Raw genomic sequence first — 144,179 nt, 5'->3', positions numbered from 1 at the left:
TACAAAGACCGGCAGTAAGTTCAGCACATACTTGATTGGTGATTGTTTTGTGTTTGCAAGAAGTGGATGATGTTCTTATGCTGGCATTCAGTTCAGCGCCATCATCCCGTGAACTTCGGTTTTAGGCCTTGAAAGTAATAAACTCTCTTACACTCTTTAACCCTCTTGAATTTAAAATTTTTATGATTTCATGTAACGAGGGCGATACATGAACTCAAGTGTGGGGAGGAAGTTATAAATTCTTTCGGGTTTTTGATTTTGGTTAAAAAGGCTTAAAATGGTGAAAATTTTTAGACTTTTATCTTCATAAATTAATTTTTTTTTTAAAATTTGTAGATTTTAAAACTAGGTGTATACACCGAAATTATTATCACAAAACAAATTAAGAAACAACCAAATGATTGAGTTTATTTTGTTAAAAATCATAAAACTAGTAGTCATATAAAAGATATAATCATCATGCTATACCACATTCTGAATGAAAAAGAATCATTAAGTAATTTGTTGTTCTAACAATTTAATCCAATGCTCATCTATGTAATGATTGTGAAGGAAGTCAAGTCTTCCAAAATGACATACTTGCTAACTTATGTTAGAAGATATAGTCCAGAACAGCTGTAGGTTGACGAAAAATCTTGAAACGTCATCTCTATCATCGGCTGGAAATCTACCTCACCTCAGCATCAAACAGGGTTTTTGGTGGTCAGACTTATCCTAACCATGAGATGGATATGTCTCATATAATGGGGGGGGGGGGCACATTGCAAATTAGCTTTTAAGACTAATGAATCTAATCTCCAGATGGATGATCTCCATAAAGATCAACCGCATCTATGTTGACTGCGGCCAACATACATATGCCATAACAAATTGAGGTGTGCAAACTCATGGTCCACCGATGATATTTGGACATGATATAGTTTCTCCTAAAAACTTATGCTATTTTATGAACTATATTGTGTAAAACCATTTTTAGGACATCCGATTTCAAGTTCCATGATACTTCAATCATGGGGGCGAGTAGCTTGCTAAGCGCCGACCGAGGCTTCGGTTTTCAGTTACCCTCAACCGGACTTTGAGGTTAAAACCGGAAAACTTGTTAGTGTAAAAACTAACATGTCTAATTTTCAAAATATAAAAGGTTTTTCGCAAAGGTCCCAATTTCCCTAAGGATCCAAATTTTTAAGAAATGTGGACTTTAAAACCCACCTTTCGACTTTCGTGTGATTCCATTTCGTGTGTGTACTAAAAGTGTGTGTATTACATTGTGAAATAAATAAAAGCGTGTGTACTCCAAAGGTGTGTGTATACTCAAAACGCGTGAGTTTGATTCGTGTGTGAAATAAAAAGTGTGAATGTGTATATATTGTGACCCGAGTGTGTGTTCCATATAGCGAGAGTTATTGTGTTCCAAAATAACTTGTGTATCTTGTGTACTATATCGAGTGAGTGTGATTCCCATTTTTGTGTTCTCAATTAAATAAGTGTGTTTACTATAGTAAATTTCGATTTCTTGCAAGTCTTGCTTGAGGACAAGCAAGGTTTAAGTGTGGGGATTTTGATAACGCCAAAATCATACATGTTTATTGCCGTTATTTCGATCCAAAGTTGTTCCATTTGTATGTAATTATTGTACGTATGTATTGTAATTCGTGTATATTTGCAAAAGTCCATTGTGAATGAATAAATGAAGACCAACAGCGAAAACAGAGTTAAACCGAAGATTGAACGAGTAAAACAGCCCGAAACCACTGAAACAGGTCCAAATGCGGCGCATCTCTCTTAGATGCGGCGTATCTCTGCGCCAAATAACTCCTGACAGTTTCAGATGCAGAACATAAAGACTTCTGGACCAAAACAGCACCAGATGCGGCGCAGCTGTCCCAGATGCAGCGCATCTGTCCCAGATGCGATGCATCCAAGCTAGATGCAGTGCATCTGTGCCAGATGCGGCACATATGGTCCCCTGCCGATAGTTCTGAGTGCAGAATTGAGCTGGAATCTACTGAGTGTAAAGAGATACGGCGCATCCCAAATAGATGCGGCGCATCTGGTCAATTTCTGGCCATTTTACCTAACTTTTGAGCCCATTTAATGGAGCCTTTGGTTACATACTTCACACACCTTCACTACTACGCTTTCCTTCAGTTCAAATACGATTTTCAAGGTTCAAGGAAGGCTACAAGTCAATCTCCACTCTTTCAACATCAAGATTAAGCTAGGATCATTCATCACTATTGGTATTATTGTTCTATATCTTTTAAACATGAATTCAACTTGTATTTATTGTTCCATTAGTTCTACTATGATTATGTTAGGCTAAAAGCCTTGTGTGTTTGCTTCAATGTAAGATTTATGACTTGGGATTGTTCTATACTTTGATGTTATGCTAGTTATACATATGTTTGATTGATTAAATTATCTAGTTTAACCTTAAGAACCATTGTTATGCTTGCTTAGTTCATTACTTCAATTATATAGATTGCAAACCTATTAATGTGAGTTAACTAGGAAAATAATCTATACTTCAATACACCTAGTAATCTAGACGATTAGATACATATACTTAAGTGATTTTGTTATGTGTTTAATTTGGTAATTGAACAATTTCCAAAGCAACATAGTTATGAAATTACCTCAAGTGATTGTTGTAATTTAGGTTTCACGTGAGTTTAACCGGGTTGGATCTAGTTAGTTAATCAATCTAAATCACCATGTTCTTTCAAAAGATCTATTGTTGTAATCATCCTTGTATCCTAGTTCAATTATGTAAGTTATGACTTGGTTTATGTGAGTTTATCAAAGACCATAGCTTATACTTCAACACCTAGTGATCTAGCCACCTATATGTGAGTATAGGATATTAATTGAATGATATTTAGGATATACAATCATGTAGTTTACTTAGAATGATCTTAGTAAACTAGGTTCTATGTGAATTCAACCACGAAAGAATCTTGTTGATTAAACATAGCTCTTAAGTTTATAGAAATTGTGAAATTGATATAAACTGCTCTATTGTAACTATCACATAACGGTTTTAATTATAAAAGAATAATCCCTTCATTTATCAAGCATAGAAGTAAATACCACATTCTTATTCTTGTTACTCATTATATTTATTTACTGTTTCATTAAACGAAAATACAATTTCAAACACAAATCCCCCCTTTAGAATAATTAATCGTTGTTAAAGTCCTTAAAATAAACTTCTCCCTATGGATTGAACTGGTCAATTTACTTACTAGTTACTGTATGATCGGGTTTTAGTTGCCTGCATTATGTGTTAATTATTAAGCATATTGTCTACATTTTAAAGGTTACGTCTTGACACATCAACAACCAACGCAAGTAAATAATCCATATACACGTATAAGTATTCCACTAACCTTTACTCAAAGCATGAACCGAAAGTAAGCAAGCTTCTCGACCGTCAATGAATATCACCTATTACATTAACACCAATTTAACAATACATCTAAATGGGACTTTTGACCCGCCCAATTAGACACTTAGTGCAAAAGAACTCCATTTTCACTTTTAAATCCACCCGAAGGCTTACGTCACCAATAATCGCTAAGGCTAGTGATTTTGACTCTAAATCACTCAAATACACAACATTTAGCCACAAGTCACTTAACCTAGCAAGTTAAGTTCAAATTCCATTCTTGACTCATTTCAAGTTTAACATTCCATTTTCGTTCCTCATTGAACCCAAACCACGATCATCAACTGACACACAAGTGTGACTAGTGATTTTCATCCCAAACAACCATAACTTAGTTAAATTTCAAATTAACTCAACTAGCTAGTTCCATGGTTTATCAACCCCCGATTTCAACTATAAACCTTAATTCCCAAAGGAAATGGGGTTTACAAACAATTTAAGTCTTCAAACCCTAAGTAGCACAATTAGTTACTAGAAATTTGGTTTTGAAACTTACTACAACAACACAAGGTAGCTAGAAGGCAAAAACACCAAGATCCGGCCTTGCTTCGCGAGTAACTAGCTTCACTTTCACACAATTTTCACTTTCTCACTCTAAAGGACTTTCTCTCTCTATATTGAATGAGATGGAGAAGACAAGATAAGGTTTGGCCTTATCCAGAAATGAGATATTAATCTCAAAAATGTTCATGTGTGAAATGTCCAAATTGCCCCTCGTTCATTTTAAAAGATTAAGGCTTTTTGACCAGACCCGAGGCGCGGCGTGTGGCTTTTGGGCTGCGGCGCGCCTCCCCTACCAACAACACTTTTTGTTTTATTTATTTATGTACAAAACGAACAATCGAGATTCGGATTTTACAACTCTCCCCCACTTGAATCGGAGCGCGTCCTCGCAATCGAAGCCGCATGACATGAAGGGAGATAAAAGCAACACGAACTCTTCGGGCTCCCAAGTATATTCGGAACCCTTTCTATGTCACCATCGAATTTTGAAGGTTCTCACTTCCTTATTACGCAACATTTTCACTTTTTCATCAAGTATCGCGATCGGCTCTTCCACATAATCCAATTTATTATTTAGAACAATCTCATTCAATGGCACCCACGCCGAGTCATACGCAAGACACTTACGGAGATGAGAAACATGAAATGTATTATGGATCCCCGCAAGCTCTTCGAGTAACTCTAACCGATATGCAACTTCACCAACCCGATCCAAAATCCTAAACGGCCCGATAAATCGAGGAGCAAGCTTTCCTCGTTTTCGAAACCGGATAATGCCTTTCCAAGGCGAAACTTTAAGCATCACATTATCACCTACTTGAAACTTAATCGACCGTCTTCGTTTATCCGCGTACGAATTTTGTCTATCTTGAGCCGCTTTTAAACACGCCTGATTCATTTCAATCTTACCATTAGTTTCAAGAACCAAGTCAGTAATCCTGACTTCTTTTTGGCCAACTTCACCCCAACAAATCGGGGTTCGACATCTTCTACCATAAAGCATCTCATATGGTGGCATCCCGATACTACTATGAAAACTATTATTGTACGAGAATCCACCAATGGTAAATGTTCGTCCCAACTACAGCTAAAATCAATTACGCACGCCCGTAACATATCTTCTAATGTTGGATTCATATGCTCGGTTTGACCATCCATTTGAGGATGATAAGCCGTACTCATATTCAATCTTGTACTCATGTCCTCATGAAACATTTTCCAAAATGGAGATGTAAAACGTGTGTCTCGATCCAAAACAATAGACACGGGAAACCCATGTCTCGATACCACTTCTTTAACAAATAACTTTGAAAGTGCTTCCAACGTAATTGTTTCATGAATTGGAAGAAACAAAGCACTTTTTGTCAATCAATCGACAATCACCCAAATACTATCGAATTAGGTTCTCGTTGTTTTTGGTAATTTCATAATGAAGTCCATGGTAATATGTTCCCATTTCCACTTCGGGACTTCTAATGGTTGCAACTTACCGTACGGTTTTTGGTGCTCGACTTTAACTTGTAAGCACGTGACACATTGTTCAACATACTTAACTATATCGCACTTCATGCCCGGCCACCAATACTCCTTATTCAAATCAAGATACATCTTGGTCGCCCCCGAATGAATGGAATATATGAACTTATGTGCTTCGTCAAGTAGCACTTGCCAGTACCCACCCGATTTTGGCACCCAAATCCTTCCTTAAAAGGATAATAAGCCATGTGGACCTAACACGATCGAGGAAATCATTGGTAATAGTAAAATGTAACGATTCCACTCGCCACCTGGAATTTTGACTTTTTCAAATTAACGCATCCGTGACCACATTAGCCTTACCCGGATGGTAAAGTATTTCACAATCGTAGTCTTTCAAAAGGTCTAACCAACGTCATTGTCGGTTATTCAAATCACATTGGTCAAAGAAGTGCTTCAAACTCTTATGATCTGTAATGATATGCATAACCGATCAGCTCATGTAGCGCATCAAACATCAGCACCATATGAGCCATGCATGTCCGCAATGAAAGAATAAGCGCTTAAGTCATAGACCTGGTACTGATCCCATACAAGCGCAGAGGTGATGTATACATGTCTAGCGATGCTGTATCTAGCAGAAGGCACCTGGCCGACAAAAGTCAGGTCCGACAGAACACTTTTTACTTTTGTCAGATCAGCTCACTCAAAGATGTGCTTTTGGCAGGCCACGATCCTTTTAGCTTTATTATGTGGCAATAGAAGACAAAAAGGATTACTCTATAAATAACGGATTCAATCCATAGCAGAAGGGGGCTGAACATTCACTCTACTCTCACATACAAACTATATCCTCAACAGTAAGCGCCTATTACGTAACGCCTTTCTACCCGCGCTAGCGGACATATAGCATTCCACTAGAATTCTTGATATACATGTAACGTTCTATGAACATAAACCCTACAACCCAGCGCGAACCATCGTTAACCGGACAACCCGTCGATGGTGGGTCTATGTTTAACCACTGATATGTGAAATCGAACCTTAAAATAAATAGGTAAAAACTTAACAATTATCACACAATTACAGGCAACTATAACCTGATCATGCAGTAACCTATAAGTAATTTGACCAGTTCGTTCCACAGAGAGCAGTTTAATCAAGATCTTAAAACTATTAATTATCCAAGAGATTTGACTAAAAGATTTGGTTAGTATTTTAGTTCACGCAATCAACGTGAAGCAAATGCAATGAATTAACAATTAAGATAAAACAGTGTCCACTTGAATGATTCACTACTGATATGGATTGTTCTTGCAGTTAATACCGATTATTATGTCTTTAATATAGTTGTATGACTTCTCACAAAGTTCTAATCAATCAAAGTGAGTAAACACACATAAACACACTTCAAAAGATTAAACCATATTTTGATAGAAACCAATGAAACTTGATTTGGACTAAACTCACGTAAAATCCCAATTATAACAATCACATGCAATAATTACACTATTATGCAGTTCACAAGCCTTTCAATTACCAATTAAATCAATGACACAATCACTTGAAATCACTTCTCTAATTGTCTAGATCACCTAAGTGTTGAAGCATAAATTGCATCTCAAATTTAACAAACATTAAACGATTAACAACCTATGTAATTGAATTAAGAACATAGAACATGCATGCGAGTGGATCTTTAATCAAACACAATCAATTTCAATCACAAACATTAAATCCATATGATAGAACAATCCAATATTCATAGTTTCACATTCAAGCAAACATTAAATTTATTTAGCCTAGCATATTAAAGTAGCAAGAAACAAATAAACAATGAAAACAAAGTGTATTCATGATTACAATGATAAACTGATGATAAAAACAAGTACCGAATGTTATAAATGATGGAATAGAAGTAAAATATGAATTAGTCTTCAATGTTAGGATTGAGGTATTCAAAAAGCTTCTCTTTTAGTAACTGGAAAACTGCACACCCCTTTTAGGGTAAAAACTCGACTATTTATAGCTGCTCAAAAAGTCACCAGATCGGGCCCGGATCGCGACAGGATAGACCAATCGCGACCGCGATTCAGCTATTTTCGATTCCTCCAACTTCTGTCAATGTATTACTGCCGGGATTCAACCAGTTACGGTCGTGATCAGCTCCAGACTCAGTAAAACTTCAATTTCTCGCGTTCAAACATACTTTAAGCTCAAATACAACTAATACTCAACAGAAAACAACCAAAACATTAAACCAAAGACCTCTGGAGCTAGAATTATCATTTTATCTCAATTAATCACAAAAGTCTTCACATTTCCGCAAATAAATAACAATGAAGGACCGATATTGCGATGTAATATATGTATAATTTGAGCGATATCAAATCCCCCACACTTGAACCTTGCTTGTCCTCAAGCAAGTCTATCTTCAAATAATATCAACTTATGTAGAAATAAACAAACTTGGACAAGTCTTCAAAAATTAGAAATTCAAGACATACATATATTATTCTTCAAAAGCAATAATTTCATATCTTGTAGTCTTCAACATAGCAAGCACAAGGTTCAAGTCTGCAACCAAATACCATCAAAATCAACCACAATTCAAACCTAAATCTACCCATCACAACCATTCCCCGGTCAAAGTCAACTCCATCTTCTAAGAGGTCATCAAACATCAATCATCAAATATAAAATTTCATAAACTCAAACTTTGACCTCCTTGACTTTGACCAATTATGTAGGATTCGTGGGATAGCCATCAACTCACCAAAATAAACTCAAGGTGTCAACAATATATATACCATAAGCTCTAATCACCATGAAAATCATACAATATACCCCAAATGAATAAGGGCCATGAATATCATAAAAATTATCGTTCGCAAGGAGTCTATCGTGTATAAAGTGTACCCCTTCAAAAAGTATGTTCCTCTATTTAACCCGCGATGCTATCCCTCTTTCACCTCCATGCCCCCAAAACACCAATGATTCGTCAATTCCAAATATAATCGTCAATTCTAAAATTGGGTTAAGGTGGGTGCGCCAAAGATTAGGGGACTGGGTACCCCTATCTTTATTGGTCAACCCGGGTTCTGGATGACCGGCACTCATCAAGCTTTCTATCACAACTCTATGGTTTCTCTCATAGTAGGGCGAAAGCATTGACGGAGGTTCGTGGAATTAGGGCCCCACGTGGCTAAATAAGAGGTCCATCAATTCCATAATTTGGCGGATTTTGAATTCCATGACGAGCAGTTATGTGCCACTCTAGAGTGTTAAAGATAAAACCTTCAACACCCGGCTAGGAAGACTTTACTTTCTAAGAACAACACTTAACTTTTAAGACTTTGCTTACAAGCTTGAAACACAATAAGACTTGGAAGACCTTACTTCCAAGTTTGGTCTTTTTGAAACTCAACTTAACTTGCAAGACTTTACTTAAAAGTTTCGGAAGACTTTACTTCCTAAAAAGAATATGGGAGGACTCGATTCTCTCGGAAGTGTTTAAACACTTGTTAATTTTATTTAAGGTCCTTGGACCCCACTTCCCACGCATCTAGCTTTTATACATTTCCGTATTTTAAAAGGGTACCATGGCTTTTGACCATGGCGTGTGTTGTCTAAGAAATTCTAGCACGAAGCCATTGCTCTTCTTCAAGAAGACAGCACTTTGTGAAGCTCAAGGCTCCTTTTCCCACAGTAGAAACATCGGTGTAACTCATCGTGAAATGATGCATTAACCAATGACAGTATAAAATGATGAAGATTAGGAAGTCTCCTACACCAAGTAAGACGGGCATTCGGAAGACTTGACTTCCTTTATGGATGGACTTGACTTCCTTTATGGATGGACTTGAATCATCCTATAGTTTTGGGTTTTTATACCCTGGAAGACTTTGCTTCCTTATTACACACACTCACGCAAAAGAAATTACAAAATCTCAAAATCACTAAAATCATTGAGGTACCTGCACAATTTAACTTACAAAAGTGATAATATTTACTAAATAGAAACAACTACACATGGCTTTTTAACGAGTCAAAATTTTTAAATTTTCCACAATTTTTCAGCAATTTAGTCAAAAATAGGACTCAAGCCAAGTGTATTACATCCACGAGAATTTATATCTCCCCCCCACACTTAAGATCATGTATAATCCTCATTTACATGAAATCGGATAAATAAAGTATAAATTCAAGAGGACAATAGAGTGAATGAGGAAAAACATAACCGGATGTAGAGCAATATAAATGCGAAACGGAGTGACAGATGACTCTTCACTGAAGGCCATTCCTCGATTGCCATCATTATAGTACCTGCAATAATTATAAAAGAACAAAACAAAAAAAATATTTTTGGATTTTTGTTTTTCTCAAATTTTTAGTTTTTATTTTATTTTTTTCTTTTTTTTAAAAACACACGCATTATACAAGTTTTACATTGTGCAAGTTTATTAACGAGTCTTGCACTAGACTCCTTCACCTTATCAACTGATGCCCGGATGGTGGGTTCCCTCCTTCAACCCATGAGAACCACCACTAACACTACCATCACCAAATATACTTAACAACCAATCATCCGCGGCCTTTGACTCCCTAGTCAGTTCCCTCAAATTTTCCTTTTCTTTCTCAGATAAATTAGAAACTAACCGGAGTCTTAACTGCTCATCTTTCTTATTCATCACTTTCTTAACCCACCCGAATAACCTTCTCATAGACCTATCAACAATATTATCATCGGACGGTTTAACTACGGGCTTTTCTTTAACACCCACACCCTCACACTTAGGCTTTTTACTAGTCTCATTTTTATCATTATTAGTTTTTACACTAGTAAGCACATTCACAAAATCAACGGGTGTGGGTGGTGGTTTAACACTAAACTTTGTTTGAAAACTCAAAGTCTTACCTCTATACCTCAAAATCAACTTACAAGTTCTCCAATCAGTCAATGCACCTGCAGTTGCTAAAAATGGTCTACCTAAAACAATCGGCACAACCTTATCCTCTGGCATATCAACAACCACAAAGTTAATTGGGAACTCTAATTCACTTATTTTAACTACCAAATTTTTAGCAATCCCTATGGGTTTACTAATCGACTGGTTAACCAATCTAACTCCAATATTAGTCGACTCAAGCTCATTCAAACCTAAACGTGTATAAACAGACAATGGCATAAGATTAATACTTGTACCTGAATTAGTTAAACACTTAAAAATTTCAGAGTCATCAATTCTACAAGGCACTATGAATGGCCCATGATCACCTAACTTTGATGGCATATCACTCTTCTTTAAAATAGCAGCACATTCCGCTTCAAGAAACGCGGAGGATGCCTGCTCATGCTCACCCTACTTCACCATTAAATCCGTTAAAAATTTCCCATAATTGGGCATACCTGAAAGAACATCAACCAAAGGTACATGCACACAAATATTTTCATTAGAATTAATAGACTTACAAACAGTGTCCTTTGGTTGCTCAGATTGAATAGCACTCGGATATGGAATAGGCGGCTTGTATTCTTTCAACTTAGTTGACAGTTTTACCTCTTCTTTTACTTCAATCTCATCAACACTAAACTCAGGAGACTCGGTAGTCTCAACACTCTTCAAGTCCGACTCTTGATTACCAGAATTAGAAGAACGCCCCGTCATCAAACTCATTAAGTAATTACCATACGCGTGAGTTATATCACTAACTCGGATCCAACCATCTTCACCATTATCAGTATAAGTCGGAACAACATCATCGGAACCATGACCCTTAAAGCTAGAAATAACATTCACCTGCGAATAAGTAGAAACATGCGGTTCTTTATTCTTCACATCACTTCGGTTGTTATTTGTCAAAATTGTTCAAGGCAGCCCATTTGACATTCGGATTAGCTTGTGTATTCGAAGGGAGAGCACCCGGTGGTCTCTCCTTTAGCGATTGAGCTATAAGCCCCACATCCCATTCCAAATTCTGAATTGAGGCCTGCTGACTTCTCACTTGCTGTTTTGTCGAATCACTATATTGCCTTAAAGCCGTGATGCTTTCATCCATCTTTATTATAGAACCCCGCAATAACTCCTCTAATGAAGGAACCTTATCCACATATGACTGGTTTTGATTTCGATTAACGAACCCTAGTGGTCCGTTCCTATGATAACCCGAACTACCTCCTTGATACTAATTATTGTATTGATTACCCAAGTAGTTCACCTGTTCTTTCATAGATGCCTGATTACAATCCTTTGTGAGATGTGGGCCCTGACATAACTCACAACCAACTTTCATAGCATGCATCTCCTTAGTCATTGATTCCATTTATCTTTTAACATTTGCAAGTTGTGCTTTAACCGATGCGAGTTCATCACTAGTTTCGGTACTAGCGACATGAGATGATCTAGAAACATCCATCTCTTGATGCCAATCATATGAATGTATAGCGGTTTCAAAGATGATGTTGTAAGCTTCATCCAGAGTCTTTTTCATTAAAGAACCATGATAATGCTAAAAACGAACATATATTTCATAGCATTATTCCTCAAGAAAGACAAGCTTTTAGTTGCAACTGTTCTATTTACAAGTGATATTCGTTTAAATAATAAAAGGTGAAGACAAAAGACAGATTTGACGAATTGAAGACGCAAACGACCAAAAAGCTCAAAAGTACAAAATACATTCAATAAGGTTCCAATTATTGATAAGAAACGTCTCAAAATTACAAGAGTACAAGATTCAAAACGCAAAGTACAAGATATTAAATTATTCGCAAGGACGTTCGAAAATCCGGAACCGGGACCAGAGTCAACTCTCAACGCTCGACGCAACGGACTAAAAATTACAAGTCAACTATGCATATGAATATAATATAATATATAATTAATTCTTAAAATTAATATATATATATATATATATATATATATATATATATATATATATATATATATATATATATATATATATATATATATATATATATATATATATATATATATATATATATATATATATATATATATATATATATATATATATATATATATATATATATATATATTATATTATATTTAAATAAACGTCGGCAGAAGAAAACAACCAAATGTGGCTCTCCCCAGCTGGCCATGCGATCGCATGGCCTGGAAGGCATAAATCCATGCGATCGCATGGTGCACAGTTCCAGCCCACATGCCTATAAAAATCGAGCTTTGGTGCACCACAAAAACACATCTTTTTCTATCTCAATATATCTATACGTAATATTTATATTTATATTTTAATTTTAATTTTAATTTTAATTTTAATTTCTAATAATAAGGGTATGTTAGCGAATGTTGTAAGGGTGTAAGTCGAAATTCTGTCCGTGTAACGCTACGCTATTTTTAATCATTGTAAGTTATGTTCAACTTTTTTAATTTAATGTCTCGTAGCTAAGTTATTATTATGCTTATTTAAAACGAAGTAATCATGATGTTGGGCTAATTACTAAAATTGGGTAATTGGGCTTTGTACCATAATGGGGTTTGGACAAAAGAACGACACTTGTGGAAATTAGATTATGGGCTATTAATGGGCTTTATATTTGTTTACCTAAATGATAATTTGTTAATTTTAATATAAAGATTTACAATTGGACGTCCCTATAAATAACCATATACACTCGATCGGACACGATGGGTGGGGTATTTATATGTACGAATAATCGTTCATTTAACCGGACACGGGAATGGATTAATAACCACTAGAATTATTAAAACAGGGGTGAAATTATGTACAAGGACACTTGGCATAATTGATAACAAAGTATTAAAACCTTGGGTTACACGCAGTCGACATCCCGGTGTAATTATTAAACAAAGTATTAAAACCTTGTTACAGTTTAAGTCCCCAATTAGTTGGAATATTTAACTTCGGGTATAAGGATAATTTGACGAGGACACTCGCACTTTATATTTATGACTGATGGACTGTTATGGATAATAACCAGACGGACATATTAAATAATCCAGGACAAAGGACAATTAACCCATGGGCATAAAACTAAAATCAACACGTCAAACATCATGATTACGGAAGTTTAAATAAGCATAATTCTTTTATTTCATATTTAATTTCCTTTATTTTATATTTAATTGCACTTCTAATTATCGCACTTTTATTTATTGTTATTGTATTTAATTGCACTTTTAATTATCGTACTTTTTAATTATCGCACTTTTATTTTATCGCACTTTCATTTATCGCAATTTCATTATCATTATTTACTTTACGCTTTAAATTAAGTCTTTTATTTATTTAATATTTTACATTAGGTTTTAACTGCGACTAAAGTTTTAAAATCGACAAACCGGTCATTAAACGGTAAAAAAACCCCCCTTTTATAATAATAATATTACTTTTATATATATTTGTATTTTTATAAATTAAACTAATATAGCGTTAAGCTTTGTTTAAAGATTTTTTTTCCCGGTGGAACGAACCGGACTTACTAAAAACTACACTACTGTACGATTAGGTACACTGCCTATAATTGTTGTAGCAAGGTTTAAGTATATCCATTCTCTAAATAAATAAATATCTTGTGTAAAATTGTATCGTATTTAATAGTATTTCCTAGTAAAATTTAAGCTATTTTATATATACACCTCGCATAACACCAAGTATTTTTGGCGCCGCTACCGGGGACTCGAAATCTAGCTTAAAAGCCGGAAGCACAACGCTAAATAAAAAAAAAAATTAATTTTAGTTTACTTTTATAAAAAAAAATACGCTCTTGTAAAAAATACGTTTTAATATATTCGAAAATATAAAAAGAAAACAAAAATATAAATATTTTTAAGAGTTTGTTAAATATTTAAGTTCTATAAAAGTTTCTTTATATTTATTTTATAAAAATATAAGTTTTATTTAATTTATAAAAATATATTATATAAATATTTAAAACAGAAAAAATAAACACAGCAAAATAAAAAAAATAATAATAAAACATTCGGCCTGCTACTGTAGCAGCTCGTAACCTGGCCCAAAATCCTGGCTCATGCGATCGCATGAGCCCGAAGGCATAAACTCATGCGATCGCATGAGCCCGTCTGACACGCCACAGTTGACTGCAGCCTGCATTAATTACGGATTATAATTATTATTATTATATTTAAACCCTAATTAGGGTTATATATTATATAATTTAATTTAGTGTTATTTATTTAATTTATATTTTTAGTTTAATTAGTTTATTTAAATTGTAAAATTAATAGTTTTATTAAATAAATAATATAAAAATAATATTTTTATAAAAATTGTAATTTTTACAACTTTTAGTATATTTTTATATTTTGTCCCTTTTTAATTGTTTTAGCGTAATATTTGTATTTTTCGCTCGTATTTAGTTATTAATTCATAGTTTTTGCCATAGTTATTTTTTTTTTATTTAGATTTTTAGGCTTTGCCGTAAAATCCCTTAAGTGCTTTTTCTTTAGACTAAGATTAAAGTGCTTTAGAATTTTGCGACGTCTTTTTAAGTTTTAGTACCTTTTTAAGTTATTTCCATTTGGGATATAGTTTTACTTGTAAGCTTTAATATTTTTCGACGCCTTTTACCTATGTATCAATTATCATTCCAATTAGTAATCTCAATTTGCGATTATAATTTTAAGTTAGTGATAGTAATAAGGTTGGGTTAGTAGAGTGTTTTTAAGTTTTATAGTCATTCTCTGTTTCTTTCATTTTTTTTTTCTTTTTCAATTTTTTTTGTTTTTCGACCTTTTTCGACGCGCTCTTTTTCTTTCTTATTTCTCGCCATTCTAGTTTTTAGGACATAGATTTTTATTCTACTTCTTATCTAATATTTCTTAAAATTACGAAAAATTGTTTTAAGTGGTTAAATTGATAGACATCAAAATTTTCTGGTTCGTAGTAATAGTTGGATTTGTACGTGGACCGGGTTATTGGAGCCAAACAGTCCTCAATTATATTGAGACCAAACGAATCCTGCCCCTCTGCTGCATCTTTTGGCTATTCGAAACGTGGGCAAAATCAGAAAAGTCTATTAATTGGATAACTTATATAATTTTTCTTTCCTTTTAAAAACTAATAGGATATTCAGTGAATGCACCGAGCAAGACGTTCACCACCTTTTGTACGTTCACCACCTTTTGTACGTTTACCACCTGTAACTAGATCAAGACATTTAGCAAATATTACCGCCGTTAATTTTTCTTTAGAATCGTCATCCAGTCGACCAAGTACTCCAATTCAAATTTCCGATAATCCATTTTTTGAAACCGACCTCACAATTGAGAATCCGGAGAATATTCAGGGACAATTCATAGATCCTGAACCATTTATTTTTCCTCCGGAACCACCAATCATTCAAACAGAGATTGTTGAGGAACGAACCATTAAATCAGAATCCTCTAGTGATTCAGATTCAACAAATTCAATTATGGAAGTAACAGAACCTTTAAGTATGGAAGACCGAATGAGAGCTAAACGCACTGGCCAAGGTCACGCAATTACTCATCCAGACATTAATGCGCCAGATTATGAAATCAAAGGACAAACTCTACACATGGTGACTAATCAATGCCAATTTAGTGGTGCGCCGAAGGAAGATCCAAATGAACATCTTCGTACCTTTAATAGGATCTGCACACTATTTAAAATAAGAGAAGTTGAGGATGAACAGATATATCTCATGTTATTTCCCTGGACTTTAAAGGGAGAAGCCAAAGATTGGTTGGAATCGTTACCTGAAGGGGTGATTGATACATGGGACGTTTTAGTTGAAAAATTTCTTAAACAATTCTTTCCGGCATCTAAAGCCGTAAGACTTCAAGGAGAAATTGTTACGTTCACACAGAAACCGAATGAAACTCTATATGAGGCGTGGACTAGATTTGGAAAATTATTAAGAGGATGTCCGCAACATGGTTTAGACACCTGTCAAATAGTACAAATATTCTATCAAGGATGCGACATCACTACAAGGAAAGACATCGATATAGCAGCTGGTGGTTCTATTGTGAAGAAAACCGAAACTGATGCTTACAAAATTATTGATAACACTGCTTCCCACTCACATGAGTGGCACCAAGAAAAAGATATCGTTAGATCATCTAAAGCAGCTAGAGCCGATTCTAGCCATGACTTAGATTCCATTTCCGCAAAGATAGATGCTGTCGAGAGACGAATGGAAAAGATGACTAAGGATATTCACTAAATAAGAATTAGTTGTGAGCAGTGTGGAGGACCACATTTGACAAAAGATTGTCTCAGTATTGAACTAACAATGGAACAAAGAGAGAATGTTTCATATCTAAACCAAAGGCCTGGAAATAATTATCAGAATAATTATCAACCGCCAAGACCGATTTACAATCAAAACCAGAATTATAACCGAAATATTCCATACAACAACCAACAAGGTCCTAGCAATCAACAAGTATCCAATAATACTTACAACCAGCAAAGACCTAATTTTCAAAACAAACCACCACAACCCGATGATAAAAAGCCGAATTTAGAAGATATGATGACGAAGATAGTTGAAACTCAAACGCAGTTTTTCACATCTCAGAAACAAACGAATGAACAAAATGCTCAAGCATTTAGAAATCAACAAGCTTCTATTCAAAATTTGGAACAAGAAGTAAGTAACCTAGCAAGGTTAATAGGTGAAAGAAAACCGAAAAGTTTACCTAGTGATACAAATGCTAACCCTCGAAATGAAACAGCTAAAGCTATTACCACAAGAAGTGGTACAACACTTAAACCACCTGAAATACCTGTAACTTCTGATGAAGCTATTCCTACTACAAAAGAACCATAACCTGATCAAGATAAGGAAAAAGAACCGGTAGTTGAAAAGGTTAATGAAGATAACACAGTTAAGGATAAACCTTATGTTAAACCTTACCAACCACCACTTCCTTACCCGAGTAAAATGAAGAAAGAGAAACTTGAAGCCGAGCAATCCAAATTCTTGGATATGTTTAAACAGATAAATGTAAATCTTCCTTTCATTGATGTGATTTCAGGAATGCCTAGATATGCTAAATTCTTGAAAGATCTGATCACAAATAGAAAGAAAATGGAAGAACTCACGGCCGTTACTATAAATGCTAATTGTTCAGCAGTGCTGTTGAATAAGATACCAGAAAAATTATCTGATCCAGGAAGTTTCACAATTCCATATTTTCTGGGTAGTCTTAGTTCAATAGAAGTATTGGCAGACTTAGGTGCTAGTGTAAATTTAATGCCGTATTCACTATACACTAAACTAGACCTTGGAGAATTGAAACCAACAAGAATAAGCATACAACTAGCCGATCGATCAATAAAATATCCTAGAGGGATAATGGAGAACATGCTAGTTAAATTTGGTACTTTAGTATTTCCAGTAGATTTTGTTGTTCTGGACATGGAAGAAGATTCACAAGTTCCTCTCATATTAGGAAGACCATTCTTAAACACGGCTAAAGCAATGATAGACGTGTTTGGTAAGAAATTGACCCTAAGTATAGAGGATGAGAGTGTTACCTTTTCAGTTGATAGAGCAATGCAACAACTGCAATCTGCAGATGATACATGTTATTATATTCAAACTATAGATTCACATGCAGAATTGTTAGAAGAATTTCCACAATTACAAGGAACATGAGAATGTTCTTTAGGAGAAGGTACTGAACCAATTGATGAAGCTGAAATATTAGCTACACTAATGGCTAATGGATATGAACCAACAACAGAAGAAATTCAAATGCTAAAAGAAGAAGACAGATATCGATATAAATCATCGATAGAAGAACCTCCGAAATTAGAGCTAAAGCCACTTCCAAACCATTTGGAATACGCTTATTTATATGGTGAATCTGAATTACCTGTAATAATATCGTCTTCTCTTACCGAAATTAAAAAATCACAACTCATTTCTGTGTTGAAAGCTCATAAACCAGCTATTGAATGGAAGATTCATGATATTAAAGGAATAAGTCCTTCGTATTGCACACATAAAATCCTTATGGAAGAAGGTCATAAAACGTATGTGCAATGCCAACGAAGACTAAATCCTAATATGCAAGATGTAGTTAAGAAATAAATTATTAAACTGCTAGATGCAGGTTTAATTTATTCAATTTCTGATAGTCCATGGGTAAGCCCCGTTCAATGCGTGCCTAAGAAGGGTGGCATGACTGTCATTACAAATGAGAAAAATGAGCTTATTCCTACTAGGACTGTAACAGGATGGCGTGTATGTATTGATTATAGAAAATTAAATGACGCCACCAGAAAAGATCACTTTCCCTTACCTTTTATTGATCAAATGTTGGAAAGATTAGCCGGAAACAGTTACTATTGTTTTCTAGATGGTTTTTCCGAATATTTTCAAATTCCAATAGCACCCAAAGATCAAGAGAAAAACACGTTCACGTGCCCTTATGGTACTTTTGCTTACAAACGAATGCCATTTGGACTTTGCAACGCCCCTGCAACCTTTCAAAGGTGCATGATGGCGATTTTTCACGACATGATAGAAGAATGCATGGAAGTTTTCATGAATGACTTTTCAGTTTTCGGTGATACATTTGAATCATGTCTAGTTAATTTGGAACGAATGCTTATTAGATGCGGACAATCAAATCTAGTACTTAATTGGGAGAAATGCCATTTCATGGTTAAAGAAGGCATCGTTCTTGGTCATAAAATTTCAAAAGAAGGAATTGAAGTGGATAGAGCTAAAGTAGATGTAATTGCTAAACTTCCACATCCCACCAATGTTAGAGGAGTTAGGAGTTTTCTAGGGCATGCCGGTTTTTACCGACGTTTCATAAAAGATTTTTCTAAAATTGCCATTCCTATGAATAAACTCCTAGAAAAGGATGCTCCATTCATCTTTTCAGATGAATGCATCAAATCTCTTAATATTCTTAAAGAGAAACTCACTAATGCGCCGATCATGATAACACCAAATTGGAATCTACCATTTGAACTTATGTGCGATGCAAGTGATTTTGCAATGGGAGCCGTTTTGGGACAAAGGATTGAAAAACGATTTCAACCTATACATTATGCTAGTAAGACGTTACAAGGAGCATAAACAAATTATACAACTACTGAAAAAGAACTCCTTGCTATTGTCTTTGCTTTTGAAAAATTTCGTTCATATCTCGTTCTAGCTAAAACGGTGGTCTATACCGACCATTATGCTCTTAGATACCTATTTTCGAAACAAGATGCTAAACCAAGATTAATCCGTTGGATCTTACTCTTACTAGAGTTCGATATTGAAATCCGAGATAAAAGAGGAGCAGAAAATCTCGCCGCTGATCATCTTTCTCGTCTTGAAAATCCCGAATTAGAAGTTCTAAATGAATCGGCCATACAAGACAACTTTCCTGATGAATATCTATTAAAGATAGATTATAATGAAATTCCATGGTTTGCAGACTATGCAAACTACTTAGTATGTGGATTCCTTGAAAAAGGATTGTCGTACCAAAAACGAAAGAAATTCTTTAGTGATATAAAACACTATTTCTGGGAAGATCCACATCTATTTAAAAGTTGTCCAGATGGAATAATACGCCGATGTATATTCGGAGATGAAGCTAGTAAAATTTTAAACCATTGTCACACAGGACCAACAGGAGGGCACTATGGGCCTCAACTAACAGCAAGAAAAGTTTATGATGCTGGATTCTATTGGCCTACAATTTACAAAGACGCCCACCTTCTTTTCAAATCCTGTGATGCTTGTCAAAGGGCCGGAAAAATAAGTCAACGTGATGAAATGCCACAAAATGTCATTCAAGTATGTGAAGTATTTGACATTTGGGGTATTGACTTTATGGGCCCATTTCCAAAATCTCATAATAATCTATATATTCTCGTAGCCATTGATTATGTATCTAAATGGGCGGAAGCACAAGCTCTCCCAACTAACGATGCACGAGTTGTAGTCAACTTTTTAAAACGTCTTTTTGCAAGGTTTGGAACACCGAAAGCTTTAATAAGTGATCGGGGAACTCATTTCTGTAATAATCAACTTGAGAAAGTTCTTAAAAGATATGGAGTAACTCATAAAATCTCCACCGCATATCATCCACAAATAAGTGGACAAGTTGAAAATACCAACCGAGCTTTAAAACGTATTCTAGAGAAAACCGTAGGATCAAATCCGAAGGAATGGTCCATTAAATTGGAGGATGCACTCTGGGATTTTAGAACAGCCTACAAAACTCCAATTGGAACCACACCTTTTAGACTCGTTTATGGAAAAGCATGTCATCTTCCAGTAGAAATTGAACACAAAGCATTTTGGGCTTTGAAGACATGTAATCTTGATTTACATGAAGCTGGACGTCTACGGTTAAGTCAACTAACCGAATTAGAAGAATTAAGACATGAAGCATACGAAAATTCATTAATCTATAAAGAAAGAACGAAGAAATGGCATGATAAAAGAATCAGAAGTTCAAAAGAATTCAAAGAAGGAGACAGAGTTCTTCTTTTCAATTCACGATTCAAGCTATTTCCTGGAAAATTGAAATCAAGATGGTCTGGACCATTCATAGTCAAAAGAGTTTTCCCATACGGAACAGTAGAATTAATAAATTCAAATGGGATTGAATTTAAAGTTAATAGTCACAGAGTTAAACATTACATAGATAGTCTGACGGAAGTCGACAACGAAGTTAATCACAATTTCGATACCACAGCTAACTAAGTGTGGGGAGAATCAAGTCTTTAAAGGATAATATGTATTTCTGTTAGAGTTAGATTTTCTTTTTTCGTGTAGTTCTCGAAAATGGAACCCGAATGGTCTTTCCCTAGCAGACCCTAAAGAACTAGTCTTCTCCCCCCATTCTGAATTTTTATTTTTTTAGGTTTTTACGAAATGAAGACTTCCTGTGAACTAAACCATGGTCTAATGCTACACGCTTTGATCACTAAACGTAATAATGACACACTTCCGAGTGAAATAGTATCAGTAATCACAGAAAGATTGGACGAAGTAAGAAAAAAATCCAGATGCGAAGATAATAAGTTACAATTTGGTAAAGGAAAATCAAAATCCGCAGCAAAAAGAAGAGCACGACACCTTGAAAAATGTCACAAATGCGGAAAATGGTCACATGGAGGTAAATGTTCAAATAATCAAACCTATTCAAACACCGAATTTGTTACTTTATGCAGAGACGGACCGTTCATATGTTTAGAAGAAAAAACACTGAATGCTCGAGGTTACGCCTATGTAGCTATGGAAAACCAATTAAACCGACTATCTTATGAGTGGGATAGATCGTATCACTAAGAATACTATCTCACATGTAAGTCTGTACAGTTTTTATTTTTTTATTTTTATTTTTAACCTTTTGATAATAAACGCTAATTTGTTCGCTATAAAGTATTAAATTGGTATTGAATAAAATTAGGTTTGGCGACCAAAATTATTGATATCATACAAAAATTTATTACATCACTGCAAAATTTAACGTTTATTCTTAAGGTATAAATATCTTTAATCAATCAACCCAAAATATTTCAAAAATTCTTCATGAGTTAAATTAGGTCATGGAACCAAAATTACTTTACCGAAAAGAGGGGCGCATATTTTTGATAATATTTGATTGATTAAAGTGGGATAAAAGCCAAAAAAGATTTTTAATTTTATTTTTACTTTGTTTTTAAAATTAGTATTAAAAAAAAAATTATTGTAAACTTTTTAAATTAATATATTTAAAATTGTAAATATTTGAAAAAATTAATATTTTTAATATAAGTTTGTATGTATAAAAACAAAAATTAAATTTAAGTTTGGTGTGAATTTTTAATATTAATTTTGAATTTTATGCATTTTAATTTTAAGTTGTGTGAATTTAAAAACAAAAATTTACTTTATTTCGCTAAGTTAAAAATATGATTTTTAAAATTCGTCGTGAGTTGAAGACTTGGTCATTGAACCGAAATTGCTTTACCCAAGGGAGGGACGAGAACTTTTATTATCTTTATTTTTAATCTTATTGAATTAAAGTATGTCAAAAACATTAAAAAATCCAAAAATCTTTACTTTTAAAACCACGCTTTGATTTGACAAATTTTAAAATTTTGTCGAGGGACGGATTAGGACATCGATCCGAAACGCCCTCATCCTAAAAAGAAACAAAATTTTAATTTTTAAATTAATTTTATGTTTTATAAAGTATAAGGTTTTATAAAAAAAAAAGGTGAAAACACTGTACCCGGGACTCCATGCGATCGCATGGAGTTTGGCCTTTGGTGCCATGCGATCGCATGGGGAGAAAATCCAGGCCAGATACAAACGAGCCAGAGAGCTGTTCTTCACACAAAACACACACAAATACACGAAAATACCCCAAAATACTCTCTAAAATTCGCAATTTTCCACCGTAATTCGTCATTTTTCTTGCTCTAATCATGCCTAGATTCTCATTCTTCAGCAAAATGGTAAAAATTACACCCCTAAACTCTATAAATTCCTAGTTTTTGTGATAATTACCAAATTTTTACCTAATGCAATTTTGTTAATTTCTAGTGTAAGTAGTGTTAAATTGTTAGTATTTTATGCATGTATAACCTAGATTGATGTTATTTAACATGATTTGAAGCCAAAAACTTCAAAATTTTTAGAAATCTAGGGTTTATGTTCTTGAGCAATTTGGGGCTTTTTGATATAAACAGGTTATGGCCAATTTTTGTCATGAATTATTGCTAAATTGAGTAGTGTAACATGTTTAGATAGTTAAATGATCCAAACATTGATCCTAAACATGATTTTTGGAGATTAAAGTGGACTTTTTAAGTCCAAAATTCATGAACTTGATTAATTTGATATATTTGCCATTTGAGACTTGTTTAATTATTAGTAATGACTATTTTGACATGTTATTTGAGTTAAATGCTTATGAACTTTGTATACATTTTCATATGTGCTTATTTGAAAAGTGTAGAATTGTGAAAAATTGTGAAAATGTGTATAAGTTTAATTTTGATTTAACATGTTATAGTGATTGTTTTAAGTTGTTATTTTGCTAACACTAATGCATATTTGGATGCACAAATTTTGTGTTTAATGTGTTGTGCAGAAAGCTGATACGGGAGGTTCAGGAGCATCATCATCTAGACGACCAGCACCAGCACCAGAACCAGAACCAGAAATGCAACACGAACAAGAACCACAACAAGAACCATAACAACAGCCTGATCAGCACATACCTTATTATGATCCGGTACAGTTTGTTGATGAATTCATAGTATTCCCAATGAGGTCGCCAGTAGAATTCCCAACGATTCTTGAGCACACTCTGCATCCTAATCTGAGATTTGATAGGAGATGGAGAGATTACGAGACATATCAAAGGAACAAATTCAAATTGGTAACAAAAAATGTAGAGGTGCCAAGGGTAATCGATTGGGTTCCTTTGGAAACAGTCCATCTAGCTGACCGTGTTAGACAGCTTTTAGTTCAAAGGTATGGCAGTTCTTCTTTTACAGTTTGGGAACGTCTTTTCACCATTCGTAGACCTATATATAAGGAATGGTGTGTTGAGTTGATGAGTATTGTATCACTTGAGACAAATATAGTTAGAATAGATGATAGAAGATTTCTTAGGTTTATCCTTGGCGGTAGGATGTACAGAATGTCCATGCTGGACATGGCCAGGGCTTTACAGATATATACTCCTGGTGAGTTGCTACTAACCGATTGTACAAACTTGATTCATTATGGTGAAAGGGTAGATAGCAACTTTGATGCTGACGCCATTTGGAGGCATATGTCACATTTTGATGTTTTTACACGAGCAGGAGGACACTCCTATACACATATTGACAGAGCCGAGCTTCGTATTATTCATAGATTTTTGGCTAACTCGATTACACAGAGAGGTCATAATAAAGAAAAAATTACCTTACATGATTTATTCTACCTAAAGTGTATTCGGGATCCTAGAAGCTTTGTTAATATCCCTTACTGTGTTGCTTTTTATTTATCTAAAATGGTAGAGGGAATGCAGAACGAAAGTATAATAGGAGGAGGTATTTTTGTTACTCTCATTGGAGAGTATTTAGGTGTTGATAGGAACTAAGGGGGTCCATTACAGCTTTGTAGAGAACAGGTTGAGCCCTTAGGATTGAAAGTTTATGTGGGTGCTAAGGTATTGAAAAGTAGACGTAACCAGGCAGTACCCTATGAGGGATCTCATCCTTAGGTAGAGAGAGGCTCAGATGAGGAAATGGAGGAGGCGGAAGACATTAGGGATGTATTTCGAGATGCTATTCTTGACGTCCACGTTCGTATAGATGAGGAAGCAATGACGAACGCGAACAGACATAGTATGTATGAGCAGTGGAACTCCGAGCGAGTATACGAGGATTATAGGCGATGCCAACACGATAGCTGGTTAGTTCATCAGCACCAAATCATGAGCCAGCTATCATATCAGGTACCAAATAACTATGTACCTACTCGACCTGCTCATTTTCCGCCACACAGCCCCGATATCCGACCACCCTTTAACCGGTATGACTATAACCAAGCCTATCAGAACACCTATAACCAACAATGGAACCCACCTGACGAGATGAACTGGAACCCATATCCAGACTGATTTGGTTCCATTGGTTATTTTTATGATTTATATGTTTTTATCTTTTTAATTATTCATGTTTAAACTTATGATATTGTGATACTTTAATGTATTGTTTAATATTTTTATTATTGTGTACTAATATTTCACATTTAGGATTTGAAAGTGGGATATTAAGTCCCATTTCAAATTGCCATGCATGTTTATATTTGTATGTATGTATATTGTCGATTGTACAAAACAGGGTAAAATAGCGCATTTTCAAAGACTGGAATGAACAAAAGCAACTAATTTTGACGACAAGATGAAAAATATATGTGAAATAACAACGAGACGGAATGAACAAATGATGTGCACCCTTTATCATTCAGAAAATAAACGCCAATATGTTTGGAAACTTTGGTAAAATTTATTCATTTCTACGCTAATCACCCTCAATAATTTAAATTGTTACTGATTTCTTGCAAATGAGGGCATTGCAAGATCTTAAGTGTGGGAAGGGGTTAAATTCTTTCGGATTTTTAAAATTTTTAACTTAAAACACTTGGTTACCATTAAAAATACTAGTAAAGCAGTAGTTGTATTAGAATCTAGTGCTCTCTGATAATAAAGAACAGCCCTAGTCTTATATACTGACTACCCAATTCTAGTAAAATTTTCAAAATTTCCAATTGAATGAATTCAAAATCATGTTTATACATATTTATGAACGATAAAACTAGGTGTTAACACCGAAATTATTGTTACCTTGGAAAGGACATAAATTGAGAAACAAACCAAAATGTTAGAATTCATTTAAGAATGGAATAGAGGAGAACAAAAAGGAAAATAAAAGCCAAGAATGGGAAATTTTCACCGAGTTATTCAAAATATATATCACATATTTTTGTACAAATAATTGAAAATACTTTTGTTTTGGACGATAATTAACTGTTTTACCCGATGAAAGAAAAGAAAAGATGGATCTACACGATGAATCAATTCCATCATTAAAAGGAAGTAAAGTCTTCCGAAAAAGACACGCGCTTCTTGATTTAGGTCATGAAGTTGTCGTCCAGACCAGCTGTAGGTTGACGAAAAACCTAGAAAAGTCATCACTAAAATCAGCAGGAAATCCACGAACCTCAGCATCAAACAGGGTCGCCAAGTGGTCAGACTTATCCTAACCATGAGAGGACCTGTCTTGTAAAATAGGGGGGCACCGTGCAAATTAGCTTGATAAGACTAATGAATCAGACCCCCAGAAAGGATAATCTCCTTTAAAGATCAAAATAATCAGCTTTTAAGACTGATATTACTCAATCCTAGAGATTGACCTTAAAGATTGAGAATTACAAACTCATGGAATTCAATGATATCTAAACTCGAGCTTGAATGAGAAAATATTTTGATCAAATTATAAATCGATTTGTTTTCTGAAAACCCATTTTCAATGCGTTCATTACCATTGAACGTAAAATCCTAGGAATTCATCTGGAATTCATTAGGTCATCTGAACCAAATCGGGTGTCAATCGTAAGAACGGTGGTTGCATAGCATGGTCAAAGACAGGACCTTGGGTCAGACCGAAAAATCATAAGGGTGAGCTTTACTATTGCTCCTACAAAGGATAGTAATTGCGTCTGACACGTTATAGACCATAATCAAAAGCATGTCAGGGGACATTGCCTTAACAGTTGCTTGTTCAACGCTTTCCTTTACAACTGGGCGGTAGTTTACCGAAAGGTAATATACGGAGCAAGTATACTGGACGTGTTGCTTTCCTAATACAAGGTTAGCAAGTGGGTGACACAAAACCATAAGTTTTGAGCAAAATTTTTCAAATCTAAAACCCACCAAACCCACAAAAAAGAATTTGCAAACACCGGTGAAGGGTTATTCCGGAAAACTTATCTAGGCTAAAAGCTAGATTTAATTTTCAAAAGATCAAATGTTTTCATAAAGATCCAATTTTCTTAATGGATCTAAATTTTATAGTCATGTGGGACTGTAAACCACATCGTTACTACCATTGTTTATACCGCCGTAAAGAAATCACTGATGTACAAAGTGTGAAGAATAAAGAATTGATTCTAGTATTTCAAGACTATATTGCTTGAGGACAAGCAACGCTCAAGTGTGGGAATATTTGATAATGCTAAAAACGAACATATATTTCATAGCATTATTCCTCAAGAAAGACAAGCTTTTAGTTGCAACTGTTCTATTTACAAGTGATATTCGTTTAAATAATAAAAGGTGAAGACAAAAGACAGATTCGACGAATTAAAGACGCAAAGGACCAAAAAGCTCAAAAGTACAACATACAATCAATAAGGTTCCAATTATTGATAAGAAACGTCTCAAAATTACAAGAGTACAAGATTCAAAACGCAAAGTACAAGATATTAAATTATTCGCAAGGACGTTCGAAAATCCGGAACCGGGACCAGAGTCAACTCTCAACGCTCGACGCAACGGACTAAAAATTACAAGTCAACTATGCATATGAATATAATATAATATATAATTAATTCTTAAAATTAATATATATATTATATTATATTTAAATAAACGTCAGCAGAAGAAAACAACCAAATGTGGCTCTCCCCAGCTGGCCATGCGATCGCATGGCCTGGAAGGCATAAATCCATGCGATCGCATGGTGCACAGTTCCAGCCCACATGCCTATAAAAATCGAGCTTTGGTGCACCACAAAAACACATCTTTTTCTAACTCATTATATCTACACGTAATATTTATATTTATATTTTAATTTTAATTTCTAATAATAAGGGTATGTTAGCGAATGTTGTAAGGGTGTAAGTCGAAATTCTGTTCGTGTAACGCTACGCTATTTTTAATCATTGTAAGTTATGTTCAACTTTTTTAATTTAATGTCTCATAGCTAAGTTATTATTATGCTTATTTAAAACGAAGTAATCATGATGTTGGGCTAATTACTAAAATTGGGTAATTGGGCTTTGTACCATAATTGGGGTTTGGACAAAAGAACGACACTTGTGGAAATTAGACTATGGGCTATTAATGGGCTTTATATTTGTTTAACTAAATGATAATTTGTTAATTTTAATATAAAGATTTACAATTGGACGTCCCTATAAATAACCATATACACTCGATCGGACACGATGGGCGGGGTATTTATATGTACGAATAATCGTTCATTTAACCAGACACGGGAATGGATTAATAACCACTAGAATTATTAAAACAGGGGTGAAATTATGTACAAGGACACTTGGCATAATTGATAACAAAGTATTAAAACCTTGGGTTACACGCAGTCGACATCCTGGTGTAATTATTAAACAAAGTATTAAAACCTTGTTACAGTTTAAGTCCCCAATTAGTTGGAATATTTAACTTCGGGTATAAGGATAATTTGACGAGGACACTCGCACTTTATATTTATGACTGATGGACTGTTATGGATAAAAACCAGACGGACATATTAAATAATCCAGGACAAAGGACAATTAACCCATGGGCATAAAACTAAAATCAACACGTCAAACATCATGATTACGGAAGTTTAAATAAGCATAATTCTTTTATTTCATATTTAATTTCCTTTATTTTATATTTAATTGCACTTCTAATTATCGCACTTTTATTTATTGTTATTGTATTTAATTGCACTTTTAATTATCGTACTTTTTAATTATCGCACTTTTATTTTATCGCACTTTCATTTATCGCAATTTCATTATCATTATTTACTTTACGCTTTAAATTAAGTCTTTTATTTATTTAATATTTTACATTAGGTTTTAACTGCGACTAAAGTTTTAAAATCGATAAACCGGTCAATAAACGGTAAAAACCCCCCTTTTATAATAATAATATTACTTTTATATATATTTGTATTTTTATAAATTGAACTAATATAGCGTTAAGCTTTGTTTAAAGATTTTTTTTTTCCCTGTGGAATGAACCGGACTTACTAAAAACTACACTACTGTATGATTAGGTACACTGCCTATAATTGTTGTAGCAAGGTTTAAGTATATCCATTCTCTAAATAAATAAATATCTTGTGTAAAATTGTATCGTATTTAATAGTATTTCCTAGTAAAATTTAAGCTATTTTATATACACCTCGCATAACATCAAACCACCTGCAGCAATGTCGATTTCTTTCCTTGTTGGCACATTAACATCTTTATAGAAAATTTGGACTTTATTAAAATTGTTCAACCCGTGTTGAGGACAGTTTCGAAGCATTTTACCGAAACGGGTCCAAACATCATAGATTGTCTCATTTGACTTTTGAACAAAGTGTTTAATGTCACTTTGTAATTTAGCAGCCTTAGAAGCTGGAAAGAAACGCTGTAAGAATCTGTCTTCCTTAACCGTCCAACTCTCAATCTCACCTTCGGGCAATGATTCTAACCAATCCTTGGCATCATCTTTCAAGGACCAAGGGAAAACCCTCAAATAGATAATCGTGTCTGCAACTTGGGCAATATTGAACAAATCACATATGCTTTTAAAGGAACAAAGATGCTCAAATGCATCCTCTTTCGGTGTACCCCTGAACTGGCACTGATGAGTGATCATATTTAAAATCTGCCCTTTAAGCTCAAAATCTGTGGTGACTACCGGTTGTCTAATGGCATGTCCGTTATCAGCCCTCGTGGCTTTCATTATTGCTTCCATTGTTTGACCTTCTCCTTCAGCCATTATAACTTCTTCTTCCTTAATGTATTCAAAATACGGAATATAAACAGGTAATTTAGCGAAACCTTCGGCAATTTCCTGTTCTTCTTTAGCTTTGCTGCGTGTATGGTAAACTATAGACGGTTCCAGGGTTATTTGTACCTAACCTGCGACCACACTACAACTAAACCACGCGTAAATCCAAATAAAAATGACAGAAAAGTAACTTTTGCAAGAATTGCTTCTCACAAAAGGATCGAAAAAATAAAAGCAAACTTAAAATCCCAATGTAGAACCGCTCCCCGGGAGCGGCGCCAAAAAGTTGATATGTGAAATCGTACCTTAAAATAACTAGCTAAAAACTTAACAATTATCACACAATTATAGGCAACTATAACCTGATCATGCAGTAACCTATAAGTAATTTAACCAGTTCCTTCCACAGAGAGCAGTTTAATCAAGATCTTAAAACTATTAAGAGGGTGTTTGGGAATGCGATTTGGATGTGATTTTTTAATTATTGCGTTTTGAAGACGTGAATAATCTATTGAAAGTGTTTGGTAGTATAAATTTAAAATTGGATTATTTACATTACGAGAGCATCAAAACGCATTTTCCAAGCAGTATGCCCATAGCTACTGCAAACAAAACGCCATTTCGGATTTATCAAGATGTTCATTAAAACTACTGAAGTACCCCTATATCTACGTGATGTCTAATTTATCACTGAAAGCTAGAGTCATTTGATAGGTGAATGTATAATGTATTTTTTAATTATATTTTACATGTGTGATAGTATAACATGAATCGGATATGTAATTAGTGTAAATTTTGTGTCAGTGTAAACTACAAGTCATAAATAAATGTATCACTGTATATTAAATTTTTTTTATTAATTTTAAAGGATGTCCTATTTTGTAAATTTACATGTTAAGATACTAAATAATCTAATTTTCCCAAACACTCATAAACAAATTATTTACTTATTACGATTTCAAACTGCACAATCAAATCCAAACACCATCTATCAAAACCACATTTTGTTGCAGCTGATTATTTGATTATCATTATTCAAAACGCATAATCAATTTTGAAAACGCAAATCCAAACACCCCCTAATTATTCTAGAGATTTGATTAAAAGATTTGGTTTGTATATGCAACGAACGTGAAGCAAATGAAATGAACTAACAATTAAGATAAAACAGTGTCCACTTGAATGATTCACTACTGATATGGATTGTTCTTGCAGTTATTACCGATTATAATGTCTTTAATATAGTTGTATGACTTCTCACAAAGTTCTAATCAATCAAAGTGAGTAAACTCATATAAACACACTTCAAAATATTAAACTATATTTTGATAGAAACCAATGAGACTTGATTTGACTAAACTCACGTAAAATCCTAATTATAACAATCAATTGCAATAATTACACTATTATGCAGTTCACAAGCCTTTCAATTACCAATTAAATCAATGACACAATCACTTGAAATCACTTCTCTAATTGTCTAGATCACCTAAGTGTTGAAGCATAAATTGCATCTCAAATTTAACTCACATTAAACGATTAACAACCTATGTAATTGAATTAAGAAAATAGAACATGCATAAGAGTGGATCTTTAATCAAACACAATCAATTTCAATCACAAACATTAAATCCATATGATAGAACAATCCAATATTCATAGTTTCACATTCAAGCAAACACTAAACTTATTTAGCCTAGCATATTAAAGTAGCAAGAAACAAATAAACAATGAAAACAAAGTGTATTCATGATTACAATGATAAACTGATGATAAAAACAAGTACCGAACGTTATAAATGATGGAATAGAAGTAAAATATGAATTAGTCTTCAATGGTAGGGTTGAGGTCTTCAAAAAGATTCTCTTTTTGTAACTGAAAAACTGCACACCCCTTTTAGGGTAAAAACCTCGACTATTTATAGCTGCTCAAAAAGTCATCAGATCGGGCCCGGATCGCGATCGGGATAGACCAATCACGACCGGGATGGCATAAGGTCATTGCGACCGAGATGAGACGAATCGCGACCGCGATTCAGCTGTTTTTGATTCCTCAAACTTCTGTCAATGTATTACGACCGGGATTCAACCAGTTACGGCCGTGATCAGCTCCAGACTCAGTAAAACTTCATTTTCTCGCGTTCAAGCATACTTTAAGCTCAAATACAACCAATAATCAACAGAAAATAACCAAAGACATCTAGAACTAGAATTATCATTTTATCCCAATTAATCACAAAAGTCTTCACATTTCCTCAAATAAATAACAATAAAGGACCGATATCGCGATGTAATATATGTATAATTTAAGCAATATCAACCACCCCTGTTGAGATCCTTATCTCGTAAGGGGTTATTCACGGTACTCCGAACCAGAGAGTTAAACCCAATTGACCCTTAAATCCCCATTTCTTTGATGTCAAGCATGGATCGAACTCGACCCGATTATTCTATGCTTGATCATTTGGCGCCATCCGTGGGACATACAAGTTAAAAGGTTTTGATTTGATCTTTTTTCTATATGTTCGCTAGCAACTTGCTTGTTTCTTTTTAATATAGTAACAGGTATCGAAATGACTAGCAATCCAGAAGTACCTAAACATGTGCAAGCGCGAGCTACCTCACCCACAGGACTGAAGATCGCGGCTAAAGGACCTGCGGGAACATCTAAGAATGGGCCTCTAAGGGGCGCTATGATATATCCCCTTGGTGCACCCACATTTCCTTTCAAGACCCCGGAAGTAATCAGGCATATATCGAGGGCCTCAAACACCACATGTATGGGGTTCACCCCCGCCTACCCAGCACCTGAAGTCACGCGCAGTAGCCCAAGTCACGCAAGCAGTCCTGTCAGCCCACAAAGAGCGAGACCCTCACCCTCCCCACGATGTGACTCTTACCCAACAACCCCCAGATCCAGTGCTACTACCTTTATGCCAGGAACTTCATCTGTAGGAAGAGACACTTCCACCAAATCACCAGCTCGAACGCGCGAACAACGCGCTCTTAACCAAGCCAATCTGATCTACGCGTTAATGAACGCTGCGCCAGACGATATGGTGCATGAATTTGAACAGCCAGGGAATGCTGAACTCATGATCAAAAACCTATACACAGGAATGAAGGGGGTGCCCGTCAAACCCTCCTTTGAAACCGCTCCTACTGGGGAAAAACTTGCAGCACACATATTGAATCATGTCTCAACACCATTGCCCGTGATACCACTCACCTTAGGATACTACGATGGGTTCTCGAACCCAGATGATTTTTTGCAAAAATACGAAGGGATAGCGCGAAAACAACGCTGGGCGGATGAAATAAAATGTATGGAGTTTTATCCACTGCTCGAAGGCGTGGCTCGACAATGGTTTAACAACATTGCTGCGCCTGCTATCAGCTGTTATGATGATCTTCAAACGCGTTTTCTACTTAACTTCCACAACATGCGCGCAACTCAGAGGACGCATGTGGAATGCCATGACATCAAACATGAATGAGGGGAATCCTTGGGACAGTTCATTGATAGGTACTGCCAGGAAGTACCTAAAATCTCTAATTACGTTGAATCACTAAAGGTATCCAGTTTCATACACAGAATTTTCCGGGAACGTCACTTAACGTTGTGGTAAAGACTTCGGAAGCGCCATCCTGAAATGCTAGCGAAAGCAATTAGAGAAGCGCACGAGCACATGCGCACTTAAGAAGACACTACTAGGTATTCAGGTTACCGTGGTTTGGGAAACGGTCGGAGTGATGGCTACCATTCACCAAGGGGCAGTCACCAGTCAGGCAGTTTCGGAAGAAGTCAATAAGACTCCAGCCCATAACGCCACCATGGTAGCAACCATCAAAGTGATAGGAAACATCAACGAGATCATCAAGGGAATAACAACAACCAACAACATCATCGGAATAGGGACAATGACACACGGGAAAACAAGCATGCATTAATCAGGAGTCTTACCAAAAGCCTAAAGGAGATATACGTAACGGAGCCTATCTCCAAATGTTTGAGAAACCAGCACGCATGTCTAAATACGCGCGGTGAGATAAATCCAAGTTCTGCGACTTCCACAATGATTTCGGACATGAGACCAATCGTTGCAAAGCATTGGTTGACAAAGTGGTTGTTTACCTCAAACACTGAGAATCGAAGCATTTGAAACCAGTGAAGGAGGAATCCAATGCGTACAAGAAAGAGAATGAATGCTCTGAAAAGGACAAGGTTATCTATGTCTTTTCGTGGCAGAAATGGAAAGAGATCGAGAAGGAACCGCTGCTGCCGTATGAATCCCTCAAGGCGCATCTTCTGAGCGAGCCCATTTATTATAGAAAATGTGCCCCATTGATTGTGTAAGGTTACTTACCAGAGTGCATCCAATACATCAACAACATTCTCATCAACACCGATAGCTGCGTCAATGTTATGTTCTTCCATTTCTTCAATGACTTGTCTTACAAAATGAAGAGCCACATAAGGGAAGTGAAGCAACAATTCAGGGGAATAAGTGGGGACCCCTCTTGGTCGAAAGGGATACTCGGAGCAACATTGACCTTGTGGGATGATCATGATTGGGAGATGGAGTACACGTTGGTGGTTGACTTCAAAGTGATTCGCGCGAAATCAGAGTATGATGCTATCCTTGGGCAACCGGCGCTATCACACTTTGATATCACAACTAATATATCTCAAGGCATCATAGTTCTACCTACTCTAATGGGGAAAGCTACTCTTAAGTCCAAAGTAACAGCAAAAGACTATCGACTTCAGCAGGTATGTAAATACGCGTATAACTAATTACCTTTGGATTATAAATACAGATAACGCATGATTGCCCAAAATTAGCGCCCACTTAAATACTTGACCGGATGACATGCTAAAAATGCACAACCAGTCTGCACGCTTACCGCATTAAAATGAGCACAATCTTACATAATCTGAAACATAAGATGCATATTAGAGTGCACCTAGCACACATACTCACGCATTCGTTGATTTTGTAACACAATTTGACTGGTGTTCACAGATTTGAAGTATTCAAGCCACGACAAAGGATAAGAAAAATGGGTGAAGCTCTTCAGGAGCTACAAATGACGAGGGAGACGAGATTGCTGGCGTTGACTATGAATACGAAGAACATAAGGATGAGAAGCTGAAGGAAAGAGCATGCAGGTACAGTTATGATCAGGGTGGTTATTCCTATTATTGGTATTAAGAAAATTTCGATTTTTGTTCTTTAGTGCCCCTTATCTAGCTCACGTTTGAAGTCTGTACTGATATGACAATGTTCCTAAGCGCTTTACGCGCATATTTTATCTATGTTTAATTATTGCCCCCAAGTTATTCTCTGCTAAAATCTTTGTGCCATTGTATATAAAGTAGTTCTATAACTTGAAAATGGTGCGCACAATCTTGTAGGCAACGCACTCTTGCCTTTGAAGGGTTGCTTTATTCGGCACCCGTGCAGCAGAAGCTTGTTTGGCGACAAGCTAGTTTATTAAAACTGAACAGTTAAGCGTCATTAGGTTGACCTAACCTACCCGCGTAGAACTTAAGATCTGCAAGTCATGACTATAAACGATGGCGTTGGTCACGCCTGACCTCAATCCTAAGTGTTGGCGCACTTAGAAGACTCCCGATGAGCACACACAAACACATAACTTAAGTATATATTGTGTGCACAACAATATATATGATAAGTTAAGTGTTGACATGCCTCGAGTATAATTACTATTAAAATCCACGTACAACTTAGCCAAACAAAATAACATGTTAACAAGTGATCTTACGCGCTTGATCATAAGGTAGCTACAAGAAATATCCATATAGCTGGTCGTACAGGTACTTAACGGCCGAGAATCGAGCGAAGCAAGCAAATTTCAAAGGGTAATAATATGCCAAGCACGAGTATAACTTATGTACTTAACAATGAACAAATCTGCCCAAGTAGAAATCATACACATGCGCTCATAAATTTAAAGCGCGCCATAAGATAAACGGCAATCTCAGTAAGAAAAACGCGAAAGATAAATATTTCAATTCCAAAAAATCATTACATACATGCAGAAAAGCAATAATTATAACTGTTCGGTTAATAAACGCTGAGCATCAGCGGTGGGATTACTAGAGAAAGCTACTAGAGAAGGAACCATAATGTTCGCCAAAGTGGGCACAATCTCCCTGCTCTTTTGAGCTGCGAGAGGGTCCACCTCCTTAGCGATGATAGCATCTAAAGCTTTGGAAGGTTGAATGTAGAGTTGGATCCTCTTCCAAAACGCAAGCCTCTCATCCAGTTTAAAAGCGACCACAACTTCTACAAACAAGTCACTCACATACTTAGAATCGCATGCACGAGCAACCAGCGAGGGGAGACCCTTCTTCAAAATCTCAAACTGACGCACCACTGCGTCACGATCACCTTCGCAGACAGACAATTGACCAGTAAAATCCTCGCGCTCTCTAACTAGAACGCTTTTTCAGAGTTAACCTTTTCGGTTAACTCCTCAACCCTGGAAATCAATGACACCTTCTCAACACCTATGACAGACGAGGTAGTAGTAGCCTCTTGGCGTGCCTTTTCCACCTCCGCGAGCTTTGAATTTAAAAACACGATGCGGTCATGGGCCTGATCGGTAGAAAGTTTGCCTGGCGCAGACGTGCCATCGCCGTCAAGACGATCCTTCGCCTCCTGAAGGAAAAACTGAGAACGCATCAAATTTAACATAGTTAGCTGAACATCAAAGTGCTACGATGCCTCAGGTAATAGATGTGTAAAGTAGTCGGGGAGATTAACACTCTCCAGAAAGTTGTATTGAGAAATCGCCGTCTTCTCCGGCACTGACAGTTGATCATTCATACCATTGAACGTCAATTGGTCTCTGCAAACAAAGGATAGTAGTTAGTAGCATAGTTAACAGCGTGAAAAGCACAACACAAATAAAGTAAAAACTACCTTTCGCCTTTTTGGCGCGTTTCCGCCTGTGCCCGCTCTCATTTGGGGCCTCCATCACCTTGGACCCCTTGGCCCCCTCAACAACGACGTTTTGAGAGCCATCGCCTGGATGACTCTCCTGTTGGTCTGCGCCACCAGAGCCACCTGCGCCACCAGAATCGTCACACTGAACCAAGGGATCAGCATCAGAACGTTGCTTGCCCACATTCTCAACTTCCGGAGTCTCGGTATAAACGTCCAAAATGTCGCAAGATCCAAGTAGTCTGTCTAGATGCATGACCGCAATAAAAAGAAACACGAGATTAGAACGAAGCGATGGAAAGGAAAACAAGTATAAAGTTAGCGCCCATCTAACACCTACCATTATCATTGGCATCTTTGATAATTGGCAAAGCAGGCGGATAAGGACACAAGTTAGCAATTCGCAAGATATCACTATTGTAATGGCGAATTGGAAGTTCGCAGTTATAAAAGTACTCAAGCCTTCGCATATCATCTGGGGAGAGAGGGGGTTTAGCGTTTATCCGTGAATCTTTAGCTTCCGTGTGCCACACACAAATATTTCTATAAGCAAGAGGAATAAAAGAATCATCAATATAGAAGAATGAGTTTTTCCATTTCTAGCGCACCCCGGCCTTCAGGTGCTTTACAAAGTTAACCCTATCATCAAAGGCGTACTAACTTTCTTGGCTTTAGCGGTAAGAAAACACATTCTTAAATAAAGCTAACGAGGGAGGAAACTGATAATGGTGACAAATCATCTCAAAAAGAGTAACGCGACATGCGCTGTATGGGTGTAGCTGACCAAGACCAATGTTGAAGTGATTGAGAACCTCCATGAAAAAAGGAGTTGAAGGATAGTGCACATTCCCTTCAACCATAACTTGTCGATACACGGTAACCTTGCCGGCAACAACGGTGTATGCGCGCTGATTTGGAAGCGGCGCTATGGGATTCAAATCGGCCAAAGGGGGTACCAATCTATCAACAGCGCAATCCGGCGCTCTGTTATAATAGACTTAATAGCCTCGCAATTCCGAGGCTCGCCAGTAGAGGAAGATACCATCTATAAACAATATAATCAAAATACCGTAAGCAAAAGAAACTAAATGTGCGCTAACCTAAAAAACCTTAAAGTCAAAATCAAAGAAGCAATGAGGAGTGAGCCGAGAAGATTTGCGCAGGATCTAAGAAGACAAGGAAAGTAAGAAATGAGAAAAGAAGTTATGAGGTATTTATAGGGAAGTAAAAACATAAAGAACATACAAAGGGAAGTTAAAAAGGTCGGTTAAAAGATAAATGGCGAAGATGGAGCCATGTTGTGACGACCCGGAAAATTTTGACTAATTTTAAATCAAAATCTTGATACGATTTAATATTTTTGACACGAGAAGAAAAATCTGTTAGGTTGAGTCTAAAAAATTATGAACTGTTTCATATATTCAATTGACCTTCGACCATTCCTGACGATTCACGAATAACTATTTGGAAATAGATACATATATAATTAAATGTATATATATATATATAATAATTTGAAATATAATATGAAATAAAATACTATATAAGTGTTAGAAATAAAAATGTAAGATATAATAAAATTTATTATTAAAAATGAATCTATATATAGATATAAAAGTATATTGAATATAAATGAGTTTCGAGCTTAATTAGTAAGCGTCAGTAACGCTCGGTTGGCATCTCGTTAATATTCATATAGATCTAATACATATATATGAAAGATTAAAATAAAAGTTGGACTGTAAATTGATTACGAAGATTTTAGGTTTGTTAAAAATATTTTTACCTTTTTAGTTTAAATTTTAGTACTCCGTACATATTATTTGGAATAGAAAATAAATAATTAACGAACATTTTTGATCAGGTTTCAAACAGTTTATGAATGAAATAATTAAATGAATTTAATATAATAATTTAGAATTTTTAGGAAGACGTTTAGATATTAACTGTTTAGCAAAGGAGCACGATATTATCTCGGTGTTAACAGTGTCGGTAGCTAACTTACAAACCTCCGGCTGCTAATCAATTTAAATACTATTGTGCACAGTTTAAAGGTTATAATTATAATAAGATTACTATTTTTCCCACTATCTGATTCACATCCTTATTTTATCTATACCCATACATATACAATGCATGAGTTAGGAAATCAAACATCCATCTTTTTGCTTTCTATTTCTTCTATTACCACAACCCCATCTAATCGATCACTGTACTTGCTCTGTGTTAATCCTTGCTCGTTTGACTACAACCAACCAAACATCATCATCTTTAACAATCACCAACACAACACTTAAGTTATATATTTTTTTCTTCTTTTTCTTTGCTACTACTCGACCACTACTCGATCAACCCATCAACATTGTGCTTGATTGTTGCAGCCGTAAACCTCACCTTCAACCATTGAAGACCCATCGGCCACCATCACCGAAGCCTCCAACTTCACCATCAACCACTTTTCTCTCGCTACCATGTGTGTTTCTTTTTTCTTCAACACCAATGTATAAACGTTATCGAAAGATCACCCACTTCAATCAAACAACACCCACCATAATTTTTTTATGTTCTTCTCCTACCATCATGAACAACCGAAGCAAACCACCACCTTGGTTTTTAATTCCTGCAATAGCTTGTCAACCCAACTCCATTTTTTTCTTCTCCAGTCACTATGCAGCACCACCGGAGATCACCTTGATCACATTCAAACACCACCCCTAGACCGCCACCTCACCACATCTCTCTCTCTCTCTCCATCTCTCATCTCTCCTAACCTTGTTCAAAAACTCCATCACCATGGCTATAAGCCACTGCGTTTGCAGCCATCAGACGCCACCATCAATAACCACCTGTGACGACCCGGAAATTTCCGACCAAATTTAAACTTAATCTTTATATAATTCCGACTTGATAAGCAATGAATTTTAATAAATCTTGAACCTCCGAAAAGAGTTTTACACAAGCTTGTGGTCACCCTTTTATTTTGACGATTCACGAACGTCATAACTTGATTTAATTGTTTAATTGTTTAATTATTGTGTATATATATGAATTTATATATATTTAACTTGAAAAAATGATAATTAAATATTTCATTAAGTATATTAACAAAGTATTATATATATATATATATATATATATATATATATATATATATATATATATATATATATATATATATATATATATATATATATATATTCATACTACTAATTTAAAGAGTTTTCAAACAATATATATATATTACTATCTAAACGATGTAATTAACTTATGTTAAAACGTATTTACATATAATGTATTACGAGTGTAAATACATCCTTACAAGTATTGAATACACTTTATAATATACTAATACATATAAAGGATATCTATACTAGTATTTCCGTTCAATTTCCTCAAAGAATTCTACTCGCATTCATACGGTATTTTTACCCGTATTATACACAGCTTCTAGAAGTATTTACTATTGGCATATACCAATAGAAATCTGCAATTATTTGTGTAATATGTCATCCATGACCTAATCAATTTAATATGTCATTCATGACTTAATACAATTTAACTTATCTTAGATATTTTCACTAAAAGCGAAAATTATAAGCTTATAAATAAGTACCATTTTAACTCATTTTTACTCCACATTTTCTTAAACTAAAAACACACACTTGAATGCTCTCATATCATACTTTAATCTCAGAAACTTTCCTCTTCATAATAAAGGTAAAATACTTCTCAAAATTCTTGTTCAATTCCTTGTATAGTTGCTATCTTATTATACTTATAAAACTTGTAAAAACTAGAACTTGTTTTGGTGAACACCAAGCTTGTTTGAAAAACTAATCTAATCTTTCTAACTTAACTCTAATAACACTTATTTATATATATTATTATGTTATATTAATTTAATATATGAACTTATAACTTGTACATATGAAGAACACCTTGAAACTTAACATATATCCTTTAATCTCCATTCGGTAAAAAGCGGGCTGCTTTGGGTTGGGAATTAAAAACCTATCTTAGACTTTGAGTTCGAGGCTAATAATTTAGAAATATGTTGATATATGTAAATAAGACTTCTAGTATTTTTTTCATGATTTTAGACAAAGTGGAAGTATTTTATCAAAAATCATATATTGGGTGGATGTCGGGATTTTTCCAAATCTGTCCACCGACACAAAATGAGGGTAAAGCTCTAACAATTACTACTTGGGATGAACTTTTCGAATTGGTTTTGTAAAATTTACTTCTTAATGAATCCATAGCAATTTGATTCACTTTAAATGGAATTGTAATGAATATTTGGACAGCAAAACAAAATTTGCTAAAATTAACGTTGTATGGACGAAATTTATATTATAAAAACTATATTAACCATATCCTTGTTAACTTTTCCTATATCCTATATATATTTGGATATGTTATCAGTAGTATAACAAAATATTATAATCTTTCTGTGATTGTATATATGTATAATAATATTCTTGGTACGTCCTAACACAATAAGTGTACAATACGTTTTGATAAATCCTAAGACAATACGTACACAATACGTCTTAGTTAATTCTAAGAAAATACGTATACAATACGTCTCTGGGTTGATACAAAGACAATAAGTATACAATATGTCATGGGGTAATTCTAAAATTATATATATATACCTATTATTGGACTGTTGGACATTTCGGACTATTTTGGACTACTAACAAAGGACTACTAACATAAAAATGTTAAAAATCAATATATAAGTATTCTATGAACTTGTTTTATTTTATTCACATGTCGTATTAATATCTGAAACATTATTATTGTTATAGGTTCGTGAATCCAAGGACGACAGCCATATTTTTAATAAGCTAAAAACTTATTATTAACATACTTTTACTACCGTGAGTATATAGTCCCATTTTTAAACTCTACAAATATTTTGGGATGAGAATACATTCATTTTATGTTTTACGCCATAGACACAAGTACTTAAAATATATTATACGTTGAGGTGTACCACTTTGCATATCTTCCCTAATAGCTTGGTAACTAATATTTACAAGTTGTAAGAACATGTATACGCGAATCCTATTGATAGATCTATCGGGTTTACAACCCCAACCGGGCTAGTCGCTCTAGTATCATAAACGGTTGCATAGTACTTCGTTTTTACTACACTTGGTACAGTGTAGGGAGATTTCATAATAAAGGGAATATGCCACATTAATGGTTAAGTATGGTTACCGAAGCGCTCAACAACTTATAGAATACTTTTATACACTTACGAGTGTACATATATTTATAACTATGAAATCTTGGGGTCTATATTTATATCGATGATAAACCTATATATCTCACCAACCTTTGTGTTGACTGTTTACACATGTTTATTTTCAGGTCCTTAAGAAAGTCTTTCGCTGTTGCATTATCTGAGCAAGCTGTGCATGAAGTCTCATACTTTTATTTAAATAAAGTGTTGCATTCAATAAAACCTTTGTCATGTATTATATTCGACTGTTACGTCACGTGTCTAGTATTTGGAAACCGATGTATTTTGGGGATTATTTCTTAAATAATCGCCCACTTGTTTAAAACATGCATTATGTACAATAATGATGTGCTTTTTATGAAACGAATGCAGTGTTTTCTATAACGTATCATATAGAGGGCAAATACCTCGCTATGGGACCAATGAATAACGTACCACGTTTATAGTAATATGGACGAGTCGTTTCAGTTGGTATCAGAGCGGTGGTCTTAGTGAACCTGGTCTTGCATTAGTGTGTCTAACTGATAGTTGTTAGGATGCATTAGTGAGTCTGGACTTCGACCTTAGCTGCGTGTCAAAAAGTTTTGCTTATCATTTTTTGTCGGAAATTACATGCATATCATTCTTAGTCTAGACACATCTTACTGCATTGATTGCATGAATAGTGTATAGACAAAATTCATATCTTAGCGTATGTATTACTGTAAACTTTGCCTGACATATTCCGTAAATTCCTACGTAATCTATGAAATCTTTTGTTCTATATATATAGATATTCTAGGTAATTAGAATATCATCCGATAGCCGAAAATCATTTCATATCGAAAAATTATTTATTCAATCGAACGAAATGGAACTCTCCACTAGTTCAAGTCCCTTAAATTCTGATATGGAGTTTTACTCGAGCTCCGAAAGCAGTGTGACCGGAATGGATCAACCAATTAGCCATCATCTATTTTGGATGAATTGGGGATGGGTTTGTAGATGACTCAGTCAATGGAGACGAGAAGTAGGCGATCCTTTCCACCCACCAAATTTCCCTCTCGGCGAAGAACCTGAAGTATTTACCGGTGAACCAGTCCGAAACACCATTTTCACCCTCATTTCTAAAGTATCTCGCCACGATTACATATTATCTAAAATTCTAGATCTTATTCATCCGCTCATTCCAACCGCCAGTCATTCCGGTGTACTAGAAGAAGTCAACGAGCTTCGCACTAGAGTGGTGGCCTTGGAGAATATGATGCAGAACTTACAAGCATCACAAGCCCCACAAGCACCAACTGCACCACATGCATCCACACCAACAGTACCATTACCACCACCAATAACATTCGCATCGCAAGCTCCAACATCACAATCTGTCCCACGAGCATCAACGTCATACGCCCTGTAGATACCAAGGAATACCAACAACATCAAACGATGAAGTATTGATTCATTACTTCATCGGAGAAATACTCTAACGTGATTATGTAATCTCTAAAGTTTTAGAGATTATTTATTCTAATCATAACCATAAATCAAGAGGAGTAGATGGATAGAGATGATAGAGGGGAGAATAGAAACCCTGATAGGAATGGTGCGTGCATTACAAAATAGACTTGTTATACAAGCAGCACCAGCAGTACCGACAACATCACTAGTACCAGCAGCACCTACAACATCACAAGCTCCGCCAGTTCCATAATCACCGACATCATCACAAATCAACAACGAGTATATTGTATCAAAGAGTTATGAAGTATTAACTCATTCCCTCTGAAAAATTTATATGTATATTATATATATATATATATATATATATATATATATATATATATATATATATATATATGTATATATATATATATATATATATATATATATATATATATATATATATATATATATATATGAGTTTTTAAACCACAATATATCTTTTCGTACTAAGCTATTACGTGTGAATGTTAAGGGTAGATACTACTCAATTAAATTCATATTACTAATATACTATGATGTACATCCTTCCTTAACAACTTAACCATCGTTAACTACGACCTCTATTTCAACTCCATGAATTCCGTTTCATAATAAACTAAGTGTATTATTCAATTACATGTTTGATTTTACACTTAGATATACTTGAAGCTTTCTAGAAAATATCATTCATATCTTACGAAGTTCGCAAGAATTCACAAGCATCAACATCCGTCACCAAGGAATGTCAATGAGAATAAATAATAAAGTATTGATTACATTAGTGAAATACTCTGTGAAGATTATGTAAACTCTATTATTTTAGGAATTATTCATTTCTAGTTCCAACCGTAAACCAAATGAGATTAATATAATATTAACTCATTAAATCCATATTACATCTGAAGAAAATATACATACATATATTTTCATAAAGACTGTAATAAAAATTCTTTTATACAAAATATTGATTGTGAAATTTTATTTTAACAGGTAGGTAATACCCGAGAAATACTTAAGTTCACATTAATATGTTACACTGTTTATTTTCAATGATGTTTCGACAATCGTTAATTATACTCTCTCCTTTCATAGCAATATACATCATTTCATAAAATTCAAGACAACCATTTTCCATACCAATTCAATTACATATTCTGATTTTAACAGATCAAAATCCAAGTCAAGATTTAAGAAGTGCCATCAATCTTAAATTCCTACATCCTTCAAAATCATACTTTAAATTCAAACTATACTAGAACATCACTTTCATTCACAGAACTCATAAAGATATTCGTATCATTCAAGATTCACGACGAATTCAATATACGGATATTGACGATGACAACTTGCGTCTAAACCCTTCAAAATTCTTGAAAACATCTCAACTAAGGAACAATCGAGAGAATAAACCAATCACACGATACATACGAAGAATATATGCATATAGATATGCATTCGGAGGACACTTGAACCTAAGCAAAGGTTCAACATGTATCCATGTCAGATCCTTTAGCATTATTATTACCCAAAATAACTTTACAATCCCTTTTCAAAATAGCGAATTTTATCACAGCTCCAAAAAGACAACTTCGACTTTTCATCCGGAGTAGCCTTATTATAACCTTGATATATACGTTGTCTTTTCGCCATCGTTACTGGGGAACCTTTTATATTTCACCACATTAGTAGTAAGCTTACCAGCAACTTTATTGCTCTTTGACTTAAATCTCTCTGAAAGATCACTATAAAACTTTGTCATGTACCCATCTACATCTTGTAACAATAATTGTCATACCAAACCCCAGGAAGCATCAATAATTATTCTTGAATCTCACATCATTTCTGCATATACATATAACGTTATTTCCTAGAATTATAATTCTGAAATCCGTAATAGCACTTCAGCCTACGAATCAGTACTATGAAGTTTTGAAAAAGCTGAATGAAGTAGCAGAAACTGTAGACAACCGTAACAGTCAAAAGTTGATGATAAAGAATATTGTGTTAGCGAAGCACATAAAAAGAGAAGGTTTGGAACTGGAAAACGGATTGAGCAAACCCTAAGGAGGCTGTGGACAAATCACAAGGACGAAATCTACCTTCAAAGAATCTAAATGATTCGGTGTCTGCTAAAATCCCTAGCAAATACCTTGCTCCTTACTCTAAAACCCTTGCGGACAATATTATTCATCATCCTCTTATCTTAAATATTCTAAGATATCATCGTATCTTCCATTATAAATATCCTTCATATTTCTGAAGATATTTTCATAACCATTCTTATCTGAAATCATTTATTCCTTCGCGTTATCTGTATCACATCATAAAGAAAACTATTTTAGTTTCTAAATAACTGAAACCTCTGAGTGTAAAGTATGAATATTTTTGGAATAATGTTGGGAACCGAAGCATGAGTTAGTATAATATAATGACACTTGATCAACGTGATTATATTACAGTAAGTCATGCTGATTTTCGAAATGGAACGTAATGATTCACAGACCATAACGTTATCATGTGCCATGTTACATGACTCTTACATTTAATCTAATCTCTAAACATATCAAGAACATATTCTATTGATAGTTCTATCTTTTCCTTTGGATTCTGGTAATTTCACAACTCAAATTGTGCTATTACAATTTCTCTCTTAAAGCATTAGCTATGTTCATTCCGAATTTCATATCTATGAATTCTAGACCATTATTCGCTTGACTTAAAGTCGGGAAAAGAAGACGGAAGCATGAAACTCCAAAATATAAGGAAAAAATATAAGCACGAAGACAACGCAGTAATTACAAACCGTGTATAACGATGCGTATAGCAAGAGCAAAGTAGAAATTAACAAATTCCTCCAGTGGAAGATGAAAAAGAAGAATGACAGATGTGATAGTCAAGAATATATCACGAATTAAAACTGGATGAAGCATATTGACGAATGTTTTGGAAGTACGAAGAAAGGAAGAAAGTATAAAAGATGGGAGATATAGAAATAAGGAAACGTAGGAGGTTGATTTATAGTAAAATATCGGACAGAGAAATCGAGACAGATTAATGCATTAAATCGAAGAGGATCATAATTTTCTTAATCGCCGAAGAATCAAATCTTATATAGATTACAAAGATTTTCTTTAATCCGAAGATCAACCGTGATGACATCAAAAGATAAGACGAATCCATATTTTCTCATTTCACTCTCTTACGATAGCTTCACTCATACGTTTCGAGTAATCGAATTATTTTATCCATATTTCTCAATCATGATAAAACCCTATGAATCAACTTATATTCATCATAATAACATTCTTATTGTTAGCCATGACGACCTCGATCAAATTTTAGGACGAAATTTCTTTAACGGGTAGGTACTGTGACGACCCGGAAATTTCCGACCAAATTTAAACTTAATCTTTATATAATTCTGACTTGATATAAGCAATGAATTTTAATAAATCTTGAACCTTCGAAAAGAGTATTACACAAGCTTGTGGTCACCCTTTTATTCCAACGATTCACGAACGTCATAACTTGATTTAATTGTTTAATTGTTTAATTATTGTGTATATATATCAATTTATATATATTTAACTTCAAAATATGATAATTAAATATTTCATTAAGTATATTAACAAAGTATTTTATATATATATATATATATATATATATATTTTCATACTACTAATTTAAAGAGTTTTCAAACAATATATATATTACTATCTAAACGACGTAATTAACTTATGTTAAAATGTATTTACATATAATGTATTACGAGTGTAAATACATCCTTACAAGTATTGAATACACTTTATAATATACCAATACATATAAAGGATATCTATACTAGTATTTCCGTTCAATTTTCTCAAAGAATTCTACTCGCATTCATACGGTATTTTTACCCGTATTATACACAGCTTCTAGAAGTATTTACTATTGGTATATACCAATAGAAATCTGCAATTATTTGTGTAATATGTCATCCATGACCTAATAAATTTAATATTTCATGCATGACTTAATACAATTTAACTTATCTTAGATATTTTCACTAAAAGCCAAAATTATAAGCTTATAAATAAGGACCATTTTAACTCATTTTTACTCCACATTTTCTTAAACTAAAAACACATACTTAAATGCTCTCATATCATAATTTAATCTCAGCAACTTTCCTCTTCATAATCAAGGTAAAATACTTCTCAAAATCCTTGTTCAATTCCTTGTATAGTTGCTATCTTATTATACTTATAAAACTTGTAAAAACTAGAACTTGTTTTGGTGAACACCAAGCTTGTTTGAAAAACTAATCTAATATTTCTAACTTAACTCTAATAACACTTATTTATATGTATTATGATGTTATATTAATTTAATATAAGAACTTATAACTTGTACATATGAAGAACACCTTGAAACTTAACATATATCCTTTAATCTCCATTCGGTAAAAAGCGGGCTGTTTTGGGTTGGAAATTAAAAACCTATCTTAGACTTTGAGTTCGAGGCTAAGACTTTAGAAATATGTTAATATATGTAAATAAGACTTCTAGTATTCTTTTCATGATTTTAGATAAAGTGAAAGTATTTTATCAAAAAATCATATATTGGGTGGATGCCGGGATTTTTCCAAATCTGTCCACCGACACAAAAAGAGGGTAAAGTTCTAAAAATTACTACTTGGGATGAACTTTTCGAATTGGTTTTGTAAAATTTACTTCTTAATGAATCCATAGCAATTTGATTCACTTTAAACGAAGTTGTAATGAATATTTGGAGAGCAAAACAAAATCTGCTAAAATTAACGTTGTATGGATGAAATTTATATTATAAAAACTATATTAACCATATCTTTGTTAACTTTTCCTATATCCTATATATATTTGGACATGTTATCAGTAGTATAACAAAATATTATAATCTTTATGTGATTGTATATATGTATAATATTATTCTTGGTACGTCCTAACACAATAAGTATACAATACGTTTTGAAAAATCCTAAGACAATACGTACACAATACGTCTTAGTTAATGCTAAGACAATATGTATACAATACGTCTCTGGGTTGATACAAAGACAATACATATAAAATACGTCGTGGGGTAATTCTAAGATTATATATATATATATATATATATATATATATATATATATATATATATATATATATATATATATATATATATATATATATATATATATATATATACATATACCGATTATTGGACTGTTGGACATTTCGGACTATTTTGGGCTACTAACAAAGGACTACTAACATAAAAATGTTAAAAATTAATATATAAGTATTCTATGAACTTGTTTTATTTTATTCACATGTCGTATTATTATCTGAATCATTATTATTGTTATATGTTCGTGAATCCAAGGACGACAGCCATATTTTTAATAAGCTGAAAACTTATTATTAATATACTTTTACTACCGTGAGTATATAGTCCCATTTTTAAACTCTACAAATATTTTTGGATGAGAATACATTCATTTTATGTTTTACGCCATAGACACAAGTACTTAAAATATATTCTACGTTGAGGTGTACCACTTTGCATATCTTCCCTAATAGCTTGGTAACTAATATTTACATGTTGTATGAACATGTATACGCGAATCCTATTGATAGATCTATCGGGTTTGACAACCCCAACCGGGATAGTCACTATAGTATCGTAAATGGTTGCATAGTACTTCGTTTTTACTACACTTGGTATAGTGTAGGGAGATTTCATAATAAAGGGACTATGCCACATTAATGGTTAAGTATAGTTACCGAAGCGCTCAACAACTTATAGAATACTTTTATACACTTACGAGTGTACATATATTTATAACTATGAAATCTTGTGGTCTATATTTATATCATTGATAAACCTATATATCTCACCAACCTTTGTGTTGACTGTTTACGCATGTTTATTCTCAGGTCCTTAAGAAAGTCTTTCGCTGTTGCATTATCTGAGCAAGCTGTGCATGGAGTCTCATACTTTTATTTAAATAAAGTGTTGCATTCAATAAAACCTGTGATGACCCGAGAATTTTCGACCAAATTTAAACTTAATCTTTATATGTTTTTGACACGATAAGCAATGACTGTAATGTTAAGACTCGAAAAAGTTTTGAACTGTGTCATATATTCATTTGACCTTTGACTATGCCCGACGATTCACGAACAATTATGTGTAAATAAATATGTAAATATATATATATAAATAAATAAAAGTATATGTATATAAACATCTTGAATTAATAAGGTATATATTAATCATTTGAATTAAAAATGAAAAGTAATATACAAAATAATTAAACTATTATGAATCTATATAAATATATATATATATTTAACTTCTATAATATTATATATATATTAAATATTCTGCATATGTTAATATATATATTTACATTATATAAATACTACATAGATAATAATAGGGATATTAATATATTAAATTTAATTACAAATTAAAATATAGTTGTTGTTATAGTATTACAAGTACTTTCAATATTACTATTAATATTAATAATAGTATTATTATCATTGTTGTAACTGTAAAGTTATCAAAGTAAAATGTTTATATAAAGATTAATTAAAAGTATAATTTATTGGTAATTTAAATATCACTAGTTATTATTATTAAAAATTTCATTATTAACATGGTTATAAATAGTATCAATATTAAAATAAGTAAAAACTATCATTTATATTGTTATATTATCCTTATTATATATTATATATATGACTTTTGTATTAATATGATTGTTATTATTTTTATTTATAACATTAAGAGTATTATTATTATAATTATATTTATTTATTAATAATATTAATTTTAATCTATAAAAATAAATATATAAATATAATAGATATACATTTATTGAGATAGATATATACAAATACGTATAAGATATATACATGCAGTTGGATATAGTTATACATTTAGGAAAATCTGTATTTATATTATTTAGATGATTATTATTAATATAATTATAATTATTAATTATTAATATTATAAAATCATATATTTACGGATTCTCAGAATCAATTTGTTTTACGTTCCTATCTTACTTTATTCAATCCTTGTTTTTGTCCCCAGTTTGTTACATGTCTATTTCAACCTTGGTACCAGACGAAATTTATACATTATATATGACCTCTGCAATTGAGAATGGATTAAGAAAAACAGAAAAATATAAAAAAAAATGTGTCGACTGCTCTATCTTGCTTCATTTTTTTTATATTTCAATTTCGAATAAAATTTCAAAATCCATTAATGTAGTTTTGTTAGGATTCTCTTACTCAAACTATCTGCAAAAACTCAGGTTTCAATTCGTTATATCGAGTACGAATTTTCGAGTCAAAGTTCAGTTTCAAAAAGTCAAAGAAATTGTTCATCGCTAAATTCGAATTTAGTTTAATGTTTTAAGATCAATTACTGATTCAGATTGTTTCTAGGAGTGTTTTGCAACACATTTCATGTTGTAATCTTTGTCTAAAACTGATCTGAATTCGAAAGTGGAAATTGAGTTTGTTTATTTTTTTTCGAAGATACAGCAGGCCTGTATTTTTTTTTATCTTTCTGTTAATTCAAAATAATCACAATAGGTTGTATCTGTATCTATTAAAACCACTAAATCCAACAGATTACTTCATGGTTATAACTATCGAGGTGTCTGATCGATTGGTATTATAGAGAAGAAGAAGAGAAAATAGGAAACAGATTAAATGCAAGTTATAAATAGTTCGTTTGGGTATAAATCAGAAAAACTGAATCAGCCGAATGGTTAATGGGTGTTGTGGTGAGCGCGAGGTCTCGGGTTCGAATCCTGGCAGGGTCATTATATTCTTTTTAGCCGAATTTTTATGAGGTAGTTTTCTTAAAATTATTATTATGATTATTCTTATTATTATTATTGTTATTATTTTTATTATTATTATTGTTATTCTAATTGTTATTACTAGAATTATTAATTAATGTTACTATTATCATTATTATTAAATTAGTTATTATTAATAGAAAGAATATTGTTATTATGATTAAAATTATTATTACTATATATTTAATTATATTGTTGTGATTATCAAAATCAATAAAAGTATTTTTATTAAAATTTTAGAATTATTAGTATTATTAATATAGGTATTACTATTATCACTATGATTAAGATTAACATAATTATTATGAAAATAATACAAATTATATTCATTAATATTAGTACTTGTATTATTTTATAATTATTAGTACTATTATTATCATTAACATAGGTATTATTATTGGTATTATCATTATTATTATTAATATTACAAAATATCATATAGACTTATCAGTTAAACATTAATATTAGTAATACTGTATAATTACTGACATTTCTATTAAAAATATTAAAAATTACCATTATTATTAAAAGCATTATTTTTACAAAACTATTATTAATATCATATTCAGTACTATCTATGTTATTATTATTAAAATAATTACAATTATGAAAATAGAAGTTATAGTGACGTTATTAAAGTTATAAGCATAAAAATAAAGATTATATATATATATATATATATATATATATATATATATATATATATATATATATATATATATATATATATATATATATATATATATATATATATATATATATATTTAATATGGGGGATGACCCTGCCAGGATTAATATATATATACATAATGAAACTATTTAATCTACTGTATATATAAATCGCATCATTAATAATAATATATTTGTTCAATTACAATTATGTGTATTAATATATATATACAAATAACATAGGTTCGTGAATCCGAGGCCAACCTTACACTTGTTCAATGATGATATATGTATTTTTACTACGAAATACAGTATGGTGAGTTTCATTTGCCTTTTTACCCTTTATATTTTTGGGCTGAGAATACATGCGCAATTTTTATAAATGTTTTACGAAATAGACACAAGTAATCGAAACTACATTATATGGTTGAATTATCGAAATCGAATATGCCCCTTTTATTAAGTCTGGTAATCTAAGAATTAGGGAACAGACACCCTAATTGACGTGAATCCTAAAGATAGATCTATTGGGCCTAACAAACCCCATCTAAAGTACCGGATGCTTTAGTACTTCGAAATTTATATCATATCCGAAGGGTGTCCCGGAATTATGGGGATATTCTTATATATGCATCTTGTTAATGTCGGTTACCAGGTGTTCAATTCATATGAATGATATTTTTGTCTCTATGCATGGGACGTATATTTATGAGAACTGGAAATGAAATGCTCGTGGTCTATTAAAATGATGGAAATGATTATTTATGCTAAACTAATAAACTCACCAACCTTTTGGTTGACACTTTAAAGCATGTTTATTCTCAGGTGTTAAAGAAATCTTCCGCTGTGCAATTGCTCATTTTAAAGATATTACTTGGAGTCATTCATGACATATTTCAAAAGACATTGCATTCGAGTCATCGAGTTCATCAAGATTATTATCAAGTCATTTATAGTTTAGATATATTATAAAATGGTATGCATGCCGTCAACTTTCAATGTATTAAAAGTTTGTCTTTTTAAAAACGAATGCAATGTTTGTAAAATGTATCATATAGAGGTCAAGTACCTCGCGATGTAATCAACTGTTGTGAATCGTTTATAATCAATATGGACTTCATCCGAATGGATTAGGACGGGTCGCTACAGTTGGTATCAGAGCTGGTATAACGCCGTCCATGTGTGGCGGGTTAGTCGTAAAGGAGGTTCTCACAGTGTTACCTGTGACGAAGCATTGGCTCTTACTCCTTGCGATCCCTTACGAGGGTTGGCAATTGCCGAGAGGCAGACCCTAAAATTAGTATCTGAGGTACACTCAGTGGTTACCAGGCTGTTAGCTGGGAAGGAACTGGGTGGGACGTGTGGTGTCCCCAACTGAAGCTACAGTTGGTATCAGAGCGGTGGTCTTAGCGAACCAGATCTGCATTAGTGAGTCTAACTGATAAGTCGTTAGGATGCATTAGTGAGTCTGGACTTCGACCGTGTCTGTATGTCAAAAGTTTTGCTTATCATTTCATGTCAAAAATTACCTACTTATCATCCTTAGGAAAATTACATGCTTATCATTCCTAGTCTAGACACATCTTACTACATTGATTGCATGAATAGTGTATAGACAAATCCATATCTTAGCATTCCTGTTACTGTAGACTTTATCTGACACGTTTCCTTAATTTCCTCCGTAATCTACGGGATCTTCTGTACTATATTGGATATTCTATATAATTAGAATATTATTCGATAACCGAAAATCATTTCATATCAAAAAATTCTCTAATTGATCATAAGAGATGGATCCTACACTTAGCTTGGATTCCATTAGTTCCGGAAGCAATTTCGAGAGGCGTATTGAAGTAGACTCTGAAGTCAATGAACCCGAAGTGTCTCCACCGTTTAGCTATTTTTCTTTCTGGAGGAGATGGGGGTGGGTCCGAGACTTACTCACTCGATGGAGAAATGAAGAAGGCGAGCCCTACCGCGAACCAAACTTACCTCCTAACATCAGAGAAAATGATGTACTCACCGGTGAACCTATACGTAACACTGTATTCACCCTTCTTGCTAAAGTTTTCCACCTCGAAGGTCGGATTACGGCAATCTCAGAAAATATTCAACCTCTGCTTCCGAATACCAATCGAAGGGGAATATTAGAGAAAGTTAGGGAACTTCGAATTGATAATCAAGATCTATCGAATCAGATGAGTGGATGGATAGAAATGATAGAGGGTAGGATAGAAACCCTGACAAGCATGGTGCGTGATCTACAAACTATACTTACTACACCAACATCATCACCAACCTCAGCACCAACAACACTTGTAGTACCGACAGCAACAGTACCACCATCAGCAGCACCAGCAGCATAATCAGTACCAACAACAACATCATCACACGTCTCAACCTCGCAATCTATACCTCAAGCATAATCATCGTTCTACGATTCGTTCTACATAAACTATCTTCGTCCTTCGTGATGATTATGTAATCTCTAATGTTTTAGAGATTATGTACTCTAGTTCTAGCCGTAAATCTGATGAGTTTAATATCACATTGACTCATTAAATCCATGATTACGTCTGAAGAAAATATATATGTATATATGTTTTCATAAAGATTGTAATTAAAATTTTTATTGTACAAACTGTTAATGGTGAAAATATTTTAATGGGTAGGTAATACCCGAGGAATATTTAGATTTCGCATTAATAAGTTACACTGTACATTCTACGAATCTGATTCAACTGTTATTTACTATCCTACTTACAACCACATCTATACGAATCCGTTCACCACAAAATAACCATTTTCATTCAATTTTATATTTGGATTTTGACCTACCAGAATCCAACAAGTGGTATAATGAAGAAATAATGGACACAATAAAAAAATAATTGATTAGAAACAAACTAATTGACAATATGAAATTTTGTTAAGAAACCACGCTAACAAAATCCTAGCTAACTGTTCCTAGCTAACTGTTAATTTCATATTACATTTTATTTATCGCAATTTAATTATCGCAATTTATTTTATCGCAATTTTAATTCTCGTAATTTTATTTAACGTCATTTAAATTTCTGTTATTTACTTTACGCACTTTATTTATCGTCATTTATTTCTGTTATTTATTTTACGCGTTAAATATCGGGACACGTATACAAGGTTTTGACATATCATATCGACGCATATATATATATATATATATATATATATATATATATATATATATATATATATATATATATATATATATATATATATATATATATATATATATATATATATATATATATATTATTTGGAATAACCATAGACACTCTATATGCAGTAATGATCGAGTTCTCTATACAGGGTTGAGGTTGATTCATAAATAATATATATACTTTGAGTTGTGATCGAGTCTGAGACATGTACACGGGTCACGATACGTATTAATTAATTCGAATATTATATATTAAACTATATATGAATTATTGGACTGTCAACTGTGGACACTGTGGACTAATAACATTGGACAATTAAAATGAATTAAAATATTGATTATAACATATGAAACTAAACAATTCTTCATGTTTGCCACTTGATTTCATCTTAAACCTCATTTGTAACTTGACGATTACAATCTGCATTCAAACCTTTCATGATTCTTGAAAACACCTCAATCGAGAGGATGAACCAACCGCACTTCATCTACGGAAGAAAAGATTGATACATATAGTTATGCCTCCGAAAACACTAGGAACCTGAGTAAAGGTTTAACACGTATCTGTGTTAACTCCTTTGGCATTGGTATTACCGAAAATAACATTGCAATTCCTTTTCAAATTAGCCAAATTTGTCACAGCTTCAGCAAATCAATTTCGACTTTTCATTCGAGTAAACTCTACTATAACTTTGATATATAAGTTTACCTTTCGTCATCGTTACCGGAGAACCATTTATATTCCACCATATTACCATCAGCGTTTAATCATCTAAAAATACAATTCTCCTGAAACCACCTCGGATTGATAACCGGCGATTCAGATATGGCTACATTAAATGTAGAGGAAACAGTAACATTGTAAATGGCCAAAAGTTTGATGATAAAGAATGGAGTGTTGGGAACGCTCGATAGAAAAGTTGGTACTGAAAAATAGAATGAGCCAACCATGAATGAGACCAAGGAAAAATACAAGGACCAAACCCTATATTCAAAGAATCCAGCTGATTCTGTATCCGGTAAAATCTTTAGAAAATATCTTGCTCCGTACTCATGTTAAATTTTGTGGAAAAATCTCTCTTCATCAACCTTCAATCTTAGAAATTCCAAAAATATCATCATAAATATCTTCGATATTTCTGAGGATATTTTCATAAATATTCTTGTTCAAAATTATTAATCTCTTCGTGCTATCAGTGTTACATCATATAGAAACTGTTAGTTTCTATATTCTGTAAACTTTCGAGCTAAAAAATAAGAATGTTATTGAAGTAATGTTGGGAACTGATGCATGAGTTAGTATAATATAATGAAACTTGATCAACGTGATTATATTAAAGTAGGTCATGCTGAGTTTCTAATGAAACATGATGATTCACAGAACATACCGTCATCATGTACCATGTTACACGACTCTTACATTCCATTTAATCTCTAAACGTATCAAGAACATATATTATTAATAAGTTCTATCTTTCCCTTGAATTCTGGTAATTTGACAAGTCAGACTGTACTATTACCATTTTCTTCTTAAGAACATTAACAATGTTCATTCCGAAATTCATGTCTGCGAATTCTGGACCATTACAAGAGATGCCCAATCGCAAGAAGAAGAAACGAAGGGACAAAGCTCCGAAATAGAAATTAGAGTATAAATCGCAGCAAATAGGGGGAGTATTAACTGGGGATGACAATGATTATACAAAAAACAGAAGCAAGGACTTCGAAGAATAATAGAAAATATAAAACCCAATGAAAACACTGAAATTACAAACTGTGAATATCAGTGCGTATAGCAATATAAAGACACGGGAGGATTATAAATACAATAATCCCTAGAACATAGTAGAAATAAACAGGCTCTTCCGGTGGAAGTTGGAAAAGAAGAACGAACATTGTGATATTCAGAATAAGAACAAGGATTAGAATCGGATTAAGCATTATTATAATCTTTTGGATATATGAACTGAGAAAGAAGGTATAGAAGTGGTGGAAACTAATGGAACGGAAAAGGTAAATTTATAATGGAAATATCAGACAGAGTAATCGAGGCAGATCACCGTATTTAATTATAGAGATCTTAATTTCCTTATTCGCCAAAGAATCAAATCTTTTAGATTCCGAATATTTTCTTTGATCCCTTGAATTTCGGAATTCAACCAAGACGACGTCAAAAATTAAGACGCACCTTATTTTCTAAATTCAACCATGACTAGTCAAAAGTTATGATGAAACATGTCTTTCTCATTTCACTATTTAGTGATAGCTTCATTCGTACTATTCGAGTAATCGAATTATTTTACCCATATTACTCAATGATGATAAAACCCTATTTATCAACTCATATTTGTCATGAAAACATTCTTATTGTTAGCCATGACGACCTCACTCAAATTTCGGGACAAAATTTCTTTAACGGGTAGGTACTGTGATGACCCGGGAATTTTCAACCAAATTTAAACTTAATCTTTATATGTTTCTGACACGATAAGCAATGACTGTAATGTTAAGAATCGAAAAAGTTTTGAACTGTGTCATATATTCATTTGACCTTTGACTATGCCCGACGATTCACGAACAATTGTGTGTAAATAAATATGTAAATATATATAAATAAATAAAAGTATATGTATATAAACATCTTGAATTAATAAGGTATATATTAATCATTTGAATTAAAAATGAAAAGTAATATACAAAATAATTAAACTATTATGAATCTATATAAATATATATATATATTTGACTTCTATAATATTATATATATATATTAAATATTCTGCATATGTTAATATATATATTTACATTATATAAATACTACATAGATAATAATAGGGATATTAATATATTAAATTTAATTACAAATTAAAATATAGTTGTTGTTATAGTATTACAAGTACTTTCAATATTACTATTAATATTAATAATAGTATTATTATCATTGTTGTAACTGTAAAGTTATCAAAGTAAAATGTTTATATAAAGATTAATTAAAAGTATAGTTTATTGGTAATTTAAATATCACTAGTTATTATTATTAAAAATTTCATTATTAACATGGTTATAAATAGTATCATTATTAAAATAATTAAAAACTATCATTTATATTGTTATATTATCCTTATTATATATTATATATATGACTTTTGTATTAATATGATTGTTATTATTTTTATTTATAACATTAAGAGTATTATTATTATAATTATAATTATTTATTAATAATATTAATTATAATCTATAAAAATAAATATATAAATATAATAGATATACATTTATTGAGATAGATATATACAAATACGTATAAGATATATACACGCAGTTGGATATAGTTATACATTTAGGAAAATCTGTATTTATCTTATTTAGATGATTATTATTAATATAATTATAATTATTAATTATTAATATTATAAAATCATATATTTACGGATTCTCAGAATCAATTTGTTTTACGTTCCTATCTTACTTTATTCAATCCTTGTTTTTATCCCCAGTTTGTTACATGTCTGTTTCAACCACGGTACCAGACGGAATTTATACATTATATATGACCTCTGCAATTGAGAATGGATTAAGAAAAACAGAATATATAAAAAAAATGTGTCGACTGCTCTGTCATGCTTCATTTTTTTTATATTTCAATTTCGAATAAAATTTCAAAATCCATTAATGTAGTTTTGTTAGGATTCTCTTACTCAAACTATCTGTAAAAACTCAGGTTTCAATTCGTTATATCGAGTACGAATTTTCGAGTCAAAGTTCAGTTTCAAAAAGTCAAAGAAATTGTTCATCGCTAAATTCGAATTCAGTTCAATGTTTTAAGATCAATTACTGATTCAGATAGTTTCTAGGAGTGTTTTGCAACACATTTCGTGTTGTAAACTTTGTCTAAAACTGATCTGAATTCGAAAGTGGAAATTGAGTTTGTTTATTTTTTTTTGAAGATACAGCATGCCTGTATTTTTTTTATCTTTCTATTAATTCAAAATAATCACAATAGGTTATATCTGTATCTATTAAAACCACTAAATCTAACAGATTACTTCATGGTTATAACTATCGAGGTGTTTGATCGATTGGTATTATAGAGAAGAAGACGAGAAAATAGGAAACAGATTAAATGCAAGTTATAAATAATTCGTTTGGGTATAAATCAGAAAAACTGAATCAGTCGAATGGTTAATGGGTGTTGTGGTGAGCGAGAGGTCTCGAGTTCGAATCCTGGCAGGGTCATTATATTCTTTTTAGCCGAATTTTTATGTGGTAGTTTTCTTAAAATTATTATTATGATTATTCTTATTATTATTATTGTTATTATTATTATTATTATTATTATTATTATTGTTATTCTAATTGTTATTACTAGAATTATTAATTAACGTTACTATTATCATTATTATTAAATTAGTTATTATTAATAGAATGAATATTGTTATTATGATTAAAATTATTATTACTATATATTTAATTATATTGTTATGATTATCAAAATCAATAAAAGTATTTTTATTAAAATTTTAGAATTATTAGTATTATTAATATAGGGATTACTATTATCACTATGATTAAAATTAACATAATTATTATGAAAATAATACAAATTATATTCATTAATATTAGTACTTGTATTATTTTATAATTATTAGTATTATTATTATTAACATTAACATAGGTATTATTATTAGTATTATCATTATTATTATTAATATAACAAAATATCATATAGACTTATCAGTTAAACATTAATATTAGTAATATTGTATAATTACTGACATTTCTATTAAAACTATTAAAAATTACCATTATTATTAAAAGTATTATTTTTACAAAACTATTATTACTATCGTATTCAGTACTATCTATGTTATTATTATTAAAATAATTACAATTATGAAAATAGAAGTTATAATGACGTTATTAAAGTTATAAGCATAAAAATAAAGATTATATATATATATATATATATATATATATATATATATATATATATACATATAAATATATTTAATATATATAACTTAACTATATTAATATATTTATATATAAAATGAAAATATACGTAATGAAACTATTTAATCTACTGTATATATAAATCGCATCATTAATAATAATATATTTGTTCAATTACAATTATGTGTATTAATATATATACAAATAATATAGGTTCATGAATCCGAGGCCAAACTTACACTTGTTCAATGATGATATATGTATTTTTACTACGAAATACAGTATGGTGAGTTTCATTTGCCTTTTTACCCTTTATATTTTTGGGCTGAGAATACATACGCAATTTTTATAAATGTTTTACGAAATAGACACAAGTAATCGAAACTACATTATATGGTTGAATTATTGAAATCGAATATGCCCCTTTTATTAAGTCTGGTAATCTAAGAATTAGGGAACAGACACCCTTAATTGAAGCGAATCCTAAAGATAGAACTATTGGGCCTAACAAACCCCATCCAAAGTACCGGATGCTTTAGTACTTCGAAATTTATATCATATCCGAAGGGTGTCCCGGAATGATGGGGATATTCTTATATATGCATCTTGTTAATGTCGGTTACCAGGTGTTCAATCCATACGAATGATATTTTTGACTCTACGCATGGGACGTATATTTATGAGAACTGGAAATGAAATGCTTGTGGTCTATTAAATTGATGGAAATAATTATTTATGCTAAACTAATGTACTCACCAACCTATTGGTTGACACTTTAAAGCATGTTTATTCTCAGGTGTTAAAGAAATCTTCCTCTGTGCAATTGCTCATTTTAAAGATATTACTTGGAGTCATTCATGACATATTTCAAAAGACGTTGCATTCGAGTCGTCGACTTCATCAAGATTATTATCAAGTCATTTATAGTTTAGACATATTATGAAATGGTATGCAAGCCGTCAACTTTCAATGTATTAAAAGTTTGTCTTTTTAAGAACGAATACAATGTTTGTAAAATGTATCATATAGAGGTCAAGTACCTCGCGATGTAATCAACTGTTGTGAATCGTTTATAATCGATATGGACTTCGTCCGGATGGATTAGGACGGGTCGCTACAAAACCTTTGTCATGTATTATATTCGACTGTTACGACACTTGTGTAGTATTTGGAAACCGATGTATTTTGGGGATTATTTCTTAAATAATCGCCCACTTGTTTAAAACATGCATTATGTATAATAATGATGTGCTTTTTATGAAATGAATGCAATATTTCCTATAACGTATCATATATAGGTCAAATACCTCGCTATGGGACCAATGAATAACGTACCACGTTTATAGTAATATGGACGAGTCGTTTCACCACCAATCACCTCGACACCACCACCAACATCCATCGCCTACGCTGCTATGATATTTCCTGTTTGGAATACCACACAACACCATCATCCATCGTAGTCAGTGTTTGAACATGACAAAACCATTGCTACTGCATACTACTAGCTGTTACTCTTGTTTCTGTTCGAACTATATGCTGTTGTTGTAGTTGTTTATCACCGTCACCACCACATTCGAAACCCAACCCACACAACCCACAATAGACTGTTTGCTACTGTTCCCTCCTGCTTCTGTTTGATAAATCATCACCCATGATCACCACAAGCTGCTGCAGTTAACTGCAGATACTACACGATGTTCCTGATGAGCTGAACGATAAACGAAGGTGATGACGAATGAAGAAGAAAATGAACAGTGGTGGGTGTTGACGATGATACACCAATGATGATGAAACAATGACCGTTCTTTTGTGTTTTATATTTTTGATCGAATGTAATATAAAGATAATGATATTGTTATGATTCCATGATGATGATAATTGGTTGTGATTAGCCCCGGTTGTTTAAATTTTTGAAGAAGAAGAGAGTTACAGAAAAAGATTTATATAGAAATAATTTAGGAATTAAAACAGAAAGTCAGCAGCAGAACAGATGGTGGAGGGTGTTGTGTGTAACTGAGAGGTCGCGAGTTCAATCCGGGTCTGTGGCAGTTGTTTTTTTTTTTTTTTTTTTGATAAGAAGAAGAAGAGAAGAGAAATAATGGGTTAAAGAGAGGTCTTGGGTTCGAGCCCAGGCAAGGGCGTTTATTTTTTTAGCTCCTTACTCTAAAGTAGTAATTTCATTATTATTATTATTATTATATTATTATTATTATTATTATTATTATTATTATTATTATTATTATTATTTTATCATTATTATCATTAAACATGATTTTCTTATTTTTAACATTATTATTATTATTATTATTATTACTATTTTTACTACTACTATTATTATTATTATTATTATTATTATTATTATTATTATTATTATTATTATTACAACAAATACTCTTTATATAAAATATAATTATTACATGTAACATAAATATAACTAATATTACAAACTACCATGTTTTAATATATTAACTAATATATTATTATTAATATAACATTAATTAAATTATATATCATATATATAATATAACCTATTATAAGTATTAATATAATTATATATAAGGATATTAATCATAATACATTATAAAATTTATAAGCTTAGTTGTGTTAATATATATATATATATATATATATATATATATATATATATATATATATATATATATATATATATATATATATATATATATATATATATATAATTGATATAGGTTCGTGAATCTGAGGCCAACCCTTCATTGTTCAGTTCTGTCATATGCATATTTTTACTACAAAATATCGTATCTTGAGTTTCATTTGCTCCCTTTTTAAATACTTTTGCAATATATATTTTTGGGACTGAGAATACATGTGCTACTTTTATAAATATTTGACAAAATAGACACACGTACTCAAAACTACATTCTATGGTTGGATTATTAGACCGAATATCGCCCTTTTAGTCTGGTAACCTAAGAATTAGTGAACGCCACTAATTGACGTGAATCCTAAAGGTAGATCTATGGGCACTAACAAGCCACAGTCAGAGAATTTGAACTGCTTTAGTACTTCGATTTTATTTATACAGACGAAAATGATTCTGTTTTGGGGATATTCTAGATGCATTTTGTTAATGTCGGTTACCAGGTGTTCATCATAAGAATGGATTTTATAGCATGGAGCAGACCTGCACTTTGAAACGAAAATGAAATCTTGTGGTCTATTGAAATTATTGAAATGATTGTTTATGATAAACCTATGAACTCACCAACCTTTTGGTTGACACTTTTAAGCATGTTTATTCTTAGGTATGAAAGAAATCTTCCGTTGTGCGTTTGCTCATTTTAAAGATATTACATGGAGTCGTTCATGGCATATTTAGGTCAGTACCTAGCAATGGGACCAAATGTTGATACGTTCGTCCAGGTGGATTAGGACGAGCTATCATAGTTGGTATCAGAGTGGTGGTCTTAGCGAACCAGGTCTTGCATTAGTATGTCTAACTGATAGTCGTTAGGATGCATTAGCGATTCTGGACTTCGACCTTAGCTGCATAATATAAGTTTTGTTTATCATTCCTAGTGGAAAAATTACCTGCTTATCATTCCTAAGTCTTGACACGTGTTTTTGCATTTATTTCATACACGATGTATAGACGAATAATATCCTATCAGATCTATTATCGTGGATCTTATTTGGCACTTTCTGAAATTTCCTTCGTAAATTACGGAATCTTTTTGCTATATATATGTATTCGAGAAGCGGGAGATATCATCCAGTATTCAGCCCTCAATTCATATCAAGAATCATTTCATAACTTTCTGTGATCGCGTAAGATGGCCTCTTCGAATAGACCAAGTTCCTCCAGCTCCGAAGACAACGTGACGGGAGCGCACCAACCGATCAACTGCAGTGATTTATTTAGAAAGTGGGGATGGGTTAGTGAAATACTTACCCTATGAAGAAATGAAGAAGGTACTCCATATCATGAGCCAAACTTACCACCTAACGTCGGAGTACTCGATCCACTTACCGGTGAACCTGTTCGCAACACTATTTTCACTCTTGTTGCAAGGATTTTCCGCCTCGAAGGTCGACTCGATGTAGTGAAAGACAGGATTCATCCTATACTCTCGAATTCTAATCAGATAGGGTTATTAGAAGAAGTTAGAAAACTTCGAAATAAATATCAAGAATTGACAAACCTTACAGAAGAATGGGTAGAACTAATTCATAGACTCAAGCATAAAGTAGAAACTCTGGAGGTGACGGTGTTCGATTTGGAAGCTAGGCTCGCACCTACTACGCAGGTACCACCATCAATACCAACAGCATCAGCAACACCACCAGCACCAGCATCATTCCCATCACCACAAGCCCCGTAAGCACCACATACACCGAAGAGTACCGAGAATGATGACTATCAAATATTAATTCATTACCGTAGGATCAAGAGGGAAGTAACCAATCGGGGGGAAGCGGGGGGAAGCAAAAACTTTTTTTTTTTTTTCATTTTTTGAAAAAACCTTGTTCACGAACATTATAGATGAGATGAAAATATGAACATTTAGTAGACACACTTTGTGATAAATGCTTTTATTTTGACGAGAAAACGCTCGAAGAAGTAATATATAACAATTATCTTGTTTTTCGAGCGTATGTTGAGGTTTTAGCTATTGGGATTTAGATATTAGGGTTTAAATATTAGGGTTTATAGGGTTTAGATATTAGGGCTTAGAAATTTAGGGTTAAGGGCTTAAATTTAGGGTTTAGATTTAGGATTTAGATTGAGTTTTTAACACGAACGGTTTAGAGTTTAGGGTTTAGTGTTTGGTATTTTGGATTTATGGAATAAACCCAAAACAAAAACCCTAAATCCAAAACCCTAAACTTTAAATCGGGCTAAATTTTACTTCATAAAACATGAAAAAAAACGTTCATATTCTTCACGAAGAATATTATCTTGAATGTTATTTTTGTCGATCGTTTTCCCGCCTAAATAATAACATTCATCACGAAGTGTCTCTTCTAAATGTTCATATTTTCGTGTGATCTTGATGCCGGAAAAAAAAATTCCAAAAAAACGAAATTTTTTTTTTGCTTCCCCCCGCTTCCCCCCGATTGGTTACTTCCCCATTGATCCGTCCCCTATATATATATATATATATATATATATATATATATATATATATATATATATATATATATATATATATATATATATATATATATATATATATATATATATATATATATATATATGTATGTGTGTGTGTGTGTGTGTGTAAATCTCGAAATTGTAATAAAATTCTTTTCATATCAGCTATGACGTGTGAATTTTTTTAACGGGTAGGTAATACTCGAGAAAGATAAGCTTTAAAAGACTTTTATCATAATTAAATTCACATATGCTATCCTGTACATTCTTCAAATCCGATTCAATAGTCATGGAACTATCCTACCTACATCCACAGATATATGTATTCGTTCAACGAAGAACAACCATTTTCATTCAAATTTAATTTCATATACGAATTTTTACCTATCAGAATCCAAGTCAAGATTTGACAAGTGGCATAATGAAGAAAATAATGGAAAAAATAAAATTGATTGGTAACCAATTAATTAACTACGTAAAATTTTAAATTTATACTAACCAAAACCTAGCTAACTTTTCCTATACCCGTTATGACTATTTCCTTATTACATTTTATTTATTGTCATTTTAATTATCGTAATTAATCATCGCAATTTTAATACTCACAATTTTATTTATCGTCATTTAAATACTGTTATTTATTTTACGTACTTTAAATATTGTCCTTTAAATACTGTCATAATATACTAGTCCTGGTTAATCCCGAGACAATATAATATAACCTTGATTAACCAGATTATATATTGAACTATTGGACTATTGAACTACTAGCATTGGACAATTAAAAAGTATTAAAAGAGTAAGAAATATTAATTATAACACATTTTGATTTAAAATATCGTTAATAAGTTACATCTTCTAAAGTTAATCATTTCTTCAAGTTGCCACCTGATTTCATCTTAAACAATCATATATATCTTGACAACTACAACCTGCGTTCAAACCTTTCAAAATTCTTGAAAACACCTCGGATCGATAACCAATGATTCAGATTCGTTAACCTTGAGAATGCTGATGAAGCAGAAAAAGCTATAGATGGTCTTAATGGCCAAAGCTTGATAATAAGAATGGTGTGTTGAAAAAGATCAGATTTGGAACTGAAAAATTGATTGAGCAAACTATGAAGGAGACTGTTGACAAATCACAATGACTAACCCTGTACTTAAAGAATCCAGATGATTCTGTATTTAATGAAATCTTTAGCGAATACCTTGCTTCTCACACATGTTAAATTCTTGCGAAAGAATTTTCTTCATCAACCTTCGATCTTAGAAATTCCAAAATATCATCATAAATATCTTCGATATTTTTGAAGATACCTTCATAAATATCTTTGTCCAAAATTATCTATCTCCTTGTGCTATCTACGTTACATCATAAGAGAAACTGTTAGTTTCTATCCTTCTGTAAAATTTGAGTTTAAATTATGAATGATTTCTGGAGAAGTGTCAGGAATTGAAGCATGAGTTAATATAATATAATGACGCCCGGCCAGCGTGGTTATATTATAGTAAGTCATGCTGAATTTCTAATGGAACATGATGATGGTTCGGAGATCATACCCTCATTATGTACCATGTTACATAACTCTTTCATTCTAATTAACCTCTAAACATATCAAGAACATAATTTCTTAATAGTTCTATCTTTTCCAGATTTTCTGGTAATTTAACAAATCAGATCGTGCTATTACCATTTATTTCTTAGAACATTAGCCATAATCATTTGAAATTCAAAGACTTAATCTACGAATCCAAGACGTCTTAATCGCTTTACTTAAGGTCGAGAAGAGAAAACAGAAGCATGGAGCTTCGAAACATAAATAGGAGTATAAAGCATAGCAAATAGGAAAATTATAAACCGTGTATATCAATGCTTATAGCAATATAAAGGCACGGGAGAATGATAAATACAATAATCCCTAGAGCATAGTAGAAGTAAAAATATTCTTCTAGTGAAAGATTGAAAAGAAAAATTACTGTATATATGGTCAATATAATAGCGAAGATCAATATAGGATTGAGCATATTAACATATCTTTTGGAAGTATGAATTGAGGAAGAAAAAAAGGAGTGGTGAAAATAAAGGAACAGAAGAGCTGAATTTATAGTGAAATATCAGACATAGAAAATCGAGGCAGATTACCGCATTTAATTAAAGAGGATTTTAATTTCCTTACTTACCGAAGAATCAAATCTTATATAGATTTCGAAGACTATCTTTAAATCCCTTGAATTCAGAAAATCAACCGTGACTACGTCAAAAGTTAAGATGAATTTTTTTTTCTCATTTCACTCTTTTGTGATAACTTCACTCATACTCTTCGAGCAATCAAATTACTTTATCCATATTACTCAATGTTGATACAACTCTATTTATCAACTCATATTCGTCATGAAAATATTCTTATTGTTAGCCATGACGACCTCGATCAAATTTCGGGACGAAATTTATTTAACGGGTAGGTACTGTGATGACCCAAAAATTTTTGACTAATTTTAAATCAAAATCTCGATACGATTTAATATTTTTGACACGATAAGCAAAGTCTGTTAGGTTGAGTCTCAAAAATTTTGAACTGTTTCATATATTCAATTGACATTCGATCATTCCCGACGATTCACGAACAACTATTTGTAAATAGATACATATATAATTAAATGTGTGTGTATATATATATATGTATATAAATATATATGTATATATATATATATATATATATATATTTATATATATATATGTATATACATATATATATATGCATATATATATATATACATATATATATATACATACATATATATATATATACATACATATATATATATATATACATACATATATATATATATATATATATATATATATATATATATATATATATATATATATAATAATTTGAAATATAGTTTGAAATAAAATACTATATAAGTGTTAGAAATAAAAATGTAAGATATAATAAAATTTATTATTAAAAACGAAAATATATATAGATATAAAAGTATATTGAATATAAATGAGTTTCGAGCTTAATTAGTAAGCGTCAGTAATGCTCGGTTGACATCTCGTTAATGTTCATATAGATCTAATACATATATATGAAATATTAAAATAAAAGTTGGATTGTAAATTAATTACGAAGATTTTAGGTTTGTTAAAAATTTTCTAACCTTTTTAGTTTAAATTTTACTACTTCATACTTATTATTTGGAATAGAAAATAAATAATTAACGAAGATTTTTGATCAGGCTTCAAACAGTTAATGACTAAAATAATTAAATGAATTTAATATAAAAATTTAGAATTTTTAGGAAGACTTTTAGATATTAACTGTTTAGCAAAGGAGCACGATATTATCTCGGTGTTAACAGTGTCGGTAACTAACTTACAAACCTCCGGCTGCTAATCAATTCAAATACTATTGTGCACAGTTTAAAGGTTATAATTATAATAAGATTACTATTTTTCCCACTATCTGATTCACATTCTTATTTTATCTATACCCATACATATACAATGCATGAGTTAGGAAATCAAACATCCATCTTTTTGCTTTCTATTTCTTCTATTACCACAACCCCATCTAATCGATCACTGTACTTGCCGTGTTTTAATCCTTGCTCGTTTGACTACAACCAACCAAACATCATCATCTTTAACAATCACCAACACAACTCGATCAACCCATCAACATTGTGCTTGATTGTTGCAGCCGTAAACCTCACCTTCAACCATTGAAGACCCATCGGCTACCATCACCAAAGCCTCTAACTTCACCATCAACCACTTTTCTCTCGCTACCATGTGTGTTTCTTTTTTTTCAACACCAACGTATAAACGTTATCGAAAGATCACCCACTTCAATCAAACAACACCCACCATAATTATTTTTAAGTTCTTCTCCTACCATCGTGAACAACCGAAGCAAAACACCACCTTGGTTTTTACTTCCTTCAACAACTTGACAACCCAACTCCATTTTTTTTTCTTGCTCCGGTCACTATGCAGCACCACCGGAGATCGCCTTGATCACCTTCAAACACCACCCCTAGACCGCCACCTCACCACATCTCTCTCACTCTCTCATCTCTCCTAACCTTGTTCAAAAACTCCATCACCATGGTTATAAGCCACTGCATTTGCAGCCATCAAACGCCACCATCAATAACCACCAATCACCTCGACACCACCACCAACATCCATCGCCTACGCTGCTATGATATTTCTTGTTTGGATCACCACACAACACCATAATCCATCGTAGTCACTGTTTGAACACCACAAAGCCATTGCTACTGCATACTACTAGCTGTTACTCTTGTTTCTGTTCGAACTATATGCTGATGTTGCAACTGTTTATCACCGTCACCACCATATTCGAAACCCAACCCACACAACCCACAATAGACTGTTTTCTACTGTTCCCTCCTGCTTCTGTTCGATAAATCATCACCCACTATCACCACAAGCTGTTGCAGTTAACTGCAGATACTACACGATGTTCCTGATGAGCTAAACGATAAACGAAGGTGATGACGAATGAAGAAGACAATGAACAGTGGTGGGTGTTGACGATGATACACCAATGATGTTGAAACAATGATCGTTCTTTCGTGTTTTATATTTTTGATCGAATGTTATATAAAGATAATGATACTGTTATGATTCCATGATGATGATAATTGGTTGTGATTAGCCCCGGTTGTTTAAATTTTTGAAAAAGAAGAGAGTTATGAAAGGACCCGTCCTAATCCACCTGGACGAAGTCATCAATATTTGGTCCCATTGCGATGATCGGCTCCAAGTAATGTCCTTATATTGAGCAAATGCACAGCGGAAGACTTAATTCGTACCTGAGAATAAACATGCTTTAAAGTGTCAACCAAAAGGTTGGTGAGTTCATAGGTTTATCATAACAATCATTTCAATATGTTAATAGACCACAAGATTTCATAATCATAAACATAATACACTCGCAAGTGTATGTAAAGCATTCTAAGTGGTTGAGCACTTGGTAACCATACTTAACATTTAATCAACATCGCATATTCCATTTATTATGAAATCTCACTACACCGTACCAAGTGTAGTCACCAAAACGAAGTACTGTGCAACCGTTGAATACTGGTCGTCCAGTCCAGTTGGGGTTGTCAGGCACGATAGATCTATCAACAGGATTCGCGTTTACAATACCCATGTAAATAGTAGTTACCAAGCTACAGGGAAATATGCCAGTGGTACAACTCAATGTAGAATATATTTTTAAGTACTTGTGTCTATTTTGTAAACATTTATAAAAGCAGCGCATGTATTGTCAGCCCAAAAATATATATTGCAAAAGCAATTAAAAAGGGAGCAAATGAAACTCACTTTTTCCTTGAAGGTATTTAATTCGACTTGGTCTCCGATAGATATCACGAACCTAACAATATATATAATATATCAACATATTTTCTTTTTAAGTAATCGTTACATATATATATACTTTTAATACTTTTAATATTTTTCTTAGTCCGTAGTTAGCAGTCCGATGTTAGTGGTCCACAATTAGTTGCTTAAATAAAATAAATAAAGACCCCATCGTATTCGTATTGATCAGAATTAATCTCGACCCATGGTACCATGTTGTCAAATGACGTGTTGCGTACATAAAGTACCGTGTTGTCAAATGACGTGTTGCGTACAATCATGAGGTCTTATGATTAATCTTCTCATGTTGTTTACGGGTGGTCCTGAAATATATAAAATCAAATCATAAGTAATTATATATAAAATATCATATTAATTAGAAAAGATATGATTAATTTACTTTTTCTCCAAATATTTTCGTAGCTAAACTAGCTTCGGATACCCAATCTTGTTTTAGTCGTAGTTTCTTCATTACAACTCCGTTATTATTGGTTCAACTTGCCACTTCCTTGGATCGAGTCAAATTTTAAGAATATGAATTGAAAATACCTTAGTTTGTATTCGAAATTATAGGTTATAGGTCAAACTTTGGTGAAACTTATGAAAGTGATCATTTTCCATCATAAAAACAACATTTAATGATCATTTTTCTAAAAATACTTACACTTTGAGTTAAACCATGAAATTTTTATGTGTTAACATATTCATAAGAAATATCATTTTTCCAGAACATGAACTTCTAATTCAAAGTTCAAGATGGTTTTTAATTATCCAACCCAAAACAGCCCCCGGTTGCACTCCGACGACGTAGATTCAGTTTTTAAGATTTTCTTTGTAAAACCAAGTTATATATTGTTAGGTTAGCATATCATTATGATATATTACAGGTCTTGAAGTGTTTTAAAAGTCAAGTTAGAAGGATCTATTTAGTTTGCGAACAAGTTTGAAATCATTCAAACTATGTTCTTGTTGTTAAAATTTTATACCACAAAATAAGATAGCTATATGAATATGAATTGAATAAGATTATGAACAAGGTTACTACCTCAAGTTACTTGGACAAAGTTACTGCAAAAGATAAGAAATAATCTTGAAATCAAAGAGTGGTGGAGTTATATCAAAAGGTTGGAAGTAAACTTCTTCAAATGGGTGGTTATTTTGATATGTTCTTGAAAGAGTTTTCTTATGGTGTTTAAGGCTTGTAATTGAAGCTAAATGATGGGGAAAATGCTTGGAGATGATCAAGTATGAAGTTAGGAGTATTTTGAGAGAGAAATGAGGGTGTAGGTATGAGAAAATGGAGTGAAGAAATGGTGTTCATTTATAAAAACGTTTTTAGTTTATAAAGAAAGAAAAGGATTCCTAATTTTGTTTTCTTACTAATAATTCATACTACTTGACAAATTCTAGTTACCTCATATCTAGGGCAGTAATAATGTTGATTAGGATGTTGATTTAATGTATATATACCAATAGTAAATATGTATAGAAGCTGGGTATGATACGGGTACATATATCCTAGATATACGTATAGAAATCTTGAGGAAACAGAACGAGAATTCAAATATAGCTATCTTTTGTGAATATACTTATATTTTTTTATGTATTTAAGTCCTTAAAAAGTGATTAAATACATTATATATACGATACATGTATAAGCATTATAGATTATAAGTATATATATCAAAGAATGTTACATATAGTTATCGTTTTGAAAATTTAAATTAGTAGTTTCAAAATATACTTATAACTCATTGTCATTAGTACACAATGAGATGTTAAACCATCCTTAGATCATGTTAAATATATATAAATACATATATATTCACAAACGTATAATTATCGTATGTTATATAGTTCGTGATATCATCGGTCATATTGGACGGTCAAACGTTGTCTAAAACTCTTTTCAAAAACACAAGTCTCAACAATTTGGATTGCTTATCATGTTGGTATGGTTTAATTTATGTAAATATTAATCTTATAAGTATAATTTGGTCGAAAAATTCCGGGTCATTACAGTACCTACCCGTTAAAGAAATTTCGTCCCCGAAATTTGATAGAGGTTGTAATGGATAACAATAAGAAGGTTTTTATGACAAATATAAGGTGATAATGGAGTTTTATCATCATTGAGTAATGTAGATAAAACGATTCGATTATGCAAAGAATATAAATGAGACTATCGTAAAAGAGTGAGATGAGTAAAATATATTCGTCTTAACCGATGACGTAGTTATGATTGATTTCTGGGATTTAAGGGATTTAAAGAGAATCTTACGTAATAAGATTTGGTTCTTTGGTGATTAAGGTAATCAGGATCTTCTTTGATTATATGCAATAATCTGTTTCGATTGCTCTGTCGGATATTTCACTATAAATTCACCCCTTTGTTTCCTTATTTTCCATGACTCACACCTTCTATTCTTTCTCCCCTGATTCTTATTTTAAAGCATTCATCAATATGCTCCATCCAGTCCTGATTCTTGATATTCTCCTAACTTTTATATATGTCATTCTTCTTTTTCATCTACCACCAAAAGAATCTATTTACTTCTACTATACTCTTGTGTTTATAGTGTTTCTAATTCTCCCGTGTCTCTATATTGCTATCTTCATCGATATACACGGTTTGTAATTTCGGGGTTATTATCGGAGTTTATATTCTTCATTATTTTTCATGAGCTTCATGCTTTCTTTTTCTCTTCCCGACTTCGAGTCAAGCGAGTAATGTTCCGGAATTCGTAGATATGAAATTCAGAATTAACATAGCTAATGCTCTAAGAAGAAAATGGTAATAGAACGATTTTGATTTGTTAAATTACCAGAATACCCTGGAGAAGACCGAGTCATCCAGAAAAATATTCTCTTGATATGTTTAGAGATTAGATAGAATGTAAGAGTCGTGTAAATGGCACATGATAATGGTACTGTGAATCATCATGCTTTATTAGAAACTCAGCATGACTTACTGTAATATATTGACGTTGATTAAGTGTCATTATATTATACTAATCCATGCTTCAGTTCCCAACACTACTTCAAAACATTCATATTTTAAAGTCGAAGGTTTCTGAATTTAGAAATTAACACAGTTTCTTTTATGTTGCAGATATTACGGAGAGATAAATGATCTCAGATAAGAATAGTTGTGAAAATATCGCCAGAAATATGAAGGATATTTATAATAGAACATACGAGAATATCTTAGAATTTCTAATATCAATGGATGATGAATAAGATTTGTCTGTGAAGGTTTAAAATAAGAAATAAGATGTTTGCTAACGATTTCAGCAGGCACAGAATCATTTGGATTCTTTGAAGGCAAACTTATTCTTTGTGATTTGTCCACGGCTTTCTTCATAGTTTCACATAATCCGCTTTTCGGTACTAAATTTTTTATCGAGAGTTCCTAACACTCCTTTCTTTATCATCAAACTTTTGGCCATTAAGATCATCTACAACATGCTGCTTCGTCAGCATTTTCAAAGTTAACTGATCTGGGTCATCGGTTATCAAACCGAGGTAGTTTCAGGAGAATTGTGTTTTTAGAATGATTAATCGCTGATGGTAATATTGTGGAATATAAAAGGTTCCCCAGTAACAATAAAGAGTATGCATATATATCGCGGTTATAATAAAGTTGTTTCGGATGAAAAGTCGGAGTTGACTTGCTGGAGCTGTGACAAAATTAGCTACTTTGGAAAGGGATTGCAAAATGATCTTTGGTAATAACAATGTCAAAGGAACTAGAACAGATACGTGTCAAACGTTTACTCAGTTTCCGAGGGTTTTTCAGGTGCATAACTATATGCATCAATCTTTTCTTCCGTAGATGAAGTGCGGTTGGTTTATCCTCTCGATTGAGGTGTTTTTAAGATTCATGATAGATTTGAACGCTGATTGTATGTAACATCCCAAACCAAAACGCGACAAAAACCATTGTAACTTGTGACACAAAAAAAAAAAATTTGCTGGCTGACCATCTGCGCGCCGCGCGGACACCCTTGCGCGCCGCGCAAATACGGGCTGTCCCCGGTGCACTTTAATGCGAAAAAGATGAGGTACTTCCCGACACATTTAGCCAAAACGCTTTTAACCGTACATTAATTTATGTAAAACTAGCACATAACTAAGGTATGAACGAGTTTTACAAAGTGGGGCCCACACGTGCCCAAAACGCCGCTAAGTGTAAAAATACAAATTTAATACAAATTAGAGTTTCGACCACAAAAAGTTTAATTGCCAAACGACACAACGAGCATGGTGTTTGGGGTTAAACTACCCAAGTCTCGGTCAAACTCCAAGCCAAAGCCAAAAGCGCTTCCTAATCATCAAAGCGGGAAACTTAATCCAAGGTAATGCCCTTACCCTTATCCACACACGAACCTATAAAAAGGTAAACAACGAGAGGGTAAGCAAAGCTTAGTGAGCAAAATAATTATACATATACATATATAATCTACCTACTTGCATCACTTACACAACATCATACTCGGTTTAACATTTCGACAGTCATACAACAATATTATGCATATACCATAAACCACAAATCCACGAGTAGCTAATAATACAATAGCATACGATTCATAATTAAATACATTCAATACATAATTCACGCAACCTTGGTTAACCAATTCGAACAAGGGAAACGGTACTTACAAGACCGTTGGAGTTCATAACATCCACTAGTGTTACTTACACACCGCGTAATCACTAATCCCCCGGGTGATGTCTTGAACACCGCGACTAACTCACCCTTACGACAATGTGGCGTCTTAAACACCGCGACGAATCCACACTTCATTCAATACAATGAGTGGTGTCTTAAACACCGCGACAATTCCACTCCCATGACAATGTGGTGTCTTAAACACCGCGACAATACCACATGTCAATTAAACAATGAGTAGTGTCTTAAACACCGCGACAATACCACTCGTCAAACATACTATGAGTAGTGTCTTAAACACCGCGACAATACTACTCGTTACCTAGAATGTGGTGTCTTAAACACCGCGACAATTCCACATTCGTACACACAAATAAATACATTATATACGTACACGCATAATTATTCCACTCACCTTAGCGCCAAGATGATGATTATGCACTTCCGATCTTCAAAGCAATCGTACCTAATACATAAGTACACATTCAATTACGCAACTAGTGGAATTAACCACAATACTTACACTTGAGCATTTAATGACCCAATATGCATTAAATAGCTCGACTATACCAAAACCGCCCATAAATGGCCAAGACTCAACTAACATCAATAAAGCTAGTGAATTAAAGTCTATTAACTTCAACTAGCATAAACTTAGGGTATTTCATGCCCATTTCACCCCATTAGGTCAACCTTGACTCATTTGACCCATTTTAATACTTAACCCTAAAATTGGGTCAACTTCACCAAAAACCCTAACTCTTAACATTTAAGGTCTTCATACACATTTAATCACTAGGTTCCAACACAAAACACTAACATTAACCAACATTGGTCCATTTTGACCCATTTGACCTAATAAAAGTCAATACACTCATTTTGGGTCATCTATACCCAAATAGCACCCATTTATACATCAAGCAAGTGTTCTAACCAATTATTAGCCAATTAGGGTTTCTTAACATCAATTAACACTTTTAAAACCCTAGCTAACCCATTATTGAGTCTACATGACCCAATTTACCCAAAACACCCAATTTACCTAGAAATGGGTCTTAGTGTTCATCTTCAACACAAACCCTAACCCATACACAAAATCAAAACAAGAAATGGAAGTTAAGGCATACCACAACTATCAAAATGTAGCAAATGACGAGATGAACAACTTTAAAGCTTGCGATTAAACCCGAAACGAACTCCTTCTCCTTCAAAATGAGCTTCCTCTCTCAACAATCAACTCTCTCTCTCTAGAGTGAATGGGAGAAGATAAGGTTGGTGTAGTGAGAGTAAATGAGTTCCCAACCAACTGATCTAGGTAATAAATTCGGGTTATAGGTGAATTTACCAATTTGCCCTCGCTTTAAATTAAATAGAACAAGGAATCTGGCAGCTCGATTATGCGCGGCGCGCGCCTCATCTGCGCGGCGCGCAGGTACCTGGACAGTAACAGTTTCCCCTTTTTAAATTGTAAAACAAAACCCCAACTTCCGAATCATTTATATTTACATATATACAAGGAATACACGGGTCTTACAACTCTCCCCCACTTAGAATCGATCACGTCCCCGTGATCCACGTCACTTAACCGCCCGGAACCACGCTCTATGGTACTCAACAAACGTTACGATCCGATTTCCATCACAACACGCATTAACCCAAAGATTGACCCAAGAACTAAATACACATTTGCACGCATTCCGTAACGTGCAATACACACCACACCCGAAGTCTATAACGAGAACTCAGGATACGCGAGAACGCCACGTACCCTTTCCACTCTTCTATGCAATCCTCCCCTAAGAGTCATCACCAAAATTGATTCGTCACTCGCGATTTGTCAAAATCCCTTTCTTCAGGAAAAACTCAACCGAGCTCGTACCGAGATACCAATGCCAAAAACAACCGAACTCAACCGTCACGTACCCCTTAGCGTACTCTTACCTAGTACAATGCTAAAAACAACCAAAATTCTCAACCCAAGGTCAACGACCCAAACGATGAAGACGGACAAAAGAAAATCCTTACGGATAACACTTATTACTCAACATTCTTAGTAGCGCGCAACCACGACTAGTACACAGCTATCGTAAGATCGTAAGCAAGCGACCAAAAACCGTTAATGTCGAAAACTACTATTACTTACCACCACATGCACAAAACGGCTAAGTGTACAATTTACACGGGCAATTAACATCATAAACCTACATGTAACCACCTTGTAGTACACAATAATGGCCATTGTGTAACTATCACTCAAAGTATACGAGAATGAGGCATCGTGCCCTTTCTCAAAGTCCCATCATGCTATTCCCAAAGGTAACCAAACGGCTAACACAATCGAGCCAAGAACCACCCATATTTCGCATAGGCACAACAATAATCTCCTAGAAGAGAATCCGGTACGCACATCCCTTAACCGAGGGACCTTACCTTACTTTTCGAATACGTCAATTATCTCCCATTGAGATTTACCACATTACCACCTTGGTGATAATTTAAACCCAAAACCATAAGCACAACTTATTCCAAATTGTACTTTTACCACCGTCGACCAATGTAGGTCTCAACACTAGCTTCGTATCCATACGAGCATCATCCAAAGTAACAATACAATAGAGCACCTTCGTGCGAGGGTACAACTCCCCCACTTAAGACTCCGTTCCGTAACCACATAGTTGAATAATAGCATCCCGTGGGAGGTCCACTTATCCACATACACAATCGATGTCCTCATTGGTCATAGTCCTTGAATTCTCGCGAATTGGTCCTCAACAATAAATCCCGACGATAAACACATACCCACTTTCACAGAAAGAGTGACCACTAACCTAACAACTAATTCGCCAGAACGCATTATCGAAATTCCTATAAGGGAGACAAGGTTCACCCGTCTTGCATCTCTTAATATGCACGTCACCAAAACCTTGCTCCAATCCCTGAGCATACGAAGGAATCTAACCTAAACTTAAACACTTTAAACGAAGAGTTTACCACGATTTACACAACCTTGCACTTGCAAAAATCCCATTGCTATAGCTCATCAAATTTCCACCTGGTCACTCATGTACTTAAGGGTTTCTCCCCGGTACCCTAAGTACAATGTGACCGCACACCATCGGAGTCGGACACCACGCTAGTACGTATGGAAGAGGCACCTAACGTCGCGTACCGAAGACTCCATTACCAACATTTATCTAGATCAAACAATTGGTCTTAAAGGTTCAATCCACCCGACGAACCTCATGGCTCATCAATTTCCACACGAAAACGAGCACGCTCTAACATCCAAAACCAAAGCCCGTCCCCATGGCTTGGTAGAAAACATTTCCCAAACAGTAAGGAATGCTTGGTTGCACCAAGTCTTACACCCTGCAGTCGACAATCCCAACTCCAACGTAGGGTAATTCCATTAGGAACGCTACCCGTAACAATACCATGTATTTACACTAATGCATTCGCCCCTAGGTTGCACCCTTGTGAGTCTACGACTCGGGCGCCGACCTAGTGTACCATCATAGAAATTCCTAACCCCGCACCCATACGGATACAAATGGGATATATGCTCACTCGAGACAAATTTAGGCCTCGAAACGAAATTCAAATCTCTAAATTCACAATCGGATCCATCGGCGCACCACAAGTAATAATAAAGCACATTTGTATCGAGAATGAGTACCTGAAGTAGCATTATTGGACTTCTGTGCTTCACCATCCATCGAGTACTCGCGCTCCAACCTCTTAACCCGCTCAGCAAACGATTCAGAGCATTCCGACTTTCGGTGTCCCTCCTTTTGGCAAATAAAACACTTGATCGTGCTCGAAGCCATATTTGCACAATCGCGTGTCATATAACCTCGTTGTAGATGATCATAACTCGTAGGCGCGAAATTCCCCAACTTACAATCCCTTTTTGCAATCAATTTAGGACATTTTGACTTTTGGTGCCCTTCCTTCCAACAGTAAAAACATACCTTCTTGCCCAACGGGCACTCGCGAGCCTTATGTCCCCATTGCCCACATTTGTAACACTTTAGCCCACCGGGGCCTGACGCTCCCTTCTTCATGCTACTAGCCACCTCAATTACACTTCTACTTTGATTAATAAACAACTCGGGACACTCCGACCTTCGGTGTCCCTTCCTTCGACACTTGAAACATATGTCGTTTTTAGGAGGCGCATTCGTGCAATCACGCGACAAGTGACCCTTTTCAGCACAATTATAACACGTAGGTGCATGGCCTCCCTTACACTTCTTCTTCACGTTTCCGACGCCTTCAGGCGCACTTCTTGTCCTCTTACCAGGAGCACGTGACTCCAACCTTGCAAGTACATTCTCATCGCCACCACCTCGAGGTTTAGAAAACCTCTTCTCAAACTCTTCCCTTACAACCTTAGTCACTTGGTATCGGACCATTTCGGTTACTCGTCCTTCGATTGACTCTTTGACCACTTGGCCAACTCCGTTGGCGAAACCCGAGACACGTTGTCCAATCGCGGCTTCAACCATTACCGCTAATTCGTTCTTCCTTTCATTAGTAGGCCCTTCCGTTTCGTATTCATCTTCCGTCTTCATTCTTAAGAAATGAAATAGGTTAACCAATGGAATGAAAAGACATAACACGTATGTATATACATATACATATACCACACTACCCCATCTTGCTCGACAATCGTCGTACATTGCTTGTTTGACACGATTTGCACCCGTAGTAATGGTAGCTAGTCATTACTACGCGAGCACGTCGCATTATCTTGCTAGTACAACGTCCATCTCGCTTGATGATTGCTACGCAACATGAACAAATAACACATGATTAGTTCACATGAACCTATGTACTAACCAAGTCCCGGTCCGACCCAAAGTCCTACAAGTCCCGCACAATGCACACACAAAAGTCTAAGTCTAGGCGCCTATCTCAAGTCACCTAAATCCCTTAGACCATGCTCTGATACCACTTGTAACATCCCAAACCAAAACGCGACAAAAACCATTGTAATTTGTGACACAAAAAAAAAATTTGCTGGCTGACCATCTGCGCGCCGCGCGGACACCCTTGCGCGCCGCGCAAATACGGGCTGTCCCCGGTGCACTTTAATGCGAAAAAGATGAGGTACTTCCCGACACATTTAGCCAAAACGCTTTTAACCGTACATTAATTTATGTAAAACTAGCACATAACTAAGGTATGAACGAGTTTTACAAAGTGGGGCCCACACGTGCCCAAAACGCCGCTAAGTGTAAAAATACAAATTTAATACAAATTAGAGTTTCGACCACAAAAAGTTTAATTGCCAAACGACACAACGAGCATGGTGTTTGGGGTTAAACTACCCAAGTCTCGGTCAAACTACAAGCCAAAGCCAAAAGCGCTTCCTAATCATCAAAGCGGGAAACTTAATCCAAGGTAATGCCCTTACCCTTATCCACACACGAACCTATAAAAAGGTAAACAACGAGAGGGTAAGCAAAGCTTAGTGAGCAAAATAATTATACATATACATATATAATCTACCTACTTGCATCACTTACACAACATCATACTCGGTTTAACATTTCGACAGTCATACAACAATATTATGCATATACCATAAACCGCAAATCCACGAGTAGCTAATAATACAATAGCATACGATTCATAATTAAATACATTCAATACATAATTCATGCAACCTTGGTTAACCAATTCGAACAAGGGAAACGGTACTTACAAGACCGTTGGAGTTCATAACATCCACTAGTGTTACTTACACACCGCGTAATCACTAATCCCCCGGGTGATGTCTTGAACACCGCGACTAACTCACCCTTACGACAATGTGGCGTCTTAAACACCGCGACGAATCCACACTTCATTCAATACAATGAGTGGTGTCTTAAACACCGCGACAATTCCACTCCCATGACAATGTGGTGTCTTAAACACCGCGACAATACCACATGTCAATTAAACAATGAGTAGTGTCTTAAACACCGCGACAATACCACTCGTCAAACATACTATGAGTAGTGTCTTAAACACCGCGACAATACTACTCGTTACCTAGAATGTGGTGTCTTAAACACCGCGACAATTCCACATTCGTACACACAAATAAATACATTATATACGTACACGCATAATTATTCCACTCACCTTAGCGCCAAGATGATGATTATGCACTTCCGATCTTCAAAGCAATCGTACCTAATACATAAGTACACATTCAATTACGCAACTAGTGGAATTAACCACAATACTTACACTTGAGCATTTAATGACCCAATATGCATTAAATAGCTCGACTATACCAAACCCGCCCATAAATGGCCAAGACTCAACTAACATCAATAAAGCTAGTGAATTAAAGTCTATTAACTTCAACTAGCATAAACTTAGGGTATTTCATGCCCATTTCACCCCATTAGGTCAACCTTGACTCATTTGACCCATTTTAATACTTAACCCTAAAATTGGGTCAACTTCACCAAAAACCCTAACTCTTAACATTTAAGGTCTTCATACACATTTAATCACTAGGTTCCAACACAAAACACTAACATTAACCAACATTGGTCCATTTTGACCCATTTGACCTAATAAAAGTCAATACACTCATTTTGGGTCATCTATACCCAAATAGCACCCATTTATACATCAAGCAAGTGTTCTAACCAATTATTAGCCAATTAGGGTTTCTTAACATCAATTAACACTTTTAAAACCCTAGCTAACCCATTATTGAGTCTACATGACCCAATTTACCCAAAACACCCAATTTACCTAGAAATGGGTCTTAGTGTTCATCTTCAACACAAACCCTAACCCATACACAAAATCAAAACAAGAAATGGAAGTTAAGGCATACCACAACTATCAAAATGTAGCAAATGACGAGATGAACAACTTTAAAGCTTGCGATTAAACCCGAAACGAACTCCTTCTCCTTCAAAATGAGCTTCCTCTCTCAACAATCAACTCTCTCTCTCTAGAGTGAATGGGAGAAGATAAGGTTGGTGTAGTGAGAGTAAATGAGTTCCCAACCAACTGATCTAGGTAATAAATTCGGGTTATAGGTGAATTTACCAATTTGCCCTCGCTTTAAATTAAATAGAACAAGGAATCTGGCAGCTCGATTATGCGCGGCGCGCGCCTCATCTGCGCGGCGCGCAGGTACCTGGACAGTAACAGTGTCCCCTTTTTAAATTGTAAAACAAAACCCCAACTTCCGAATCATTTATATTTACATATATACAAGGAATACACGGGTCTTACATTGTAATCATCGAGATACAATGAGTTTTAAGATGAAATCAAGTGGCAATCTTGAAGAAATGTTTAGTTTCATATGTTATAATCAATATTTTAATTCATTTTAATTGTCCAATGTCATTAGTCCACAGTCGATAGTCCACAGTAACAGTCCAATAATTCATATATAGTTTAATATATAATATACAAATTAATTAATACGTGTCGTGACCCGTATACCTCTCAGACTCGATCACAACTCAAACTATATATATTATTGTAGAATCAACCTCAACCCTGTATAGAGAACTCGATCATTACTGCATATAGAGTGTCTATGGTGATTCCAAATAATATATATAGATGCGTCGATATGATATGTCAAAACATTGTATACGTGTCCCGATATTTAAAGTGCGTAAAATAATTACAGAAATTAAATGACGATAAATAAAAGTGCGATAATTAAATTGCAATAAATAAATTGCGATAAATAAAATGTAATCAGTTAGCTAGGAACAGTTAGCTGGAACAGTTAGCGTGGATTCTTAACAAAATTTTTCATAGTTAATTTGTTTGTTTCTAACAGATTTTATTTTGTCATATGATTTCTTCATATGCCACTTGTTGGATTCTGGGAAGTCAAAATCTAAATATGAAATTGAATGAAAATGGTTATTCTGCGGTGAACGGATACGTATATCGGTGGTTGTAAGTAGGATAGTAAATGACTGTTGAATCAGCTTCGATGAATGTACAATGTAATTTTTTAAGATGAAATCTAATTATTCCTCGGGTATTACCTACCCGTGAAAAAAAAAATTTCACCATTAATATTTTGTACAAAAGAACTTTTAATTACAATCTTTATGAAAACATATATACATATATATTTTCTTCAGATGAAATCATGAATTTAATGAGTTAATATGATATTAATCTCATTTGCTTTTCGGTTTGAGCTAGAATAAGAAATCTCTAAAACATTTTGAAACCACATATTCTTCGCAGAATATCAATGAAGTTATGGATCAATACTTCATCGTTCATTATTGTTGGTACTCCTTGGTATCTATGGTGCGTATGATGTTGATGTTTGTGGGACAGATTATGATGTCGAGACGTGTGATGCGGATGTTGTTTGTTAGTGGTGATGATGGTATTGTTGATGTTATTGATGGTGGTGCTGATTATGCTATTGGTGCTGCTGCTGGTGTTTGCAACCTTCGCACCATGTTCTCCAAAGCCGTCACGCGAGCGCGAAGTTCGTTAACTTCTGCTAGTACACCAGGATGATTGGCGGTTGGAGCGAGCGAATGAACAAGATTTGTAATATGGGATAGTATATAATCGTAACAAGATACTCTAAAAATGAGAGAGAAAATGGTGTTTCGAATAGGTTTGCCGGTAAGTGCTTCAGGTTCATCGCCAATAGGGCAAATTGGTGGATGGAATGGATCACCTTCTTCTTGTCTCCAGTGATTTAGTATATTACGAACCCATCCCCAATTCATCCAGAATAGATGATGGGAAATTGGTTGATCCATTCCGGTGACGCTGCTTTCGGAGCCCGAATGGAAATCCATATCGGCATAACTGTCGGAATCTGAAGAATTCGAACTAGATTCGGAATCCATCTTGTATAATGGGGAAAATGAATTTTTGGTATGGAATAGATTATAGGAGTTAGATTTGGTACTCTTCAATACATAATTTACATATGTGTATATAATACCAAAATCCCGTAAATTACGGAGAATCTTTGAAAAGATATCAGTCAAAGTTTGCAATAACAGATATGCTAAGATAAGAATTCGTCTATACACTATCAATGCAGTAAATGCAGTAAAACGTGTCTAGACTTATGAATGATAAGTAGGTAATTTCCTAAGGATGATAAACAGATGATTTTCAACTAGAAATGATAAGCAAAACTTTTGACATGTAGACACGGTCGAAGTCCAGACTCATTAATGCATCCTAACAACTACTAGTTAGACACACTAATGCAAGACCTGGTTCGCTACGACCACCGCTCTGATACCAACTGAAAGGACCCGTCCTAATCCACCTGAACGAAGTCATCAACATTTGGTCCCATTGCAATGATCGGCTCCAAGTAATGTCCTTATATTGAGCAAATGCACAGCGGAAGACTTAATTTGTACCTGAGAATAAACATGCTTTAAAGTGTCAACCAAATGGTTGGTGAGTTCATAGGTTTATCATAACAATCATTTCAATATGTTAATAGACCACAAGATTTCATAATCATAAACATAATACACTCGCAAGTGTATGTAAAGCATTCTAAGTGGTTGAGCACTTGGTAACCATACTTAACATTTAATCAACGTCGCATATTCCCTTTATTATGAAATCTCACTACACCGTACCAAGTGTAGTCACCAAAACGAAGTACTGTACAACCGTTAAATACTGGTCGTCCAGTCCGGTTGGGGTTGTCAGGCCCGATAGATCTATCAACAGGATTCGCGTTTACAATACCCATGTAAATAGTAGTTACCAAGCTACAGGGAAATATGTCAGTGGTACAACTCAACGTAGAATATATTTTTAAGTACTTGTGTCAATTTTGTAAACATTTATAAAAGCAGCGCATGTATTCTCAGCCCAAAAATATATATTGCAAAAGCAATTAAAAAGGGAGCAAATGAAACTCACTTTTGCCTTGAAGGTATTTAATTCGACTTGGTCTCCGATAGATATCACGAACCTAACCATATATATAATATATCAACATATTTTCTTTTTAAGTAATCGTTACATATATATATACTTTTAATACTTTTAATATTTTTCTTAGTCCGTAGTTAGCAGTCCGATGTTAGTGGTCCACAATTAGTTGCTTAAATAAAATAAATAAAGACCCCATCGTATTCGTATTGATCAGAATTAATCTCGACCCATGGTACCATGTTGTCAAATGACGTGTTGCGTACATAAAGTACCGTGTTGTCAAATGACGTGGTGCGTATAATCATGAGGTCTTATGATTAATCTTCTCGTGTTGTTTACTGGTGGTCCTGAAATATATAAAATCAAATCATAAATAATTATATATAAAATATCATATTAATTAGAAAAGATATGATTTATTTACTTTTTCTCCAAATATTTTCGTAGCTAAACTAGCTTCGGATACCCAATCTTGTTTTAGTCGTAGTTTCTTCATTACAACTCTGTTTTTGTTGGTTCAACTTGCCACTTCCTTGGATCGAGTCATATTTTAAGAATATGAACTGAAAATACCTTAGTTTGTATTCGAAATTATAGGTTATAGGTCAAACTTTGGTGAAACTTATGAAAGTGATCATTTTCCATCATAAAAACAATATTTAATGATCATTTTTCTAAAAATACTTACACTTTGAGTTAAACCATGAAATTTTTATGTGTTAACATATTCATAAGAAATATCATTTTTCCAGAACATGAACTTCTAATTCAAAGTTCAAGATGGTTTTTAATTATCCAACCCAAAACAGCCCCCGGTTGCACTCCGACGATGTAGATTTAGTTTTAAAGATGTTCTTTATAAAACCAAGTTATATCTTGTTAGGTTAGCATATCATTATGATATATTACAGGTCTTGAAGTGTTTTAAAAGTTAAGTTAGAAGGATCTATTTAGTTTGCGAACAAGTTTGAAATCATTCAAACTATGTTCTTGTTGTTAAAATTTTATACCACAAAATAAGATATCTATATGAATATGAATTGAATAAGATTATGAACAAGGTTACTACCTCAAGTTACTTGGACAAAGTTACTGCAAAAGATAAGAAATAATCTTGGAATCAAAGAGTGGTGGATTTAGATCAAAAGGTTGGAAGTAAACTTCTTCAAATGGGTGGTTATTTTGATATGTTCTTGAAAGAGTTTTCTTATGGTGTTTAAGGCTTGTAATTGAAGCTAAATGATGGGGAAAATGCTTGGAGATGATCAAGTATGAAGTTAGGAGTATTTTTAAAGAGAAATGAGGGTGTAGGTATGAGAAAATGGAGTGAAGAAATGGTGTTCATTTATAAAAAATGTTTTTAGTTTATAAAGAAAGAAAAGGATTCCTAATTTTGTTTTCTTACTAATAATTCATACTACTTGACAAATTCTAGTTACCTCATATCTAGGGCAGTAATAATGTTGATTAGGATGTTTATTTAATGTGTATACCAATAGTAAATACGTATAGAAGCTGGGTATGATACGGGTACATATACCCTAGATATACGTATAGAAATCTTGAGGAAACAGAACGAGAATTCAAATATAGCTATCTTTTGTGAATATACTTATATTGTTTTATGTATTTAAGTCCTTAAAAAGTGATTAAATACATTATATATACGATACATGTATAAGCATTATAGATTATAAGTATATATATCAAAGAATGTTACGTATAGTTATCGTTTTGAAAACTTAAATTAGTAGTTTCAAAATATACTTATAACTCATTGTCATTAGTACACAATGAGATGTTAAACCATCCTTAGATCATGTTAAATATATATAAATACATATATATACACAAACGTATAATTATCGTATGTTATATAGTTCGTGATATCATCGGTCATATTGGACGGTCAAACGTTGTGTAAAACTCTTTTCAAAAACACAAGTCTCAACAATTTGGACTGCTTATCATGTTGGTATGGTTTAATTTATGTAAATATTAATCTCATAAGTATAATTTGGTCGGAAAATTCCGGGTCATTACAAGTTACATAAAAAGAGTTATATAGAAATAATTTAGGAATTAAAATAGAAAGTCAGCAGCAGAATAGATGGTAGAGGGTGTTGTGTGTAACCAAGAGGTCGCGAGTTCAATCCGGGTCTGTGGCAGTTGTTTTTTTTTTTTGATAAGAAGAAGAAGAGAAAGAAATAATGGGTTAAAGAGAGGTCTTGGGTTCGAGCCCAGGCAAGGGTGTTTATTTTTTTAGCTCCTTACTCTAAGGTAGTAATTTCATTATTATTATTATTATTATTATTATTATTATTATTATTATTATTATTATTATTATTATTATTATTATTATTATTATTATTATTATTATTATTATTATTATTATTATTATTATTATTATTATAATTATTATTATTGCTATAATAATTATTATTATTACAAATATTAGTAATATGATTATTATTATCATTAATATAATTATCATTATTGTTATTACTTGTATTATCATTAAATAATCATTAGTATTATCATTATTATTATTATGATATAGAAACTTGATATGATGATGAAAATTAAATTCGATAGGTTAAATAACAAAATTATAGTTAATATAAGATTAAGTTTATGAATATAATGAAAAATTGATATATTATTATGATTATGAAAATTAAGATTATTATATGCGATCACTAAAAAAAATTATAGAATAATAAAGTAATGAAAATGATGATATTATGATTATAAATATAAATTTTGATAAATGATAATCATATGTACTTTTAATATTCTTATTATTAAAGATATCATTATTATTAAAAATATCATTATTAGTAAAATTATCATTATTATTAAACTTGTCATTTTTAATAAAATTATTATTATTATTAAAAGTATTATTATTATTATTATTATTATTATTATTATTATTATTATTATTATTATTATTATTATTATTATTATTATTATTATTATTATTATTATTATTATTATTTTATCATTATTATCATTAAACATGATTTTATTATTTTTAACATTATTATTATTATTATTATTATTATTATTATTATTATTATTATTATTATTATTATTATTATTATTATTATTATTATTATTATTATTATTTTTACTATTATTATTATTATTATTATTATTACAATAAATACTCTTTATATAAAATATAATTATTACATGTAACATAATATAACTAATATTACAAACTACCATGTTTTAATATATTAACTAATATATTATTATTATAACATTAATTAAATTATATATCATATATATAATATAACCTATTATAAGTATTAATATAATTATATATAAGGATATTAATCATAATACATTATAAAATTTATAAACTTAGTTGATTAATATTATGTGTTAATATATATATATATAATTGATATATGTTCGTGAATCTGATGCCAACCCTGCATTGTTCAGTTCCGTCATATGCATATTTTTACTACAAAATATCGTATCGTGAGTTTCATTTTCTCTCTTTTTAAATGCTTTTGCAATATATATTTTTGAGACTGAGAATACATGCGCTACTTTTATAAATGTTTGACGAAATAGACACAAGTACTCAAAACTACATTCTATGGTTGGATTATTAGACCGAATATCGCCTTTTTAGTCTGGTAACGTAAGAATTAGTGAACGCCACTAATTGGCGAGAATCCTAAAGGTAGATCTATGGGCACTAACAAGCCCCAATCAGAGAATTTGAACTACTTTAGTACTTCGATTTTATTTATACAGATGAAAATGATTCTGTTTTGGGGATATTTTAGATGCATTTTGTTAATGTCGGTTACCAGGTGTTCATCATATGAATGGATTTTATAGCAGTGAGCAGACTTGCACTTTGAAACGAAAATGAGATCTTGTGGTCTATTGAAATTATTCAAATGATTGTTTATGATAAACCTATGAACACACCAACCTTTTGGTTGACACTTTTAAGCATGTTTATTCTCAGGTATGAAAGAAATTTTCCGCTGTACATTTGCTCATTTTAAAGATATTACATGGAGTCGTTCATGGCATATTTAGGTCAGTACCTCGCAATGAGACCAAATATTGATGCGTTCGTCCTGGTGGATTAGGACGGGCTATCACACACGTGTCGAAAGGCAGAGAAAAGAAGAAAGTGAGATAATCAAAGGCGACTGAAGTGACAGCACGGTCACTGTAGTAGACTGACAGACGTCGCTTGAATTACCTTGCATTTAATACAGCAGGACAAAATATTATTTAATTAACATTAAAACGAGAAGGGAAGATGCTTAGCGCAGAATAAGCAGACGGTGGTCATATGCTGAGTTCAACACCATGCGCAATCCTCGCGCATACCATTAAACTGGTGGGGACTTAATGATACGCATACCCGATCAGCTCGTGTAGCACATCAAACAGCATCACCATATGAGCCATGCATGTTGCGCGATAAAGGAATAAGCGCTCAAGTCACAGACCTGGCGCAGATCCCATACAAGTGCAGAGGTGACGTATACATGTCAGGCGATGCTGTAGCTAGCAGAATGCACCTGGACGACAAGAGTCAGGTCCGACATAATACTTTTTACTTTTGTCGGATCAGCTCACTCAAAGATGTACTATTGGCAGGCCACGATCCTTTTAGCTTTATTATGTGGCAATAGAAGACAAAAATGATTACTCTATAAATAACGGATTCAATCCACAGCAGAAGGGGGTTGAACATTCACTCTACTGTCACATACATACTATATCTTCAACAGTAAGCGCCTACTACGTAGCGCCTTTCTACCTGCGATAACAGACATATAGCATTTCACTAGACATTCTTGATATACAGGTAACGTTCTGTGAACATAAACCCTACAACCCAGCGCGAGCCATCGTTAACCGGACAAACCGTCGATGGTGGGTCTATGTTTAACCACCCCTGCTGAGATCCTCATCTCGTAAGGGGTTATTCATGGTACTCCGAACCGGAGAGTTAAACCAAATTGACCCTTAAATCCCCATTTCTTTGATGTAAAGCATGGACCGAACCCCACCCGATTAGTCAACGGAGTGGCTACATTAGAAAAATATTGAATAAACTGACGATAACACCCGGCCAACCCGATAAAACTTCGAATTTTCGTAGGCGTCTTTGGTTGTTCCCAACTCTCAATCGCTTCAATCTTACATGGATCAACTTGTATGCCTTCTTTACTCACCCTAAGACAACCCCACAAAATCTACTTCACCCATCAAATCAATCTTACCATCCAACCAATTCTTGGCGTTGCCCTACCACAAACTAGTGTTAAGTCTTGTCTTCTTCTCGGGAGGGCACTCACTCGTGCAAAAGCACCCTTCAACATCGAAAATCCAAGCTGTACTTTTTAAAGGGTCGGGATCCCCAGAATAAGTAGGCGGTTTTGTCATCATGATGTTCTTATAGCTAAACCCCATCTCTCCACCGACCGGAGGTTTGGGAAACCTCTTCTCAACTTCTTCTCTAACGGTCTTGGCCATTTGTTCGTGAATCATCTCGGTTACTTGTTCCAAGATCGAGTCTTGGAGGATTTGTTTAACTTTAACGAAGAATACTGAGACACAGTTCTCTAACGCGGCCTCAATCTTGGTCGTCATTTCATCACTATCATCACGATGAACACCGTTACCGTTGCCCTTTGTCTGTACCATTTCTCATCTTCATTCTGAAGATCAAAACGAATTAGGCACTTTCACAACAATACAATACTTTTTTACACATATAGATTATTGCCCACACATCCCATCTAGTTCAATGCTTGTTGCAAATCCTTGCTTGACTTGGCTTGCAACCGTAATAATGGTCGCGAATCACTATTACGTTCGCATGCCATGCCAAGCTCACACGTACCACAACCATCTTGCTCGATGTTCAATATCGTCGAACACCATCAAATATAAGTAGTCAGTTCCCTATCTGAAATGTCCCGTTCTTATTGATTAAAAACGTTCCATATTAATTGATTTCGTTGCGAGGTTTTGACCTCTATATGAGACGTTTTTCAAAGGCTGCATTCATTTTTAAAACAAACCATAACCTTTATTTCATAAATAAAGGTTTAAAAAGCTTTACGTAGATTATCAAATAATGATAATCTAAAATATCTTGTTTACACACGACCATTACATAATGGTTTACAATACAAATATGTTACATCGAAATCAGTTTCTTGAATGCAGTTTTTACACAATATCATACAAACATGGACTCCAAATCTTGTCCATATTTTAGTATGCAACAGCGGAAGCTCTTAATATTCACCTGAGAATAAACATACTTAAAACGTCAACAAAAATGTTGGTGAGTTATAGGTTTAACCTATATATATCAAATCGTAACAATAGACCACAAGATTTCATATTTCAATACACATCCCATACATAGAGATAAAAATCATTCATATGGTGAACACCTGGTAACCGACATTAACAAGATGCATATATATAAGAATATCCCCATCATTCCGGGACACCCTTCGGATATGATATAAATTTCGAAGTACTAAAGCATCCGGTACTTTGGATGGGGTTTGTTAGGCCCAATAGATCTATCTTTAGGATTCGCGTCAATTAGGGTGTCTGTTCCCTAATTCTTAGATTACCAGACTTAATAAAAAGGGGCATATTCGATTTCGATAATTCAACCATAGAATGTAGTTTCACGTACTTGTGTCTATTTTGTAAATCATTTATAAAACCTGCATGTATTCTCATCCCAAAAATATTAGATTTTAAAAGTGGGACTATAACTCACTTTCACAGATTTTTACTTCGTCGGGAAGTAAGACTTGGCCACTGGTTGATTCACGAACCTATAACAATATATACATATATATCAAAGTATTTTTAAAATATATTTACAACACTTTTAATATATTTTGATGTTTTAAGTTTATTAAGTCAGCTGTCCTCGTTAGTAACCTACAACTAGTTGTCCACAGTTAGATGTTTAGAAATAAATCGATAAATATTATCTTGAATCAATCCACGACCCAGTGTATACGTATCTCAGTATTGATCACAACTCAAACTATATATATTTTGGAATCAACCTCAACCCTGTATAGCTAACTCCAACATTCACATATAGAGTGTCTATGGTTGTTCCGAAATATATATAGATGTGTCAACATGATAGGTCGAAACATTGTATACGTGTCTATGGTATCTCAAGATTACATAATATACAATACAAGTTGATTAAGTTATAGTTGGAATAGATTTGTTACCAATTTTCACGTAGCTAAAATGAGAAAAATTATCCAATCTTGTTTTACCCATAACTTCTTCATTTTAAATCCGTTTTGAGTGAATCAAATTGCTATGGTTTCATATTGAACTCTATTTTATGAATCTAAACAGAAAAGTATAGGTTTATTGTCGGAAAAATAAGTTACAAGTCATTTTTGTAAAGGTAGTCATTTCAGTCGAAAGAACGACGTCTAGATGACCATTTTAGAAAACATACTTTCACTTTGAGTTTAACCATAATTTTTGGATATAGTTTCATGTTCATAATAAAAATCATTTTCTCAGAATAACAACTTTTAAATCAAAGTTTATCATAGTTTTTAATTAACTAACCCAAAACAGCCCGCGGTGTTACTACGACGGCGTAAATCCGGTTTTACGGTGTTTTTCGTGTTTCCAGGTTTTAAATCATTAAGTTAGCATATCATATATATATATAGAACATGTGTTTAGTTAATTTTAAAAGTCAAGTTAGAAGGATTAACTTTTGTTTGCGAACAAGTTTAGAATTAACTAAACTATGTTCTAGTGATTACGAGTTTAAACCTTCGAATAAGATAGTTTTATATATATGAATCGAATGATGTTATGAACATCATTACTACCTCAAGTTTAGTAGGTAAACCTACTGGAAATGACAAGAAATGATCTAGCTTCAAAGGATCTTGGATGGCTTGAAAGTTCTTGAAGTAGGATCATGACACAAAAACAAGTTCAAGTAAGATTTTTACTCGAATTAAGATAGTTTATAGTTATATAAATTGAATCAAAGTTTGAATATGAATATTACCTTGAATAAGAAAGATAACCTACTGTATATAACAAAGGTTTCTTGATCTTAGATGATTACTTGGAATGGATTAGAAAGCTTGGAAGTAAATTAGTAAACTTGAAGGGATTTTTGAAGTGTTCTTGAAGTGTTCTTCCTATGATGATTATAGCTTGATTCTTGAAGTGATTTTTGATGAAGATGATGATTAACTACTGGAAAAATACGTTCATAATAGTGTGTGTTTGTGTGTTGAGAGAGAATTAGAAAGAGAATTGGAAGTGAAATGGAGTGAATGATGAGTGGTAATTGGTGAGTGGTGAGTGGGGTTAAAAGGAGTTCTAGTTAGTTGACTAGCTCATGGTAGAAGTTAAAATTGATTATTCATACATGACATAATCAACAGTGGAATCCCATGCTAGTTCCTATTGGTATATACCCATAGTAAGTACGTTTTGAAGCTGTGTATAATACGGGTAAGAATACGACTAGAATTCTTGATGAAAGAAAAGAATGGGAAAGTAACTGTAACCATTTTCGTTAAGTATGAGTGTTTTGATATATGTCTTGAAGTCTTCCAAAAGTATTTTAATACATCTAAATACACTACATGTATATACATTTTAACTGAGTCGTTAAGTCATCGTTAGTCGTTACATGTAAGTGTTGTTTTGAAACCTTTAAGTTAACGATCTCAATTAATGTTGTTAACCCATTGTTTATTATATCTAATGAGATGTTAAATTATTATATTATCATGATATTATGATATATTAATATATCTTAATATGATATATATACATTTAAATGTCGTTACAACGATAATCGTTACATATATGTCTCGTTTCGAAATCCTTAAGTTAGTAGTCTTGTTTATATGTATATAACTCATTGTTAATATACTTATGGAGATACTTACTTATCATAATCTCATGTTAACCATATGTATATCCATATATATATAGTCATGTCATTTTTACAAGTTTTAACGTTCGTGAATCACCGGTCAACTTGGGTGGTCAATTGTCTATATGAAACATATTTCAATTAATCAAGTCTTAACAAGTTTGATTGCTTAACATGTTGGAAACATTTAATCATGTAAATATCAATCTCAATTAATATATATAAACATGGAAAAGTTCGGGTCACTACAGTACCTACCCGTTAAATAAATTTCGTCCTGAAATTTTAAGCTGTTGAAGGTGTTGACGAATCTTCTCGAAATAGATGCGGGTATTTCTTCTTCATCTGATCTTCACGCTCCCAGGTGAACTCAGGTCCTCTACGAGCATTCCATCGAACCTTAACAATTGGTATCTTGTTTTGCTTAAGTCTTTTAACCTCACGATCCATTATTTCGACGGGTTCTTCGATGAATTGGAGTTTTTCATTGATTTGGATTTCATCTAACGGAATAGTGAGATCTTCTTTAGCAAAACATTTCTTCAAATTCGAGACGTAGAAAGTGTTATGTACAGCCGCGAGTTGTTGAGATAACTCAAGTCGGTAAGCTACTGGTCCGACACGATCAATAATCTTGAATGGTCCAATATACCTTGCATTTAATTTCCCTCGTTTACCAAATCGAACAACGCCTTTCCAAGGTGCAACTTTAAGCATGACCATCTCTCCAATTTCAAATTCTATATCTTTTCTTTTAATGTCAGCGTAGCTCTTTTGTCGACTTTGGGCGGTTTTCAACCGTTGTTGAATTTGGATGATCTTCTCGGTAGTTTCTTGTATAATCTCCGGACCCGTAATCTGTCTATCCCCCACTTCACTCCAACAAATTGTAGACCTGCACTTTTTACCATAAAGTGCTTCAAACGGCGCCATCTCAATGCTTGAATGGTAGCTGTTGTTGTAGGAAAATTCTGCTAATGGTGGATGTCGATCCCAACTGTTTCCGAAATCAATAACACATGCTCGTAGCATGTCTTCAAGCGTTTGTATCGTCCTTTCGCTCTGCCCATCAGTTTGTGGATGATAGGCAGTACTCATGTCTAGACGAGTTCCTAATGCTTGCTGTAATGTCTGCCAGAATCTTGAAATAAATCTGCCATCCCTATCAGAGATAATAGAGATTGGTATTCCATGTCTGGAGACGACTTCCTTCAAATACAGTCATGCTAACTTCTCCATCTTGTCATCTTCTCTTATTGGCAGGAAGTGTGCTGATTTGGTGAGACGATCAACTATTACCCAAATAGTATCAAAACCACTTGCAGTCCTTGGTAATTTAGTGATGAAATCCATGGTAATGTTTTCCCATTTCCATTCCGGGATTTCGGGTTGTTGAAGTAGACCTGATGGTTTCTGATGCTCAGCTTTGACCTTAGAACACGTCAAACATTCTCCTACGTATTTAGCAACATCGGCTTTCATACCCGGCCACCAAAAATGTTTCTTGAGATCCTTGTACATCTTCCCCGTTCCAGGATGTATTGAGTATCTGGTTTTATGAGCTTCTCTAAGTACCATTTCTCTCATATCTCCAAATTTTGGTACCCAAATCCTTTCAGTCCTATACCGGGTTCCGTCTTCCCGAATATTAAGATGCTGCTCCGATCCTTTGGGTATTTCATCCTTTAAATTTCCTTCTTTTAAAACTCCTTGTTGCGCCTCCTTTATTTGAGTAGTAAGGTTATTATGAATCATTATATTCATAGATTTTACTCGAATGGGTTCTCTGTCCTTCCTGCTCAAGGCATCGGCTACCACATTTGCCTTCCCCAGGTGGTAACGAATCTCAAAGTCGTAATCATTCAACAATTCAATCCACCTAAGCTGCCTCATATTCAGTTGTTTCTGATTAAATATGTGTTGAAGACTTTTGTGGTCGGTATATATAATACTTTTGACCCCATATAAGTAGTGCCTCCAAGTCTTTAATGCAAAAACAATCGCGCCTAATTCCAAATCATGAGTCGTATAATTTTGTTCGTGAATCTTCAATTGTCTAGACGCATAAGCAATCACCTTTGTTCGTTGCATTAATACACAACCGAGACCTTGCTTTGATGCGTCACAATAAATCACAAAATCATCATTCCCTTCAGGCAATGACAATATAGGTGCCGTAGTTAGCTTTTTCTTCAATAACTGAAACGCTTTCTCTTGTTCATCATTCCATTCAAATTTCTTCCCTTTATGCGTTAATGCAGTCAAGGGTTTTGCTATTCTGGAAAAGTCTTGGATGAACCTTCTGTAGTAACCAGCTAGTCCTAAAAACTGGCGTATGTGTTTCGGAGTTTTCGGGGTTTTCCACTTTTCAACAGTTTCTATCTTTGCCGGATCCACCTTAATACCTTCTTTGTTAACTATGTGACCGAGGAATTGAACTTCTTCCAACCAAAATGCACACTTTGAAAACTTAGCGTACAATTCTTCCTTCCTCAATACTTCTAACACCTTTCTCAAATGTTCACCGTGTTCTTGGTCATTCTTTGAGTAAATAAGTATGTCATCAATGAAAACAATGACAAACTTGTCAAGGTATGGTCCACACACTCGGTTCATAAGGTCCATGAACACAGCTGGTGCATTAGTTAAACCAAACGGCATGACCGTAAACTCGTAATGACCGTAACGTGTTCTGAAAGAAGTCTTTGGAATATCATCTTCTTTCACCCCCATTTGATGATACCCGGAACGTAAGTCAATCTTTGAATAAACAGACGAGCCTTGTAGTTGATCAAATAAGTCGTCGATTCTCGGTAGTGGGTAGCGGTTCTTGATGGTAAGTTTGTTCAACTCTCGGTAGTCGATACACAACCTGAACGTACCATCTTTCTTCTTGACAAACAAAACAGGAGCTCCCCACGGTGATGTGCTTGGTCGAATGAAACCATGCTCTAAAAGTTCTTGTAATTGGCTTTGCAGTTCTTTCATCTCGCTGGGTGCGAGTCTGTAAGGAGCACGAGCTATTGGTGCAGCTCCTGGTACAAGATCTATTTGAAATTCAACGGATCGATGTGGGGGTAATCCCGGTAATTCTTTCAGAAATACATCAGGAAATTCTTTTGCGACGGGAACATCATTGATGCTCTTTTCTTCAGTTTGTACTTTCTCGACGTGTGCTAGAACAGCATAGCAACCTTTTCTTATTAGTTTATGTGCCTTCAAATAAGATGTATATACATAGAGATAAAAATCATTCATATGGTGAACACCTGGTAACCGACATTAACAAGATGCATATATATAAGAATATCCCCATCATTCCGGGACACCCTTCGGATATGATATAAATTTCGAAGTACTAAAGCATCCGGTACTTTGGATGGAGTTTGTTAGGCCCAATAGATCTATCTTTAGGATTCGCGTCAATTAGGGTGTCTGTTCCCTAATTCTTAGATTACCAGACTTAATAAAAAGGGGCATATTCGATTTCGATAATTCAACCATAGAATGTAGTTTCACGTACTTGTGTCTATTTTGTAAATCATTTATAAAACCTGCATGTATTCTCATCCCAAAAATATTAGATTTTAAAAGTGGGACTATAACTCACTTTCACAGATTTTTACTTCGTCGGGAAGTAAGACTTGGCCACTGGTTGATTCACGAACCTATAACAATATATACATATATATCAAAGTATGTTTAAAATATATTTACAACACTTTTAATATATTTTGATGTTTTAAGTTTATTAAGTCAGCTGTCCTCGTTAGTAACCTACAACTAGTTGTCCACAGTTAGATGTACAGAAATAAATCGATAAATATTATCTTGAATCAATCCACGACCTAGTGTATACGTATCTCAGTATTGATCACAACTCAAACTATATATATTTTGGAATCAACCTCAACCCTATATAGCTAACTCCAACATTCACATATAGAGTGTCTATGGTTGTTCCGAAATATATATAGATGTGTCGACATGATAGGTCGAAACATTGTATACGTGTCTACGGTATCTCAAGATTACATAATATACAATACAAGTTGATTAAGTTATAGTTGGAATAGATTTGTTACCAATTTTCACGTAGCTAAAATGAGAAAAATTATCCAATCTTGTTTTACCCATAACTTCTTCATTTTAAATCCGTTTTGAGTGAATCAAATTGCTATGGTTTCATATTGAACTCTATTTTATGAATCTAAACAGAAAAGTATAGGTTTATTGTCGGAAAAATAAGTTACAAGTCATTTTTGTAAAGGTAGTCATTTCAGTCGAAAGAACGACGTCTAGATGACCATTTTAGAAAACATACTTTCACTTTGAGTTTAACCATAATTTTTGGATATAGTTTCATGTTCATAATAAAAATCATTTTCTCAGAATAACAACTTTTAAATCAAAGTTTATCATAGTTTTTAATTAACTAACCCAAAACAGCCCGCGGTGTTACTACGACGGCGTAAATCCGGTTTTACGGTGTTTTTCGTGTTTCCAGGTTTTAAATCATTAAGTTAGCATATCATATAGATATAGAACATGTGTTTAGTTAATTTTAAAAGTCAAGTTAGAAGGATTAACTTTTGTTTGCGAACAAGTTTAGAATTAACTAAACTATGTTCTAGTGATTACGAGTTTAAACCTTCGAATAAGATAGTTTTATATATATGAATCGAATGATGTTATGAACATCATTACTACCTCAAGTTTAGTAGGTAAACCTACTGGAAGTGACAAGAAATGATCTAGCTTCAAAGGATCTTGGATGGCTTGAAAGTTCTTGAAGTAGGATCATGACACAAAAACAAGTTCAAGTAAGATTTTTACTCGAATTAAGATAGTTTATAGTTATAGAAATTGAATCAAAGTTTGAATATGAATATTACCTTGAATAAGAAAGATAACCTCTGTATATAACAAAGGTTTCTTGATCTTAGATGATTACTTGGAATGGATTAGAAAGCTTGGAAGTAAATTAGTAAACTTGAAGGGATTTTTGAAGTGTTCTTGAAGTGTTCTTCCTATGTTGATTATAGCTTGATTCTTGAAGTGATTTTTAATGAAGATGATGATTAACTACTGGAAAAATACGTTCATAATAGTGTGTGTGTGTTGAGAGAGAATTAGAAAGAGAATTGGAAGTGAAATGGAGTGAATGATGAGTGGTAATTGGTGAGTGGTGAGTGGGGTTAAAAGGAGTTCTAGTTAGTTGACTAGCTCATGGTAGAAGTTAAAATTGATTAGTCATACATGACATAATCAAGAGTAGAATCCCATGCTAGTTCCTATTGGTATATACCCATAGTAAGTACGTTTTGAAGCTGTGTATAATACGGGTAAGAATACGACTAGAATTCTTGATGAAAGAAAAGAATGGGAAAGTAACTGTAACCATTTTCGTTAAGTATGAGTGTTTTGATATATGTCTTGAAGTCTTCCAAAAGTATTTTAATACATCTAAATACACTACATGTATATACATTTTAACTGAGTCGTTAAGTCATCGTTAGTCGTTACATGTAAGTGTTGTTTTGAAACCTTTAAGTTAACGATCTCAATTAATGTTGTTAACCCATTGTTTATTATATCTAATGAGATGTTAAATTATTATATTATCATGATATTATGATATATTAATATATCTTAATATGATATATATACATTTAAATGTCGTTACAACGATAATCGTTACATATCTGTCTCGTTTCGAAATCCTTAAGTTAGTAGTCTTGTTTATATGTATATAACTCATTGTTAATATACTTATGTAGATACTTACTTATCATAATCTCATGTTAACCATATCGTCATGTCGTTTTTACAAGTTTTAACGTTCGTGAATCGCCGGTCAACTTGGGTGGTCAATTGTCTATATGAAACATATTTCAATTAATCAAGTCTTAACATGTTTGAATGCTTAACATGTTGGAAACATTTAATCATGTAAATATTAATCTCAATTAATATATATAAACATGGAAAAGTTTGGGTCACTACACTATCATCTAAGGCACCAACCAAAACCCGAACCGACCCGTAATCCTACAAGTCCTGCATAGAATGCGTACACAACAAGTCTAAGTATATGCACCTATCTCAAGTCACCTAAATCCCTTAGACCATGCACTGATACCACTTGTAACAACTCAGCTTCATAATTGAAAACTCGACACTAATTTTTTTTAATATAAGCCACAGCACGGCAGTTTTTGATGCAAATTTACTATCCACGAGTTACACTATGGACCGCAGCACGTGGCCATTTGGCCGCGGCACATTCCTTACTGGATCAGCTACCCACTTCATTAAATGTGGCTTTACCACATTTATTATCAAATCCAAAACCTAATGCATTTAATAACCAATTACAACATATTTAATTCATCAAAATACATAAACCATAAAATCAAATGAGTAAAGGTTTTAAAATGACAAATTATACGTTACAACATCGGGAACCATTACGGCCCGTTTACCATTGACAAATACAAGTTTGACACATTAGTTTAATGACCAAACGACACCCGAGTATGGAGTTTGGGACTAAACTACCCAAACGCTAGGTCGACTTCAAAATCTAACTTCCAAAAGCCTTAACGGGAATTTCACCTATTCCCCCACCTTACCCTTTCAGCATCCGTCTTTAATAACTAAAAAAAGCAAACAACGAGAGGGTAAGCTAATGCTTAGTGATTAGAGTAATTATACATACACATATATGTTTTACCTACTCGCATCCATGAACATTATATATTACACACAACGCATAAAAACGTATATCAAGCTAGTGCCATAAGCTCCTATTATTAACAACATCATCTTTAGCGTAGTAATATTAAAATATTAAAGCTAAACATACCAACATCATTAACCATGGTTAATCATAACTAATGGGAATGGTCTTTACGAGGGGATCATCGACCGTTCACAACAACCGTTAGTGGCACGGACACACGATACCCACTAACCCCTTGGTGGCACGGACACACGACAACCACCAAAACATCAAAGGTGACACGGACACATGATACCCGCCATTTGACACCCACAGCGACACCGACACATGATACCCGCCGTTAATCATCGATGGCGACACGAACACACGATACCTGCCATTTAACCAATGTGGTACATACACACGATTTGAGTGACATGAACACACAATAATCACTCTAGTGAGCTCCGGAGAGTGGACACTCACTAAACCACAACCAACGCAAGTAAATAATCCATATACATAGACGTATAAGTATTCCACTCACCTTTACTCAAATCGTGAACCAAAAGTAAGCAAGCTTCTCGACTGTTAATGAATATCACCTATTACATTAACACCAATTCAACAATACATCTAAATGGGACTATTGACCCACCCAATTAGACACTTAATGCAAAAGAACTCCATTTGTACTTTTAACGCCACCCGAAGGCTTACCTCAGCAATAATCGCTAAGGCTAGTGATTTTGACTCTAAATCACTCAAATATACAACATTTGGCCACAAGTCACTTAACCTAGCAAGTTAAGTTCAAATTCCATTCTTTACTCATTTCAAGTTTAACATTCCATTTTTGTTCCTCATTGAACCTAAACCACCACCATCAACTAGCACACAAGTGTAACTAGTGATTTTCATCCCAAACAACCATAACTTAGTTAAATTTCACATTAACTCAACTAGCTAGTTCCAAGGTTTATCAACCCCCGATTTCAACTATAAACCCTAATTTCCAACAGAAATGGGGTTTACAAACAATTTAAGTCTTCAAACCCTAACTAGCACAATTAGTTACTAGAAATTCGGTTTTGAAACTTACCACAACAACACAAGGTAGCTAGAAGGCAAAAACACCAAGATCCAGCCTTGCTTCGTGAGAAACTAGCTTCACTTTAACACAATTTTCACTTTCTCTCTCAAAAGGACTTTCTCTCTCTATATTGAATGAGATGGAGAAGAAAAGATAAGGTTTGGCCTTATCTAGATCTGACATATTAACCCTAAAAATGTTCATGTGTGAAATGTCCAAATTACCCCTCGTTCAATTTAAAAGATCAAGGCTTTTTGACCAAACCCGAGGCGCGACGCGTGGCTATTGAGCCGCGGCGTGCCTCCCCCACCAACATCATGTTTTATTTTATTTATTTATGTACAAAACGAACAATCGGGATTCAAGTCTTACATTGTATCATTTCGGAAACAAGCTTCGATCCGTTCATCTTTCAAGATTGCAATTGTTACTAAGTTAATTCTTTTGTCAAAAACAATGGATTCTCTTATTAAGTTATTTGTGATTTTGGTCTTTGCTATGATTTTTTGCTAAGCTTTTAATGTTTGTCTAGACTAATAACAAGGTGTTGGATGTTTATTTGATTTCTCAAGGATTTTATGCATGTAAATTTGGTTTGGATTAAAAGATCCATACTTGTTCATGTTTATAAGTTTAAACTCAATTGATTATTGTGTTTGTTTCTAGGTTAATCTAACACTTTAATATACAATCGATTTATCTTAATTAATTGTATCCTAAACCGGACCAAAGGGGTAAATTGGGTAAATACACTTAGATTGAATAGGAATGAATTGTACAAGTGAACGTGAACACCATTGCTAATCAAACTACTAAGTTATTTTATTAATCGAATACAAACTTTAAGGTCTTAACTGCAACAGAACCCTACAATGTGTAATTAGAGTTTGAGTGGTCATTATGAGAATTCTTGGTGACCCATTTGGTTAATTTGCATGCATAGATGAGATAATTGGTCTAAATAACACAAATGTCCAATACCGAGGGTAAAAAGTCTAGATGAACATTCTTATTTGAATTAAATACAAATCTATCTTATTACTTTATTAAGTGTTAGCACATTACACTTTAAAAAACCAAAAATATTGTCTTTTACTTTTGATCTACTCTTGATTTTGCTAATCGTGAAATAGCCACAACCAAACTATTTCGTATTTTCTGATTTTTAGTTTATCTTTAGTTTTGTTGTTAGTTGATGATTGAAATTTGCGTTATACTGTCCTTGGAACAATATTCAGAACTACCTAAAATCTATACTGCTACACGATCGGGTACACTGCCCGTGAGTGTGTAATAGTCCTTTTAACCGGTATTTTCCAGAGATAATTTATATACTAGATTTTACACATTAGTGTTTATTAATATTAGAAATCCTTATTGCCGTGATGTGTGAGTAATTACTTAATTGTTTACCATGATTGATAATGTTAGTTAGGGATGATTATCGTTTCGTATTCACTTTTCGTCCGTGATTTTAAACCTCATTATTATCGTCCTTCCACCAATAAATGTGATTAAAACCTTTTTATAAAGTCGACAATTGTAAAGGTAATTAAATATCTGTGTTTATACATTGGTCAAGGTATGAACCCATCAGAAATACTATAAAGTACATGGGGAATTACCGTAGGGCCAGATCAAGAAATTGGTCAAGAGTATAAGACTCGAGGAAACACTGTTACAACAGTGGAATACAGTGTCGATGTACTATATGACCACTTGAGCATGGTCAAGGTTAGAAGCTATGGAACCACTATTTGAGTCGGTGCGTTTAATTAGTTTGTTAGTTGTGTTCTTGCAGTTTGCAGGTGATTTATGCCCGATATACGCTCATCGAACGCTGAGTTGTATTTTCCTTATTCAGAACCAGAAAGAGTTATTTGGGGTCATAATACGGATAAGTCAGACATGCTGGATTCCAGGACGGGTACTTTGGATCCATTAGCAAGCAACCTTGTGGTTAATTTGGACAGTTTTACAGATTCCGTTGTGCTGGAAACTCAAGAAACACTGGTTGCTCCTCAACAACTAGAGATACTTGTTATTCAAGTTTAGCCAGAGATTCTCGTAATTCGTCAAATGGATCAACAAGGTCAAAGTATGGTGGAAAGGATGAAGGCCAACTGATTTGGTCAGGGTACTGTTATTAGAATTCCGATAATTATTGATGATTTTGAGATTAAGGGCCCCATCATCCAACTGATAGGGACCAAATGTCAGTTTGGAGGTGAAATGCATGAGGATGCTAACGAGCATCTTCATGTCTTTCTGCAGATTTGTGGGTTGTTTAAGATCAGGAATGTTCATGATCAGGTTATCTACATGAAGCTTTTTCCATGGTCACTAAAGGGGAAAGCTAGAGCTTGGTTAGACAGTTTACCTGAGGGTATGATTGAAAATTGGAATACATTAAAGGAGAATTTTTGAGTAAGTATATTCCTACATCTAAAGCAACTCGACTTCAACAAGAGATTTCTCAATTTCATCAAAATCCTAACGAGTCTCTTTATGCTGCTTGGACTCGCTTCAGCATTTGTTGCGATCTTGTCCCCAATACGGGTTGGATACCTTTCACAAGTGCAGACTTTGTATAAGGGGTGTAACATTAACACTCGTGTGTCTATTGATCAAGCTGCAGGGGGTAGTCTCATGGACAAAACTGATCAAGTGGCTTATGAGATAATTGAGAAGAATGCTGAGTACTCTCATGAGTGGCATTTATCCCGATCTTCTTCTTTTTCTTCTTCAGTCCCAAGCTGAAACGACCCATTCATATCACTATAAATGCAGTATGTTATTCATTGGTCCCATAGCGAGGTATTTGACCTCTATATAATACGTTTTAGAAATTATTGCATTCATTTCATAAAAAGCACACCATTATTATACATAATGCATGTTTTAAATAAGTGGACGATTATTTAAGAAATAATCCCCATAATACATCGGTTTCCAAATACTACACACGTGACATAAAAGTTGAATATAATACATGACGAAGGTTTTATTGAATGCAACACTTCATTTAAACAAAAACATGAGACTCCATGCACAACTTACTCAGATAATGCAAGAGCGGAAGACTTTCTTAAGGACCTGAGAATAAACATGCTTAAACAGTCAACACAAAGGTTGGTGAGATATATAGGTTTAGCATCGATATAATATAGACCACAAGATTTCATAGTTATAAATATATGTACACTCGCAAGTTTATAAAAGTATTCTATAAGTTGTTGAGCGCTTCGGTAACCATACTTAACCATTAATGTGGCATATTCCCTTTATTATGAAATCTCCCTACACTGTACCAAGTGTAGTAAAAAGGAAGTACTATGCAACCGTTTACGATACTAGAGCTACTAGCCCGGTTGGGGTTATCAAAACCGATAGATCTATCAATGGGATTCGCGCTTATATGTTCTTACAACATGTAAATATTAGTTACCAAGCTATTAGGGAAGATACGCAAGGTGGTACAACTCAACGTAGAATATATTTTAAGTACTTGTGTCCATGGCGTAAAATATAAAATGCATGTATTCTCATCCCAAAATATTTTTAGAGTTTAAAAATGGGACTATATACTCACAGTAGTAAAAGTATATTAATAATAAGTTTTCAACTTATTAAAAATATGACCGTCGTCCTTGGATTCACTAACCTATAACAATAATAAGGATTCAGATAATAATACGGCATATGAATAAAATAAAGCAAGTTCATAGAATACTTATATAATAATTTTTAACATTTTATGTTAGTAGTCCAATGTTAGTAGTCCTTTGTTAGTAGTCCAAAATAGTCCGAAAAGTCCAACAGTCCAATAATCGTTATATATATATATATATATATATATATATATATATATATATATATATATATATATATATATATATATATATATATATATATATATATATATATATATATATATATATATATATATATATATATATATATAATCTTAGAATTACCCCACGACGTATTATATACGTATTGTCTTTGCATCAACCCAGAGACGTATTGTATTCGTATTGTTTTAGAATTAACTAAGACGTATTGTGTACATATTGTCTTAGGATTTATCAAAACGTATTGTATACTTATTGTGTTAGGACGTACCAAGAATATTATTATACATATATACAATCACATAATTAACCAAGATTATAATATTTTATTATACTACTGATAACATGTCCAAATATATATAGGATATAGGAAAAGTTAATAAGGATATGGTTAATATAGTTTTATAATATAAATTTCATCCATACAACGTTAATTTTAGCAGATTTTGTTTTGCTGGCCAAATATTCATTACAACTCCGTTTAAAGTGAATCAAATTGCTATAGATTCATTAAGAAGTAAATTTTACAAAACCAATTTGAAAAGTTCTTTCCAAGTAGTAATTTTTAGAGCTTTACCCTCTTTTTGTGTCGGTGGACAGATTTGGAAAAATCCCGGCATCCACCCAATATATGATTTTTGATAAAATACTTCCAATTTGTCTAAAATCATGAAAAAAATACTGGAAGTCTTATTTATATATATTAACATATTTTCAAAGTCTTAGCCTTGAACTCAAAGTCTAAGATAGGTTTTTAATTCCCAACCCAAAACAGTCCGCTTTTTACCGAATGGAGATTAAAGGATATATGTTAAGTTTCAAGGTGTTCTTCATATGTACAAGTTATAAGTTCTTATATGAACTTAATATAACATTATAATACATATAAATAAGTGTTATTAGAGTTATGTTAGAAAGATTAGATTAGTTTTTCAAACAATCTTGGTGTTCACCAAAACAAGTTCTAGTTTTTAAAAGTTTTATAAGTATAATAAGATAGCAACTATACATGGAATTGAACAAAGATTTTGAGAAGTATTTTACCTTGATTATGAAGAGGAAAGTTGCTGAGATTAAAGTATGATATGAGAGCATTCAAGTGTGTGTTTTTAGTTTAACAAAATGTGGAGTAAAAATGAGTTAAAATGGTCCTTATTTATGAGCTTATAATTTTAGCTTTTAGTGAAAATATCTAAGATAAGTTAAATTGTATTAAGTCATGCATGACATATTAAATTGATTAGGTCATGAATGACATATTACACAAATAATTACAGATTTCTATTGGTATATACCAATAGTAAATACTTCTAGAAGCTGTGTATAATACGGGTAAAAATACCGTATGAATGCGAGTAGAATTCTTGAGGAAATTGAACGGAAATACGAGTATAGCTATCCTTTATATGTATTGGTAAATTATAAAGTGTATTCAATACTTGTAAGGATGTATTTACACTCGTAATACATTATATGTAAATACATTTTAACATAAGTTAATTACGTCGTTTAAATAGTAACATATATATTGTTAATTACGTCATTATATGGAAATAGACTTTAATTCGGTGATTTGATCAAGTTTGTTAGCGTTTCGTGATCATATATTCAAAATCTCAGACTTTAATTAGGTGATTTGATTAAGTTTTGATCAAAAACTTGGTGTTTAAAGATTTTAGCACAAATTTACTGAAATGCGTCATTTTACTAAATAAATTTTTTTTCAATCACATGTGATTGGATTTAACATGCAGAATCACATGTGATTGAGTTTTACAATCACATGTGATTGGCATGCAGAATTACATGTGATTTACTGCATGTCAATTCAATCACATGTGATTAAAAAAAATATTCGAAAAAACAAAAAAAAAAAAATTTAAAAAAAATTTAAAAATTTTTTTTTTTTGAAAAAAATTTTATAAAAAAAAATTCAATCACATGTGATTATCGCGCCATGTGTCGCATTCTGGTTGGTCCCTTGAATCTCAACTTAAAACTTGGTTTCATTTGAATATTTCTCTATATCAAGGTTATAATATGGCTACTCCGGATGAAAAGTCGAAGTTGTCTTTTTGGAGCTGTGACAAAATTCGCTATTTTGAAAAGGGATTGTAAAGTTATTTTGGGTAATAATAATGCTAAAGGATCTGACACGGATACGTGTTGAACCTTTGCTTAGGTTTAAGTGTCCTCCGAATGCATATCTATATGCATATATTCTTCGTATGTATCGTTTGATTGGTTCATTCTCTCGATTGTTCCTTAGTTGAGATGTTTTCAATAATTTTGAAGGGTTTAGACGCAGATTGTCATCGTCAATATCCGTATAATGAATTCTTCATGAATCTCGAATGATACGAATATCTTTATGAGTTCTGTGAATGAAAGTGATGTTCTAGTATAGTTTGAATTTAAAGTATGATTTTGAAGGATGTAGGAATTTAGGATTGAGGGCAATTCTTAAATCTTGACTTGGATTTTGATCTATCAAAATCAGAATATGTAATTGAATTGGTATGGAAAATGGTTGTCTTGAATTTTGTGAAATGATGTATATTGCTATGAAAGGAGAGAGTATAATTAACGATTATCGAAACATCATTGAAAATGTACAGTGTAACATATAATGTGAACTTAAGTATTTCTCGGGTATTACCTACCCGTTAAAATAAAATTTCACAAGTAATATTTTGTACAAAAGAATTTTTATTACAGTCTTTATGAAAATATATGTAACGACCCTGGTTTTTCCAACGTTATTTATTAATAATTATTATTATTAATACTTGTGATTAAACGAATGTATGTTATTACATTACATGTTGCCATGATTGCCCGTACTTGACTTTTAAGTGCCCGAAACGTCTTTGTGACACACGAAACTTCACGAATAATATTTCTAGATATTATTTGCATTCATGATTAAGTTTTATTAATAATTTTGATTAACTATGGCTATTAGTTAATTACTTGGGCTTTATTTGAGTTTAATTGTTAATTAATTGAACTTGGGCTTTGTTAGTGAAATGGACTCATGATATTGGGCTTCTAAGCCCACCCTACTTATATTTATGGATTAATTAGCCCATAAGACTTGTAAGTATCAAATTTAAATGTGAACTAGTTAGTTGGAACAATAAGAATCTAGTTAGCTTGTTATCCCCATGTAAACCCATTCAATAACAAACTTTTGTAAGCTTTACAAGCTAGGGACCAAGAAACAAAGCCTCTCCCCCCCTTGAACCCTTCAAACCGTCGGCTCCATTAGGAAGGGGGAGGGTTTTTCTTTTCATTTTACTTGCTAACTCTTTCACTAACTCATTTCACTTCACACACACAAGTTACTTCCCATTTTTCCTTACAACTTTCTCTCAAACTTCCTCTCTTTTCTCTCTAGTTTTGGTAAGCAACTTGAAGACTCTTTCTCTCTTTTCTTTCTCTTGTAAACCGTAGCCTTGACTCTCATAATCATCATCATACTTTGTTTGTTTTGATCTTTGTTTACTTATGTTAATTACTAGTAGTAGTTAGTCACTTACTTACTTGGTTTCAAGAAACAAACTTGCTAGTTTCTTTCTTCCTTATCTTGTTTTAACAAGAACATTCAAGAACTAAACTCTCTAGTTTAGGTTCTACATATAATGTTTCAAAGATTATAAGTTCATTGTTGTTAAAATCATACTTGTAAGTCATGGAAGTAAACTTAAAGTTTACTTTACTTAAAGATCAACTTTGGTTGAATCTTTAAAAGTATGAACAACCATGAACCTTTTCTTGTTTATTTAAGTTTACTACTTCATATTATGCACTTTATTTTCATGTTGTTGGTTACATGGTCAAGTATTACAAGTTAATCTTGATCTTATACTTCTTGAAACTTAAAGTTAACTTTATAAGCTTTCAAGAACATAGAAGTTTAACTTACTAGTTATAACTTCACATACTTGTAATATTTTTGTCATAAACAAGAGCTTTAAAGCCTACATACACTATACTTGATGATAATCTAAGTTTTGTAACTTTTGGTTTCATTAAAGTAAAGATTCATGTGTTAGTACTTATGATTTAACTTAACAACTTTAGATCAAGACTTTTGAGTCTTGGATCTTCAAGATCAAACTAAGGACTATGTTCTACTACTTATGATCTTGATTAGTTAGTTTATTTTCAAGTTTAATAGTTCAATGTTACTTTTATAGTTCATGTGAGTGTCAAACCTAAGACCTTGATGTAACTTTGGTTCATCAAACTACCTGCAACTCTTAAGTGAGTTGTGCTTCATGTCTTAGACTTGCACAAGTGTTATGATGGTCAAGACTTGGTTAAGATGATGTAAACACATCCATGAGTTTTACACTTGAAGCTATACGCATCAAGGATGAGAACCATGATGAACATCAAGCACCAAGACCACCGGAACCCTTTTAAACTTACTGTTTCTGTCCAAAAGCTACTGATCTGTTGTTTCTGTAACAGACCAGTAGGCCTGGGCTGTTCTAACCTTGATTTTTAGATAGAACTTTTCGGGTAGATAATTTTTCATATAAGACTCGTCTTCATCCGAGTTACGGTTTAGGATTTATGGCCCTCCGATCGTCACTAGGTCCTTTTAACGTTGTGCAGAAATTTCAGACCTACTCGCACTTATACCGTTGCCACGGTCAAACGAAGACGAATTAGCTTCTGAAATGTTTACCACACTTAAATGACTCATGTACGGAGCCATGGCCACTGGTATCACCTCTGTTCGGTTTGTGTAGAGGCCGTGGTGACTGATCCAAGTCAGCCTTTGTTTTAAACTACTTTCATAAACGAACCTTACTTGTTACCTTTTGTTTGATGATGATTGATGATGACCCTTATGACCTTAATTACATACATATGAACCTTTTTAGACAACTTACTGACTTAGTACTATTTGACTTAGGTTGAGGATTTCGGACCGTTTACTTGCACACCTTTCCCGACTCAACTTAACCGCTACTACATATCATTGTGAGTTATAGCATTCCCTTTTTACTTTAAATTATTTTGGGAACTGGGAATACATGCGGATTTTATGTTTTACATACTAGGCACGAGTACTTAAAAGTATATATGTGTGGGTTATACAACGGCATAAACATTCCCTTTAGCTCGGTAACGTTTAATCATTGGTTTTTGAACCGTGAACGCGAATCTTAGATATGGATCCATAGGGTTTGACATCCCCACTCGGGCTAGTAGTGCTAGCATTTAACGAGTGTTTAATACTTCGTAGACATACGCACTTGCCAAGTGTACTTTCAAGGGGTATAAACGTTAAGTTAGTTACCAAGTGCCCACGGTTAAGCATATACTTAAACATACGGATTTGGATTACTGTTTTGAAACGCTCTTTGTAGCACTGAAATCTCGTGGCCTACTTACATTGTTGTTATACTTAAACTATAGCTCACCAACCTTTGTGTTGACGTTTTTAAGCATGTATTTCTCAGGTACTAGAGGTTGCTTCCGCTGTGTACTAATTGTGCTGTAGACACCCGCTGCTTAGAGTTGTCACCGCATGAACTACTTATCTTGCATTCAAACCTTTATACTTTTGAAACTATGTTATGTAATGACCATTGGGGTCACGTACACTTATTTATTTGCTTCTACTTAGCGAAGCATGCTCTTGGATTGTAAAACATTTGACGTTAGCTATGACGTCACCTTTTATTAATGAATGCAAACTCTTTTTGAAATCGCATATAGTACTTAACCTTGTAATGATCCTGTTGTTGATGGTCCGTACATGATGATTTAGTACGGGATGTCACATTTGGTATCAGTACATCGGTTGTAGGGAATTAGGATGCATTAGTGAGTCTAAGATCGACCCGAGTAAGATTCACTAATAGGACTAATCTACAACTTGCTAGTTTACTTGTTTCCGCTGAACTTACTGCATGCTGCTGCTTACTTTTACTGCTATATGCCGTATGCTACTACATGTTTTTACTACTGCATGCTAGCGTTTCCTTTTACTGCTATGTAAACCTGATGTATGCATTTGCTTATCCTCGCTACTGCATGCTACTATCTGCTCCTAGTATATTACTTCGGTATGATACTATTACTATTGCCCTGCTGCGTGCTGTTGTAAATGATCTAGGCTGCTGTAGTTGTTATGCCTGATTACGCTCTTGCTACCTGTCTACTATTCGCTATGCCGAGTTGGAGAACCTATCTTTCCCGGTTCAGATGTTTTTCTGAACTACTTTCCCACTCGTCTAATCCTAAGAACTAGTATGGTAATCCACCTGTTACTACTGCTCCACTGTTCCGGAGATTGAAACATTACTTCACGCAATCTAAAAGATTGTTCAGTTGACACATACCCTGTACGCTTCCATGACCGTCACTTAACTCTTTCATTCTTCACGACTGCTCAATGATCTAACGACACTTCTGCACTTAAGTCCCTACCACCCCTAGACATTGGATAAGTCGGGAGGACATCTCCTTTCACAAGGTCATAGTACCTTCTACTGATGCTCAAACACATCGTATTACTACTTGCTACACGTACAACCCGACGCGAGACCCGGATTGAATATTTAGAAGGAACCTAACAACGTTACCTGAATCCGAACCTTTGAAGAAACTTCGGGACACTTAAGCATTAATACATGGTTTACGGAACCTACGCGCCTACATCGAGAAACTGTGAGATTAGTTATGTCAATTCTGTTTTGAGATGGCATAGGTAAAGCACCATTAGATGAAATTTAGTATAACTGGAAGTGATCACATTACATTGACCATATGGAATGATGTTGGAATGAACGTACGATTTAGCACAATATAATGACGCCAGGCCAGCGTGATTATTGAGGTAAATCATGCAGAAGTTCCATTGTTACTACATGAGGAATATGAGGTGATCCAGGGAAAACTTTGGCAGGGATCACTTGAGCATACACATTATAGTCTGTTAAAGGTAGGGAAGGGATAACCACGTAGTCCGAATGCTATACAAGGAGGGCTTTGATCGCCGAACTGATAACCCGAAAATTTGTTATAAATATCGACACCCTGGACATTTAAGGAAAAAGTTCTCATATAGGAAAAACCTTGAAATTAACTTGCGGTAGAGCAATCGTTATCTCAGTTATGGAAACACGCATGGATCCTGATTTTGGTTAGGGTACGTTTCTTCACAACGTTTTATTGTTTCGGAGTTGTTTAATACTAGAATGATAGAAACCTTACATCTAAGAACCTTAGCATTATCATGAATAATAAACCACCAACAACCATGGGAATTAAGTATTCTATAGGACACAAGCAAATGGTAAACTAAGGAAGATAGAGGGATAATTTAAGGTAGTACTTTAAGATTAACAGGTGGGTCATTTGGAGATGACCTCATACTAACCAAACTTGGGAGTTTTAATGTAGTAGTTAAAAAGGATTAGTTACCTACGTACAGGTATATGTTATTTGAGAAGCTTGATAGAATTTTTCACAGTAGTACAGTAAGATTTGATTTGGGACGAACCTTAAGATTAACCTAATACTCATCGAGCTAGGAAGCTTTGATGAAATAGTGGGAACGAACTGACTTTCAAGGAAGAAAGCAGAATTTATTTATAATGGAAAAAAAAATTTATTTGTATACCTCACAAGAATAGTGAAACTATTGGGAAGAGAGGTAGCCCGAAAACTGAACCTTATTAGTTACATGACAACCACCCGAAATCCCACAATGGAAATGGGAAGAAATTCATCACTAAACTACCAAAGACGGTATGCGGTTAGGACATCATCTGTGTTAGTACTGACCATCTCGCCAAAACTGCTCACCTTCTAGCCATGAAAGAAACCGATACAATGGACAAACTTGCACAACGATACTTAAAGGAAATTGTATTCCGTCACTTCAGAAATCCAAATTCTATATTGAAGATTTCCCAAGAATCTCATTTGATACTCATTCTTACGCAACTCTAAATCCTAACGTATCACGAGGAATTTCTTATTCGATGATAACCACAACATCGTCCTTCTTACCTCGATATTAGTCATACCGGTTCGAAACTTTCCTAAAATCAATGAGTGGTTAACTCTCATCCTCATACTCTTCCATTCGTATCTCACTTATAAGCAACAACTTCACACTTACGCATTTTTGGTCAAAGGATTTATGCCCTACTAATAGTTGTCAATCACATCTAAATTCAATGGTTTTTATTACCTCAAATATCACTCGAAATTTTCAAAAGACTTTTACTCAATTCTCATCAATCTTTTCTAACTTGTAACCTCCGAAATATGAAAACTTTGTTTGCCAAAAAAAAAAAAATTTTTTTTACACATTGTTTTACTGTGCTATCCTCTCAAAGCTTTATAAAATAAATTTATTTGTTTGTCATTCGTACAAATTTTTGGAATCATACCCGTTATATAAAATAAAGTAAATGATTACTTATTTTTGACAAATACATGTAGAATTTTACTCTCACTCTTACAAATCAACTCTTTTGTTCAAAATATATTTTACTTGGAATGGTACGGGTTGTACATAACCCTAGTTTACTAGAACTTCGTTTCTTTCCATACATTGTCACCTTAAACAATTTCTATAAAACTTTCATTGTTTATTATATAAAACTTTTCGTGTTATTCGTATCCAAGTCATCATAAAGGCTTTATAGCTGTCAAAATCGAGAGATTCATGCGTATGAGATAAGAGCACAGACTACCACGTCATGCAAGGCCTTCAGGCTTCCACTAACACTTACGCCATTCAAAATTTTTGCGTTACCCCATGGATCTATTTCACCACACCTGTTGGAACAATGCTCCTTCCTACATAACTCTAAGTCCTGACTCATTCCAAGGGATTCTCATTTAGTGGTATTAATACCATCATTATTTCGGCTTTAATACTAGTCATAACCTGTTTGGCACTTTGCAAATTCAAGAAACGATTAACTTCTCATCCCCGTGCTCTAACCTTCGTACCTCACTTGTTAGCAACGGCTTCGCACGTGAGTATTTTTGGCCCAAAGACTTGTGTCCTGATAATTACCAAAACTACATTTATGTCATTAGTTTTCATTACCTAGTAACTGGCCACCCGATGATTCAAAGCTTTTCCACTCAATCTTTTCCAACTCGTAACCTTTGAAATACGAAAAACTATGTTTATCAGAATTTTTACACGTTGTTTATTTGTGCAGTCCTCACAAGATTTACAGACAATGAAAAAAAAAAAAAAAAAAACTTTTTGTCCCTTATACGATTTATAAAATCACATATGTATACCTTATAATTACTTATTTTGATACTAAGTTATATCTTCAAATTATTTAAAGACCGCTTCTTTACCGAGTTATTCAACTTAAGTCAAGTAGCTTTGTGCAAAATGGTACACGTTGTACCTACTTCTAAATTTACTAGGAACTTCGTTCCGATTACGTTGTCACAACAAATGTTTAAAGGTGTTATTTTTCAAAACTCCCTTAGTTGATTTTATTAAAGGTTTTCGTATCAGACTACACCATGTATGGATCACACTTTTTCTCGCCCTCTGTTAGGGATGAAACTTACTATTAAGATCTTTGTTAAAAACTCTTGAGCCACTTTGGGTGGCGGTTTTATAAAATTGGTCAGAAAATCTTTGCACCCATAAAATGTTCTTTTAAAGCTATACATGACAAAAACGTGGGCCGATAAATCAGTTTTCTGAGGTACACTCATAGGAAAGGTATTAGGTAGGTTACTGTTCTCAATACTTCACGGTAAATCACAACACCCTCGTAAACCTCATCTCTATGAATCAGTATGTTGGGACACAAGAATCATTTTTGAAGATTCTTTTCACTCAGAGTAAACCATTTGTTAGGACCAAGGGTTCACGTCTCTTTCATTCGCACATTCCCTTAAGTACACGGATAAATTCAAAAAGAACCACTCGAAGAGTTCACTCTCGTTCAAGACCACTCCTTTCATGCGACTTCCTTTCGGAAATGTAATATAAGATACTTTGAGAACCTATGAATCTTGTTATCCCTTGAGAGGGGACTGCTTAAAACATCTACGACACTGAAGTGGATACTCTATATGTTCTTTCCCTTATTGGTTGCAACTGTATGTTGCTCTAGTTAACGTTAACCATAACTTCAACATGTAACTGAAAGGATGAAGTTACATTACGGAACTGTGTTTTCATTTCATCCAAGGATAGGTTCACCTACAGTACGGTAAACTAGATGATATCCCTCATTGTTCGTTCAGACTGTTCTGAAGACACTATGAATAATTATGGCTTGCCAGTCCGATTGACCACTTTTAGCTAAACTTCAATTCACTTATTCAAATGAAACGTTCATAAATATCGGGCTCCTTATGCCTATGGCTTCCTTCCGAAATCAAGGGGTTTTGTAAAATTCGTGGCTAACACTATCCAAGCATCAAATCGCATGGTTGTGATCACCATGTTTTCCATTCTACCTGTCAGCTTTGTATTACGACATAAGCGCTCGATGTTTTAGATGAGCTTAGAAATATTCAGGATGCATCTCACGCATCCAGCTTACTGAAGGTGCCTGTAAGGTTAAACACACCATCTTTCCTTTTATGGATATACATTCAGACGACATACTCCTGTTAATCAGAAGCGAAATCGATTTGTTGACCTCTTAGGACAAGAGGCTTAATTAACGGCATATACCTATTCTCACTTTCATATGTCGAAGTACCTTTCAAGGTAGATAACTTACTTCTGAGCCCACGAGTCTCACAGAACTTTAATACGCCTCTTCTTGTTTGAATACGGTACCATTGTTGGTCACTCCTTAAAATTTCAGGACGAAATTTTCTTTAACAGGTGGGTAATGTAACGACCCTGGTTTTTCCAACGTTATTTATTAATAATTATTATTATTAATACTTGTGATTAAACGAATGTATGTTATTACATTTACATGTTGCCATGATTGCCCGTACTTGACTTTTAAGTGCCCGAAACGTCTTTGTGACACACGAAACTTCACGAATAATATTTCTAGATATTATTTGCATTCATGATTAAGTTTTATTAATCATTTTGATTAACTATGGCTATTAGTTAATTACTTGGGCTTTATTTGGGTTTAATTGTTAATTAATTGAACTTGGGCTTTGTTAGTGAAATGGACTCATGATATTGGGCTTCTAAGCCCACCCTACTTATATTTATGGATTAATTAGCCCATAAGACTTGTAAGTATCAAATTTAAATTTGAACTAGTTAGTTGGAACAATAAGAATCTAGTTAGCTTGTTATCCCCATGTAAACCCATTCAATAACAAACTTTTGTAAGCTTTACAAGCTAGGGACCAAGAAACAAAGCCTCTCCCCCCCTTGAACCCTTCAAACCGTCAGCTCCATTAGCAAGGGGGAGGGTTTTTCTTTTCATTTTACTTGCTAACTCTTTCACTAACTCATTTCACTTCACACACACAAGTTACTTCCCATTTTTCCTTACAACTTTCTCTCAAACTTCCTCTCTTTTCTCTCTAGTTTTGGTAAGCAACTTGAAGACTCTTTCTCTCTTTTCTTTCTCTTGTAAACCGTAGCCTTGACTCTCATAATCATCATCATACTTTGTTTGTTTTGATCTTTGTTTACTTATGTTAATTACTAGTAGTAGTTAGTCACTTACTTACTTGGTTTCAAGAAACAAACTTGCTAGTTTCTTTCTTCCTTATCTTGTTTTAACAAGAACATTCAAGAACTAAACTCTCTAGTTTAGGTTCTACATATAATGTTTCAAAGATTATAAGTTCATTGTTGTTAAAATCATACTTGTAAGTCATGGAAGTAAACTTAAAGTTTACTTTACTTAAAGATCAACTTTGGTTGAATCTTTAAAAGTATGAACAACCATGAACCTTTTCTTGTTTATTTAAGTTTACTACTTCATATTATGCACTTTATTTTCATGTTGTTGGTTACATGGTCAAGTATTACAAGTTAATCTTGATCTTATACTTCTTGAAACTTAAAGTTAACTTTATAAGCTTTCAAGAACATAGAAGTTTAACTTACTAGTTATAACTTCACATACTTGTAATATTTTTGTCATAAACAAGAGCTTTAAAGCCTACATACACTATACTTGATGATAATCTAAGTTTTGTAACTTTTGGTTTCATTAAAGTAAAGATTCATGTGTTAGTACTTATGATTTAACTTAACAACTTTAGATCAAGACTTTTGAGTCTTGGATCTTCAAGATCAAACTAAGGACTATGTTCTACTACTTATGATCTTGATTAGTTAGTTTATTTTCAAGTTTAATAGTTCAATGTTACTTTTATAGTTCATGTGAGTGTCAAACCTAAGACCTTGATGTAACTTTGGTTCATCAAACTACCTGCAACTCTTAAGTGAGTTGTGCTTCATGTCTTAGACTTGCACAAGTGTTATGATGGTCAAGACTTGGTTAAGATGATGTAAACACATCCATGAGTTTTACACTTGAAGCTATACGCATCAAGGATGAGAACCATGATGAACATCAAGCACCAAGACCACCGGAACCCTTTTAAACTTACTGTTTCTGTCCAAAAGCTACTGATCTGTTGTTTCTGTAACAGACCAGTAGGCCTGGGCTGTTCTAACCTTGATTTTTAGATAGAACTTTTCGGGTAGATAATTTTTCATATAAGACTCGTCTTCATCCGAGTTACGGTTTAGGATTTATGGCCCTCCGATCGTCACTAGGTCCTTTTAACGTTGTGCAGAAATTTCAGACCTACTCGCACTTATACCGTTGCCACGGTCAAACGAAGACGAATTAGCTTCTGAAATGTTTACCACACTTAAATGACTCATGTACGGAGCCATGGCCACTGGTATCACCTCTGTTCGGTTTGTGTAGAGGCCGTGGTGACTGATCCAAGTCAGCCTTTGTTTTAAACTACTTTCATAAACGAACCTTACTTGTTACCTTTTGTTTGATGATGATTGATGATGACCCTTATGACCTTAATTACATACATATGAACCTTTTTAGACAACTTACTGACTTAGTACTATTTGACTTAGGTTGAGGATTTTGGACCGTTTACTTGTACACCTTTCCCGACTCAACTTAACCGTTACTACATATCATTGTGAGTTATAGCATTCCCTTTTTACTTTAACTTATTTTGGGAACTGAGAATACATGCGGATTTTATGTTTTACATACTAGGCACGAGTACTTAAACTTATATATATGTGGGTTATACAACGGCATAAACATTCCCTTTAGCTCGGTAACGTTTAATCATTGGTTTTTGAACCGTGAACGCGAATCTTAGATATGGATCCATAGGGTTTGACATCCCCACTCGGGCTAGTAGCGCTAGCATTTAACGAGTGTTTAATACTTCGTAGACATACGCACTTGCCAAGTGTACTTTCAGGGGGTATATACATTAAGTTAGTTACCAAGTGCCCACGGTTAAACATATACTTAAACATACGGATTTGGATTACTGTTTTGAAACGCTCTTTGTAGCACTGAAATCTCGTGGCCTACTTACATTATTGTTATACTTAAACTATAGCTCACCAACCTTTGTGTTGACGTTTTTAAGCATGTATTTCTCAGGTACTAGAGGTTGCTTCCGCTGTGTACTAATTGTGCTGTAGACACCCGCTGCTTAGAGTTGTCACCGCATGAACTACTTATCTTGCATTCAAACATTTATACTTTTGAAACTATGTTATGTAATGACCATTGGGGTCACGTACACTTATTTATTTGCTTCTACTTAGCGAAGAATGCTCTTGGATTGTAAAACATTTGACGTTAGCTATGACGTCACCTTTTATTAATGAATGCAAACTCTTTTTGAAATCGCATATAGTACTTAACCTTGTAATGATCCTGTTGTTGATGGTCCGTACATGATGATTTAGTACGGGGCGTCACAATATATGTATGTATATTTTCTTCAGATGTAATATGGACTTAATGAGTTAATATTATATTAATCTCATTTGGTTTACGGTTGGAACTAGAAATGAATAATCTCTAAAACTTTAGAGATTACATAATCGCCGCGGAATATTTCTTCAACGTAAATGAAATAATGAATTAATACTTCATCACTCATTATTGTTGGTATCTCTCAGTGCCTGCGGTGCGTATGATGTTGATGCTCGTAATGCGGCTTGTGATGTTCAGGCTTGTGATGTTGCTGGTACTGCTGCTGCTGGTGCTGGTAGTGGTTTGATGTGAGTATAGATGATGAAAATTTGTTTTGTTTTGTATTGTGAAAGAAGATGTTTAAAGTTTCTTGAATAAAAAGAGAGGTCAAGAGCTTTATAAAGGGAATGAAATGATGTAGGATGCACTTGCTAATAAAGTTTTGCTTTTCATGACAGTAAATTTTTATTTTTTTACTAAATAATTCACCATGCAAGATACGGAGTAAAGGTCGGATAGCCTCAATAATATTAGTAATATTATACTCGTTGCGGCATATCCTAGAAAGGAGAGAGAAAATGGTGTTACGAATGGGTTCGCCGGTAAGTGCCTCATGTTCTTCACCAAGAGGGCAATGTGGTGGATGGAAGGGATCACCTTCTTCTTGTCTCCAATGATTAAGTAGACTACGAACCCATCCCCAATTCATCCAAAATAGATGATGGCTAATTGGTTGACCCATTTCGGTCACACTGCTTTCGGAGCTCGAGTGAAACTCCATATCGGAATTCGAGGGACTTGAACTAGTGGAGAGTTCCATTTTGTACGATTGAATAAAGGATTTTTCGGTATGAAATGATTTCCAGCTATCGGATGGTATCCTAATTACATAGAATATCTATATATATATAGAGCAAAAGATTTCATAGATTATGGAGGAATTTACGGAATATGTTAGGCAAAGTTTACAGTAACAGATACGCTAAGATATGAATTAGCAGATACGCTAAGATATAAATTTCGTCTGTATACTATTCATGTAATCAATGCAGTAAGATGTGTCTAGACTAAGAATGATAAGCAAGTAATTTTTTAAGGGTGATAAGTAGATGATTACCGACTAGAAATGATAAGCAAAACTTTTGACATGCAGTTAAGGTCGAAGTCCAGACTCACTAATGCATCTTAATAACTATCCGTTAGACACACTAATGCAAGACATGGTTCGCTAAGACTACCGCTCTGATACCAACTGAAACGACCTGTTCATATCACTATAAACGCAGTACGTTATTCATTGGTCCCATAGCGAGGTATTTGACCTCTATATGATACGTTTTAGAAATTATTGCATTCGTTTCATAAAAAGCACACCATTATTATACATAATGCATGTTTTAAACAAGTGGGTGATTATTTAAGAAATAATCCCCATAATACATCGGTTTCCAAATACTACACATGTGACATAAAAGTTGAATATAATACATGACGAAGGTTTTATTGAATGCAACACTTCATTTAAACAAAAACATGAGACTCCATGCACAGCTTGCTCAGATAATGCAACAGCGAAAGACTTTCTTAAGGACCTGTGAATTAACATGCTTAAATAGTCAACACAAAGGTTGGTGAGATATATAGGTTTAGCATTGATATAAATATAGACTACAATATTTCATACTTATAAATATATGTACACTCGCAAGTCTATAAAAGTATTCTATAAGTTGTTGAGCGCTTCGGTAACCATACTTAACCATTAATGTGACATATTTCCTTTATTATGAAATCTCCATACACTGTACCAAGTGTAGTAAAAACGAAGTATTATGCAACCGTTTATGATACTAGAGCGACTAGCCCGGTTGGGGTTGTCAAACCTGATAGATCTATCAATAAGATTCGCGCTTACATGTTCTTACAACATGTAAATATTAGTTACCAAGCTATTAGGAAAGATATACATGGTGGTATAACTCAACGTAGAATATATTTTAAGTACTCGTGTCCATGGCGTAAAACATAAAATGCATGTATTCTCATCCCAAAATATTTTTAGAGTTTAAAAATGAGACTATATACTCGCAGTAGTAAAAGTATATTAATAATAAGTTTTCAACTTATTAAAAATATGACCATCGTCCTTAGATTCACGAACCTATAACAATAATAACGGTTCAGATAATAATACGACATATGAATAAAATAAAGCAAGTTCATAGAATACTTATATAATAATTTTTAACGTTTTATGTTAGTAGTCCATTGTTAGTAGTCCTTTGTTAGTAGTCCAAAATAGTCCAAAAAGTCCAACAGTCCAATAATCGGTATATATATATATATATATATATATATATATATATATATATATATATATATATATATATATATATATATATATATATATATATATATAATCTTAGAATTACCCCACGACCTATTGTATACGTAATGTCTTTGCATCAACCCAGAGATGTATTGTATACGTATTCTCTTAGAATTAACTAAGACGTATTGTGTATGTTTTGTCTTAGGATTTATCAAAACGTATTGTATACTTATTGTGTTAGGACGGACCAAGAATATTATTATATATATACAATCACAGAATTAACCAAGATTATAATATTTTGTTACACTACTAATAACATGTCCAAATATATATAGGATATAGGAAAATTTAACAAGGATATGGTTAATATAGTTTTTATAATATAAATTTCGTCCATACAACGTTAATTTTAGCAGATTTTGTTTTGCTCGCCAAATATTCATTACAACTCCGTTTAAAGTGAATCAAATTGCTATGGATTTATTAAGAAGTAAATGTTACAAAACCAATTCGAAAAGTTCATTCCAAATAGTAATTTTTAGAGCTTTACCCTCTTTTTGTGTCGGTGGACAGATTAGGAAAAATCCCGGACATCCACATAATATATGATTTTTGATAAAATACTTCCACATTGTCTAAAATCATGAAACAAATACTGGAAGTCTTGTTTACATATATTAACATATTTCCAAAGTCTTAGCCTCGAACTCAAACTCTAAGATAGGTTTTTAATTCCCAACCCAAAACAGCCCGCTTTTTACCGAATGGAGATTAAAGGATATATGTTAAGTTTCAAGGTGTTCTTCATATGTACAAGCTATAAGTTCTTATATTAACTTAATATAATATCATAATACATATAAATAAGTGTTATTAGAGTTAGGTTAGAAAGATTAGATTAGTTTTTCAAACAAGCTTGGTGTTCACCAAAACAAGTTCTAGTTTTTACAAGTTTTATAAGTATAATAAGATAGCAACTATACAAGGAATTGAACAAGGATTTTGAGAAGTATTTTACCTTGATTATAAAGAGGAAAGTTGCTGAGATTAAAGTATGATATGAGAGCATTCAAGTGTGTGTTTTTAGTTTAAGAAAATGTGGAGTAAAAATGAGTTAAAATGATCCTTATTTATAAGCTTATAATTTTGGCTTTTAGTGAAAATATCTAAGATAAGTTAAATTGTATTAAGTCATGCATGACATATTAAATTGATTAGGTCATGAATGACATATTACACAAATAATTGCAGATTTCTATTAGTATATACCAATAGTAAATACTTCTAGAAGAAGTGTACAATACGGGTAAAAATACCGTATGAATACGAGTAGAATTCTTGAGGAAATTGAACGGAAATATGAGTATAGCTATCCTTTATATGTATTGTTATATTATAAAGTGTATTCAATACTTGCATGGATGTATTTACACTCGTAATACATTATATGTAAATACATTTTAACATAAGTTAATTACGTCGTTTAAATAGTAACATATATATTGTTTGAAAACTCTTTAAATTAGTAGTGTGAAAATATATATATAATACTTTGTTAATATACTTAATGAGATATTTAATTATCATTTTTTCAAGTTAAATATATATAAATCCATATATATACACAATAATTAAACAATTAAACAATTAAATCAAGTTATGACGTTCGTGAATCGTCGGAATAAAAGGGTGACCAAAATCTTGTGTAAAACTCTTTCCGGAGGTTCAATATTTATTAAAATTCGTTGCTTATCAAGTCGGAATTATATAAAGATTAAGTTTAAATTTGGTCGGAAATTTCTGGGTCGTCACACAAGCGCCGTTGCTTACCATGATTACGCGTCGATAAATGCTAAGTTGGATAAGTTTGGTAGACATTTTGAGAAGATGGACAAAGATATCCATGGTATGAAAATTGGGTGTGAATTCCGTGGTGAGCTTTATTTAGCTAAGGATTGTGATGCAGGTTTGAAGATGAATCAAAAAGAGGAAATTGCGTATATTAGTCATCAAAACAACAATTAGTTTCAAGGTAGAGTTCAGTTCAACAGGAACTTCAACAGTCCATATAATCCTCAAGGGCAACAAGGTTCGAGGTTTTAACCAGGTTCTAGTGGGGGTTTTCAACAACAAGATTCGGGGTATTTTCAAAAACCCCAAGTTTAGGTAAAGAAGTCCAATTTAGAGATGATGATGGAGAGTTATCTCAACCTCAGCTTGTTACTACTATTACTCAAACCAATGAGAAGAACGAGCAATTTCTTAGGAACCAACAGGCCGCGATTCAAAATTTAGAGAAATAGATTGGTCAGATTGCAAATCAGAGGAGTGAGAGAAAACTGGGGGAGTTACCTAGTAACACGGATACTAACCTGAAGAATGGGAATGTTAATGCTATCACCACTAAGAGTGGTTTAGTCTATGATTCGCCGAAGAAGCCCGATGAGTATGATTTGCAGGTTCCGTTAGTTAAGCAGAGTGAGCTGGTTATTTTTAGCGAATCGGAAGGGGAAAAGGAGCAGGAACAGGTGACTGAAAAGGTCGTTAAGGTACCGGAAACTGCTGCTGCTAAATCGATAGTCAAAGCTTATCAATCACCTCTCCCATTCTCGAGAAAGGAAAGATTTGAGAAGTTGGAGGCCGAGAAATCCAAATGGACTTGATTAAAAAAGTTAACATAAGTTGCCCTTTTATTGATGTGATTGCAGGTATGCCGAAGTATGCAAGGTTTCTTAAGGATTTAATCACTAACCGGAAGAAGCTGGAGAATGTGTCTTCAGTAAAGTTAAACGCCGCATGCTTAACGGTGGTGGCAAACAAGCTTACTGAAAAGCTTGAGGATCCTTGAAGTTTCACCATCCCTTGTTTACTCGGTAACTTAGATTGTATCAGGGCGTTGGTAGATTTGAGGGCTAGCATCAATTTAATTCCTTATTCTATCTATCTAAAGCTAGACCCTGAGGATTTAAAACCCACTCCTATGGCAATTTAGCTAGCTGACCGCTCTATTAAATTCCCCTGTAGAATTATAGAGAATATGCTAGTAAAGACCAGGTCATTGGTTTTCCCGGTCGATTTTGTGGTGTTGGACATGGAAGTAGATGAAAGGATTTCACTTATTTTGGGTTCGCCATTTTTAAATACGGCTAGATGTCTTATTGATGTTTGTGGCCCGCAATTGACCCTTAGGATAGATGACTTGAGTGCAACATTCTCAATCTACCATGCTTTAAAATACCTTGCTTATACTGATGATACATGTTATTTTCTTTACACTGTGGATGTCCAGTTTAAGTTTTTGCAGGAATTTCCAGAATTACAGGGTTCAGGAGAATGCTCCTTGGTTGAAATTTATTAGGAGTTGTAGGTTGAAGAGGTTGATATCTTGACCACCTTTATGGAAAGGCTCTGAGCCAAAAGAGGAAGAGTTCAAGGAACTCAATCGTGATGCTGATTGTAAAGACCCGTCCTAATCCATAAGAATGAATACGATAACATATGATTACATTGCGAGGTATTTGACCTCTATATGATATATTTTACAAACATTGCATTCATTTTAAAAGATAAACTTTCATTACATCGAAAGTTGACAGGCATACATACCATTTCTGTGACGCCCCGTACAAAACCATCGTGTACAGATCATCAACAACAGGATCATTACAAGGTCAAACACTATATGCTATTTGAAAACCAGTGTTTCAAATCAGTATTTCAAATCAGTATGATAAAGTATATGCTTATCTGTGGGCACCCGGTAACTAACTTAACATAATAATAATACCCCCTAAAAGTACACTTCGCGAGTGCGTATGACCTCGAAGTGTCAAACACCTGTTGAATGCTAGCGCGACTAGCCCGAGTGGGGTTGTCAAACCCTATGGATCCATATCTAAGATTCGCATTCACGGTTCAGAAACCAATGATTAAACGTTACCGAGCTAAGGGGAATCTTTGTGCCGTTATATCACCCACACATATGTAAAGTTTAAGTACTCGTGCCTAGTATGTAAAATGTAAAAAACGCATGTATTCTCAGTCCCAAAATAGTTAAAGTAAAAATGGATGCTATAACTCACAGTGAATAAGTAGTACAAGTCGATACGAAAGTGTGCAAGTAGTAAGTTGGTCCGAAAGGTCGTCAACCTAAGTCAAAGGTTACTAGGTCAGTTTGTTGTCCCCATAAGTTTAAAAGTGCATAAATTACGTTTAAGTGTCATCATCATCATCATCATCATCATTCATCATCATAAAAGCTACGTAAGTTTAACAAGTATAGAGATCGGAACAATAGGCTGACTTTGATCAGCTGCTACGACCTCTATGTAAATCGAAAAGACGCGAAATCAGTGGCTATGGCTCCGTATGCGAGTCCTCTAGTTTCTGACCAATTTCTAGAACCAAACAAGTCTTTGTTTGACCGTGGTGATGGTTTAAGTGCGAGTAAGTCAGAAATTTTAGCACAACGTTACGACGGAGTAGTGACTTTCGGAGGGCTATAAATCCTAAACCGTATGTCGGATTAAGTCGAGGCATAAACAAAAAGTCATCTACTCGAAACGAACTAACTGAAAAACAATTTTTCAGAAGTCCAGGAATCAGATCAGATCTCGAAAAATGGTAAGCAAGTGTTCTGGTGGGGTTCTTGGTGCTTGATGCTCATCACGGTTCTCATCCTTGATGCTTGTAGCTTCAAATGTACAACACGTTGATGGGTTAGCATCACCTTGACCAATATTCTACCATAAACACACAATATATTAAGACCAAGTAAGAACACAACTCATTTAAGAGTCTTAGATGGATGATGAACCAAGGTTACATCATATCCTTAGTCTTAACACAATTACAAGTTCCATTTACAACTAAAGCTACAAACTTTACTTCAATCAAACAAGTATGAACATAATCTAAATCAAATAAGGTGATGGAACCCTAAGCTAGAGAGCTTGGATCCTTTTCACACAAGTTATAAGATTACAAAGCTAGAAAGCTTGAACCTTTGGTGTTCTTGAAGACCTTGAAGCATAGAGCTTAGATCTTTAAATTACATGAAGACCATAAACACAAGTTTTGATCTTCATAACAAAGTAATGAGATCATAAGTTAGAAAACTTAGATCCAACAAAAGATATGAAGATTCAAGCTAGAAAGTTTGCATCTTGGTAGTTCTTGAAGATCTTGAAGCATAAAGCTTGGATCTTTAAGTTACATGAAGATTACAAACACAAGTTTTAATCTTTATAACAAAATAACAAGATTAAAGCTAAAAGATTTAGATCTACAAAGTAGGTGAAGATTCAAAGCTAGAAAGCTTGAATCTTCCATGTTCTTGAAGGATTCAAATTCATGTTTGAATCTACAAGATGTAATCAAGATCAAAGCTAAAAGCTAGACCCTTAGATGATGATGATGATTTCGTGAAAGGGAAGGGAAGAAGAAGAAGAAGAAGAAAAATTAATTACTTACACTTTTTAGAGAGAGAAAGACTAAAGAAAGAATTTGAGAGTAAGTGTGTGTGAAATGCAAATGAGAGCAAGTGTAAAATGGTTGAAATAAGGCTTGTATTTATAGGTGGTGAGGGTGTGGGTGGTATCTCAAATTCGTGGGTTTAAGGGGGGGATAAGGGGGACAAACTTTTGCTTTTTGATTAATGGTTGTCTAAAGTTGGTGCTTATGTTAGGATCCCATGCAACATTAAGGATAATGCTTGACAAAAATGATAGTATGTTCCCTCTAATAAATAGGTATTTGTCTTACTTATTAATGGGTCACTAGTTACTTATAATTGGGCTAATTAGATAGTCCACTAACTAGTGTAGGGTGGGCTAAAGTCCAACAAGATAGAAAGTCCAACAAGACTAACTAGTGTGCTCTAGTAAATTACTAAGGGTAATTAAGCAACCAAAAACCCAAGTAATTGTTATTATAAAATAACAATTAGTATTTCGTAGTCATAATATTCCGATTATGACCAAAGTTAAATGTGTACACAGTACGCAGTTCGTTTTAAACGTCAAGCGACACCAACGGTCATAAAGGCTTCCGAGGATCAAGTTAAGTACCCTACGTACTTAAAGGCACGTTTTAACATATAAACAAAAGTAATGCACATGTAGTAAGATCCCAGAGTATAATATTGCTAAGTACGCACAAATACTTAGTTTTGTGAAAGCACAAAGTACAAAAGCAAGTCAAAAAAGCCGGGTCGTTACATTACCCACCTGTTAAAGAAAATTTCGTCCCGAAATTTTGAGGAGTGACCAACAATGGTACCGTATTTATATAAGAAGGAGCGTATCAAAGTTCCGTGAGACTCGTGGGCACAGAAGTGAGCTATTTACCTTGGAAAGGTACTTGGGCGTATAAAAGTAAGAATATGTATATGCCATTGATTAAGTCTCTTGTCCAAAGAGATCAACAAATTTATTTCGTTTCTTGCTAACACGAATATGGCATCCGAATATATACCCACAAAAGGAAAGATGATGTTTTTAGCCCTACATGACTCTTCAGTAAGCTGGATGCATGAATTACATCATGAATGTTACTAAACTCATCTAAAACATTGAGCGCTTATGTTGCAATACAAGCTGACAGATAGAATGGAAAATATGGCGATCACAAAATACTGCATACTTATCCTTGGATGGAATGAAAGCACAGTTCCATAATGTAACTTTATCCTTTCAGTTACATGTTGAAGTTATGGTTAACATCGACCAGAGCAACACATAGTTGCAACCAACGAAGGAAGATACATATAGAGTAACCACATCAGTGTTATAAACGTTTTAAGCAGTCCCTTCCAAGAGGATAACATGATTCTTAGATTTATAAAGTAATCTATATTACATTTCCGAAAGAAAATCGCACGTAAGGTGTGATCTTTGAACGAGAGTGAACTCTTCGAGCGGGTTGTTCTGAATTTATCCTTATACATAAAGGGATACGTGGATGAGAAGATACGTGAACTCTTGGTCATAAAGAACGGTTTACTCTAAGTGAAAAGAATCTCAAAAATGATTCCTTGTACCTCAGCCTATTGATTCATAGAGATGACGTTTACGAGGGTGTTGCGATTAGCCGTGACATATTGAGAGTAGAAACCCGCCTAGTGCCTTTCCTACAATAAGGTGACCACTGAATGTACCTCAGAAAACTGATTTATCGGCCCGCGTTTGTGCCATGTTTAACTTTAAAAGAAACATTTTATGAGCGCAAAGACTTCCTAACGAATTTTATAAATCTGCCATCCAAAGTGGCTCAAGAGTTTTTAACAAAAATCTTAATAATAAGCTTCATCCCTAACGGAGGGCGAGAAGAAGTGTGATCCATACATGGTGTAGTCTAATACGAAAACCTTTAATAAAATCAACCAATGAAGTTTTGAAAACCTTTAAATGTTTGATGTAACAACATAAACGGGACAACGTTCTTAGTAAATTTGGAAGTATGTACGACGTGTACCCTTTTGCACAAAACTATTTAACTTAAGTAACTCGATAAAGGAGCGATTTTTAAATAAATTGAAGGTATAACTTGGTATGTACTAACCAAAATAAGTAAGGGTAAATTTATACATATATGATTTTATAATTTTCATAAGTGACAGAGAAGTTTTTAGTACTTTCATTTGTCCATAAATCTCATGAGAATCGCCCAAATAAACATCGTGTAAAAATTTTGATAAACATAGTTTTTCGTATTTCAGAGGTTACGAGTTGAAAAAGATTGTGTGAAAAATCCTTAAATCATCGGGTGACATGCCACTAGGTAATGAAAACTTAATGAAATAAATGTAGTTTTGATAATTTTCAGGATATAAGTCTTTGGGCCAAAAGTGTTCACGTGTGAAGCCGTTGTTAAAAAGTGAGGTATGAAGGATAGAGCATGAGGACGAGAAGTTAATCGCTTCTTGACTTTGCAAAATGCCAAACAGATTATGACTAATACTAAAGTCAAAATACTGATGGTATTAGTATCACTAAGTGAGAATCCCCTGGAATAAGTCAGGACTTAGAGTTATGTAAGAAAGAACATCGCTCCGACAGGTGTGACAAATAAGATCCCTAGGGTAACGCAGAAATTTTGAATGGTTTAAGTTTTAGTGGATGCCCGAAGGCTCTGCATGATGTGGTAGTAAGTGCTTTCATCACATACACACACACATACACACACACACATGAATCTCTCGATTTCGACGGTTGTAAAGTTTTCACGATGACTTGGATACGATTAAGCAACGAAAAATTTTATATGATAAGCAACGAAAGTTTTATAGAAATCGTCTTAGGTGACAATGTAAGAAAAGAAACGAAGTTCTTAGTAAACTAGGGATATGTACAACATGTACTGTTCTAAGTAACATATCTTTCGAATAAAAGAATGGATTTGTAAAAGTGAAAGTAAAATTTCATGTGTACTCGTCAAAATAAGTAATTATTTACTTCAACATATACAGTTTCTAAAATTTGCACGTATGGCAAATAAAATAGGTTTATTTTAACAAAACTTTGAGAGGATCGCAAACTAAAATAGTGTAAGCAAAATTTTGGCAAACAAAATTTTCATATTTCGGAGGTTACAAGTTGGAAAAAGATTGATGAGAATCGAGTAAAAGACTTTTGAAAATCTCGGGTGATATTTGAGCAAAAATGTTACGAGGTAATGAAAACTGTTGAATTTAAATGTGGTTGATGACTATTAGTAGGGCATAAGTCCTTTGGCCAAAAATGCTTAAGTGTGAAGTTGTTGCTTATAAGTGGGATACGAATGGGGGAGTATGAGGATGAGAATTAACCACTCATTGATTTTAGAAATTTTGAACTGGTATGACTAATATCGTCGTAAGAAGGATGATGGCGCGATTATCATCAAATAAGAAATCTCTTGGAATAAGTTAGGATTTAGAGTTGCGTAAGAATGAGTATCAAATAAGATTCTTGGGTAATCTTTAATATAGAATTTGAATCGCTGGAGTGACGGGATACAATTTCCTTTATGTATCGTTGTGCAAGTTTATCTATTGTATCAGTTTCTTTTATGGCTAGAAAGTGAGCAGTTTTGGTGAGGCGGTCAACAATAACCCAGGTAGTGTCCTAACCGCCTACCATTTTCGGTAGTTTCGTGATGAAATCCATTGTTATTCCTTCCCATTTCCATTGGGGGATTTCGGGTTGTTGAAGTAACCCAGATGGCTTTTGGCTCACCATTCTTGCGAGGTATACGAATAATCATTTCACTATAAATAACTTTCACTTTCATCCTTGAAAACCAGTTCGTTCCAACTATTTCATCAAAGCTTCCTAACTTGATGAGTATTAGGTTAATCCTAAAGTCCATTCCAACTATTACATCAAGCTTCCCAAATTAATGGGTGTTAGGTTAATCTTAAGGTTCATTCCAACCAAATCTTACTATACTACCGTGAAAAATTCTATCCATTTCCTCAAATAACATCTGCTTGTGCGTAGGTAACTATTACTTTCCCACTACTACTTTAAAACTTCCAAGTTTTGTGGACATGAGGTCATCTCCAAATGACCCATCTGTTAATTTTAAGGTACTACCTTAAATCATTCTTCTGTCTCTGCCAGCTTACCATTAGCTTGTCCTATAGAATACTTAACTCTCATGGTTGTTAATGGCTTATTAGTCATAACACTAAGATTCTTAGATATAAGGTTTATATCGCTCTAGTCTTAAACAACTTCGAGACAGTAAAACGCTGTGATGAATCGTCCCCTAACTATAATCAGGATCCATGCGAGTCTCCATAACGATTGCCCTACTGCAAATAAGTCCAAAGTTTTTCCTATTTGAGAACTTTTTCCTTAAGTGTCCAGGGTGTCTATATCTATAACAGAATTTTGGGTTATCAATTCCGAAATCAAGGCCCTTCTTGTACAGTACCTAGGGTAAGTGTTTATCCTTTCCCTACCTCTAAAAGACCATAATGCATATACTCAAGTGGTTCCTACCAAAATTTCCTTTGAATCGCTTCATATTCCTTATATAGTAGCATTGGGACTTCTACATGATTTATTTAAATATAATCACGCTGGCCTGGCATCATTATATTGTACTAAATCGTACGTTCATTCCAATATCACCCCATATGGTCAATGTAACTTGATCACTTCAAGTTCTACTCGATTTCACCTAACGGTGCTTTATCTATGCTATATCAAAACAGATTCTACATAATTAATCTCACGGTTTCTCGGTATGGGTGTGTAGGTTCCGTAGGTCATGCATCAATGCCTAAATGTCCCGAAATTTCTTCAAAATGTTCAGGTTCAGGTAACGTCGTTAGGTTCATTTCTAGAAATTCAATCTGGGTCTCGTGTCGAGTTGTACGTGTAGCAAGTAGTAATATGATATGTCTTGAGGCAACTCCCAAGTCTTTGGGTATGGCTGAGCGCCAGTGGAAGACACTATGACCTTGTGAAAGGAGATGTCCTCCCGACTTCTCCAATGCCTAAGAGTGTTAGGGACCTAAGTCCAGAAGTGTCGTTAGTGTAGTGACCCGAACTTTTCCATGTTTATATATATTAAATGAAATTGTTATTTACATGATTAAGTGTTTCCAACATGTTAAGCAATCAAACTTGTTGAGACTTTATTAATTGAAATAGGTTTCATATAGACAATTGACCACCCAAGTTGACCGGTGATTCACGAACGTTAAAACTTGTAAAAACTATATGATGACATATATATGATTATATATATAGTTAACATGATATTATGATAAGTAAGTATCTCATTAGGTATTTTAACAATGAGTTATATACATAAAATTGAGTTTATTGAATTAAGAAACTCGAAACAATATATATAACGATTATCGTTATAACAACGTCTTACTAAATACATATGAATCATATTCAGATATTGATACACTATGTTTAATCATGATAAATGATAAGTAAACATGTCATTAAGTTTATTAACAATGAACTACATATGTAAAAACAAGACTACTAACTTAATGATTTCGAAACGAGACATATATGTAACGATTATCGTTGTAACAACATTTAACTGTATATATATATATCATACAAAGATATATTAATATATCATAATATCATGATAATGTAATAATTTAACATCTCTTTAGATATGATAAACAATGGGTTAACAACATTTAACAAGATTGTTAACCTAAAGGTTTCAAAACAACATTTACATGTAACGACTAACGATGAGTTAACGACTCAGTTAAAATGTATATACATGTAGTGTTTTAATATGTATTCATACACTTTTGAAAGACTTCAAGAAACTTATCAAAATACTTATACTTAACAAAAATTCTTACAATTACATCCTCGTTTAGTTTCATCAACAATTCTACTCGTATGCACCCGTATTCGTACTGGTACATTACATAGCTTTTAGATGTATGTACTATTGGTATATACACTCCAATGATCAGCTCTTAGCAGCCCATGTGAGTCACCTAACACATGTGGGAACCATCATTTGGCAACTAGCATGAAATATCTCATAAAATTATAAAAATATTAGTAATCATTCATGACTTATTTTCATGTAAACAAAATTGCACATCCTTTATATCCGACCACAAAAGTCTCCAACATATATTTGATCAGAAACAACTAAACATGAGGCAGTGTAGGTGGATTGAATTGTTAAATGACTACGACTTTGAGATTCGTTACCACCCGGGGAAGGCGAATATGGTAGCTGACGCTTTGAGTAGAAAGGACAGAGAACCTATACGGGTAAAAGCTATGAACATAATTATTCGTACTAACCTTACTACTCAAATAAAGGAGGCGCAATAGGGGGTTGTAAAAGAAGGAAAGTTGAAGAATGAGATACCCAAAGGATCAGAGAAACATCTTAAAATTCGGGAAGACGGAACCCGATATAGGACTGATAGAATTTGGGTACCAAAGTTTGGAGATGTGAGGGAAATGGTACTTAAGGAAGCACATAAAACCAGATACTCAATACATCCCGGAGCAGGAAAAATGTACAAAGATCTCAAGAAGCACTTTTGGTGGCCGGGTATGAAAGCCGATATTGCTAGATACGTAGGAGAATGTTTAACGTGTTCAAGGGTCAAAGCTGAACATCAGAAACCATCAGGTCTACTCCAACAACCTGAAATCCCGAAATGGAAATGGGAAAACATTACCATGGATTTCATTACTAAATTGCCAAGAACTGCAAGTGGTTATGATACTATTTGGGTAATAGTCGATCGTCTCACCAAGTCAGCACACTTTCTGCCAATGAGAGAAGATGATAAAATGGAGAAGTTGGCAAGATTACACTTAAAGGAAGTTGTCTCTAGACATGGAATACCAATCTCTATTATCTCTGATAGAGATGGCAGATTTGTTTCAAGATTTTGGCAGACATTACAACAAGCATTGGGAACTCGTCTAGACATGAGTACTGCCTATCATCCACAAACTGATGGGCAGAGCGAAAGGACGATACAGACTCTTGAAGACATGCTACGAGCATGTGTTATTGATTTTGGAAACGGTTCGGATCGACATCTATCATTAGCAGAATTTTCCTACAACAATAATTACCACTCGAGTATCGAAATGGCACCGTTCAAAGCACTTTATGGTAGAAAGTGCAGATCTCCAATTTGTTGGAATGAGTTGGGGGATAGACAGATTATGGGTTCAGAGATAATCCAAGAAACTACAGAGAAAATCATCCAAATCCAATAACGGTTGAAAACTGCTCAGAGTCGACAAAAGAGCTACGCGGACCTTAAAAGGAAAGATATAGAATTTGAAATTGGGGAGATGGTCATGCTTAAGGTTTCGCCGTAGAAAGGCGTTGTTCGATTTGGTAAATGGGGGAAACTAAATCCAAGATACATTGGACCATTCAAGATTTTAGATCGTGTCGGACCAGTAGCCTACCGACTTGAATTACCTCAACAACTCGCCAATGTACATAATACCTTTCACGTCTCGAATCTGAAGAAGTGCTTAGCTAAAGAAGATCTCACTATTCCTTTAGACGAATTAAAATCAATGAAAAACTAAAATTCATTGAAGAACCCGTCGAGATAATGGATCGTGAAGTTAAAAAGCTCAAGCAAAATAAGATATCGATCGTCAAGGTTCGATGGAATGCTCGTAGGAGACCCAAGTTCATCTAGGAGTGTGAAGATCAAATGAAGCTGAAATACCCGTACCTATTTCCAGAAGATTCGTCAACACCTTCAACAGCTAAAAATTTCGCGACGAAATTTATTTAACGGGCAGGTACTGTAGTGACCCTAACTTTTCCATGTTTATATATTTTAAATGAAATTTTTATTTACATGATTAAGTGTTTCCAACATGTTAAGCAATCAAACTTGTTAAGACTTGATTAATTGAAATAGGTTTCATATAGACAATTGACCACCCAAGTTGACCGGTGATTCACGAACGTTAAAACTTGTAAAAACTATATGATGACATATATATGATTATATATATAGTTAACATGATATTATTATAAGTAAGTATCTCATTAGGTATTTTAACAATGAGTTATATACATAAAATTGAGTTTATTGAATTAAGAAACTCGAAACGATATATATAACGATTATCATTATAACAACGTCTTACTATATACATATGAATCATATTCAGATATTGATACACTATGTTTAATCATGATAAATGATAAGTAAACATGTCATTAATTTTATTAACAATGAACTACATATGTAAAAACAAGACTACTAACTTAATGATTTCGAAACGAGACATATATGTAACGATTATCGTTGTAACAACATTTAACTGTATATATATCATACTAAGATATATTAATATATCATAATATTATGATAATGTAATAATTTAACATCTCTTTAGATATGATAAACAATGGGTTAACAACATTTAACAAGATCATTAACCTAAAGGTTTCAAAACAACATTTACATGTAACGACTAACGATGATATAACGACTCAGTTAAAATGTATATACATGTAGTGTTTTAATATGTATTCATACACTTTTGAAAGTCTTCAAGACACTTATCAAAATACTTATACTTAACAAAAATGCTTACAATTACATCCTCGTTCAGTTTCATCAACAATTCTACTCGTATGCACCCGTATTCGTACTTGTACAATACACAGCTTTTAAATGTATGTACTATTGGTATATACACTCCAATGATCAGCTCTTAGCAACCCATGTGAGTCACCTAACACATATGGGAACCATCATTTGGTAACTAGAATGAAATATCTCATAAAATTACAAAAATATTAGTAATCATTCATGACTTATTTACATGTAAACAAAATTACACATCCTTTATATCTAATCCATATAACTGAAGGTATTTCGTATACCCAAGAGACATATTAAATTAATGTGGCTAATGTGTTATGATCCAGGTCGGGTCATACCCAATAACATGCTTACCAACACTTTATATGTATTTATTTTAACGGTTGGATTGTTAAATAAATACGCGACACTTGAACTTTAGAAAAATCAGTTTTCTAAATTATAATCACTTGAGATAAATTATTTGGATAATTTATATATGATGTGGATTTAATTATTTATAGGTTTAAATAATTATGTTATGTTATATTTTATAAAATGGTTTATAAAATTATTGCAAGTAACAAATACATGTTTATTTTATACAAGTTTTATAAAATTATTACAAGTTTTATAAAATCATTCTTGTTATAAAATAATGGATGGTGGGCAGATTTTGGAGCCCGAATAAAGTCTATCCCATGCTTATTCTTGTTGCTTTCCATAACACAATTCCACATATACATGTCCTTTGACTAGTAGCAATACATACATGCAATTGTACATCAAAATTCAGCAGAAAACTCTCCTAAAACCCAGCTGAATTTCGTAGCCTTTTGGGAGGAAGAAAGGGTTCTTCATTTGGTTATTGCAAGCTCAATTCAAGTGTTATTAAATCCTAACCAAAGGCTAGGTGTTGGTGCAAAATCTTGGGGTATTTCTCCTTGAGGTTTCATCACTTTGAAGCTCCATTCTTCATCATCTTCATCATCTTCTTTTGAACTAAACCTCAACTAGCTTGAGGAGGTATAAACTCTAAACCCACTCTTAGTTTGTAAGTATGTTTCACAACTTGATCCTTATTGGGATTTAACTTTAATTGGTTAAAGATTTACAAGTATCAAAATGGTAATCTACACGCTTCCGCAAATCTTATTTCTTGAATGATTATAAGTATTATGAAACTTGTTAAATCCCAACAATGGTATCTAGAGTCGAAGTTGTTGAAATATGCTTCGAGATGGTTATTAAACCCACTATAATTTTGCATTCTATGAACATGCATGAAGTAGAATGTAAAATTTTCGGTTTTGGGTGGTTTGTCATTTTGGCCAAAATCACTTCTGATTCTGCATTCAGTATTGCCAATCACTTGTGATTCTGTATTGCCAATTACTTGTGATTCTGTATTGCGAATCACTTGTGATTCTGTATTGCCAATCACTTGTGATTCTGTATTGCCGATCACTTGTGATTCTGTGTTGCCGATCACTTGTGATTCTGTGTTGCCGATCACTTGTGATTATGTGTTTCCAATCACTTGTGATTCTGTATTGCCTATCACTTATGTAGATAATGTTCACAATCTAAGCCTTGACCTTGTGTTTGGTTGCATGTTTGGTTGATTTAATATTTATTCATTTGGTATGTAATAATATTTATTCATTTGGTCATGTAATTTATTTTATATTTGGTATGTATAATAGATTAGGTTGTATTTTTATTTTTTAGAAAAATGTATTAGGATATATTTTGTAAAAATGAAGATGCAAGATGATGACTTGAAGAACACAAGATGAAGCATTTGGATGCAAGATTAAGTGAGAGATTTGAAATATCTTACTTTGTGTTATAACCCTTTACCGGTAGCATTTGTTTTCGGCTAAACAAATGCCTACCAAAATGGCTTGATTGTGAACATATTTGTTTTGCATGCATGGTTGTTTATTGTATGATTGTGGATTGTATGTTTGTATGCTACAAGTTAATCATACAAGTTAACAACAAACTAACTAACAATTTAATTGGTTAAATTAGACATTATTAACTACATGCAAAATGACAATTTAAATGGTTAAATTGAAATGGCAAAAGGACATTAATAAATGGTTATTAAGAACACTAAAAGGATCACGCATATATAAAATGGTTTATATCAAGTAATTGGCTAAAATTACAAGTCTTGAAAATGGATTTCAAATGAACCATACACTAAATGCATGTTGGTGTATGGCATAAAAGTTTTCTCAAACTAGAAATAATGAAAACTTAAAATCCCTTTAACAAACAAGGCAAACAAGTTAAACACCATCCTTTTGTGCAACACTTAAAAATATTAGGGAACTCATAATGGGATAAAGGTCACCTAACCGTTATGAGCAAACTAATATGATTGAGGTGAATCTCGCACACTTGTGGGATAAAGGTCACCTTACCACTTGTGTGTTGAATTTACACGTTGGTACAAGTAGGACGACTTGATTTGGAAATCATGAACTTAGGGTCACCGAAGCATGAGGAACAAATAGGCGTTGATGGGATAAATATGCCATGCAATAGGATTGCATGATCCCATAACTTAGAAATTGCAAAAGGATTGCAATTGTCATATAATGACTACCTAGCTAAATCAAATGACGGGATAAAGGTCACCTAACCGAAATTTGGTTTACCGTTGGATTCTAAAATTTAATAAATATCAATTGGATTCAAAGGGTATTGATTGTTAAATTAAAATTGATACTTAAACAAATTTGTTAAATTTTGTAGATGGCCTCCAATAACAACAACATTCCCAACGCACCAATCAACTTTAACAACCTATTGTTGAGGTCAATCCTCGAAAAGGAAAAACTCAACCATACGAACTTCATGGATTGGTTCTGCAATCTAAGAATTGTCCTCAAACTAGAGGATAGGGCGTATGTGTTGGAAGGCCCTATTCCCGATCAACCGGACGAGGATGATACGGAAGGCATTACTTATTGGGAGAAATATTGCACTGATTCGGTGCAAGATTCTTGCCTCATGCTTGGGACTATGATACCAGAACTCCAAAAGGATTTCGAGCATCATAGTGCATATGACATGATCACACAGTTGAAGGAGATGTTCCTTCAACAAGCTCGTGTCGAGCGCTTTGAAACAGTCCGAGCGCTTCATGCATGTCGGATGGACGACTCCCAATCCGTTTCATCTTATGTCCTTAAGATGAAAAGCCTAATTGATGGAGCGAACCGTCTAAACTGCAACGTGTCTAATGAATTAGCCATGGACCTTATCCTTAATTCCTTGTCAAAGAGGTTTGACACATTTGTAATGAATTATAACATGAATGGATGGGATAAGAGCATTTTCGAATTACATGCCATGCTTAAGACGGCCGAAGTAAGCATGGGTAAAAGGGCTTCACCCGTGTTTATGATCAATGAAAGTGGGTCCAAAAACAATAACACTTCTAAGCCAAAGGTGGCTAAGAGGAAAGGACCCACCTACCAAGGCAAGGGCAAGGGAAAGGGGAAGATGGTTACCCCAACCAACAATAACAAGAAGCAAAAGGTTGCCGGAAAGGCTAACCCCAAGGAAGATCCGTGCTTTTGTTGCGGTGAAATGGGTCACTGGAAACGCAACTGCCCGGTCTACCTAAAGGAGTTGAAAGAAAAGAGGGATGCAGGGCAAACCTCAGGTAATGTATATATGGTATACATTGAGCTTAGTATTACTTCTTCTAATACATGGGTATTAGACACAGGATGTGGAACTCACATTTTCAATTCTATGCAGGGGTTCAAAAGGAGTAAACAAGAAGCGGGAACATCAAGTCTCTACATGGGTAATGGAGCTAAGGTGCACGTAGTAGCTCAAAGAGACTTTATTCAAAAGCTTCTAAGTGGTTTAGAACTTATTTTGAAAAATGTTTTGTATGCACCCGATTTATCGCGAAACATTATTTCTGTATCACGTTTGAAACAATATGGTTTTAATCTTAATTTCATTAATGATGATATCCATGTTTCTTTAGATAATGTGTTCTATTTTAAGGCTTCACCTTCAAATGGTATTTATGAATTGGTTCATGATGACACATCATACAATAGCTCAATGTTCCATGCAAACACCAAGAAACTCAAAAGGGATTTGAGTGATTCCTACTTATGGCATTGCCGCCTTGGTCACATAAACAAGAATCGAATGCATACACTTTAAAAGAATGGCCTTTTGAAATCAAATGAACTAGATTCATTTGATGTATGTGAATCTTGTTTATAAGGCAAAATGACTAAAGCACCTTTCAAAGGGACCTCTGAAAGGGCAAAAGACTTATTGGGATTAATACATTTGGATGTATGTGGACCCTTTAAGCCCATAACTAGGAATGGTGAAAGATACTTCGTTACTTTCATTGATGACTTTAGTCGTTTCGGATATGTCTACTTATTAAGACACAAGGACGAAACTTTTGAAGCATTCAAGGAATATCAAAATGAAGTACAAAATCAACTCAATAAGACAATCAAGGTACTTCGTACTGATAGAGGAGGTGAATACCTAAGCGATGCTTTCCAAAATCATCTTAAAAGTTGTCGGATTATCTCGCAACTCACTCCTCCTGGAACACCCTAACTTAATGGAGTTTCCGAAAGGAGGAACCGAACCCTAATGGATATGGTTCGATCTATGATGGCTAGAAGCTCGTTACCTCTATCATTTTGGGGTTATTGTCTATGCTCTGCGCCTCGTATTCTAAATATGGCCCCAACCAAGAAAGTGGAACGAACTCCTCATGAGATGTGGTTTAGAAAACCTCCATCTCTATCATACTTAAAGGTATGGGGATGTGAAGCTTATCCTAAGCGTTACGTCCCTAATAAGTTGAATGCTCGATCCACGAAGTGTATCTTCATAGGATATCCCAAGGATGATATGGGATACTATTTCTATGATCCATCCGAGCAAAATGTATTTGTTGCTCGGAAGGCGGAATTCCTTGAAACTAAGTTCCTAATGGAAGGAAATAGAGAAAGGAAGATAGATCTTGAAGAGGTTCAAGATCAAGTAGATGATACACAATTGGCTGACACTAGCACTCAACATGAAAATGTTGAGAATGATCAGATAGATGATCAAAGTATACAAGACGTTCGCAGATCTAGTAGGATTAGTAATCCTCCTGAGAGATATGGGTTTCTCATGGATGGTTGCTATTCGGTTGATTTGGATGAACCAATAAACTACCAAGATGCCTTATCAAGGATTGATAAGGATAAATGGCAGGAAGCCATGAACGCTGAGATGCAATCCATGTATGACAACCAAGTTTGGGAACTTGTTGAACAACCTACTGGCTCAAGGCTAGTTGATTATAAATGGCTTTTCAAAATGAAAACCGACATACATGGAAACTTGGATACATATAAAGCTAGACTTGTAGCAAGAGGTTTCACTCAAACTCAAGGGGTTGACTATGATGAAACTTTTTCGCCTGTGGCAATGCTAAAGTCTATTAGGATATTACTTGCCATTGCTGCACATTATGATTATGAAATATGGCAAATGGATGTCAAGACCGCTTCCCTAATTGGACATCTTGAGGAAGATGTCTATATGGTTCAGCCTGAAGGTTTTGTTGATCCAAAATATCCCAAAAGGGTATGCAAGTTAAAGAAGTCAATCTACGGATTGAAACAAGCATCTAGAATGTGGAATGATCATTTTAATGAGGAGGCCAAGAAATTTGGCTTCATTAAAAATGGTGACGAATCTTGTGTATACAAGAAAGCTAGTTGGAGCACTATCATATTCCTTGTACTATATGTGGATGATATATTGTTATTTGGAAATGATATTCCGACAATGGAAGGTGTTAAAACTTGGCTAAGTAAATGCTTCTCCATTAAGGATCTTGGAGAAGCACAATACATTTTGGGGATTGGGATCTACAGGGATAGATCCAAGAAACTGATAGGTTTGAATCAAAGTGCATACATTGAAAAGATCTTGAAGAGGTTCAAGATGGAGAACTCTAAGAAAGGTTTGGTACCTATTCAAAAGGGAACACTTCTCAGTTCATCTCAGTGCCCCACCACGAAAGATGAACCTGAGAGAATGAAGAAAGTCCCATATGCGTCTGCCATTGGATCAATCATGTATGCAATGATATGCACTAGACCGGATGTGTCATGAGCTCTTAGCCTGACAAGTAGATACCAGAATAACCCAGGGAACAGTCATTGGATTGTTGTCAAAAGTATATTGAAATACCTTAGGAGGACTAAGGATATGTTTCTGATATATGGGTCTGGTGAGGAGGAACTCGCTGTAAAAGGTTACGTGGATGCGAGTTTCCAAACTGGTCGAGATGATTCTCGATCACAATCCGGTTATGTCTTCATGTTAAATGAAGGTGCGGTATCTTGGAAGAGTTCAAAATAGGATGTTGTTGCTTTATCCACTACAGAGTCGGAGTACATCACCGCATCATTGGCAGCTCAGGAAGCTGCATGGATGAAGAAATTCATCGACGACTTAGGAGTAGTCCCTTCCATTCAGGACCCTCTTGAGATCTTTTGTGACAACGAGGGTGCGATTGCTCAAATCAAAGAACCTCGTGCTCACCAAAAGACCCTTCACATTGAGCGGAGATTCAACTACATAAGGGATGAAGTTGAAAAGGGAAAGATATGTATTCTCAAAGTTCACACAGATCTTAATATCGCGAATCCTCTCACGAAGCTCTTACATGGAGCAAAACATACTGGACATGTTTGTGCATTAGGGCTTCGATATTCTAGTGATTGGTCATGATTTGTTTTAAGTATTGTAACGGAACAAAATTGTTCAAACTCATTAATATAATTATGGCATTAATTTATTTTGAGTTATGTTCCTATTTTGCATATTTTATCCATGAATAAGTAATTATTCTAAATTCCGTAGTCGATCACATTTGTGGGAGCAAGTGTGAGGTTTAGACTATTATGAACTTGGATTTGTATACATTCACGGACTGAATGTGAGGCAAGGTTGCTACCAAGGTTCATAGATATTTGTGGGATACAAATATTGGAAGACCCGCTCTCAAGATTCACTAAATGGAGCCTTTGCAGTTGATCACATGTAATCTTGAGTAAAGGCAAATATCATTGTATCCTCTGACCTGAGATACATATTGGGTTCAGATATTTGCCAAGTATTGTGCCTTGATTCTTTCCTTAGCTATTCTGAAATATGGTAGTTCATAAGGAGGAGCTCAGGTATAATGCAAGGTATATATTTAGGTCGAATGTAGTCAAGATGGAATTTGTCCCTCTTATTCGTTGAGAGTCAGATGTCTAAGGCTTGATAAAGTTAAATCTAAAGGAGAGTGATCACTCTGTATCTCTTGGATTTAACATGACATCTAGGACAAAAGGATGTAATGAAAAGATTCACCTATTCATATTCGAGATCGGAACTCGAAAGGAATGATGTTATTGAATGGCACAAAGTCATAACATATTGGGGGTGATGGACGGTCGTTAGGTGGTATCCATCACTTGCATTAATTTCTTATGTTTCTCATGCAAGTGGGAGATTGAAGGTATTTCGTATGACCGAGAGACATATTAAATTAATGTGGCTAATGTGTTATGATCTAAGTTGGGTCATACCCAATAACAAGCTTACCAACACTTTATATGTATTTATTTTAACGGTTGGATTGTTAAATAAATACGCGACACTTGAACTTTAGAAAAATCGGTTTTCTAAATTATAATCACTTGAGATAAATTATTTGGATAATTTATATATGATGTGGATTTAATTATTTATAGGTTTAAATAATTATGTTATGTTATATTTTATAAAATGGTTTATAAAATTATTGCAAGTAACAAATACATGTTTATTTTATACAAGTTTTATAA

Source organism: Rutidosis leptorrhynchoides, chromosome 4, assembly GCF_046630445.1.
Source record: "Rutidosis leptorrhynchoides isolate AG116_Rl617_1_P2 chromosome 4, CSIRO_AGI_Rlap_v1, whole genome shotgun sequence".
In the NCBI taxonomy this organism is placed as follows: Eukaryota; Viridiplantae; Streptophyta; class Magnoliopsida; order Asterales; family Asteraceae; genus Rutidosis; species Rutidosis leptorrhynchoides.
This window is presented reverse-complemented; position numbering follows the sequence as displayed.